Genomic DNA, 144,179 nt, shown 5'->3' on the forward strand with positions numbered 1-144,179 from the left:
CAGCAGCCTGCACTACTTAAAACAAAATGAAAATTGATTTGGCGGTATGACGCAGTGAACAACCCTGAGCTGGAGACAACCAGGCTATGGCTGCTCACAGACTACAGGGCGAGCTGCAGTCACACGGAGACCGTGCAGACAGCCGTAAACGGCGCTGCAAGGCCCAAAAACCCTCCTCTACGTTATCCTATGTAGTGTTTTTCCACAAATTAGCTGGAGACGGGTGGAAAGACACTAATAGGATTTTTTTGAATAAATTAGCAGCAGACTACACTACTTGAAAAAAAAAAAAAAAGAACAGTATGAGGCAATGAACCACCCTCCCTGAACTGAATACAACCAGCTATGGATGGCCTATGTGGCTGCACTCAGACTAGAGAGTGGGCTGCACTCACACACACACACACAGACCTTGTAGATCGCTGTGAAAACAGCGCTACAAGGCAAAAGCAAGGTGAATAGTAGGTGAACACAGCGGTTGCTAAATTAGCCTTTGGAAAGCACAAAGAAGCAAATCGCTATCTCTAAACTGTCCCTCAGTCAGCAAACAGCGTCCTGTCACTAACTGAATTCACAGCAGAGTGATCGCAAAATGGCGCCAGCGACTTTTAAACTGCATCATGACATCATTTCAGCAGCCAATCACAGCCATGCCAGTAGTTTCATGCCCTCCATGCTGAACAGGATGTGCCCACACTTGGAATCATTCTCATTGGCTGAATTTGTGCATTTTGAATCTTGGAACTTCCGATTCCGGTATCCGATACGCGGCAAGTATCGGAATCCCGGTATCGGAATTCCGATACCGCAAGTATCGGCCGATACCCGATACTTGCGGTATCGGAATGCTCAACACTATATACAGCACCTCCTTTTTACAAGCATAGTTCTGTGCACTGAATACCACTTGGTACATTTCTCTGAGCTATATGGCATTAATGACACATAAGATCTGCATTGCAATATTTTCTTAGCTCACTGTATTGTTTCTGGTACTGTGCTCAACAAGTAGCACAATAAAAACATCCAAGGCATGTGAGGCATGCTCATGCCATGCCTACAGTTTGGAAGACCAAAATGTGAAAGGGTCCAAACCCTCCCTGATAGTATTGATATTTAGTTCTATATACTCGTGCAATTCGTTCACCATGTATAAGACTTGGACTCTGTTGTGCTGGTGCACAAATTGGTCTAAAAAAGTGTCAAAGGACTCATGGAAATTGCTTCTACCACTTCCAACACTGCTGCTAATGTTTTTGTGTTGAAGAATTGACAGGCCGGAGGTTGGAAGTCTACAGCTGCGATGCGAACTGTGTGCTTCACTGCGGTCTTGGGGAAAATTTCTCTTAAGGTTGTATAAAAGCGTGTTTCGATACTACAGCATTCGTGGCTCCCTTTCTAGGGCGAGAATCATCTGGCAAAATTTGGATTTATAACGTGGATCTTATAAAATGACAACCCAATAGTCCGCATTATTCCTAATCATTACTATACGGGGATCATGTTGCAGATAGTGCAGCAAGAAGGCACTCATATGTCGGACTTTACCATGAGGTCCGAGCCCATGCTGTGTTGGTCGCTGGGTAACAATGAGGTTCGTTTCCTCCGTCCCCTCCCGCCAACCGTGAACAACAGAGAGGGGAGGATTATCCTGTTCATCTGACAGTTAATTGCCCATCACCTCTTCCTCCTCCATTTGTTTCTTGGATCTTGCACGTTCAATAACAGATAGATGTGAATATAACCAACTATTACTGAATACTCAAAATGAATGAATATCCGTGACATAAGTTGCCGACAGAAAGACGGAAGTACCCCTTAGACAATTATATATATATAGATATACCCCCCTTCTTTATATATGCACTTTTGTTTTTTTATGAATTTTTTATGGATAATATTGCACTTTGAGTATTCAGTAGGGTTGAGCGACTTTCATTTTTTTAAGATCGAGTCGGGTTTTGCGAAACCCGACTTTGTCCAAAGTCGAGTCGAGTGCAGTCGGCCGATTATCGCGAAAAGTCGGGGATCGACCGAAACCCGAAACCCAGTGCAAGTCAATGGGGAAGCATAGTCGGCAGTGAGTGGAGGCCAGGAAAACACCTACAGTGCCCATTTTAATGCCAAAAACATCCATTCTTGTTTCTGAAGCTTGTCAATCTTAATTAACTTTATAATAATAGTTGGGCATTGGAAATTGGGGGTCATTTGGCACAAGTTGTGGGGGGTAGGGCTGGTTCAAGGTTTTAGTGGGCCCAGGAAACGTGGACTACGTCACAGCGGTGGAGCAGTGAGAGGTAAGTATGTCAAGTTTGCAAGTGCTGTGATCCTAAGCAAGCAGGGGGGGCCCACTCGTTGGCATTGGCACTGGCACAAGGCCCCTCAAAGTACAGCAGTGTGTTTGCACGGCGGGGGCGCCTCCCACCAGCAGCGACACTTTTGCATACTCTGAGGGGCCCTGTGCCAGTGACGTCGCCAACGAGTATGCCCCCCCACCTGATGAAGGAACCTGCACTTTCATCTGCACCTTCCTCTTTGTCCCTGTGTAAGGTGGTATAACATGCGGGAAGAGGAACCTTACTTTCAGCAGGGTCAGATTCTGGCTGTGTAGAGTGCAAGGGGAATGTAGTGGTCTAGGTCAATGTACCAGCAGACTCATCTAGCAGTGGCTGGGCAATGGGCAGGATGAGGAGGAAACACAGATATAGGGCCAAAGAATAAAGTAGGCTAAATGCAGTTCAAAATTGGTAACAGGACTAAACAGGCGGCATTGCTTTGTTCAGTGGAGTAGCAAACCCAGGAGCAGCAGACACTGTTTTAAGGGCCCAACCACACTAGTAGGCCAAATGCAGTTTAATATCTGCTACTATAGGCCAAAAGCCTAAAGACTGAAGCTCAGCTTTATACAGTGGAGGACAACACCATGGAGCGGCAGACACCGTTAGTAGGCCGTAACCACCAATTTTTTGTTAAAAAAGCACTTAATGAGAGCGAGAATGTTGAAGCTCAGACAAGGCAACCTGGAGGAGAACACCAAGGAGGAGGAGAACACTCAGGAGGAGGACAACACCAGGGAGCGGCAGACACCGTTAGTAGGCCGTAACCACCAATTTTTTAAAAAACAGCACTTAATGAGAGCCAGAAGGTTGAAGCTCAGATTTAGACAGTGGAGGACAACACCAGGGAGCGGCAGACACCGTTAGTAGGCCGTAACCACCAATTTTTTAAAAAACAGCACTTAATGAGAGCCAGAAGGTTGAAGCTCAGATTTAGACAGTGGAGGACAACACCAGGGAGCGGCAGACACCGTTAGTGGGCCCTTACCACCAATTTTTTGTTAAAAGGCAGTTAATGAGAGCCAGAAGGTTGAAGCTCAGATTTAGACAGTGGAGGATAACACCAGGGAGCGGCAGACACCGTTAGTAGGCCCTAAACACCAATTTTTTTAAAAAAAGCACTTAATGAGAGCCAGAAGGTTGAAGCTCAGATTTAGACAGTGGAGGACAACACCAGGGAGCGGCAGACACCGTTAGTAGACTGTAACCACCAATTTTTTAAAAAACAGCACTTAATGAGAGCCAGAAGGTTGAAGCTCAGATTTAGACAGTGGAGGACAACACCAGGGAGCGGCAGACACTGTTAGTAGGCCCTAACCACCAATTTTTTGTTAAAAAAGCACTTACTGAGAGCCAGAATGTTGAAGCTCAGACAAGGCAACCTGGAGGAGAACACCAAGGAGGAGGAGAACACTCAGGAGGAGGACAACACCAGGGAGCAGCAGACACCGTTAGTAGGCCGTAACCACCCATTTTTTAAAAAACAGCACTTAATGAGAGCCAGAAGGTTGAAGCTCAGATTTAGACAGTGGAGGACAACACCAGAGAGCGGCAGACACCGTTAGTAGGCCCTAACCACCAATTTTTTAAAAAACAGCACTTAATGAGAGCCAGAAGGTTGAAGCTCAGATTTAGACAGTGGAGGACAATACCAGGGAGCGGCAGACACCGTTAGTAGGCTGTAACCACCAATTGTTTAAAAAACAGCACTTAATGAGAGCCAGAAGGTTGAAGCTCAGATTTAGACAGTGGAGGACAACACCAGGGAGCGGCAGACACTGTTAGTAGGCCCTAACCACCAATTTTTTGTTAAAAAAGCACTTACTGAGAGCCAGAATGTTGAAGCTCAGACAAGGCAACCTGGAGGAGAACACCAAGGAGGAGGAGAACACTCAGGAGGAGGACAACACCAGGGAGCAGCAGACACCGTTAGTAGGCCGTAACCACCCATTTTTTAAAAAACAGCACTTAATGAGAGCCAGAAGGTTGAAGCTCAGATTTAGACAGTGGAGGACAACACCAGAGAGCGGCAGACACCGTTAGTAGGCCCTAACCACCAATTTTTTAAAAAACAGCACTTAATGAGAGCCAGAAGGTTGAAGCTCAGATTTAGACAGTGGAGGACAATACCAGGGAGCGGCAGACACCGTTAGTAGGCTGTAACCACCAATTGTTTAAAAAACAGCACTTAATGAGAGCCAGAAGGTTGAAGCTCAGATTTAGACAGTGGAGGACAACTGTTATGACCCCAATGGCAGAGAGTCTCAGGAATAAAAACCAAGTCTGCAAACACAAAAAACCAGCTCATAGGGCAGTGGTAACTGGGCTGACCATATATCTAATCCTAGCACCACAAATAGAAGTAGCCGGGGAACGTGCCTACGTTGGTTCTAGACGTCTCGCGCCAGCCGGAGAACTAACTAACCCTAGAAGGGAAAAGAAAGACCTTTCTTGCCTCCAGAGAAAAGACCCCAAAAGTTGGATACAAGCCCCCAACAAATAATAACGGTGAGGTAAGAGGAAAAGACAAACATAAGAATGAGCTAGGTATTTAGCAAAGAGAGGCCCACTAGCTAATAGCAGAAAATAGTAAGATGACTTATATGGTCAGCAAAAACCCTATTAAAATATCCACGCTGGATATTCAAGAACCCCCGAACCGACTAACGGCCGGGGGGAGAACACCAGCCCCCTAGAGCTTCCAGCAAGGTCAGAAATCACATTTAGTACAAGCTGGACAAAAATAGGAGCAAAGCAAATAACTCAAAAAACAAAGAAGCAGGACTTAGCTTAATTTTGCAAGAGCCAGGACCAGTAGACAGGAGCAACAGAAGGATCTGAATACAATGATGCCAGGCACTGGACTAAGGATCCAGGAAGTTTATATAGCGACACCCCTGGACTAATGGCCCAGGTGAGTGCCAAACTGAAGAAAGAAAATCCCAGAGTCATATCACTAGTGACCACAAGAGGGAGCCAAAAAAGTCTAATTCACAACAGTACTCCCCCCTTAAGGAGGGGTCACCGAACCCTCACCAAGACCACCAGGGCGATCAGGATGAGCAGCGTGAAAGGCACGAACTAAATCGGCCGCATGCACATCAGAGGCAACCACCCAGGAATTATCCTCCTGACCATAGCCCTTCCACTTGACCAGATACTGAAGCCTCCGCCTGGAGAGACGAGAATCCAAGATCTTCTCCACCACGTACTCCAACTCGCCCTCAACCAACACCGGAGCAGGAGGCTCAACAGAAGGAACCACAGGTACAACGTACCGCCGCAACAAAGACCTATGGAACACGTTGTGAATGGCAAACGACACCGGAAGATCCAAGCGAAAGGACACAGGATTAAGGATTTCCAATATCCTGTAAGGACCAATGAAGCGAGGCTTAAATTTAGGAGAGGAGACCTTCATAGGAACAAATCGAGAAGACAGCCACACCAAATCCCCAACACGAAGTCGGGGACCCACACCGCGGCGGCGGTTGGCAAAACGCTGAGCCTTCTCCTGTGACAACTTTAAGTTGTCCACCACATTATTCCAGATCTGCCGCAACCTATCCACCACAGAATCTACCCCAGGACAGTCAGAAGGCTCCACATGTCCCGAGGAAAAACGAGGATGGAAACCAGAGTTGCAGAAAAATGGCGAAACCAATGTAGCGGAACTAGCCCGATTATTAAGGGCAAATTCAGCCAACGGCAAGAAGGTCACCCAATCATCCTGATCCACAGAAACAAAACAGCTCAAATAAGCCTCCAGTGTCCGATTAGTTCGCTCCGTTTGTCCATTAGTCTGAGGATGAAAGGCAGACGAAAACGACAGATCAATGCCCATCCTAGCACAAAAAGATCGCCAGAACCTGGAAACAAACTGGGATCCTCTGTCAGACACAATATTCTCAGGAATGCCGTGTAAACGAACCACATTCTGAAAGAACACAGGAACCAGATCGGAAGAGGAAGGCAGCTTAGGCAAGGGCACCAAATGGACCATCGTAGAAAAGCGATCACATACCACCCAGATGACAGACATGCCCTGAGACACCGGGAGATCTGAGATGAAATCCATGGAAATGTGCGTCCAAGGCCTCTTCGGGACAGGCAAGGGCAAGAGCAACCCGCTGGCACGAGAACAGCAAGGCTTAGCTCGAGCACAAGTCCCACAGGACTGCACAAACGAACGCACATCCCGTGACAAGGAAGGCCACCAAAAGGACCTAGCCACCAGATCTCTGGTGCCAAAAATTCCCGGATGCCCTGCCAACACCGAGGAATGAACCTCGGAAATGACTCTGCTGGTCCACTTATCAGGAACAAACAGTCTGTCAGGTGGACAAGAGTCAGGTCTACCAGCCTGAAATCTCTGCAATACACGTCACAAATCCGGAGAAATGGCTGACAAGATAACTCCCTCTTTAAGAATACCAACTGGTTCTGCGACTCCCGGAGAGTCAGGCACAAAGCTCCTTGAAAGAGCATCAGCCTTCACATTCTTTGAACTTGGTAAATACAAGACCACAAAGTCAAAACGGGAGAAAAATAATGACCAGCGGGCCTGTCTAGGATTCAGGCATTTAGCAGACTCGAGATACATCAGATTCTTGTGATCAGTCAAGACCACCACACGATGCTTAGCACCCTCGAGCCAATGACGCCACTCCTCAAATGCCCACTTCATGGCTAGCAACTCCCGATTGCCAACATCATAATTCCGCTCAGCAGGCGAAAACTTCCTAGAGAAAAAGGCACAAGGTCTCATCACAGAGCAACCAGGGCCTCTCTGCGACAAAACGGCCCCTGCCCCAATCTCAGAAGCATCCACTTCAACCTGAAAGGGAAGTGAGACATCAGGCTGGCACAAAACAGGTGCCAAAGTAAACCGGCGCTTCAACTCCTGGAAAGCCTCCACGGCTGCAGGAGCCCAGTTAGCAACATCAGAACCTTTCTTGGTCATATCCGTCAAAGGTTTAACAATGCTAGAAAAATTAGCAATAAAACGACGGTAGAAGTTAGCAAAACCCAAGAACTTCTGAAGACTCTTAACTGACGTGGGTTGAGTCCAATCATGAATAGCTCGGACCTTGACTGGGTCCATCTCCACCGCAGAAGGGGAAAAAATAAACCCCAAAAAGGGAACCTTCTGTACTCCAAAGAGACACTTTGAGCCCTTAACAAACAAAGCGTTCTCACGCAAAACCTGAAACACCATCCTGACCTGCTCTACATGCGAGTCCCAGTCATCAGAAAAAAACAGAATATCATCCAGATAAACGATCATAAATTTATCCAGATACTTCCGGAAAATATCATGCATAAAGGACTGAAACACTGAAGGAGCATTAGAGAGCCCAAAAGGCATCACCAAATACTCAAAATGACCTCCGGGCGTATTAAACGCGGTTTTCCATTCATCTCCTCGCTTAATGCGCACAAGGTTGTACGCACCACGAAGATCTATCTTGGTGAACCACTTGGCACCTTTAATTCGGGCAAACAAGTCTGACAACAGAGGCAAAGGATACTGAAATTTAACAGTGATTTTATTCAAAAGCCGATAGTCAATACAAGGTCTCAAAGATCCGTCCTTCTTGGCCACAAAAAAGAATCCCGCACCAAGAGGGGAAGAGGATGGACGAATATGCCCCTTCTCCAGAGATTCCTTGATATACGAATGCATTGCGGTATGCTCAGGTACAGACAGATTAAATAGTTTTCCCTTAGGAAATTTGCTACCTGGAATCAAATCTATGGCACAGTCACAGTCCCTATGAGGAGGAAGAGCACTGGACCTGGACTCGCTGAACACGTCCAGATAATCAGACAAATACTCCGGAACTTCCGAAGGAGTAGAGGAAGCAATAGACACCGGTGAGGAGTCACCATGAATACCCTGACAGCCCCAACTTGACACAGACATTGCCTTCCAATCCAAGACTGGATTATGAGTCTGTAACCATGGCAAACCCAAAACGACCAAATCATGCATTTTATGCAGAACAAGAAAACGAATCACCTCCCGATGTTCAGGAGTCATGCACATGGTTACCTGTGTCCAAAACTGCGGTTTATTTTCCGCCAATGGCGTAGCATCAATACCCCTCAGAGGGATAGGATTTACCAACGGCTCAAGAACAAAACCACAGCGCTTGGCAAATGACAGATCCATAAGACTCAGGGCAGCACCTGAATCCACAAACGCCATAACAGGGTAAGAGGACAATGAGCAAATTAAAGTCACAGACAAAATAAATTTAGATTGCAAATTACCAATGGCGACAGGACTAACAACCCTTGTTAGGCGTTTAGAGCATGCTGATATAACATGTGTAGAATCACCACAGTAAAAACACAACCCATTCTGACGTCTATGATTTTTCCGCTCATTTCTGGTCTGAATTCTATCACATTGCATCAAATCAGGTGCTTGTTTAGACAACACCACCAGAGGATTAGCGGTTTTGCGCTCCCGCAAACGCCGGTCAATTTGAATAGCCAGCACCATGGAATCATTCAGACTTGTAGGAATGGAGAAACCCACCATCACATTCTTAATGGCTTCAGAAAGGCCATTTCTGAAATTTGCGGCCAGAGCACACTCATTCCACTGAGTCAGCACGGACCATTTCCAAAATTTTTGGCAATACACTTCAGCTTCATCCTGGCCCTGAGAAATAGCCAGCAAGGCTTTTTCTGCCTGAACCTCAAGATTGGGTTCCTCGTAAAGCAATCCGAGCGCCAGAAAAAACGCATCAATATTTGCCAATGCCGGATCTCCTGGCGCTAGCGAGAAGGCCCAATCCTGAGGGTCGTCCCGTAAAAAAGAGATAACAATTTTAACTTGCTGAGCTGAGTCTCCAGATGAACGGGGTCTCAGAGATAGAAACAATTTACAATTATTCCTGAAATTTCTAAACTTAAATCGATCTCCAGAAAACAGTTCAGGAATAAGTATTTTAGGTTCAGACATAGGACTACTGGTAACAAAATTTTGTATGCCTTGCACACGAGCAGCAAGCTGGTCCACACTTGTAATCAAGGTCTGGACATCCATGTCTGCAGCAAGCTCAAGCCACTCAGAGGTAAAGGGAAGGAAGAGAGGAAAAAAAAAACAAAAACAGAGTTTCCTTTCTTATAATCCCACTTCTGCAATGCATTAAACATTCAATGTAGGCCTGGCATACTGTTATGACCCCAATGGCAGAGGGTCTCAGGAATAAAAACCAAGTCTGCAAACACAAAAAACCAGCTCATAGGGCAGTGGTAACTGGGCTGACCATACATCTAATCCTAGCACCACAAATAGAAGTAGCCGGGGAACGTGCCTACGTTGGTTCTAGACGTCTCGCGCCAGCCGGAGAACTAACTAACCCTAGAAGGGAAAAGAAAGACCTTTCTTGCCTCCAGAGAAAAGACCCCAAAAGTTGGATACAAGCCCCCAACAAATAATAACGGTGAGGTAAGAGGAAAAGACAAACATAAGAATGAGCTAGGTATTTAGCAAAGAGAGGCCCACTAGCTAATAGCAGAAAATAGTAAGATGACTTATATGGTCAGCAAAAACCCTATTAAAATATCCACGCTGGATATTCAAGAACCCCCGAACCGACTAACGGCCGGGGGGAGAACACCAGCCCCCTAGAGCTTCCAGCAAGGTCAGAAATCACATTTAGTACAAGCTGGACAAAAATAGGAGCAAAGCAAATAACTCAAAAAACAAAGAAGCAGGACTTAGCTTAATTTTGCAAGAGCCAGGACCAGTAGACAGGAGCAACAGAAGGACCTGAATACAACGATGCCAGGCACTGGACTAAGGATCCAGGAAGTTTATATAGCGACACCCCTGGACTAATGGCCCAGGTGAGTGCCAAACTGAAGAAAGAAAGTCCCAGAGTCATATCACTAGTGACCACAAGAGGGAGCCAAAAAAGTCTAATTCACAACAGACAACACCAGGGAGTGGCAGACACCGTTAGTAGGCCGTAACCACCAATTTTTTGTTAAAAAAGCACTTAATGAGAGCCAGAAGGTTGAAGCTCAGACAAGGCAACCTGGAGGAGAACACCAAGGAGGAGGAGAACACTCAGGAGGAGGACAACACCAGGGAGCAGCAGACACCGTTAGTAGGCCGTAACCACCCATTTTTTAAAAAACAGCACTTAATGAGAGCCAGAAGGTTGAAGCTCAGATTTAGACAGTGGAGGACAACACCAGGGAGCGGCAGACACCGTTAGTAGGCCGTAACCACCAATTTTTTAAAAAACAGCACTTAATGAGAGCCAGAAGGTTGAAGCTCAGATTTAGACAGTGGAGGACAACACCAGGGAGCGGCAGACACTGTTAGTAGGCCCTAACCACCAATTTTTTAAAAAACAGCACTTAATGAGAGCCAGAAGGTTGAAGCTCAGATTTAGACAGTGGAGGACAACACCAGGGAGCGGCAGACACCGTTAGTAGGCCGTAACCACCAATTTTTTAAAAAACAGCACTTAATGAGAGCCAGAAGGTTGAAGCTCAGATTTAGACAGTGGAGGACAACACCAGGGAGCGGCAGACACGGTTAGTAGGCCCTAACCACCAATTTTTTAAAAAACAGCACTTAATGAGAGCCAGAAGGTTGAAGCTCAGATTTAGACAGTGGAGGACAACACCAGGGAGCGGCAGACACCGTCAGTAGGCCCTAACCACCAATTTTTTGTTAAAAAGCACTTAATGAGAGCCAGAAGGTTGAAGCTCAGACAAGGCAACCTGGAGGAGAACATCAAGGAGGAGGAGAACTCTCAGGAGGAGACAACACCAGGGAGCGGCAGACACCGTTAGTAGGCCGTAACCACCCATTTTTTAAAAAACAGCACTTAATGAGAGCCAGAAGGTTGAAGCTCAGATTTAGACAGTGGAGGACAACACCAGGGAGCGGCAGACACCGTTAGTAGGCCCTAACCACCAATTTTTTGTTAAAAAGCACTTAATGAGAGCCAGAAGGTTGAAGCTCAGATTTATACAGTGGAGGACAACACCAGGGAGCGGCAGACACCGATTGTAGGCCGTAACCACCAATTTTTTAAAAAACAGCACTTAATGAGAGCCAGAAGGTTGAAGCTCAGGTTTAGACAGTGGAGGACAACACCAGGGAGCGGCAGACACCGTTAGTAGGCCGTAACCACCAATTTTTTGTTAAAAATGCACTTAATGAGAGCCAGAAGGTTGAAGCTCAGATTTAGACAGTGGAGGACAACACCAGGGAGCGGCAGACACCGTTAGTAGGCTGTAACCACCAATTTTTTTAAAAACAGCACTTAATGAGAGCCAGAAGTTTGAAGCTCAGATTTAGACAGTGGAGGACTACACTAGGGAGCGGCAGACACCGTTAGTAGGCCGTAACCACCAATTTTTTGCTAAAAAGCACTTAATGAGAGCCAGAAGGTTGAAGCTCAGATTTAGACAGTGGAGGACAACACCAGGGAGCGGCAGACACCGTTATTAGGCCGTAACCACCAATTTTTTGCTAAAAAGCACTTAATGAGAGCCAGAAGGTTGAAGCTCAGATTTATACAGTGGAGGACAATTTGAATAAGGGACTGCAGACAGACTTAGTAGGCTGTACCCTGTGGACCATGCATCCACCACATTAACCCATTGCGCCGTAATGGACACGTAACCTTCCGTGGCCATGCCTACAGGTCTATGCGTCTGTTGTCAGGTGCACCTTTGTACTCACAGATTGCCAGAGTGCATGGACAATGCGGTCTTTTACATGCTGGTGGAGGGTTTGGATGGCTTTTCTCGCAAAAGAAGTGTTGACTGGTTAGCTTGTAGCGTGGTACAGCGTAGTCCATCATGGCTTTATTAATAATAAATAAAATATATAAATAGGCTCTATGAACTTTTAAATAGGTTCCAGGGGTACACGGGCAGCATTGGTGTGGTCAGCGGAGGAGGATTGCAAGGAGGGACCGCAGACAGGCTTACTAGGCCTAAAATAACTAAAAATAGGCTCAAGACAGTTTTAAATCGGTTACATGGATACACAGGCAGCATTGTGGTCAGCGGATGAGGATTGCAAGGAGGGACCGCAGACAGGCTTACTAGGCCTAAAATAACTAAAAATAGGCTCAAGGCAGTTTTAAATCGGTTACATGGATACACAGGCAGCATTGTGGTCAGTGGAGGAGGATTGCAAGGAGGGACCGCAGACAGGCTTACTAGGCCTAAAATAACTAAAAATAGGCTCAAGGCACTTAGAGTTATCTCGCAGGGGTACACAGGCAGCATTGTTGTGGTCAGCGGAGGACGATTGCAAGGAGTGTCTGACACAGTTAGTACTCACAAAAAATAAATAGATGTTAATGTCTCGCAAAACAAAAAAAAAAAGTGTGGCATACTTAGGTACAGGGGTGGGCTCATCTGCTGAGTTTCTGACATAGTAATTTGGCAGTAATATTAGTAGTATTTACTGGTGCCAATATAGGACACTGACCCAGACTACTTTAACTAGCATCATAGATGTCAACAAATTGGTATTGTCAGTGCCAGGCATTGAATGATGTCAGCGCATAGACTAAACATTGGTGGACCTGTGAGAGATAATTTTGCACGTGGTAGAGCACAGTTTGAGCTGGGGGGGGGTGAACTGTCTTGTGGCCGGCGGTACCGTCCCAGGGCCCCTCATGTTACAACGGTGTGTCTGACGTTGGGTGCGCGCCACCACCGCCAGAGACACTTTATTGTACTATGAGGGACCCAGTGGCAGTGCCGTCGACCAAAAGCGGGCACACCCACCTCTTCAGACAAACGGCACTCTAACGGGTGCTTGCGCCAAGTGGCGAGCCCACGGCCCCGTGGGGGGATTTTTCCCATTGAGGGAGGTGTAAACATGTCGTATGCTGGACAAACAGCTGCTGCAAATTAAGAGATTGGAACACTCAGTAAGACCAGTCCACAAGCAAGACCTTTTTATAGGAAAGCTAGGTGTCAGCCGGGAAAGGTGGGGCAAAATAATTTGAAATCCACGAGTGGCTCATTTTAATGAAGGTTAGATCATCCACATTTTGGGTAGCCAGACGAGTCCTTTTTTCGGTTAATATTGAACCAGCAGCACTGAATACTCTTTCTGATAGCACACTAGCTGCTGGGCAAGCAAGCTCCTGCAATGCATATTCTGCCAATTCAGGCCAGGTGTCTAATTTGGATGCCCAGTAATCAAATGGGAATGACGGTTGAGGGAGAACATCGATAAGGGATGAAAAATAGTTAGTAACCATACTGGACAAATGTTGTCTCCTGTCACTTTGAATAGATGCTGCAGTACCTGTCCTGTCTGCGGTCATTGCGAATTCACTCCACAACCTGGTCAGAAAACCCCTCTGTCCAACGCCACTTCTGATTTGTGCACCTCTAACACCTCTGCCCTGTAGCCCCCTGCAGCTTGTGTGAGAACCATCACCGGCGCTGTGTGCTGGGAATGCCTGAATCAAACGGTCTACAAGAGTAGCTTGTTTGGTTGCTAATATTTGTTCGAGGTTCTCATGTGGCATAATATTTTGCAATTTGCCTTTATAGCGAGGGTCAAGGATGCAGGCCAACCAGTAATCGTCATCGCTCATCATTTTAATAATGCGTGGGTCCCTTTTGAGGATACGTAAGGCATAATCCGCCATGTGGGCCAAAGTTCCAGTTGTCAAATCTGCGGTTGTGCTGGTTTGAGGGGCAGTTACAGGCAAATCTACGTCACTTGTCTCCCTTAAAAAAACAGAACCCGGCCTTGCAACGCCACTAATTTCTGTTGGCCCAGGAGAAGCTTCCTCATTAAAAAGTACTCATCCCCATCATCCTCCTCATCCTCCTCCTCCTCTTCGCCCGCTACCGCGTCCTCTACACGGCCCTGACCAGACAATGGCTGACTGTCATCAAGGCTTTCCTCTTCCTCGGCTGCAGACGCCTGCTCCTTTATGTGCGTCACACTTTGCATCAGCAGACGCATTAGGGGGATGCTCATGCTTATTATGGCGTTGTCTGCACTAACCAGCCGTGTGCATTCCTCAAAACACTGAAGGACTTGACACAGGTCTTGTAGCTTCGACCACTGCACACCTGACAACTCCATGTCTGCCATCCAACTGCCTGCCCATGTATGTGTATCCTCCCACAAAAACATAACAGCACGCCTCTGTTCGCACAGTCTCTGAAGCATGTGCAGTGTGGAGTTCCACCTTGTTGCAACGTCGATGATTAGGCGATGCTGGGGAAGGTTCAAAGACCGCTGATAGTTCTGCATACGGCTGGAGTGTACGGGCGAACGGCGGATATGCGAGCAAAGTCTGCGCACTTTGAGGAGCAGGTCGGGTAACCCCGGATAACTTTTCAGGAAGCACTGCACCACCAGGTTTAAGGTGTGAGCCAGGCAAGGAATGTGTTTCAGTTGGGAAAGGGCTATGGCAGCCATGAAATTCCTTCCGTTATCACTCACTACCTTGCCTGCCTCAAGATGTACAGTGCTCAGCCATGACTGAGTTTCTTTCTGCAAGAACTCGGACAGAACTTCCGCGGTGTGTCTGTTGTCGCCCAAACACTTCATTGCCAATACAGCCTGCTGACGCTTGCCACTAGCTGTCCCATAATGGCACACCTGGTGTGCAACAGTGGCAGCTGCGGATGGAGTGGATGTGCGACTGCAGTCTGTGGACGAGCTCTCGCTTCTGCAGGAGGACGAGGAAGAGGAGGAGGGGAGGCGAACGCCTACAGCCAACTCTTTCCTTGACCGTGGGCTAGGCAGAACTGTCCCAATATTGTTGTCCCCTGTGGACCCTGCATCCACCACATTCACCCAGTGTGCCGTGATGGACATGTAACGTCCCTGGCCATGCCTACTGGTCCATGCATCTGTTGTCAGGTGCACCTTTGTAGTCACAGACTGCCTGAGTGCATGGACGATGCAGTCTTTAACATGCTGTTGGAGGGCTGGGAAGAAGTGTCGACTGGGTAGCTCGTAGCGTGGTACAGCGTAGTCCATCAGCGCTTTGAAAGCTTCGCTTTCAACTAACCGGTAGGGCATCATCTCTAATGAGATAAGTCTAGCAATGTGGGCGTTCAAACCCTGTGTACGCGGATGCGAGGATGAGTACTTCCTTTTCCTAACAAGAGTCTCATGTAGGGTGACCTGGACTGGAGAGCTGGAGATCGTGGAACTAGCGGTGGTGCCGGTGGACATGGGTGACTGAGAGAGGGTTGGAGATGGTATTCTTGCCAGTGCCCTACATGCAGTGTTTCCTACTACGAACCTGGTGATTCCCTGACTGCTTTGGCCTGGAGACAAAAGCTGCACAGATACTGCAGGTGTTGCGGGAAATGGTGGGGTTACAGTGAGGGAAGGGATGTAGCGTTGCTGACTAGCTTCATTGGCCGAGGGTGCTGCAACCTTTAGGCACATTTGGTAGTTAGTCCAGGCTTGCAAATGCATGGTGGAAAAATGTCTATGCATGCAACTTGTATTTAGACTTTTAAGATTCTGACCTCTACTTAAGGTAGTTGAACATTTTTGACAGATGACTTTGCGCTGATCATTTGGATGTTGTTTAAAAAAATGCCAGACTGCACTCTTTCTACTATCGGATACCTTTTCAGGCATTGCAGACTGAGCTTCTTTAACCGGATGGCCACGCTGTCCTCCAACTGGTTTTGGTTTTGCCAAGCGTTTTTGGCCAGATACGGGCCCGGCAGATGGAACCTGTTGTGATGTTGATGCCTGCTGTGGCTCCTCCTCCTCCGCTTCAGAACTACTGCCGCCTGCACCCTGTGCCCCCAATGGCTGCCAATCGGGGTCAACAACTGGGTCATCTATGACCTCCTCTTCTATGTCGTGTGCAACTTCGTCTGTGTCACCGTGTAAGCCGGTGGTATAGCGTTCGTGACGGGGCACCATAGTCTCCGCTGGGTTTGATTCTGGCTCAGTACACTGCGAGGGCAATGTTCTGGTCTGAGTCAAAGGAACAGCATAGTAATCTGGCTGTGGCTGTGCATCTGTGCACTCCATGTCCGATTCAACTTCTAATGGGCATGGCCTGTTAACTGTTTCACTGTCTAACCCAGGAACGGTATGTGTAAAGAGCTCCATGGAGTAAGCCGTTGTGTCGCCTGACGCATCCTTCTCTCTTATTCTGGGTGAAGAAGACAAGGAAGCGACTTGTCCCTGACCGTGAACATCCACTAACGACGCGCTGCTTTTTACATTTAGTACTTTCAGAAGAGGAGGCAAAAGAGCTAGAGGCTGAGTCAGCAAGGAAAGCCAAAACTTGTTCTTGCTGCTCCGGCTTTAAAAGCGGTTTTCCTACTCCCAGAAAAGGGAGTGTTCGAGGCCTTGTGTAGCCAGACGACGAACCTGGCTCAACAACTCGAGACTTAGGTGCTGTACTGCTTTTACCACGACCACCTGATGCTCCACCACCACTACCATCATTACCAGCTGACAATGACCACCCACAGCCACGACCTCTTCCACTAGACTTTCTCATTGTTTGCAAAATGTAACCAAAGTAACGGTATTTGTTACTGTAAAACAACTTATAAGGTGAACTCAAACTTCTGTAGGATTTATATATACCTTTATAGGTGCCTGACACTGAAAGGAAAATCAGGCCCAATGTTACACAATAGGTTTTCTGTGCCCCAATAATTTGAGACAGATGGCACACACAGGACCGACACTCAAGCAGAAATGCCAATCTTAATCTCCCACTATTTTTTTTTTTCAGGGAGAATTAAAAAAAAAAAAATGGCCCAGTATTACACACTGGTTTTCTGTGGCACACAATGAGAGACAGATGCAACACACAGCAATGGCACAGAGGCAGACATGCCAATCTTTATCTCCCACTATTTATTTTTTTTTTTACAGGGAGAATTTACCCCCCCAAAAAAATGGCCCAGTATTACACACTGGTTTTCGGTGGCACACAATGAGAGACAGATGCCACACACAGCACTGGCACAGAGGCAGACTTGCCAATCTTTATCTCCCACTATTTACTTTTTTTTTTTACAAGGAGAATTTACCAAAAAAAAAAAATGGCATAGTATTACACACTGGTTTTTGGTGGCACACAATGAGAGACAGATGCCACACACAGCACTGGCACAGAGGCAGACTTGCCAATCTTTATCTCCCACTATTTATTTATTTTTTTACAGGGAGAATTTACCCCCCCCCAAAAAAAATGGCCCAGTATTACACACTGGTTTTCGGTGGCACACAATGAGAGACAGATGCCACACACAGCACTGGCACAGAGGCAGACTTGCCAATCTTTATCTCCCACTGTTTATTTTTTTTTTTACAGGGAGAATTTACCCCCCAAAAAAATGGCACAGTATTACACACTGGTTTTCTGTGGCACACAATGAGAGACAGATGCCACACACAGCACTGGCACAGAGGCAGACTTGCCAATCTTCATCTCCCACTATTTATTTATTTTTTTACAGGGAGAATTTGCAAAAAAAAAAAAAAAAGGCCCAGTATTACACACTGGTTTTCTGTGGCACACAATGAGAGACAGATGCCACACACAGCACTGGCACAGAGGCAGACTTGCCAATCTTTATCTCCCACTATTTATTTATTTTTTTACAGGGAGAATTTACCCCCCCCAAAAAATGGCCCAGTATTACACACTGGTTTTCTGTGGCACACAATGAGAGACAGATGCCACACACAGCACTGGCACAGAGGCAGACTTGCCAATCTTTATCTCCCACTATTTATTTATTTTTTTACAGGGAGAATTTACCCCCCCCAAAAAATGGCCCAGTATTACACACTGGTTTTCTGTGGCACACAATGAGAGACAGATGCCACACACAGAAATGGCACAGAGGCAGACTTGCCAATCTTTATCTCCCACTATTTATTTTTTTTTTTACAGTGAGAATTTACCAAAAAAAAAAAATGTCACAGTATTACACACTGGTTTTCTGTGGCACACAATGAGAGACAGATGCCACACACAGCACTGGCACAGAGGCAGACTTGCCAATCTTTATCTCCCACTATTTATTTATTTTTTTTACAGGGAGAATTTGCAAAAAAAAAAAAATGGCCCAGTATTACACACTGGTTTTCTGTGGCACACAATGAGAGACAGATGCCACACACAGCACTGGCACAGAGGCAGACTTGCCAATCTTTATCTTCCACTATTTATTTTTTTTTTTACAGGGAGAATTTACCCCCCCAAAAAAATGGCCCAGTATTACACACTGGTTTTCTGTGGCACACAATGAGAGACAGATGCCACACACAGCACTGGCACAGAGGCAGACTTGCCAATCTTTATCTCCCACTATTTATTTATTTTTTTACAGGGAGAATTTACCAAAAAAAAAATTGCCCTGTATTACACACTGGTTTTCTGTGGCACACAATGAGAGACAGATGCCACACACAGCAATGGCACAGAGGCAGACTTGCCAATCTTTATCTCCCACTATTTATTTATTTTTTTTACAGGGAGAATTTACCAAAAAAAAAAAACGGCCCAGTATTACACACTGGTTTTCTGTGGCACACAATGAGAGACAGATGCAACACACAGCAATGGCACAGAGGCAGAATTGCCAATCTTTATCTCCCACTATTTATTTATTTTTTTTACAGGGAGAATTTACAAAAAAAAAAAAATGGCCCAGTATTACACACTGGTTTTCTGTGGCACACAATGAGAGACAGATGCCACACACAGCACTGGCACAGAGGCAGACTTGCCAATCTTTATCTCCCACTAGTTTTTTTTTTTTTTACAGGGAGAATTTACCCCCCCCCAAAAAAAATGGCCCAGTATTACACACTGGTTTTCTGTGGCACACAATGAGAGACAGATGCCACACACAGCAATGGCACAGAGGCAGACTTGCCAATCTTTATCTCCCACTATTTATTTATTTTTTTACAGGGAGAATTTACCCCCCCAAAAAAATGGCCCAGTATTACACACTGGTTTTCTGTGGCACACAATGAGAGACAGATGCCACACACAGCACTGGCACAGAGGCAGACTTGCCAATCTTTATCTCCCACTATTTATTTATTTTTTTACAGGGAGAATTTACCCCCCCCAAAAAAATGGCCCAGTATTACACACTGGTTTTCGCTGGCACACAATGAGAGACAGATGCCACACACAGCACTGGCACAGAGGCAGACTTGCCAATCTTTATCTCCCACTATTTTTTTTTTTTTTTTACAGGGAGAATTTACCCCCCCCCCAAAAAAAAATGGCCCAGTATTACACACTGGTTTTCTGTGGCACACAATGAGAGACAGATGCCACACACAGCAATGGCACAGAGGCAGACTTGCCAATCTTTATCTCCCACTATTTATTTATTTTTTTACAGGGAGAATTTACCCCCCCCAAAAAATGGCCCAGTATTACACACTGGTTTTCTGTGGCACACAATGAGAGACAGATGCCACACACAGCACTGGCACAGAGGCAGACTTGCCAATCTTTATCTCCCACTATTTATTTATTTTTTTACAGGGAGAATTTACCCCCCCAAAAAAATGGCCCAGTATTACACACTGGTTTTCGGTGGCACACAATGAGAGACAGATGCCACACACAGCACTGGCACAGAGGCAGACTTGCCAATCTTTATCTCCCACTATTTATTTTTTTTACAGGGAGAATTTACCAAAAAAAAAAATGTCACAGTATTACACACTGGTTTTCTGTGGCACACAATGAGAGACAGATGCCACACACAGCACTGGCACAGAGGCAGACTTGCCAATCTTTATCTCCCACTATTTATTTATTTTTTTACAGGGAGAATTTACCAAAAAAAAAAATGGCCCAGTATTACACACTGGTTTTCGGTGGCACACAATGAGAGACAGATGCCACACACAGCACTGGCACAGAGGCAGACTTGCCAATCTTTATCTCCCACTATTTATTTATTTTTTTTACAGGGAGAATTTGCAAAAAAAAAAAAATGGCCCAGTATTACACACTGGTTTTCTGTGGCACACAATGAGAGACAGATGCCACACACAGCACTGGCACAGAGGCAGACTTGCCAATCTTTATCTCCCACTATTTATTTATTTTTTTACAGGGAGAATTTACCCCCCCAAAAAAATGGCCCAGTATTACACACTGGTTTTCTGTGGCACACAATGAGAGACAGATGCCACACACAACACTGGCACAGAGGCAGACTTGCCAATCTTTATCTCCCACTATTTATTTATTTTTTTACAGGGAGAATTTACCAAAAAAAAAAAATGGCCCAGTATTACACACTGGTTTTCTGTGGCACACAATGAGAGACAGAAGCCGCACACAGCAATGGCACAGAGGCAGACTTGCAAATCTTTATCTCCCACTATTTATTTTTATTTTTTTCAGGGAGAATTAAAAAAAAAAAAGGCCCAGTATTACACACTAGGTTTTCGGTGGCACACAATGAGAGACAGATGCCACACACAGCACTGGCACAGAGGCAGACTTGCCAATCTTTATCTCCCACTATTTATTTTTTTTTTACAGGGAGAATTTACCCAAAAAAAAAACGGCCCAGTATTACACACTGGTTTCTGTGGCACACAATGAGAGACAGATGCCACACACAGCAATGGCACAGACGCAGACTTGCCAATCTTTATCTCCCACTATTTATTTATTTTTTTTACAGGGAGAATTTACAAAAAAAAAAAAAATGGCCCAGTATTACACACTGGTTTTCTGTGGCACACAATGAGAGACAGATGCCACACACAGCACTGGCACAGAGGCAGACTTGCCAATCTTTATCTCCCACTATTTTTTTTTTTTTTTTACAGGGAGAATTTACCCCCCCCAAAAAAAAATGGCCCAGTATTACACACTGGTTTTCTGTGGCACACAATGAGAGACAGATGCCACACACAGCAATGGCACAGAGGCAGACTTGCCAATCTTTATCTCCCACTATTTATTTATTTTTTTACAGGGAGAATTTACCCCCCCCAAAAAAAATGGCCCAGTATTACACACTGGTTTTCTGTGGCACACAATGAGAGACAGATGCCACACACAGCACTGGCACAGAGGCAGACTTGCCAATCTTTATCTCCCACTATTTATTTTTTTTTTTACAGGGAGAATTTACCACAAAAAAAAATGGCCCAGTATTACACACTGGTTTTCTGTGGCACACAATGAGAGACAGATGCCACACACAGCAATGGCACAGAGGCAGACTTGCAAATCTTTATCTCCCACTATTTATTTTTATTTTTTTCAGGGAGAATTAAAAAAAAAAAAAAAGGCCCAGTATTACACACTAGGTTTTCGGTGGCACACAATGAGAGACAGATGCCACACACAGCACTGGCACAGAGGCAGACTTGCCAATCTTTATCTCCCACTATTTTTTTTTTTTTTTACAGGGAGAATTTACCAAAAAAAAAATGGCCCAGTATTACACACTGGTTTTCTGTGGCACACAATGAGAGACAGATGCCACACACAGCAATGGCACAGAGGCAGACTTGCCAATCTTTATCTCCCTTCAGTAATCTCAGAAAAGTATGGCAGGCAGCTATAAAAAGGACTGCTGCACACAAAAGTGTGGACAAACAAACAAGATAGCTGTGCAGAAAGGAAGGAACAACAGGATTTGTGCTTTGAAAAAAGCAGTTGGTTTGCACAGCGGCGTACACACACAGCAACGCAGCTATCAGGGAGCCTTCTAGGGCAGCCCAATGAGCTACAGCGCTGAGGAAAAAAAAATGTAGCTTCCACTGTCCCTGCAAACAAAAGGTGGTGTTGGACAGTGGAAATCGCTACAGCACAAGCGGTTTGGGGGTGAATGTACCCTGCAAAACACTATCCCTGCTTCTGACGAAGCGGCACCTCTCCCTACGCTCAGATCAGCAGCAGTAAGATGGCGGTCGGCGGGAACGCCCCTTTATAGCCCCTGTGACGCCGCAGAAAGCAAGCCAATCACTGCAATGCCCTTCTCTAAGATGGTGGGGACTGAGATCTATGTCATCACGCTGCCCACACTCTGCGTCCACCTTCATTGGCTGAGAAATGGCGCTTTTAGCGTCATTGAAACGCGACTTTCGCTCGAAAGTCGCGTACCACATGGCCAACCCCACACAGGGATCAGGTCGGGTTTCATGAGACGCCGACTTTGCCAAAAGTCGTCGACTTATGAAAATGAACGATCCGTTTCGCTCAACCCTAGTATTCAGTAATAGTTGGTTATATTCACATCCATCTATTTAACATTGTTTTAATACCAGTCACTATTCAAAATAAGTAAGAGATCTTCCAATATTTAACATTTAACATATATCTTTTCCTATATTCTCTCTCTATATATATTTTATTTTTATCAATTGGAGTGACATACCCTTCCCCCCGCATACATGTTTATTTATATTTCTTTGTATTTTTGTTTTTTAATTATTTTAATAAAAATTTTTATTTTTATTATGTATTTTTTATTATGTATTGTTGTGACATTTTGCCTTATATGTTAATAAAATAATATCCATTTTTTATGTGTTTAATGAATATCTTTTGGGGTTTATATATACGACATGACATACTGCGTCAGGGCTCGTTGCTGTTGTCACAGTCGCTGCAACATGTGCAGAGTGGAATTCCACAGTGTCGACATACCGCATATCAACCTGTTAATTGGCATGGACAAAGTATCCATGCAAGTTGATGAGCAGAGGGGTGCGAACGGTGTAAATGAGCACGCAGCTTGTGTTCTTTCTGGAGCAGGTCACCCAGGACAGGATAGTGGCTGAAAAAATGCTGCACCACCTGGATGAGGACATGAGCTAGGCACATGTGTGAGCTTGCCTCGACGTAGGGCCGCCACCAGGTTCGCACCGTTATCAGACACAGCCTTCCCTGGATGCAGGCTCAGCGGAGACAGCCATTGATCAAAATTATCCTGGAGAGCTGTCCACAACTCCTCATCTGTATGACTGCGATCTCCAAAGCATATCAATTTTAAGACTGCCTGATTGCGGTGAGAACTGGCTGCGCAGTATGGAGGTGGTGGGGTTTCGCTATGCAATGTTGGAACACATGTCTCGGGAAGGCAGAGGTTGAGGGTGCAGGTGAAGGACCTAGAGGAGATAGAGGAGGCAGAAGCAGTGTTAAATGTAGAGGTTTGGCCTGCAAACCTTGGGGATTCCAAGACTTGTGGAGCAGCACCTGTCCCCACAGCCACCAGAGTCACCCAGTGCCCAGTCAGCGAGATGTAACGTCCTTGGCCATGCTTACTCGTCCAAGTGTCTTTGGTGAAATGCACCCTGGCAGACAGATATTTTGTTAAGGAATGGGTGATGTTGTCTGCAACATGCTGGTGTAGCGCAGGGGGACTGCAACGGCCATCAGCTTTCAGAAATCGTCTGTATCTACCTGATGGAAAGGCAGCATTTCCGTGGCCAACAAATTGGAGATGGTTGAGTTCAACCTCTTAGCTTTGTGATGCGTAGAAGGAAACAATCTTTTACGTGACCACAACTGTGGAACCGTAGGCTGGCTGCAGTGTTGTGAGAGGGCGGAGTATGGTGAACCGGACAAACTGCTGGACAATGAGAGAAGTGCTGGCGGAGATGTTACTGTGGATTGAGAAACTTGTTGTGTGATCGTTCTCTGAGATTGGTCAAAAACAGCAAGCATGTCCACTGATGTTACAGCTGAAGGCGGCCTCTCAGTCAGCGTGACTGGAGCAGGTAAAGAACCCGAGACTCTGTGGTCGAAGACCTGCATCTCACGGTAGCAGAGGAGGAAGAAGCAGCAGATGCGATTTATGGGGCAGCTGATGGTTGTTGAGGTCTGCTGGTTCGCATTTTTGCACAGTGGGATTCCCACAGTAAAGCATGTTGATTGCGCATGTGAAGGTTCATACATGTAGTAGTCAAATTACTGCACTTTTTACCTGGACTCAGTTTTTTTTTTGCAAAGTTGGCAGATTACATGAGTTAAATCAAATTGTCCCCAAAAGCAGATTCATTGATCAGAATAGTTACTACTCAACTTGCAACATAATCACATATAACCCTTTTCATAATAAAATACCAGAAAAAAAGGTCCAAGAGTATTTATATTAAAAAATCTAACAAAATTTATTTATTCAAAAATGATAACAATTAGAGTACATAAGTGACACCAATAGCAGGAATATAGGGGATAAATGCAAATTATATCTATATAACGATAATATTAGAATACTTATATTGCATAGCAGTGCACTAAAATTATGCTACATTTACATATAAATGGTCCCATCAGGGGTCCTAGCATGTAGAAAATTTGGCACAGCCACTAAGGCTAATTGCAGCAACAGCAACGTCTCCCATATAAATATATTTAACTGATCAGTCAAGTCTGAAGATTAGAAGGGTAGTGCTGCATGTTTTAAGCCAGGAGGCCTCCTGAAGAAGATCGGCAAAACGCGCGTTGAGGTGGCGGGTGGGGATCTACTACTTACCATCTACACTCTATGTAAGTTATACTATTTACAATATGCTAACTACTTTTGTACTTGAGCACTTATGATCTGCATAAATAGTACGCACTTTTGCACTTTAAATCTGGCTTAAAACATGCAGCACTACCCTTCTAATCTTCAGACTTGACTGATCAGTTAAATATATTTATATGGGAGACGTTGCTGTTGCTGCAATTAGCCTTAGTGGCTGTGCCAAATGTTCTACATGCTAGGACCCCTGATGGGACCATTTATATGTAAATGTAGCATAATTTTAGTGCACTGCTATGCAATATAAGTATTCTAATATTATTATCGTTATATAGAAATAATTTGCATTTATCCCCTATATTCCTGCTATTGGTGTCACTTATGTACTCTAATTGTTATCATTTTTGAATAAATAAATTTTGTTAGATTTTTAATATAAATACTCTTGGACCTTTTTCTGGTATTTTATTATGAAAAGGGTTATATGTGATTAGATTACATGAGTTGGCTAAGGCTACGTTCACAACGCACACAAAAACGCAGCAAAACGCACGCTAAAACGCTGCGTTTTGCGACGCATGCGTCCTTTTTGGCCGAAAGTTGGACGCAAAAAAAATGCAACTTGTTGCATTCTCTGCGCCCAACGCTTGTGGCCATGCGTCGCAAAACGCAGCACAACGCATGTCCATGCGCCCCCATGTTAAATATAGGGGCGCATGACGCATGCGGCGACGCTGCGGCGCCCGACGCTAATGTGAACGTAGACTTATCCCTTGCAGTGTCAAAAAAGGCCAAGGCTAGTCAACCCTTGGCACCCCTGCAAGCTGCAGACCCACGGATGCTGCTGGTCAGAGACACAGTTGTGTCTGCAATGTATTGCGCAACGTAACCTCCTCAGAGGATGTACTCATCTGTGTGCCTCTATGTTCATGCCAACTGGGATCTAACACCTCATCATCCTCTGTGTTATCACATTCCTCGCTTTCATCCTCTTGACTCTGCGAAGCTTTTGAGTACACTTCTGATGAACATGGCATAGAATGTGTGAACAGCTCTTCAGACTCACCCATCTATGGTTCTGTACAGTCAGTTGAACGGCTGGATATTTGGGAGGCAGAGGAAGCAAGGGGAATTTTGGTGCCACATCTGTGGACTGTACTGGGTGTGATGTTGAGGTGGAGGAAGAGGAGGAGAGGCCACTTGAAGCTGCACTTGCCATCCACTCGAGTACTTGCTCTTTCTGGGTATCATCGATAAAGCGTACCGCTTTGCGTCTGCCAAAGAAAGGTAGTGCTGTAGCCTGTCCAGTAACATAAGTTGTCAGTTGTCTTGCATAGGACATGACGGTGATTCACTAGTGCTTTCACAAACATTACCACCTACCCCACGTACACCTTGAACACCAAGCCTGATTCCCCTTCCACGACAGCCTCGCTTTTTCAAAGTCATGTTGCTTAGATAATGTGGTAGGAGCACAGTATTAGCAACAAAAAAATAGATTTTAAACTCTGCACCACCTCTGCAAACAGCTGAATTTCAGCGACAGTAAATTCAAAATTGAAATATGACAACTGTTTGAGTGTGGATGAGGCCTGTATGACAAAGGAGTTATGCTACAAACAATTTTAAAATCAGGTCCCTTACTGTATGACGCTAATAACACAAGGCTTTTTTGTGGCCTATGGATCAGGCCTCTATAACACACTAGATGCTGCAAACTATTTTAAAGGTAGGTCCCCTATTGTACAACACTATTTTAAAGTCAGGTCCCTTACTGTATGACGTTAATAACAGAAGAATTTTTTTATGGCCTCTGGATCAGGCCTCTACAGCTTAATTTCAACCCAATCAAATGACAAAGTGTGATACGGTGGGTTGTCTAACTTTTTGCAACTGAAAAATTATAATTTTTTTTTTAAGTGCCTTAGGTCTGCAGACAGTTTTATGTCACCACAGCACTAAATGAAAAGGTAGGATACAGCAGGCTGTTTAATATATTTTCACTAGCTACATGTGAATTAGAATGCTATACTTGTGCATGGATCACAATAGAAGCAGTGCACAAAACCCTTGTAGGACAGGTGCCCTGATGGCTTTCTTTGTGGAGGTCAGCAATATCCAAAAAAGAAAAAAAAATGCTGTTAGGTAAATTTAACAGCTACACTGGACAGTAGCTGGCTACACCATCTGACTGATATACAAGCACCTATCTAACTAGCTAAAACAATTGTAGGACATGTGCCCTGCTGGCTTTGTCTGTGGACCTCAGCAATGGGCCCCAAAAAAAAATTCTATAAGGTAAATTTTACAGCCACACTGGACACTATCTAGATACACTATCTGACTGATATACAACCGCATAACTAAGGCTACTTTCACACTAGCGTCAGGCTCGGCAGCATGGGCACAAAAATTGCGGAATGCGTTAAAATAATGAGATGCTTTATGTAAGCGTTTTTTAAGCATTGCCGCAGCGGAAAGCTGCCACAAAAACGCTTAAAAAAATGCTAAAAATCCCAATTGTGGGCACATAGCCTTACAGTGTCAAAATGGTACCAAAACAAGATGTCTGCTCTTAAATGGAGAGGGACGTGATTTCAGCATCCAATGATACAAGTCATTGTATCAGGACATTGTGGATGTTTCCTGCTCCCTGATTGGCTAGCTGCAATGTGCAAGTGTAAAGGTACCTTCACACGAAGCGACGCTGCAGCGATAGCGACAACGATGTCGATCGCTGCAGCGTCGCTGTTTGGTCGCTGGAGAGCTGTCACACAGACCGCTCTCCAGCGATCAACTATGCCGAGGTCCCCTGGTAACCAGGGTAAACATCGGGTAACTAAGCGCAGGGCCGCGCTTAGTAACCCGATGTTTACCCTGGTTACCAGCGTAAAATCTAAAAAAAACAAACAGCACATACTTACATTCACGTCCCCCTGCGTCCACTTCCTGACTGACTGAGCGCCGTACAGTGAGAGCAGAGCGGTGACGTCACCGCTGTGCTGCTTTCACTTTCACTTTGCGGCGCTGAGTCAGAGGAGGAAGCAGACTGCAGGGGACGCAATGTGAGTATGTGCTGTTTGTTTTTTTTACATTTTACGCTAGTAACCAGGGTAAACATCGGGTAACTAAGCGCGGCCCTGCGCTTGGTAACCCGATGTTTACCCTGGTTACCAGTGTAAAATATCGCTGGTATCGTTGCTTTTGCTTTCAAACACAACGATACACAGCGATCGGACGACCAAATAAAGTTCTGGACTTTATTCAGCGACCAGCGACATCACAGCAGGATCCTGATCGCTGCTGCGTGTCAAACGAAACGATATCGCTAGCGAGGACGCTGCAACGTCACGGATCGCTAGCGATATCGTTATAATGTCGTTTCGTGTGAAGGTACCTTAAGGGGTGTACCGGGACTGTGTGATGCTCCACTCCCTTTCTTCATGTTGGTATTGTATACGATTATATATATAATGTTTCTGGTGCTGCTAATGTGCATTTATTTATATACTGTGTAGATAGAGAAAGTACAGTACATCAAGATGGATACTAGATGGGGGTACAACAGTGTATATAGTTTACATAGGAGAGCCCACCGTGGATAAGATAGAGGGTTTTCCTGTTCCTAGTTAGTAGGGGCCATAGAGCACAGTTAGGGCAGTCAGCTCTGTAACGTTGCAAGCAAAGGGCCCAGCTATCCAGAGTCAGTGGGCCAGAAGTGCAGCAGGTCACTTCAAGATGTGGCAGCTTTCTACATGGGCAGATGCCCTCATGTCTGGTGCAAAACTGACAAGGGAATACCTGAACGTTGTGAAACTGAAGAGCTGAAGAGGGAGGACACTGCGGTACTGGTCGAGATGGGACGAACCGGACACAGCCTGTGTTGATGCTGTAACTGCTGTGGACGTGCTGCGATTGAAAATGAGTAAAGTTCTACGTTTAAAGTTGGAATTGGACTCTGTCTCTTTATGTGCCAGATCAAAGGAAGGAGTGCCTCTGTGTCTAAAGGAGGACTCGGAAAACCAGGCAAGTGAGACAGTGGGACTGTACATATGTGATGCGGCTGGTCAGGGCGCACTAAAGCAGACACCTAGACAGGCCATGACTACGGCTCTGGCTGCCTCTCACACACACATAAAGTTAGGAATTAAAAAATGACTGTTTACAAGAATGCCGCGCCTCTGAGCTCTGCAAACCCCCTCCCCTCATCAAACCCCTGCCAAACACTCATGATACACCACCATTATCGTTGCTAAAGTGCTGAATATTTTTGTGGCAGCGCAAATATTTTCCTGCACTTTTACCGAATGTTACAGATTTTTACCGATTTTATAAAATTTTGCTTGGGTTTCCGATTACCAAATGTTACCGATTTTTTATGATTTTATAAAATTTTGCTCAGGTTTCCGATTACCAAAATGTTACCGATTATTACCGATTTTATAAAATAAAATTTTCCTCGGGTTTCCGATCATGAATCCGAATTTATGTTTGGTGATCGTTTTCCAAACAAATTCACTCATCACTAGTTCTTACCTCAAAGTGAAACATGAGTGAGAAATGAAAAAATTGGCCTGTCAGGAAGGTGAAAACAGGCTTCGGGGTGACTGGGTTAATGTTTTAACTTTTTTCAAGAATATTTAGCATTTTCTAAATAGTATAAAATATGGGAAAGTTTTAGAAAGTTTACATAAAAAATTCTGATATTTTCAACTTTTGAACACTATAAAGAGTAACTGGTGACTTATGTGACGAAAACCTAGTGTACGGGTAGGGGGTCCTGATTCTATCTTTCTTGCTGGCTCAAAACTTAAATGGTGCTCCTCCCCAAGTTGCAATATAAACATGCGGTGAAGAAATCCAATTCCTCCATTGTTTTTTACTTTTTTTTTTTTTTTGCATCATTCATTGTGTGTTTAGTATGCAAAACACTCAATGGTTCAATTGCTTCTCACAACTAATAAATAACCCAGGAATCTCTTATATATGCTAAATAGGAGTTTGAACAATAGGTCTCCACCTTACCAATAGACTGTGATAAAGGATGCCATAATATGCTAAGTCAGTCTGTAGGAAGGAAAGCTCAGTCTCCATTACAGAGGTGAAACTGGCTGTCTACAAGCAGGAGAGAATCATACAGCTGTAGCCAACTGAGGTCTAAACAAGTCCCCAGCACCGCTCAGGAGGCAACTTAATCAGAGGAAACTTACTTGAATGGACAATGTTTGGTAAGTATCATCATACAATTGACTACAGGTTTAAGAAATTGATATGTTATTATTGTGTGTAGCAGGGCATTGTCATTGATAATGCCTGTTTTTATGTTTATATCTCCATATAAGTCTCATGTTACACCTAAGGCATTATTCAGACAACTGTGTAGCATATGATGTTTTTCATTGACACAACACGTACCCATTATAGTCAATGGGGCTATTCACAGGTCGTTGTGAAAAAACAAACTGTTGAGTCCATGAAAAACTCGTGGAGATTTGTATGTTATATTTATTTTCCATTATCACGGAAAAAAAGTGCCGGTATAAGTGTGTGGATCCTTGTAAAATATTTACAGCACACAGATGGCATCAGTGTCCCAGTTCTGTGCTGCCTGTATATGACATTGCAGAGGATAGGAGAAGCTTTGTCACTTCTTTATCCATCCATGAAAAACATTAATAACACAATGACCAAATAATATACTTTTACTACACTCACTCTTTAATTTCCTTAGGCTACAGTCAAACGTTCAGTGTTTGGTAAGTATTTCACATCCATATTTGTAAGCTAGAACCAGGAGTGGGTGATTAAATACAGAAGTGGTGATGTGTTTCTATTATAATTTTTCTCTGATTCTTTTATTCCTGGTTTTGGCTTGTACATACTGAGGTAAAATACTGAAAGTGTGGAAGTGGCCTACAAAGGTGTAAAATTCTTGCAAAATAAGTGCAGCTGCTCCTCATCTGGGGGAGGGAATGGGTTAGTTGAGAATGACACTGGACTGCAAAAGTGACTTCCAAAGCAGAGCATGAAATGGTTGTCTCTATTCAGTGTCCTTCATTCAAATTAGATCAGGTATACTTACAATAAGGGTACCGTCACACCGTGCAATTTTCGTCGCTTCGACGGCACGATCCGTGACGTCGCAGCGTCGTATGAGTATCGCTCCAGCGTCGTAGACTGCGGTCACACTTTGCAATCACGGCGCTGGAGCGATGCCGAGGTTCGCTGGTAACCAGGGTAAACATCGGGTTACTAAGCGCAGGGCTGCGCTTAGTAACCCGATGTTTACCGTGGTTACCAGCGTAAAAGTAAAAAAAACAAACAGTACATACTGACCATCTGATGTCCGTCAGGTCCCTCGCCGTCTGCTTCCTACTCTGACTGAGTGCAGCCGTACAGTGAGAGCAGAGCGCAGCAGTGACGTCACCGCTGTGATCTGCTCTCACTTTCCGGCCGGCAGACAGACAGAGCGGGAAGCAGACGGCAAGGGACCTGACGGACATCAGATGGTCAGTATGTACTGTTTGTTTTTTTTTTACTTTTACGCTGGTAACCAGGGTAAACATCGGGTTACTAAGCGCGGCCCTGCGCTTAGTAACCCGATGTTTACCCTGGTTACCAGCGAACGCATCGCTGGATCGCTGTCACACACACACACACACACACACACACACACACACACACACACACACACACACACACACACACACACACACACACACACACACACAACGATCCAGCGATGACAGCGGGAGATCCAGCGACGAAAGAAAGTTTCAAACGATGTGCTACGACGTACGATTCTCAGCAGGGTGTCTGATCGCAGTAGCGTGTCAGACACTGCGAGATCGTAACGATATCGCTACAACGTCACGAATCGTGCCGTCGTAGCGATAAAAATGCCACTGTGTGACGGTACCCTTAGTAAAGATGTAAAGTATAGGAGACCTAGGACTAATAAGCTCAACAAACTTATCAAGAAGGCAAGCGCTGTTGTTGGCCTCCATCTGGACTCTTTTGAGGAGGTATTGGAGGATAGAATTCAGAAGTGTAGGGCTATAATCAATAATAATACACACCCACTATACAAGCTGTTCTTGAAGCAGAAGAGCACATTCAGCAGCCGTCTAATCCTACTATGGTGTAAGGCTATCTGCACACGTTGCGGATTTGGCTGTGGATCTCCAGCGGATTTGGCCCTGTTGATCCGCAGCAGTTTTTCATGTGTTGTGCAGTACCATGTAAGGCTACGTTCACATTTGCGTTGTGCGCCGCAGCGTCGTCGCCGCAACGCACAACGCAAACAAAAACGCAGTTGCGTTTTGAACAAAAAACGCAGCGTTTTGCGCCGCATGCGCCCCCCCCAAAGTCTATACAATGTTTTGCATTTTTTATTGGAAACGCATGCGTCGTACAACGCACCACGACGCAAGTACTTGCGTTGTCTGCGTTGTCAATACAAGTGAATAGGAAAAAAGGCGCATCGACGACGCAAACACGACGCATGCGTTTTTTAAAAAGTCAGCGCCGCAAAAAAAATGCAACATGTTGCGTTTGCCGCGCCCTGACAGGTGCGCCCTAACGCCGCATGCGGCGTACAACGCACCAAAACGCATGCACATGCGGCCCCAATGTTAAAGATAGGGCCGCACGACGCATGCGTTTTGTTGCGGCGACGACGCTGCGGCGCACAACGCAAATGTGAACGTAGCCTTAACCAGTGATTTTCAACCTTTTTTGAGCCGCGGCACACTTTTTATACTTAAAAAATCCCGGGGCACACCACCAACCAAAATGGCACAAAATGACACTAAAACAGTACATATTCTACATATAGTTAATAATATAGATTCTAAATGTATTTATACTCACTCAGTGTGAAACCTGGGCCTGTTTCGATAAACACAAAAGGGATATCCTGGCAGGAATGGTGGAAAGACACACACGAAGCTCTTCCTCAACAGTTCTCAGTCTCTCCCTGTTTTTAGTTTTTATCGCAGTCAAGCTTGAGAAGCCCAGTTCACATAGATATGTAGTCGAAAATGGGAGCAATGTCAAAATAGCTTTGTTGGCCAGAATGGGGAACTCCTTGGCAACAGATAACCAAAAACTGTCCAAAGGAAGATCAGCAAACTTTAGCTTTAAACCGCGATCTTGCTTCAGTTCAATGAGTTCCTCTTGCTCCTTTAAAGTCATGTCCTTTCCAGCAACGGATAATGAGCTGTATGGGTCCCTAACCCAGTCAAGGCATTCTGTGAAGGTTGAAGAGAAATAAAACGATAACTTCTCCTCAAGAGTTTTCAAATGTCTGCCAATCACCTCGCACATTGCAGCAGTGTTGTCATCATGCAGTTTCTCGGTGAGCGGGAACATCTGAAGGTTGCCACCCTGCACATGTTGCTGCCAGAGCTGCAACTTTAAACGGAATCCGTTCATTTTATCAGTGCTTGTAAGCAGGTTTTCATTTCGGCCTTGCATCCGTGTGTTTAGTTCATTCAGATATTGAAATATATCAGCCAGGTATGCCAGCTTTGCACACCACTCATCACTTGCAAGCAGCTTTGAATAATCGGACCTCTCGTTTGTCAGAAATATTTTAAGTTCCTCTCGCAACTCATACACACGGGCCAGCACTTTGCCGCGTAACAGCCACCTGACCTCCGTGTGGAGCAATAAGATTTTATGTTCCGCTCCCATTTCTGTACACAAAGACGCAAATAAGCGACATCTCAAAGGTCGCGTCTTCAAAAAGTTCACTATGCGCACAACATCATCCAACACGGGAGCTAGATCTGCTGGTAAGGTCTTTGCAACGAGGGCCTCACGGTGCAAGAAACAGTGGGTAACAAGAACATCTGGGTTTCTTTCTTTAACCCTACTTACAAAGCCTTTGATGCGCCCGACCATGGCTGCGGCTCCATCAGTGCAGACACCTGTGCAGTTTTCCCATGTAAGCCCACTTTTATCAAGATATTCCGATGTGACCTGGAATATTACCTCTCCTGTTGATTTTTCTGGCAGTGCCTTGCAAAATAGGAAGTTTTCTCTAATGGCTTCTCCATCCACAAAACGCACATTGGCCAACAGCTGACAATGTCCACTGATATCCGTCGACTCATCAAGTTGCAAGACAAATTTCTTACTGATCCGCACCTTTTCCAAAACAACTGTTTCAATGTCCGCAGACATGTCATCAATCCGTCTGGCAATTGTGTTATCAGAGAGAGGCACTTTAGCTATCTCTTTGGCTGCGTCAGGGCCAAGCATCTCATTTACAATAGCTTTACAAGCTGGCAGTATTAATGTTTCTGCCACAGTGTGTGACTTTTTTGATTTAGCTATGAGTTCAGCAACAATGTAGCTAGCTTTGAGGGCTCTCTCATTTACCTTTGTGCTTTTTCTCAAAAAAGTTGCCCCTTTCTCATTGTTTGTACGTAAGCGTACAAAATACTCCATCGGCTTGTTTTGAATGGAAGGGTGTTTCGTTTGGAGATGGCGTTTAAGCTTGCTTGGCACCATGGCGCTATTGGATAGCTTCTCACCACACCAAGCACAGTGGTGTTGGTGCTGTCGCATCCCCAGTGAAAGTAAATCCAAATGAAAGATAGCTTTCACTGTATTGCCTTGAGCTCACCGTCTTGTCTTTTTTCTTTTGTTGACCTCTCATACTAGGGCCTTCATCTGGGTTAGAATTGTGTCCAGGGTCCTGTTCGGCATTTGCCTTTTCCATTCTCAAATACTTCTCCATCACTGCTGAGATAGTGTGCGCAGCCACACACTAAAATAGAAGAGTATTACATTATCTGCCACACTTAAAGGACCTCTGCCAGGTACTAAAAGTACCAGCTCATATGCTGAGTATTCTGCCAACAGTTCATATACTCAGGCAAAAGCTCATATAGTCAGCAACAGCTGATTAACTGTTAATGAGCTGTTGCTGACTTAATGATTATACACAGCATTATTGGCGGGCATTACCTTGGCGGCGGCCAAATGCGAGAGTCTCTCCGCTCTCAGGATGACGCGCCGGCCTCGGTGACGTCATTAAGTCGCACGAGCGTTCAAAGCTCGCGCATGTGTTATTCCGTGACTGCACATCGCTGCGCATTGCCGGGGAACAAAACAAAGGGGGCACCATAGTTTGGGGAACTTTCCCCGCGGCACACCCGACCATGTGTCACGACACACTAGTGTGCCGCGGAACACTGGTTGAAAATCACTGATGTAAACCTATGGAAAACCAAATCCGCAGTGCACATGCTGCGTAAAATTCCACGCATAAACGCAGCGGTTTATTTTCCGCAGCATGTCAATTCTTTGTGCGGATTCCTCAGCATTTACACCTATTTCATTATTGGAATCTGCAGGCGAATTCCGCAGAAAACCCGCAGGTAAAACATAGGACGTTTTACTTGCGGATTCTGTAGAATCCGCGCGGAAAAATCAGCAATGGAATCCGCAACGTGTGCACATACCCTTAGAAGGAGAAATTCAGGAAATCGTTTGTACCTACTGCTATGGGGATGTCTAATAATTTCCTAAGGGTGGTAGACATTAATGACTGATTGCTGGTGTACTAATGTCAATTAACAGTGACTTGTATACCTGAACTACCCACATTTATTTATGTAATGTTGGTATAATTGTGCTCTAATATTTTATGTATTGCTGCTGTAATACCGTAATTTCCCACGGGATCAATAAAGTGTATTGTATTGCAATTGCTAATTTTCAGAACCTTAGAATCTTCGTTAAGATTTAGTTGTTAAAGTATACACAAAGGGGGGATGAGGATATTTTGGTCCTGCCAAAAAAGCCTATTTGAGTTTGAGACCATAGCTTGGGGGGTTGCAGCGGCTCCAGTGGTAGTAAGGTTATTGCAAGCTCTAGTTTTTCCTGAAGAGATGAGCTCCAAATGTGAGGGACAATTGGACATGTTGAGGCACTAAATGCCATTGGATATCCAATGTTCCACAAAATTCTTGGAAGTGATTTAGGAACATATGAGAGCAGTTTTGTGAGGATCAGAGATTGTGTGGGAAGATATTGGGAGATTAGTGTGAAGACGTATGAAGAAGACTGATCATTGACCGCCTTGTAAATCATTGTTGGTACGTAGTTTAAACTGGTGATTTGTGAGCTAGTGAAGGAATTGGGAATGGGTTAATCGGACAGTGGACTTAAAAGGATTGTGTTCCTTTGTGGACATTTTTTTTTTCTTAAAGGGAATCTGTCAGCAAGATTTTGCATAGCAACCTACACAGTGTCAGGTCGGCGCCCTTATACTGAATAATGATACCTGAGTGATGAAATCTGTCTTGTGGTTGTTCTCTAATCTTTATTTTCAGTTTTGTGTTAATGAGATTCTCATGCCCTAAGGTGAGGTTTATGTATGTGGTGCTCTTATTAGGTATTCATAATGTAGACTGCTGACAGATCACTGATCCTTCACTGACCTTCCTCCTAGTTTGCATAATGAATACCAGAACATACTGAAGAAAGAGAGAAGAAAACATGGCCATGGCACCTGCAGTGCAGCATAATCGCATGTTTACTGTGCACTCAATCCCTTTTGCTTAATTGAGCTTGGGGGGGGGGGGGGGAGTCAATTTGAAAATGGTGCCTGGGCAGTAGCAGCTATCCTGTAGAATGTAAGTCCGCAAGGACAGTGTCTTCTCCCCTCTGTACCGGTCTGTCATTGTAAATTTGTTTACTGTAACTGCAGTCCTGGTCGTTGCAGTAATGTCATTCTTCCACCAGGGGGAGTGATATTACGTCTGAAGGCAATAAGCCGGATTACTCACCGGTAATGCTCTTTTAATGAGTCCACGACAGCACCCCACATGAGAGAGAGGGATCCGCCCCATAGGAACAGGAAACCTACAGAATAAAAGGAGGCGGTCCCCTCTCCTCCTCAGTTTAGTTTACAGAGTACAAAAAGGGAACCGCAAAAAGCTTTAGTATTAATTCTTATTCAGCAAAATATCTTAAACTCTATACAACCATTATTTGTGAATTTAAAAGGAAGAGCTGTGCATAACTTAGGGAGGGTAGTAAATGGGTGCTGTCGTGGACTCATTAAAAGAGCATTACCGGTGAGTAATCCGGCTTTTTACCCTTCGCCACGACAGCACCCCACATGAGAGATTTTCAGAGATTCATTATTTGGGTGGGATTACTGTATTAAGAACAGCTCTCCCAAAGGTCAGATCAGAAGATGCAGATAGATCAAGTCTATAATGGTTGTAAAAGGTAGAAGGTGTAGACCAAGTTGCGGCCTTACATATTAAATGGATCGGTACATCCGCTTGTTCCGCCCAGGAGGAAGCCATGGCTCGTGTTGAATGCGCTTTAATACCCACTGGAGGAATCTCGCCTTTTGACGTATAGGCTAAGCAGATAGCATCTCTGATCCATCGAGATATGGTAGCTCTCGTGACCCCATGTCCTTTCTTGTGGCCCTGAAAGGAGATAAACAGAGCCCTACTCTCCCTCCATGTCTGACACCTTTCTATATAGGTCAGGATGGCTCTTCTGACATCTAAGGTGTGGAATTTATGCTGTTCTGGAGTTACAGGTGAATCAAAAAAGGAAGGGAGAAATATCTCTTGGGACCTGTGGTAGGTGGACGCTACCTTAGGGAGGTATGAGGGGTCTGGTTTTAGGACTATCCGATCATGGAATATCAGTAAGAAAGGTGGGTCTACTGATAGGGCCTGGATGTCGCTAACCCGTCTAGCTGAGGTTAGGGCTACCAAGAGGGCTACTTTATATGTCAGGACTTTTAAAGGTATTGAATCTAGTGGCTCAAATGGGGAGCTGGTTAAGGCTTCTAGCACTAGATTTAAATCCCACGGAGGTAGACGGGGAATATGGACCGGTTTACTACGTTCACAAGATTTTATGAATCTGGAGATCCACCTATTAGCTGCTATATTGCATCAATATAGGGCTCCCAATGCCGAGACCTGAACTCTTAAGGTATTTACAGATAACCCCAACTCTCGGCCTTTTTGCAAGAACTCTAGAATAGGTGTGACTGGAACTTGCTTAGTGAACGGTACCGTGTAAAAGTCTAAGAATTTATTCCATACCCTACTATATATCAGGGTGGTAGATCTTTTCCTGCTCAATAAGAGGGTGTTTACTAGTTCTGCTGAGAACCCTCTTGATCTTAGTAGTTGCCTCTCAAATTCCACGCCGTCAAGTGAAGACCTTTCACTTGCGGGTGGAAAAAGGGGCCTTGGGACAGCAGTTTCTTGTCTGATGGGAGAATCCATGGATCGCATAGGCACATGGTCTGGAGACAAGAGAACCATGGTCTTTTCGGCCAGAATGGTGCAATGAGGATCACTCTTGCTTGTTCCCTCCTGATTTTTCTGATCACTAGTGGAATCAGAGACATCGGAGGAAAGGCGTATGCCAGCTGGAACCTCCAAGGATGGTGGAGAGAGTCCAACATATCTGGGTGATCCATGGCGTTCAGGGAAGCGAACCTTCTTACTTGCCGGTTGTCTCTTGTGGCAAATAGGTCGATTTGTGGTATCCCCCATGATTCTGTTATCATACTGAATATGGATCTGTTTAAGGTCCATTCCCCTTGACGTAACTCGTTTCGGCTGAGGTAGTCTGCCCTGATGTTCTCTACACCTCTGATGTGCAGGGCTGTTAGGGATGTTAGATGAGTCTCTGCCAGCTGGAAGATGTCTGCAGCTATGGTCATTAGACTTCCTGACCTTGTACCACCTTGACGGTTCACATATGCCACTGTGGTGGAATTGTCCGAGTAAATTCTTACATTTGCTCCTTGAATCTGCGGAAGAAAGTGATTTAAGGCATATTCTACCGCTTTTAGCTCCTTCCAATTGGAGGAACATGACAATTCTGCCTGGTCCCAAGTATCTTGGGCCAGACTGTCTTTCATATGTGCTCCCCACCCAATAGGGCTGGCGTCGGTGGTAATTATTTTAGACGGGTCTATTATCCATGGCACACCCTCTGAGAGGTGGTCCATGTCTAGCCACCAGGATAGTGATTCTAAGACATCTTTGGAAAGAGATATTCTGCTTTCTAGATGTCCGTCTTTTCCCTGAGCCGACAATACCTCATACTGTAATTGACGAGTATGAAATTGTGCCCATGGTACAGCAGGGATACATGATGATAATGACCCCAGCAAAGACATGCCCTTCCTTAGTGTCATGTAGGGGTTGCGTATTGCGTCTGATACCCTTGATTGTATAGTCAGTTTCTTTGCCTGGGGGAGGAAGCATCTCTGACTTACGGAGTCTAGCTGGATTCCTAGAAATGTCTGGACGGTTTCTGGATCCAGCCGGGATTTCTCGAAGTTGACGATCCAACCTAACTCCTGTAGGGACGAGATCGTATTAGACGGGTTTTACACTGGAGCATAGAGTTTCCCACCACTAGAAAGTCATCTAGGTAGGGTATTATCAAGGTATCTCGTTGACGTAGATGAGCCATCACTTCTAATATCACCTTAGTGAAGACGCGGGGAGCCATAAAAAGCCCAAATGGCATTGCAACATACTGAAAGTGACGAACCTGTCCTTCCAGGATGATTGCTACCCTTAGATACTTTTGATGTTCGGCATGTATGGGAAGATGATAATAGGCATCCTTTAAGTCTATTCCGGCCATGACACACCTAGGAAACAAGAGTTTTATGGTTGAACTAATGGATTCCATTTTGAAGGTATGATTACGCAGGAAGGCGTTTAATCTCTTGAGGTTTATGATGGTTCTAAATGAACCATCAGGCTTATTGATCAAGAATAAAGGGGAATAGAACCCCTTCCCTTCTTGATCCTGGGGAACTTCTATCAGGACTTTTTTAGACAGAAGAGATAGGATCTCTGATTCCAGAGCCCTTTGTTGGTCTTGACCTTTTGGAGATGTTACTATAAAGGAATCCCAAGGGATTCGGTCAAAATCCAATTTTAGGCCGTATTGTACAATGTCCAGAATCCACTGGCTGGATGTTATTTGTTCCCATCTGGGGAGGAAGAATTTTAATCTGCCGCCTACCTCCTGGTTAGCGGTATTTACGTTTCGGGTTATGGGACCCGCTAAAAAAGGCACCTTTTTGCTTCGGGTCCTTCGACTCCCATCGCTCCCTTTGTTCGAACGGCTTGTTCCTGGTAAAGGGACGTCTTTTGAAGGCTCTCCTGTAGGATGGAAGATACTGGTTAGGGAAGCCTTTTTTCCTTTCTCCTGCTTTACTCAGGAGCTCATCCAGCGTTTTTCCGAAAAGAAACTCACCCTGGCAGGGGATCGCACAAAGTTTTGCTTTGGCCTGTGCGTCCCCTTTCCAGTTCTTTAGCCAGAGTGCTCGCCGGGCTGTGTTCACTAGGCCGGCTGACCTGGCTGCTAGGCGTAGCGAATCCACAGAGGCATCAGCCAGGAATGCTACTGCTTCCTTGATTAGAGGGAATTTCGGCAGGATTGACTCTCGAAGTTCTACCTCTAATCTGTTCCTCCAGTTGCTCCATCCACACTAGTAGTGACCTCGCAGTGCAGGTGCTAGATATGGCGGGCCTGAACGCCCCCGTGTTGGCTTCCCATGACCTTTTTAGTAAAGCTTCCGCTTTACGGTCCAGCGGGTCTGTCAGGACTCCTGAATCCTCCACCGGTAGGACCGACTGCTTGGTTGTGGAGGCTACAGCGGCATCCACTTTCGGCACCTTCGACCAGGTATTTAACTCCTCGTCGCTGAAGGGATAGCGTCTTTTAGAGGATGATGGTAGAAAACCTCTATTTTGCTTATCCCACTCTTTTTTTACTATTTCTTTAATAGCTTTTATGACGGGGAAGGACCTACGTTTCCTCTGTCCTAACCCCGCGAACATGATGTCCTGAGCCGATTTACTTTCTTTCTCATCTGAGCACCCCATCGTGCTTCTGACGGATTTTATTAAATTGTCCACACTGCTGTTGGGAAGACAAAGTCCCCCTTCAGTCTCGGATGAGCTCGGCTGGGATTCCGCTTCGCCTGAGGATATACATACGTCCTCTGACTGTGAACTGACCGGAGATTTGGACCTACTAAGCTGACGGGTACTGGTGGTACTAGTCTGCGCCAACCCCTGCATTTCTTCCCGGATTATAGCTCTGACATCTGATGGAGTCATTATGTTTTCCTGCCGTAAGGTTTGCATGATACACTCCGAACACAGTTTTTTAACATAATCATCCGGGAGGGGCTGTGTACATAAAGCACATTCCTTGTGCTTGGATTTGTGTGTCCTTTTCTTAGTCTAGGAAGATACAGGAGGAACATATATCAGCATATAGGTAGAGACTCTTTCAAAAACTCACCCAGTGAAGCTGACAGGTACCGGTTCTGGAGGCGGATTTCGTTTGGTGGTAGAACCCTTCTCTGGAGGTCGACCACAACTCTTTGTGCTGCTCCTAGCGCTTCTCTCCTTGCTGGGAGAACGCTGTTGCACTGCGGGCAAGTGCGCATCGTCGGCCGGTGAAGCCATCTTACACACACCGGCCCGACTCTAGCGCTGCCTTTTTAAATTTGCCGCCCATTCTCCTGCCTCCCCGGACCAACCCGGAAGTGCTCCAGCGACTTCCGGGTTAGACGCGCCGCTCTCACTCACCATGCGGCGGCTGGGGATATTAAGCCGGCCGCAGCAGCGCTCGCGTCCTCACGGTGCCGGGCGGACCCACGGTGACCGGACCCGGACCGTGGATGTTTGGCCAGACGAGGGGGGAGGCTGCAAGCAGGGGCTCCCCCGCCGCTGCTTCTGGAACCGCAGCCCCTGCCGTTCCCACAGAGACCGACGCAGGCGGGTGCATGGCCCAGGGATCCTCTTCATCTGTAGGTAAGCTGGGTCCCTGTAGGAACAGGAAACCTAAACTGAGGAGGAGAGGGGACCGCCTCCTTTTATTCTGTAGGTTTCCTGTTCCTATGGGGCGGATCCCTCTCTCTCATGTGGGGTGCTGTCGTGGCGAAGGGTAAAAAAGGAGATCTCTTTACCAGGTATCACAAACCACACAACACACTTCACACTCCAGGCCGCCAGGGGGAGCTATGCTCCTATCTATTAGGGCACTCCTCACAATTAGGTAAAACTGGTAGTCTGGACAGGAAGTGAGGCAGAAGCGAGCTGGGCTTCACCCAGTGAGCTGCTATCTGAGCTCCTCTCAGGTAGTGGGTCCCTGACAGGGGTGGGATCCTGTCAGAGGCCTAGACAGAAGGCCACGGAGCTGCACCTGCCCCACGTGCGGCAGCATCCTAAGGAAGAGACATTAGAAGGGAATTGTATTGTAGCGAGTGAGAAACGAAGTCATAGCAAAAGGAGAGGAAAACCAGAAGGAGTTCTGCCCTGCAAAAGGCTGCCTCCTTTCTGAGGCGCAGGAATCCGGTAGCCAGGACACCGAGGGAGTAATGATCTCTACGCTTTACTTCAGAGACTGGCAGGACAGTTAATTCCACGTCAGCTGCCCGACCTTATACCCAGGATGCACGGTGGCAACTTATGGGGGCTGGGGCGTGTTAGAGTCCCTGTAAAAAGCCTCAGGCCATCAGTCATACGGGTTTGTCCTATCCTATCCATCAGGGGGACAGAGAGAGAGAAAGACATAGCATCTAGAACATCTACAATAGTTGTGAGGACCTTACCGAGAAGCTCAGCAGGAAGGGACTACAACACACAGGCGATAGAGGAAGGCTATTGAATTCCACCTGGATAAGGGGACTCTGGATTTGCCTTCAGACCAGCCGGACTCTGCCTACCCTGTGGTCCGTTCCCTGGACTGTGGACACTGAAGCCTTCAGTAAAGGTAAAGAGACTGCAACCTTGTGTCCTCGTTCTTCACTGCGCCTCACACTATTCACCATCTTCACTCTGGAACGCCCTGGGGATACACTTCACCTGTGGGAAGGTATACCATCTAGCTGCCATTCCATCACCCCAGCGGACCCCTAAGCAGCGTCGGTCACCCTGACCGAATACCACAGGTGGCGTCATGAACATTATCCCTTTAAAGACCTTTCCCCCATTTATCAACGGACGCCCCTAGGGCCATGGAACGGGTCAGCCACCGTGACATCCCCGCCGAGAACTGAAGGACCCGGTTCCGAGTACCCCATTGCCCTACTGGGGGGTGCTCCATAAGCGATATCTATAACTCTGTAGGCAGACTCGGACTGGCCCACCGGAGAACCGGAGGATTCTCCAGTGGGCCCAGGCACTGACACCTGCTGTTAGATAATGTTAAAGCACCTTAGGACAAAAATACAAACTATAAAAAAAATATATATATATTGTATAAATTCATAATAGTAATTACCCTAGGTGTTAAAACGAAGTAAAGATGTGGAAACCACTCATGACCAGAAACAACCCAACCACCAGAGTTATGAATGCACCAGGAAGACCAGACTGGATCATGTAAAATAATATCTTTATTAACTAGTAGCAGCGATACAGAAAGATATAATAAATTATAAGTAAACAAACTGTGTGCGAATCAGGACAGTATATATTATGTATTTAAAAGGAGAATAAACCAAGAAGCACAATTTGTATAGAGGTCACTAATGAACCTGTGCGAGGTAATAAATCCCTAATAAAAAATTAAATTAAATAAAAAAAAATACGTGCCAAAGTGCAAAAATAAATACAATAATTATATAAAGAATGTATATTGCAACAAGTGAAGGTCACATGAAAACTGTGCAATATTGCAAAAAAATAAAGAAAAATAAAATGAATTCATTTCCGAAATGCGCGTCGGGTGTTTGCGCGTGTTCAGGACGGTGAGGCACCCTAAGGTAATACTTATTAGTATTTTTCCCTGAATCAACCATTGTGTGCACTTAGCACTTATTATCTTGCAGTACTGCTCAGCTTTCAAGGGAGTTTCCTATGTGTATGAGTGGATCCTTCCCTGAGTTCATTTTTCACACTTAAGCAGTTAATTTTTTTGCAATATTGCACAGTTTTCGTGTTACCTTCACTTGTTGCCATATACATTCTTTATATAATTATTGTATTTATTTTTGCACTTTGGCACGTATTTATTTTTTTATTCTTCACTTTGGGAATTATTTCAGGGAATTATTTACACCCCATTTTTGGGATTAATTACCTTACACAGGTTCATTAGTGACCTCTATACAAATTGTGCTTATGGGTTTATTCTCCTTTTAAATATATACTGTCCTGATTCGCACACAGTTTGTTTACTTATAATTTCTTATATTGTTATATCTTTCTGTATGGCTGCTACTAGTTAATAAAGATATTATTTTACATGATCCAGTCTGGTCTTCCTGGTGCATTTATAACTCTGGTGTTTGGGTTGTTACTGACACCTGCTAGCTTACTGGCCAGCAGCTGCCTATGGCCCCCACTTCAAGGGCCCCCAGCCAGTGGCTATGGGTCCCCTGAGTCAAGGGGGCCCACCCTGTGCCAGCCTAGCAGCAGCTGGCGACAGGATCCTGTCACCGCTGCTAAAGCAAAATGAATATTCACACTTCCCCACGCCCCTATGGGCATGGAGAGGCGTGAATACCATTTCTCTTTAATAGCAGGCAGCGTTAGCCGCAGGCTGCAGCTAACACTGCCCGCATGTAAAGCCCCCACCACTGCACCACACACGCGCACACACAAAGCACCGCAGACTGCACCACATGCACACAGACACACAGCGCAGCACATCCAGGCATCCTGCTTCCTGTCTGAGACAGCCCAGCTGGATGACTTCATCATCCAGCGCGCTCTCTCAGACAGAAAGCTGCCACTGTGTGTTTGTGTGTGTGTGTGGGGTGGTGGGGGAGACAATGATGGAGGTGATGGGCAACGATGGTGGGTGGAGGCAATGATGGAAGTGATGGGCATTGATGGTGAGGGGAGGCAATGATGCAGGTGATGGGCAATGATGGCAGTGGGGGGAGACAATGATGGAGGTGATGGGCAATGATGGTTGGGAGGCAATGATGGAAGTGATGGGCAATGATGGCGGGGGAGACAATGATGGAGGTGATGGGCAATGGTGGTGGGGGGTAGGCAATGATGGAGGTGATGGGCAATGATGGTGGCGGGGAGGCAGTGATGGAGGTGATGGGCAATGATGGCAGTGAAGGGCATTGATAGGGGGAAGGCAGTGATGGAGGTGATGAGCAATGGTGGTGGGGGAGGCAATGATGGAGGTGCTGAAATGGACAATGTTGGTGGGGAGGAGGCAATGATGGAGGTGGTGATGAGGACAATGATGGGGTGGAGAGGGGCTGCATTATACTTTGAGGAGGCTACATTATATTCTGTGGGGGGACTGCATTATTCTCAGGGAACTACATTATATTCTGGGGGCTATATATTACTATATGAGGGGGCTACAGTATACTCTATGAGGGTGTTACATTATATTCTATGGTGGTGACTGCGTTATATCTGAGGGGGTTGCATTATGTTTTGTGGGGTGCTGCATTATATTCTATGAGAGGGGGCTGCATTATATTCTACGAGGGGGGCTACCCCTCTATGATTCCACCCCAAACCCTTCTGCATAATTAAGACATGTACTACCTTATATTATACCCTGATATTAGCGTGTTTTACCACACAATTGGTGGTCTTGTATTTATTTCTATGTAGCTACATAGTGGGCCCCAAGAATGATTTTCTCTGGTGGGCCCAAGGTGCTCCAGTCCGACGCTGTCTGTAGGTATCCCCTTTCTCATGTTCAGCACCATGGAATTAATGATGCTATATAAATAAATAAATAAATAATAATAATGTGATAACTGCTTTTGCGCTGGCTGCGCCATCTTGCTGGAGAAGAAAAAAAAAATCCTTCTCCAGATGATGCTGTCTGCGCAATAGCAGCTATCGGCGATCTCCAAGAACTGCTACTACGCAGGCGGCGCCATCTTGGAGGAGGACTTTTTTTTTTTTTATTCTTATTTTTTATTTATTTTAATTCAGTAGGCGCCGGTATTCAGTAGGAAAACTAGGGGGCAGGTCACTGAGTGATCAGTGACCTGTCGGCATTATGAATATGTAAGGAGAAGACCCGGATCAGGCGTGCCTACTCTGTGACGGATCCGGGACTGTCGGGGCTGTCACCCAGGTTGCATAAGAACCCAGACCGATCATTACACTCAGGGGCAGGGGGCGCGGCTAAGATAAAAGAGCTGCAGCATGCTGGAAATCAATCAGCCTTGGCGGGTACGAGCAGCACGCAGGAGGGCTATGTCAGGGCTCCTACTGCAGAGCAGGCCCAAGCCAGAAGGGTCTGAGAACCGTGACCAGAGACTGCCAACAAAGACTCATTTGGTTCCAGCTGACCGTGAGTGACAAACCCCACAGACAGGACACAGGCAAGTGCACTCATCTGCAGGGAAGCCGGGTCACCCACCGTGAGTGGTCTCCCGTGTTATCTTCTGACAACCGTTTATTGTCTCTGCACTCTGGCAAGGTACAAGACTGTCTGCTCTTTACTGTTCGTCATTTCTCAACTCGCCAATCGTCGACTGGACCTTGAAGAATCACCGCCACCACCAGGATCCAGAACGCCATATTCTCCAGGACTACACCGGACCCCTTACGCGCCACGGCCTTGGCGCCAAAGCTCACATCCCGAAAGCCGCATCCTGACGTCGTCGGACTGATAAGTTTGCTATTCCTGAACTTTCTACCTTATCCCCTGCACCTATTGTCCCTGAGTTCCAAGCCCCTTGTTCAATTGTTCTGTTTTACTCATTTTCTCCCTGCCAGGAGTATACTTGTTAAAGTAAACCCCACGTTAACCCTTGCTCTGCCTCCGACCTGTTACTGCATCTTGCAACCTGCTCACAAATACCTAATCAGAGCACCACATGCAGACCCGCCTTAGGGCACGAGCATATAATTAACACAAAACGGAAAATAAGGATTAAACAACCACAAGACGGATTTCATCAACCATGGTATTGTTTTATTTAGTGTAACGGCGCCGACCTGACACTGTGTGTAGGTTACTGTGCACAATCCTGCTGACAGGTTCCCTTTAAATGCATGCAATTTGGGCTAAAAAAAATCTTTTTTTTCTTTTTCAATTGGGTTTCATTCAAAATTTTGCACAGTTTGCCTTCGATAGTCACTCTATCACACTTATTAGTGTCTGCAGAATGAGTTATCGGTTTGACCAAATTATCTTTAACCTGTGTTGGGGACATGATTTTGTGGCACTTACTATTATTTATTTTTTTTTTTTAGGTATGTCAGTAACTTTTGTTAGTGCAGCTTTTATCAGACTGCGCAGCTCTCCTGTCAATACAATGGCTGTTGGTAGAGGAGCATGTGACCAGGTCTGTCCATCAGTCTCCTTTAATAGAGAAGCAGTTTTCTCGTGACAGGTTTTCAATTGGACAGGTCTGATCATATAATCCTCCGCCAGCAGCCATTTTATGGACTGTAGAGCTGTTAAGTCCGTGAGGAAAACTCTATTAAGAGCAGGCGGATCCTGTCATATAATAGTAAGTGCCACTTAATCATGCCTCCATCAAATCCACTTAAGTTAGAAAAAAATTGGACAACCCCCTTGACGACGGACTGGAAAGGTGCAAGAGTGTTCAATTGGAAGCCACAGAGGAGGATATTACAGCAGTTGATGTGAGATGATGGCAAATTTGAGGTTGAAGAAAGAAAGATGCGGATGCTGCTGCCACTTTATAGAACACCGCAATAGCTGTAGCTTTTGAATCGGTCACCCTTCTCACACATACCCAAGCTTGCAAAATAAACAGGCAACCCTGGCACACCAGCTTGACCAAAGAACTGAAGCAGGCTTCCAGGGTTGCTGAGCGGAGATGGAAAAGATCCCACTCCAATGAACACTTCATTGCATTCTACTTTCAAGGCCACACTTGCTGCAGCAAAACAAACCTACTTGTCATCTCTCATATCCTGTCTCACAATCCTTAACAGCTATTCAACACTTTCAATTCACTCCTCTGTCATCCAGCACCTCATCCTTCTCCACTCATCTCAGCTGAAGACTTTGCCTCATTCTTAAAGCAGAAGATTGATAACATCAGAGAAAGCTTTGGCCTAAAACCCCAACAGCCCCTCCCCCTAACTACTCTACCCTCCTCCTCCAAAACCAATTTGTCCACATTACAGAAGATCAACTTTATGGTCTATTCTCAAGATCACATCTCCCCACCTGTGCACTTGACCCGACCCCATCCCAACGCTCACCACAGTCTTCATCCCAACTTTAACCCATCTCTTCAACCTACCACTAACAGCTGGCATTTTCCCCTAATGCTTCAAACATGCCTCAATCACATCCATTCTCAAAAAGTCCTTTCTTAACCCATCCTCTGTACCTAGCTTTTGCTCCATATCACTTCTCCCCTATGCCTCAAAACTACTTGAACAACATGTCCATTGTTAACTGTCCTCCACCTATCCTCCTGATCCCTCTTCAACCGCTTGCAATCTGGCTTCCGACCACATCACTCGACTGAAACTGCCGTGGCTAAAGTCACTAATGACATACTAACCGCCAAAGTCAAGCGACACTACTCTGTCCTCCTCCTGGACTTGTCCTCTGCCTTTGGCACAGTGGATCATTACTAAAGACCCTCTCATCTCTTGACATCACAGACATGGCTCTTTCTTGGATCTCGTTATATTGAACAGATCGGACATTCAGGGTCTCTCACTCACACACCACCTACTCACCTAGCCCCCTATCTGCTGGTGTCCCGCAAGGTTCAGTCTTGCTCTTTTCCATTTACACCTTTGGCCTGCTCATAGAATCTCATGGCTTGCAGTATCACCTCTATGCTGATGACACACAGACCTACCTCTCTGGACGTGATGTCACCTCACTACTAACCAGAATCCCACAATGTATGTCCACTATTTCATCCTTCTTCTCTGCTAGACTTCTAAAACTTAATATGGACCAAACAGAATTTATCATCTCTCCCCCATCTCACTCGACCCAACCCCCTTCCCCCACCCAAAGGACCTATCCATTAAAGTTAATGGCCACTCACTCCCCAGTCCCACAAGCTCACTGCCTTGGGGTAATCCTTGACTCGCTCCTTTAAACCACATATTCAAACTAGGGTTGAGCGAAACGGATCGTTCATTTTCATAAGTCGCCGACTTTTGGCAAAGTCGGCGTCTCATGAAACCGTCCCGATCCCTGTGTGGGGTCGGCCATGCGGTACGCGACTTTCGCGCCAAAGTCGCGTTTCAATGACGCTAAAAGCGCCATTTCTCAGCCAATGAAGGTGGACGCAGAGTGTGGGCAGCGTGATGACATAGATCTCAGTCCCCACCATCTTAGAGAAGGGCATTGGAGTGATTGGCATGCTCCCTGCGGCGTCACAGGGGCGTTCCCGCTGACCGCCATCTTACTGCTGCTGATCTGAGCGTAGGGAGAGGTTGCTGCCGCTTCGTCAGAAGCAGGGATAGTGTTAGGCTGGGTACATAAAGCCCCAAACCGCTTGTGCTGTAGCGATTTCCACTGTCCAACACCACCTTTTGTTTGCAGGGACAGTGGAAGCTACATTTTTTTTTTTTTTTTCCCTCAGCGCTGTAGCTCATTGGGCTGCACTAGAAGGCTCCCTGATAGCTGCGTTGCAGTGTGTGTACGCCGCTGTGCAAACCAACTGCTTTTTCAAAGCACAAATCCTGTTGTTCCTTCCTTTCTGCACAGCTATCTTGTTTGTTTGTCCACACTTTTGTGTGCAGCAGTCCTTTTTATAGCTGCCTGCCATACTTTTCTGAGATTACTGCAGGGAGATAAAGATTGGCAAGTCTGCCTCTGTGCCAGTGCTGTGTGTGGCATCTGTCTCTCCTTGTGTGCCACTGAAAACCAGTGTGTAATATTGGGCCATTTTTTTGGGGGTAAATTCTCCCTGAAAAAAAAAAATAGTGGGAGCTTAAGATTGGCATTTCTGCTTGAGTGCTGGTCCTGTGTGTGCCATCTGTCTAAAATTATTGGGGCACAGAAAACCTAGTGTGTAACATTGGGCCTGATTTTCCTTTCAGTGTCAGGCACCTATAAAGGTGTATATATAAATCCTACAGAAGTTTGAGTTCACCTTATAAGTTGTTTTACAGTAACAAATACCGTTACTTTGGTTACGTTTTGCAAACAATGAGGAAGTCTAGTGGAAGAGGTCGTGGCCGTGGGCGGTCATTGTCAGCTGGTAATGATGGTAGTGGTGGTGGAGCATCAGGTGGTCTTGGTAAAAGCAGTACAGCACCTAAGTCTCGAGTTGTTTAGCCAGGTTCGTTGTCTGGCTACACAAGGCCTCGAACGCTCTCTTTTCTGGGAGTAGGAAAACCACTTTTGAAGCCGGAGCAGGAGGAACAAGTATTGGCTTTCATTGCTGACTCTGCCTCTAGCTCTTTCGCCTCCTCCTTGGAAAGTGCCAAATGTCAGAGCAGTGCATCGTCAGTGGATGCTCCCGGTCAGGAACAAGTCGCTTCCTTGTGTCCTTCACCCAGAACAACAGTGAAGGATGCGTCAGTCGACACAACAGGTTACTCCATGGAGCTCTTTACACATACCGTTCCTGGGTTAGACAGTGAAACAGTTAACAGGCCATGCCCATTAGAAGTTGAATCGGACATGGAGTGCACAGATCCACAGCCAGATTACTATGCTGTTCCTTTGACTCAGACCAGAACATTGCCCTCGCAGTGTAGTGAGGCACAATCAAACCCAGCGGAGACTATGGTGCCCCGTCACGAACGCTATACCACCGGCTTACAAGGTGACACAGATGAAGTTGTACATGACATAGAAGAGGAGGTCATAGATGACCCAGTTGTTGACCCCGATTGGCAACCATTGGGGGAACAGGGTGCAGGCGGCAGTAGTTCTGAAGTGGAGGAGGAGGAGCCACAGCAGGCATCAACATCACAACAGGTTCCGTCTGCCGGGCCCGTATCTGGCCAAAAATGATTGGCAAAACCAAAACCAGTTGGAGGACAGCGTGGCCATCTGGTTAAAGAAGCTCAGTCTGCAATGCCTGAAAAGGTATCCGATAGTAGAAAGAGTGCAGTCTGGCATTTTTTTAAACAACATCCAAATGATCAGCGCAAAGTCATCTGTCAAAAATGTTCAACTACCTTAAGCAGAGGTCAGAATCTTAAAAGTCTAAATACAAGTTGCATGCATAGACATTTATCCACCATGCATTTGCAAGCCTGGACTAACTACCAAACGTCCCTAAAGGTTGCAGCACCCTCGGCCAATGAAGCTAGTCAGCAACTCTACATCCCTTCCCTCACTGTAAACCCACCATTTCCCGCACCACCTGCAGTATCTGTGCAGCTTTCGTCGCCAGGCCAAAGCAGTCAGGGAATCACCAGGTTCGCAGTAGGAAACACTGCATGTAGGGCACCGGCAAGAATACCATCTCCAACCCTCTCTGTCACCCATGTCCACCGGCACCACCGCTAGTTCCACGATCTCCAGCTCTCCAGTCCAGCTCACCCTACATGAGACTCTTGTTAGGAAAAGGAAGTACTCATCCTCGCATCCGCGTACACAGGGTTTGAACGCCCACATTGCTAGACTAATCTCATTAGAGATGATGCCCTACCGGTTACTTGAAAGCGAGGCTTTCAAAGCGCTGATGGACTACGCTGTACCACGCTACGAGCTACCCAGTCGACACTTCTTTTCTAGAAAAGCCATCCCAGCCCTCCAACAGCATGTTAAAGACCGCATTGTCCATGCACTCAGGCAGTCTGTGACTACAAAGGTGCACCTGACAACAGATGCATGGCCAGGGACGTTACGTGTCCATCACGGCACACTGGGTGAATGTGGTGGATGCAGGGTCCACAGGGGACAGCAATATTGGGACAGTTCTGCCTAGCCCACGGTCAAGGAAAGAGTTGGCTGTAGGCGTTCGCCCCCCCTCCTCCTCTTCCTCCTCCTCCTGCAGAAGCAAGAGCTCGTCCACAGACTGCAGTCGCACATCCACTCCATCCGCAGCTGCCAATGTTGCACACCAGGTGTGCCATTATGGGACAGCTAGTGGCAAGCGTCAGCAGGCTGTATTGGTAATGAAGTGTTTGGGCGACAACAGACACACCGCGGAAGTTCTGTCCGAGTTCTTGCAGAAAGAAACTCAGTCATGGCTGGGCACTGTACATCTTGAGGCAGGCAAGTGTTACGATCCTTAGTGGCTGAGGATCACAGAACTGACTAGCTAAGTTACTGAACAGAGAACGAGCTCTAGGGAGGTGGTAACTGGACTGACCGCAATCCTGATCCTAACCGAACACACTAAAGGTAGCTGGTGAACGTGCCTGAATTCCTAGACGTCTCGACGCAGCCTGAGAAACTTGCTACCCCTATAGAGAAAGTAAGACCTCACTTGCCTCAGAGAAATGACCCCAAAGATTTAGGAAGCCCCCAACAAATAATAACGGTGAGGTAAGGGGAAAATACAAACGTAGAAATGAAAACAGATTCAGCAAATGAGGCCCACTAATACTAGATAGCAGAAGACAGACAGGGAACTGTGCGGTCAGTAAAAAACCCTATACAAAATATCCACGCTGAGAGTTCAAGAACCCCCACACCAACTAACGGTGTGAGGGGAGAAACTCAGCCCCCTAGAGCTACCAGCAAGCAAGGAAATCACATATTAGCAAGCTGGACAAGGACAAATAAATAACCAAGAAACATATTGAACACTGATGAGCAAAAAATAACCAAACAGAAACTTAGCTTCTCTTGGCGAGACTGATAACGAAGGAATTCAGGAGAGATCAAAATAGCACTGAATACATCGACAGCAGGCAACAACTGATAGTCCAGGTGAGCTAAATAGGAAACCAGCTAACAGATAACGAGACAGCTGATCCAGCCTCAGACCTGCAGAATGACACAAAGAGCCACCAGAGGGAGCCCAAAGACAGCACTCACACAGTACCACTTGTGACCACAAGAGGGAGCCCAAAAACAGAGTTCACAACAGGCAAGGTAGTGAGTGATAACGGAAGGAATTTCATGGCTGCCATAGCCCTTTCCCAACTGAAACACATTCCTTGCCTGGCTCACACCTTAAACCTGGTGGTGCAGTGCTTCCTGAAAAGTTATCCGGGGTTACCCGACCTGCTCCTCAAAGTGCGCAGACTTTGCTCGCATATCCGCCGTTCGCCCGTACACTCCAGCCGTATGCAGAACTATCAGCGTTCTTTGAACCTTCCTCAGCATCCCCTAATCATCGACGTTGCAACAAGGTGGAACTCCACACTGCACATGCTTCAGAGACTGTGCGAACAGAGGCGTGCTGTTATGTATTTGTGGGAGGATACACGGGCAGGCTGTTGGATGGCAGACATGGAGTTGTCAGGTGTGCAGTGGTCGAAGCTACAAGACCTGTGTCAAGTCCTTCAGTGTTTTGAGGAATGCACACGGCTGGTTAGTGCAGACAACGCCATAATAAGCATGAGCATCCCCCTAATGCGTCTGCTGATGCAAAGTTTGACGCACATAAAGGAGCAGGCGTCTGCAGCCGAGGAAGAGGAAAGCCTTGATGACAGTCAGCCATTGTCTGGTCAGGGCCGTGTAGAGGACGCGGTAGCGGGCGACGAGGAGGATGATGGGGATGAGTACTTTTTTAATGAGGAAGCTTCTCCTGAGCCAACAGAAATTAGTGGCGTTGCAAGGCCGGGTTCTGTTTTTTTAAGGGAGACAAGTGACATAGATTTGCCTGTAACTGCCCCTCAAACCAGCACAACCGCAGATTTGACAACTGGAACTTTGGCCCACATGGCGGATTATGCCTTACGTATCCTCAAAAGGGACCCACGCATTATTAAAATGATGAGCGATGACGATTACTGGTTGGCCTGCATCCTTGACCCTCGCTATAAAGGCAAATTGCAAAATATTATGCCACATGAGAACCTCGAACAAATATTAGCAACCAAACAAGCTACTCTTGTAGACCGTTTGATTCAGGCATTCCCAGCACACAGCGCCGGTGATGGTTCTCACACAAGCTGCAGGGGGCTACAGGGCAGAGGTGTTAGAGGTGCACAAATCAGAAGTGGCGTTGGACAGAGGGGTTTTCTGACCAGGTTGTGGAGTGATTTCGCAATGACCGCAGACAGGACAGGTACTGCAGCATCTATTCAAAGTGACAGGAGACAACATTTGTCCAGTATGGTTACTAACTATTTTTCATCCCTTATCGATGTTCTCCCTCAACCGTCATTCCCATTTGATTACTGGGCATCCAAATTAGACACCTGGCCTGAATTGGCAGAATATGCATTGCAGGAGCTTGCTTGCCCAGCAGCTAGTGTGCTATCAGAAAGAGTATTCAGTGCTGCTGGTTCAATATTAACCGAAAAAAGGACTCGTCTGGCTACCCAAAATGTGGATGATCTAACCTTCATTAAAATGAACCACTCCTGGATTTCAAATTATTTTGCCCCACCTTTCCCGGCTGACACCTAGCTTTCCTATAAAAAGGTCTTGCTTGTGGACTGGTCTTACTGAGTGTTCCAATCTCTTAATTTGCAGCAGCTGTTTGTCCAGCATACGACATGTTTACACCTCCCTCAATGGGAAAACTCCCCCCACGGGGCCGTGGTCTCGCCACTTGGCGCAAGCACCCGTTAGAGTGCCGTTTGTCTGAAGAGGTGGGTGTGCCCGCTTTTGGTCGACGGCACTGCCACTGGATCCCTCATAGTACAATAAAGTGTCTCTGGCGGTGGTGGCGCGCACCCAACGTCAGACACACCGTTGTAACATGAGGGGCCCTGGGACGGTCCCGCCGGCCACAAGAGAGTTCCCCCCCCCCAGCTCAAACTGTGCTCTACCACGTGCAAAATTATCTTGCACAACTACACCAATGTTTAGTCTATGCGCTGACATCATTCAATGCCTGGCACTGACAATACCAATTTGTTGACATCTATGATGCTAGTTAAAGTAGTCTGGGTCAGTGTCTTATATTGACACCAGTAAATACTTACTGCCAAATTACTTTGTCAGAAACTCAGCAGATAAGCCCACCCCTGTACCTAAGTATGCCACACTTTTTTTGTTGTTGTTTTGCGAGACATTAACATCTATTTATTTATTTGTGAGTACTAACTGTGTCAGACACTCCTTGCAATCCTCCTCCTCCGCTGACCACAATGCTGCCTGTGTATCCATGTAACCGATTTAAAACTGCCTTGAGCCTATTTTTTTGTTATTTTAGGCCTTCGTTAGCCTGTCTGCAGTCCCTCCTTGCAATCCTCCTCCACTGACCACAATGCTGCCTGTGTATCCATGTAACCTATTTAAAACTGCATTGAGCCTATTTATATATTTTATTTAATATTAATAAAGCCATGATGGACTACGCTGTACCACGCTACAAGCTAACCAGTCGACACTTCTTTTGCGAGAAAAGCCATCCCAACCCTCCACCAGCATGTAAAAGACCGCATTGTCCATGCACTCTGGCAATCTGTGAGTACAAAGGTGCACCTGACAAGACGCATGGACCTGTAGGCATGGCCACGGAAGGTTATGTGTCCATTACGACGCAATGGGTTAATGTGGTGGATGCATGGTCCACAGGGGACAGCCTACTAAGTCTGTCTGCAGTCCCTAATTCAAATTGTCCTCCACTGTCTAAATCTGAGCTTCATCCTTCTGGCTCTCATTAAGTGCTTTTTTAAAAAAAATTGGTGGTTGGGGCCTAATAACTCTGTTTGCCGCTCCCTGGTGTTGTCCTCAACTGTATAAAGCTGAGCTTCAGTCTTTAGGCTTTCGGCCTAAAGTATCAGATATTAAACTGCATTTGGCCTTCAACTTTGGTTACGGCCTACTAACGGTGTCTGCCGCTCCCTGGTGTTGTCTTCAACTGAATAAATCTGAGCTTCAACCTTCTGGCTGTCATTATTAAGTGCTTTTTTAACAAAAAATTGGTGGTTACGGCCTACTAACGGTGTCTGCCGCTCCCTGGTGTTGTCCTCCTCCTGAGTGTTCTCCTCCTCCTTGGTGTTCTCCTCCAGGTTGCCTTGTCTGAACTTCAACCTTCTGGCTCTCATTAAGTGCTTTTTTAACAAAAAATTGGTGGTTACGGCCTACTAATGGTGTCTGCCGCTCCCTGGTGTTGTCCTCCACTGTATAAAGCTGAGCTTCAGTCTTTAGGCTTTTGGCCTATAGTAGCAGATATTAAACTGCATTTGGCCTACTAGTGTGGTTGGGCCCTTAAAACAGTGTCTGCTGCTCCTGGGTTTGCTACTCCACTGAACAAAGCAATGCCGCCTGTTTAGTCCTGTTACCAATTTTGAACTGCATTTAGCCTACTTTATTCTTTGGCCCTATATCTGTGTTTCCTCCTCATCCTGCCCATTGCCCAGCCACTGCTAGATGAGTCTGCTGGTACATTGACCTAGACCACTACATTCCCCTTGCACTCTACACAGCCAGAATCTGACCCTGCTGAAAGTAAGGTTCCCCTTCCCGCATGTTATACCACCTTACACAGGGACAAAGAGGAAGGTGCAGATGAAAGTGCAGGTTTCTTCATCAGGTGGGGGGGCATACTCGTTGGCGACGTCACTGGCACAGGGCCCCTCAGAGTATGCAAAAGTGTCGCTGCTGGTGGGAGGCGCCCCCGCCGTGCAAACACACCACTGTATTTTGAGGGGCCCTGTGCCAGTGCCAATGCCAACGAGTGGGCCCCCCCTGCTTGCTTAGGATCACAGCACTTGCAAACTTGACATACTTACCTCTCACTGCTCCACCGCCGTGACGTAGTCCACGTTTCCTGGGCCCACTAAAACCTTGAACCAGCCCTACCCCCCACAACTTTTTCCAAATGACCCCCAATTTCCAATGCCCAACTATTATTATAAAGTTAATTAAGATTGACAAGCTTCAGAAACAAGAATGGATGTTTTTGGCATTAAAATGAGCACTGTAGGTGTTTTCCTGGCCTCCACTCACTGCCGACTATGCTTCCCCATTGACTTGCATTGGGTTTCGTGTTTCGGTCGATCCCCGACTTTTAGCGATAATCGGCCGACTGCACTCGACTCGACTCTGGACAAAGTCGGGTTTCGCAAAACCCGACTCGATCTTAAAAAAATGAAAGTTGCTCAACCCTAATTCAAACCCTTTCCACTTCCTGCTGACTCCAACTCAAAAATATTTCCTGGATCCATACATTCGTCAACCAAGAATCTGCTAAAACCCTAGTCCATGCATTCATCATCTCCTGCCTTGACTACTGCAACCTCCTGTTTTGTGGCCTCCCTTCTAACACTCACACCCCTCCAATCTATTCTAAACTCTGCTGCCCAACTAATCCACATATTCCCTCCCCTGCTATTCCTCTCCTAAATCCCTTCACTTGCTCCCCATTACCCAGTTACTCCAGTTAAAAACCCTAACCATGGCTTACAAAACCATCCACACAACCTGTCTCCTTCATACATCTGTGACCTAATCTCCTGGTACTTACCTGCACACAACCTCCAATCCTCACAAGATCTCCTTCTCTACTCCCCTCTTATCTCCTCCTCTACATACAAGCTTTCTCCTGCGCATCCCCCCTACTCTGCAACTCTCTACCCCAATATAACATACACTTGCCTACCATAGAAATCTGAAGACTACCTCTTCTGACAAGCCTATAACCTGCAGTAACCACCGATCCACCAAACCGCTGCACCCTCACCTATTGTATCCTCACCCATCCCTTATAGATTGTGAGCTCTCTTGGTCAGGGTCCTCTCTCCTCCTATACCAGTCATGACTTTTGTTTAAGATTGTGGCTGCTGCACCTGCAATCACAGCAGCCTCTAGATTCTTAGCTGGAGCCTGGAGTGTTCCCACTAATTCAGTGGCCGGATCCCCTACTGCGGCCTGGTCAGCCTGGAAACGGGTTCCACGGGTGGCCTCTGCACCTCCCGTGTCCCTGGAACCCCTTCTTTCTGGGAGCTTCTCCTCCCTTTCAATTCTCTTGCTCTTTCTTTGTCAAGAGCTGCAGACCTGCACATCTGTCCAGCTCCACTTCCTTTTCTCCCACTCAGACTCCCTTCTCCTTTGGTCTCTCAGGACCAACTGCTCTTCACACTCCTTCCCACCTTATTAGCTCCTCCCCATTTTTCCTACCTGCTCCACCTACTCCCCAACACCCTTTCCTTTCTAGACTGGAATGAGGCCATCCTCCTCAAGGGTTCACCCAGATGCCTCGTCTAAACTGGTGTCTGTTGGGTGCAAGTGTCAGAGTTCTGTACAAAGTTACCTTCTTACCAGAGAGTTGGGATACTACACCTCTGGCTGAGATGCAGTACCTCTGTGGCGTCTGGACCTTCAAGGGGCGCCACACTCACAATCTGAATTCCCTTTGAGTAAGTCTTTGAAGTGTGGGCGAAAGCCCACAGAAGAATGGGGAGAACAAATATAGTATAGGTATATACTCACCCTCGGACGCGCCCTGCTTCTTTCCGGCAGCCTTCCTTCCTAAGAATGAGCGCGTGAAGGGCCTTAGATGACGTTGCGGCTTGTGATTGGTCGTGTGACCGCCCATGTGACCGCTCACGCGACCAATAACAAGCCGCGACGTCACCGCAGGCCCTTCACGCGCTCATTCTTAGGAAGGAAGGCTGCCGGTTAGTACCAGGGCGCGTCTGAGGGTGAGTATATCAATATTTTTTATTTTGATTCTTTATTTTACACTTAAATATGGATTCCGACACCGATTCCCGATATCGCAAACATATCGGAACTCTGTATCGGAATTCCGATACCAGATTCAGAAGATCGCCGACCTCATGGCCGACCCCACACAGGGGTCGGGTCGGGTTTCATGAAACCCGACTTTGCCAAAAGTCGGCGACTTCTGAAAATGGCCGACCCGTTTCGCTCAACCCTACTCCTCATCAATGCCGTCATTAACTGACCTACCCCGCGGATACGACAAATGGTGGATCAATCGAAACTTGTTAGGCTCCCTCTTAGGCACCACCCCCAATGGCGAAACAATCATGCCTTCGATTGGCAAATAACTAAATGGCCCAGCCATCCTACCCAGGTCCACCTCCTTTGCCAACTTGCTGCTGACCACCGCCCCATGCAAGTCCGCTGACCTCAAGTTCTTGGTAGTAAAAGGAACCACATGATTAGGAGCCGGAATCCAAAAACCATCAGAAAACCCGCGTAAAAGAATTCTCGCCTTTTCCTGATCCGGGTATCTATTTAGATAAGGGGCCATCTTTTGAAGCCTCACTGGAGTCTCCCCCTTGACTGCCACCCACTCCTGGTTTACCCCTTGCCTTCTTGAAACACTTTGACGCTTCGTGAGAGCCTCCGTTGCAATGGGAACAAACATGTTTAAATTTGCAGGAGTTCCCATACTTACATTGGCCGTCGTTAAACTGCTAACATGTTCCTGACTTTTCTTTCCCACCCTGGGCCCCCTGACCTCCGCTGCCATGTCCGGCCTGTTGGTTGCCGGCACCTCCGCTCCCATGAAAGGACTGACCGTACCTCACGGGGGCAATAACTTTCAACCAGAGCCCAATATCCTTTTGGTCCCATTTGATTTCTGGCCTAACTGCCTTCCTCTGACGAAACTGTTCATCATAACGCAGCCAAGCCTGACCCCCCATAGGTATGGTGTGCCTCCCCAATCGAGTTGAAATAACAAAAAAGCCCCGAACAGTTGTCCGGAAATTTCTCGCCTATTACACTGGCCAGTATCGCAAAAGCCTGCTGCCAGTTAACGAAAGTTTGTGGAATCAACCGCCACCTTCTTTTTTCCTCCTCCTCCTTCTTGCTATCCTCCTTCTTACCCTTGTCCAAATTAAACTTTTCTAGAGGAAGGAGGGAGAAAATTTCCACATACTCATCCTTCCAAATTTTCTCCTTCACCTCCTTCTTTAAATGCGCCCCGAGCGGACCCTCAAAGCACACATACACCTCCCCTTTCGCCATATCGTCCAACTTTACTGTATCCCCTTTATCCTTCTCTGTCTGCACTGACACTGACACCCCGGCGGCTGACACCTGTGCCGAGCCCCCCCCCCCAGGCCTTGCTGTGTCGCTCGTCGCCCGCTATCCGATACCCAAACCGTGTAACCAGGCTCCCAGAGGTGACCCCCCCAGCACCTTCCGCAACACCCCCTTCCAGACTTTTCAAAAAATGCGACACCCCTGCCAGAATATCACTAATCCCCGACACCCCAGAGCCCCCTACTCCCGCTAGCACGCTAATGTCAGCTGCCGCACTCCGACTTCCCCCAACCTCGCCTAACCGACCCCCCCCACTGGTGACAAATGAGACATGGACATATACTCACGAGGCTGCGCGGGTGCTGTGTCCCCACCAGCCGGACCTCCGGACTCCTGCTGCTCTCCGTTCAGCGGCTGCTCGCTCCCCGACTCGCTCGCGTAGCCATCTCCTTGCTGCTCCAGGCCCGCGACCCTGGCCTCCACATCACTGGGGGGACTGAAGCAGAGGATACTCGCCGCTCCCTTGACCGTCTGCTGGACCTGGATCTGCAGTCGGCAGCAGCCTCCCGCGGTCTGCCGCCCGTTGGTGCGCTGCTGTCATCTCTGGATCTGGAGCCCGGCAGAGCATCTGGAGGCTGCCTTCCCCGCAACCTGCTCTGCCTGCCATTCCCCTGTTCTGGTGCCCTTCCTCCTGTCACTCCTGGGGCACCTGCGGGTGCCGACTCCGCTGGATATCTTCTTGCAGCTGCCTGCCTCCCTCTCACCGCCGCTGGCCAAGCCACGCTCACCGGCATTTCGCCACCGCTGCTGGGCCCTCTCCTGGCCTGCGCCAACCCCTAGCATGCAGGCGCAAGCCGAACTTCCGGTGCAGCCTGCATTTCTGGCGAAGCCGGGCTGGCCGCCGCACTCCTCGTCGCGATGGTGCTCCGCCAACCCATGCCGGCAGAGCAGGTGCATGGATTCCTGCCTGAGGTGGCACCGGTCGGGTCTGCCGCACCGCTGTACCTAGTCTCCGCAGGGTCCCGGGAGGGGCTCCGCGGCCTCCGCCTGCCACGCGCCGGAATCTCGGGTGATAGCCGCTCCGGGGGCCTGGTCCTCCATGCCCTGCTGCCCCGCTGCCCCGCTGATCCGCGTCGCCCAGCAGAGAGGCCAGCTGCTCCTGCAACCAGCCGTCCCTCCGTGACCGAGCCATGTCCCGCAGTCTGTCCACAAGGTCCTCAACTGACTCTATGGTAAGTGGGGGAAGATGGATTCGCTCTGGGCTTCTGTTCCTCGCTGGGTTCTCGTGTGAATGACTTTCCCGCACTTTTCCACCTCTTTTGTCACCCGTCCCCAAGTTCCCAAACTCCTCCCCCCTCCCCTTTCCAGCCAATCGGATCCACAGCCTTCCAAAAATAATATAGGAAAAACCCTCCCATGGCAACGCAATCATGGGGGGCCTCCATCCAGCTGCGACCCTTCCAGCCCCCATCTGGAGACTTGCTGCTGTTCCATGAATCACTAATTGTATTTGGACCATATTTGATAGATGTTTGAATGAGGCATAAGGGGGATTAACACTACTCGTTGTTTTATTTATAGAATCAAGCTTATTTTAATAATTATGCTCAGAATCAGATATATTGGGTCTTATGTGTTGATCATGAACTTCCATTAGCGACCTATGAAGGATTTTGAATTTAAAGCTGGTTTCCACCAGCACAACTAAAGGCCCCAGGGTAAATTTTTATCTGAGCCACCACCAGCATGTTGCTCATATGTATGGGTCCCAGTGGCATTGCCAGAGCCTAAAAAGACACATGACAAAGCCATAAAAAATAAGAATTTTCTAATACTTCTAAATCTACTATATAATTGTCTAAGGGTCACTTCCGTCTTTCTGTCCTTCTGTCAGTCTGTAACGGAAATCCCAAGTCGCTGATTGGTCGCGGCAAAACAGCCACGACCAATCAGCGACAGGCACAGTCCCGTGGCAAAATGGCAGCTCCTTCCTCCCCGCAGTCAGTGCCCACTCCATACTCCCCGCAGTCAGTGCTCACACAGGGTTAATGGCAGCGTTAGCAGACCGCGTTATAACGCACTTCGTTAACGCTGCTATTAACCCTGTGTGACCAACTTTTTACTATTGATGCTGCCTATGCAGCATCAATAGTAAAAAGATCTAATGTTAAAAAAAAATAAAAAATAATTATATACTCACCGTCCGTCGGCCCCCTGATCAGGGAAAGGCCTTTCCCGCTCTTCGCGACGCTCCGGTGACTGCTCCATGCATTGCGGTCTCGCCAGATGTTGACGTAGCGGTCTCGCGAGACCGCTACATCATCATCTCGCAAGACTGCAATGCACTCTTGGGACCGGAGCACGCGAGGAGCATCGGTAAACGCTTCGCCTGCATCCGGGGGCCAACGGAAGGTGAGTATATAACTATTTTTTATTTTAATTCTTTTTTTAACAGGGATATGATGCCCACATTGCTATGTACTACGTGGGCTGTGCTATGTACTACGTGGGCTGTGCAATGTACTACGTGGGCTGTGCAATGTACTACGTGGGCTGTGCAATGTACTACGTGGGCTGTGCAATGTACTACGTGGGCTGTGCAATGTACTACGTGGGCTGTGCAATGTACTATGTGGGCTGTGCAATGTACTATGTGGGCTGTGCAATGTACTATGTGGGCTGTTATATATGCTACGTGAGCTGTTAAACTAAGTGGCTGTGTTATATGCTATGTGGGCTGTTATACACTCCGTGGGCTGTGCTATATACTACGTGGCTGTGCAATATACTATGTGGCTGTGCTATTTACTACGTGGGCTGTTATATACTAAGTGGCCGGCCGCGAACAATCAGCGACAGCCGCAGTCCGGCTGTGTATGAATTGCATTATTCTAAAATCTTCATAAATAAACTACATACAGTACATATTATAGAATACCCAATGCGTTAGAATCGGGCTACCATCTAGTAAGTTATAATTACCAAATTATAAATACAGGGTGAATCACTTGCTACTTTATCTGGGAAAAATTGCTGTAACTTCTAAAAGAGACTTTTCTATCGCTGAAATTTGGACGCTACATAATGTGGTTCATGAGAAATTGATGTTTTTAAGCATGTGTTGAAATGTATTCCACTGGACATCTGGAGTCATAGCCTTAATTCTAGCTGTATGTTCTATCGGAATGCCTGTAATGTTCGTGGCTTGTTACTGTACATCTGATCTTTTCAAATGGCCCCAAAGAAACCCTGTGTCCTGGGAAACCCTGTGCAAAGATTTATGTGGGGATGCCAGAAATCTGTTTCACGTCTTAAAAAAAATTTGTTCAGACTAGTGATGAGCGATCATGCTCCCACACTACTTAGTACTCGCCCGAGTATCACTGTGCTTGGTGTACTCGGCGAGCACCGAGCATTTCCGGGATTATTCAGTGGGAGCTCGGGTCTCCTCCTTTGAATTCTGGCACTTTTTAGAGCGCCAATCAGCATGCAGGGATTGTCTGCCATGCACTGTAATACCGCAGCCATCTTTGTTGTGGTATTACAGTGATTGACTGGCCACACAGCATGATCAGGTCTATAAGAGACCTGGCGCCGCCCTGCTCACCGCATTCTTATCCGCACTCAGCTAGTTTAGGGAGAGCTGCTGTTGAGATAGGGTCAGATTTGTTCTTTTATTAGTTAGTGTGGGTCTACTTGTTTAATCCACAAATCCTGATAAACCAACAGTCCTTTTTAGGGCTAATTCAAGGGGTACATAGATTGCAGTGCTAGGTAGGCAGGGGAGTCTATGTGCACATATCCACATCAGTGCAAGGCGTGCAGGCACTGTGTGTGAGTATATAGATATCACTGCATACATCAAAAGGCCCCATTAGTCTGCTGCTGCGTATTTTATATATACATAGCTGCAGGTATATATTTGCACCTTATACCTGCTAATTTTATTACAAAGCAATCCATAGCCCCCTTTTTTCTACACTTATTTGCTCAGTCACACTGCAGACTACAGACAGGTCATTGCAATACAAGAGCGTGAAAATCTAACAATTTAAAACCTTTTTTTTTTTTTTGTCCCAGGCATCAGATGTGAGGGCGCAGAAAATTCTGGCTTTTTTGGGGTACTATAGTATTTTTTTGGAGTGTCTTTCAACATTTTTGGACACCATTGTGCTGACCAAAAAATCTTTAGCTGGCCCTAAAATCTTTAGCTCTTATATTTATCGCTGTGACTTGTACGCCACACCCATCGCATATAATTGCACTAAATATTTTACAATTTTAGTACTCCTTTTAGTGTCATAGCCTACTTATTGACACAATTTTGGTGGTCCCAAAAAAATTTAAGGCCACATTTTGATCAGTCTGTTATCTCCGTCAGATGCCTGGTCTACCTGTGGTGTCCAAATACTTGCTTTTCAGGCATACATTCCAGGTTTTTGTCTGTCTGCTACCCTTGTTCTATACAGTAATTTGTGGTTTAAAACATTTAAAAAAAAATCCAGGCCACACATTGAATATTGTGGTTTCTCTGTCAGATGCCTCCTCTCTGTGGTTAAAAAAAATTGTTGCATTTGAGTGCTCCTTTGAACTTGTTTTGGTGTGTCTTACCCCATTTATTAATAAATTTGTTAAAAGCAAAATAAAAAAAATTAACAACATTCCATTGAATTAAAAGTGTGTTTTTTCGGCACACTGATCACATAAGTTTAAACAAAATGAATCCATTTGTATTGAACTTTTAAAATATTTTAGTAGTTCATTTAAAATGGGCAAGAGACGGGGAAGTGGATGTGATGTTGATGGTGCATGCAGAGGACGAGGTTGTGGCCAAGCTGAAAGTAGGCAACAACAAAGACCCACATCTTCTCGGTCGAGCTTCCTGTCCTAGTTTCTAGAGCTGTTCACTTTTCCCTTAAAGATTCCGGACTCTTGGCCGGTCAACTTGAAGTGGGGCAAGATGAGGTCACATGTAGCAGTCAGTCACATGAAGGCTATAGTGGGAAAGTGCCTCAAGAGGTGGACGATGATGAGACACAATTGACAAAGTCAGGAGAAGGAGCAGGGTGCGGATGTGGAAGATGAGGTGGTGGATGACATAGTAACTGACCCAACCTGGCAGGAGGACATGCAGAGCGAGGACAGCAGCACACAAGGGGAAGAAGGCATATCCCCCCTACAGGCAGGAAGAAGCAGTGTGGTGGCCGCAGACATAAGGCGTGCATCCGTTCCCCGTAATGCCAACATGACTGAAATTGCCATTCCAACTGTTAGATCTTCCCGAGTCTGGCTATTTTTTAAAGACTCTGCCGATAACCCCCAAACAGGCCATTTGCAGCACCTGCCATGTCCGCATCAGCAGGGGTATCAATACTACCAGCCTGACCATCACCAGCATGATCAGACACATTGCAGCAAAGCACCCGACTTTGGGGGCCGAACCCCAGGCTTCAGGAACACTGTCTGCAGGTGACACTACTGCTTCTTCCACTGTTTTACATACAAGCCAATCCCCAGTCCACGGTGCATGCAAAGATGCCTCTTGCCCTGCACGTGTTGTTGCTCACAGTCAACTAGCACCATCATTTAGCCCATCCATGTCCTTGTCCCAGCGCAGCCTTCAGTTGTCTATACCCCAGTCATTGGAACGCAAGCAGAAATACGCAGCCAACGGCCCACAGGCCACAGTACTAAATTCTCACGTTTCTCGTCTGCTTGCACTCAAAATGTTGCCTTTTAGGCTTGTTGAGATGGAATCTTTCCACAACCTGATGGTGGCGGCCGTCACAAAGTACTCAGTCCCCAGTCGCCACTATTTCTCCTGGTGTGCCATACCGGCATTACACCAGCAAGTTTCCGATAACATTACCCATGCCCTCAACAATGCTGTTACTGGGAAAGTCCACCTAACCATACACGTGGACAAGTGCTTGTGGGCAGGGATGGTACATCTCAATGATGGCACTCTGGGTTAACATAGTGGAAGCCAGAACCCAGTCGGACCTTGGGATGGAACACATCCTCCCCACGCCGAGGATTGCAGGCCCCCACAGTCTACAGCTTCTGCACCTCCTCCTCCTCCTCAGCCTCCATCCCTGAAATGAGCACATCAGACAGAAGCTGGAAGCACTGCCTCAGCCAAGCGGCAACAGGCTGTGCAGAAGCTAATCTGCATAGGTGACAAACTGCACAATGCAAAGTGTTGTGGACAGCGCTGAAAGAGCAGTCAGATATTTGGATGACACCACTGAACCTATAGCCAGGCATGGTCATGTGTGACAATAGCCAGAACCTGGTGGCAGCTCTGAGGCAAGGTGAACTCACACACGTACGTTGCCTGGCCCATGTGCTTAACGTTGTCGTTAAACATTTTCTGAAAAGCTACCAGGAGCTGCCGGATCTGCTAGTGAAAGTACGCCGTCTGTTTGCTCATTTTAGAAAGTCAGCTACAGCCGCTCTTGCCGTGCTTCAGGAGCGTTTGCAGCTTCTGGCTCACTGACTGGTGTGTGTGATGTCCCAACGCGTTGGGTGCGTGCAAATTTGGGTCAAGGCAGCCCTTGCATTCAATACATAAGGAAACAGGACCAACTGAAGAATGTGAAGTGGGTTTTCCTGCGGCCATCCAGTACCTGGGTTCAAAGGCTTATTGGGGTGCATATGACTTGATAGCAGGGCAGGCCTTTCATTCAATGCAACTTTTTTGTCAGGAAGCGCTCCTGTACCTCTCGTGAAAGGGGTATTGTGGTGCGTCGTAATTTTTAGCAACCCATCCACTCTCTGCATAGGCAATAACAGCATAGGAGACCCACTGTTTAATAATGGCCCTTTAAGAATATTAATGGCGCCTGATGCCCCTCTAAAAATAGGCTTTGTGACTTTGAGTCCCTCCTTCAGAAATGAAACAAGATTAGAACACAGTAATACCACAAATACAGAGAATATACCTCATATATTATTCCCAATACAAAAAATAATAACCAATTCTCGGTATACTGTGTATATTGGTGACCACCGCCACCTAGTGGAAGAAAAGACCCAAACACCCTTATATGGATTACCAGAGGTTATTAAGACAGAGAACTTTATTTAAATTGTATTTCATTCAACATACACAGAAATAGCAACGTATAATAGTATAAAATACATCAATAAAATTACATCATATTAAAACCAAACACAGGACAGAAGATAATTGCATAAAATATGCCGGCCAAGGTATAGAGAATATATTATATGTAGTCCCTTATCTTCACTGCTCAAATATATGATAAATTAGTGCAAACAGAGATTTTTATAAAGTGCAATACGAGTGCTATAATTCATGTCACCGTGCAACACAATAAGACCACAAGACCCCAAGTGCGCCAACACAGGACTCAGGCCATTAATAGGTAATCTAATGGTAAAATCATTGATAGTCTCCCCCTGCTCCTTGCATATGAATGGCATTTAGCATTGAATGAGTTAAGCTGAGAGCTGTGACACTTTGCACTTTCTCCTTCGGTTCTTTGCACATGAATGGGATTTAGTACCGAATTTGTTGAGCTGAGAGCTGTGGCACATTGCACTTTTTTTATGCTGTCTCCTGGCACTGTGAGATATATATATATCCCTTTGAGCACTATTGCACTTTTCAGTATTTTGTATGTGGTCTTATTGCGTTGCACGGTGACATGAATTATAGCACTCGTATTGCACTTTATAAAAATCTCTGTTTGCACTAATTTATCATATATTTGAGCAGTGAAGATAAGGGACTACATATAATATATTCTCTATCCCTTGGCCGGCATATTTTATGCAATTATCTTCTGTCCTGTGTTTGGTTTTAATATGATGTAATTTTATTGATGTATTTTATACTATTATACGTTGCTATTTCTGTGTATGTTGAATGAAATACAATTTAAATAAAGTTCTCTGTCTTAATAACCTCTGGTAATCCATATAAGAAATGAAACAAGATGTCTCCTTATGTGTCACACACCACATGGTCAGCTAGGGTTGTTAAATGTTACAATGACACTTCCCAGTGAATGCATGACATTGGTATGGTCAATTCACGTAGGGTGCCTAACCTTTTTCAGCCCCCCAAACCCGAAGATTCCTCCCCCCTCCCCCTTTAAACCCATAGACTACACCAAAGCCATTGTTGGATAAATTTGGCCACAGCAGCCTTTATTAAACAAACAAAATTAACATTACATAAATAACCATGAATAAATAAATCGGGGTGTGGGTCCTTGAAGCTTGAAATCTGGCGATTAAAGAAACCGTAACAAACAGTGGACGAACCAACCGTAACTTACTCTCAGCTGTTACCCCCTGGCTCGGGAGCACCAAATCACCCCGAAGGGTGCCATCGTCCACTGAACCCCTGAGGATCAAGCCACCGCTGGGCCAAATCCCCCCCCAAAATCACCAGACCAAATAACCACCACCTAAGACCAACTGAGGAATCCATATACCCACGGACCCCCAGCGCAATTTAGCACCAACTTCAAGGACCCCTCCCAACCGCTAGCCACTATGACCCGAAATGTACTAAAACCCCTAGAGAAAATAACAAAACAGGGTAGGCGGGCGGGACTACTCGCTGCGCTTCAGAGCGGGAAAGTGCCCCGCTCCACACCCATCAGCCCTAATAACCCCCTTCCCATTACCATAAACTCACCTCCCTAAAGATGACTCATTCCCACCCCCCTTTTTCCCCAACCCCTGTCATGTCGGCCTCCACTTAGCGCCGCATGGGGGATGGGCGCCTGCTCCAGCCTGTACTTTTGTATTGGTTGAAAGAAATGTGAAAGCTGAAAAACGCATCAAAAACATAGCTCAAGTGGTGGATGAACATTTTGGTCTGGGGTTAATTATTTTGCCTTTATATACAAGTCATTACCCTCGAAAGGATGTACCTTAACATATTTCCCAGCAAAATCCATTTTGCTTTCATCTTTGTATGTTTTTTTTGGTGCACCTGTAAAAATTGCGTGAAACTCTGACAACATTGCTTACAGCTGTGACCTTGGAGTCAGAATTTTTTCCAGGGGCGATCCCCGTGATGTTCCCATGTAATTTAAGTAGTGTTTCCATCATTTTCAGACCTTTAAAGGACCCCCGGGGGATCGCAGTAAAAATGCTCGGATTTCCCATAGACTTGCAATGTGCTCGGGTCGGGTACCCGAGTATTCCAATTTGCTCGACCTGAGCATTTAATGCTCGCGCATCACTAATTCAGACACTTTCAGACATCCTCTATCATGCGTAACCTCACCAATGGCAGAATGCATGGTTTTGATGGTGGATTTCAACGTCCAAGCTTTTAGAAACTCCCTTTTTGGAACCTCTTTAAGACCTCCATTTTCCAATTAAGTTTTCTCAATGAAAATACACTTCTTCAAACTTCTGTCCTCTATTTATGTGTGACAGGGTCACTGGCGCCTTATGTGAGGGGAGATATATTTTGCAAAGGTTATTGTCCCACGCCATGTGAAACCCATGAGTTTCCCTCTGGCATGATGTGTGCTGACATTAAATCAGTAATTCCCATGGTTTGGCTTACAAGCTGAGCAGTTAAGAGATGGACGGGACACCTACTTACCATATCTCCACCTCAAGGGTGTGGTTGGAGGGAGTTGAATGTCCAGCCAGTGCGCTTTTTTTTTTTTTTTTCCTCTGTCTGTGTTTTGGAGGAAGAAAGCCTCCAAGCTGAAGCTCCAGTGAGAGCTGCCATGTGTGGTTGTCCCAGAATGCGAGAACACTTTTTGTAGCCAGCCAAGAGTCTTTCCATTCTTGTTTGAGTGATTTTCCTTCATATTCCATGGAAAATTCTTCCAATTCTGTGAGATTCCTGGGTCATCTTGCATGCACTCCTATTTCGAGGTCTAGTCACAGATTTTCAATGATGTACAGATCAGAGGACTGTGAGGGCCATTGTAAATCCTTCAGCTTGCGCCTTTTGAGGTAGTCTATTGTAAATTTTGATGTGTTTAGGCTTATTATCCATTTCTAGAAGCCACCTTTTCAACTTCAGCTTTTATACAGATGGTGTTCTGTTTGCATCAAGAATTTGTTAAAATTTCACTTAACCCATTTTTCCCTCTAGCTATGAAATATTCACATTGCCACTGGCTGCAACAACCCCCAAAGAATGACTGATTCGACCCCAATTCTTAATGGTTAGCGAGATGTTTTTTCCTGAAATTCTGTGCCTTTTTTTTCCACACAACTTTGATCAGTGTGGACAAAAAGTTCTATCTTAACCTAATAGGTCCACATGACTTGTTTCCAAAATGCATCAGACTTGTTTAGATGTTCTTTTGCATACTTCTACCACTGAATTTTATGGTGAGGATGCAGGAGAGTTTTTCTACTGATGACTTTTCTAAGAAGATCTTATTTGTGCAGGTTTATCTGAACAGTAGAACAGTGTTCCTCAACTCTACTGTCTGCTAAATCTTCCTGAAGGTCTTTTGCACTCAAGCAGGTGTTCTGATTTGTCTCTCTAGCACCTCAGTGGAGGTTAGGATAAGGTCTGGAAGACGAAGCAAAATTTCAGTGAGCTGCTCGTAGGGTTGCCAGAGATACAAATCAGAACCCCTATTTGAAGAAAATAAATCCCCCCCCCCCCCTTTCAAATGCAAAGGAAATGTGACATCTTTAACTTTAGCCCTTTAAGAGAGCATTTAATCTTCAACTTGCCCAATTGTTAAGAATAAGTAATTTTGACCAGGGGTGCGCAAACTTTTACATGCTAATAATAATAATAATAATAATATTTATATAGCACCATTGATTCCATGGTGCTGTACATGAGAAGAGGTTACATACAAATTACAGTTATCACAGTAAACAAACTAACAATGACAGACTGATAGAGGGGAGAGGACCCTGCCCTTGCGGGCTTACATTCTAAAGGATGCTACAGGATACTATAGTATATACAGTACATTTAATGGGAACCTGTCAGCAGGATTGTGCACAGCAACCTACAGACACTATCAGGTTGGCACCATTATACTGATTAAAATAATACCTTGGTTGATGAAATCCATATTGTGGTTGTTGTTTAATCTCTATTTTCAGATAATGATATGCTCATGCTTTGGGGTGGGCCTGCGGGGGGGTCTTCATGTGGTGAAGACTGCTGACAGGTCACTGATCCCTCAGTGACCTGCCCCCTAGTTTACATAATGAATATTATATATACATATTGGGGGGGGGAACCTCCTGCAGGCAGGCGCCAGCTGTGGCATCTGCGCTGCAGCATAATCGCATTTGAAAATGGCACTCGCCTCACTTGCCCAGTAGCAGATATCGGCAATCACCAATACCTGCTATTGCTAAGGCGCGAGTGGCACCATCTTGCTGAAGAAGAAAAAATAATTTCCTCCTCCAAAATCACGCCACCGAGCCTGCGCAGTAATAGCTACAGTATCTGTGATCTGATAGCCACTACTGCGCATGCGCCGATGGCGCCATCATGGAGGAGCATTTTTTTTTCTCCAGCAAGATGGCGCCGACGGCACATGCGCAGTAGCCGCTATCAGATCACAACAAACACAATATGGATTTCATCAACCAAGGTATCATTTTAATGAGTATAACAGGCACAGCACCGACCTGACAGTGTCTGTAGGCTAGTATGCACAATCCTGCTGACAGGTTCCCTTCCCTTTAAATCAAAGGACTCGGGGTATGTGCACACGTCAGGATTTCTTGCAGAAATTTCCTGAAGAAAACCGGAAATTTTCTGCAAGAAATCCGCATTTTTTTTTTTTATTGGCGTTTTTTTTCCCGTTTTTTTCGCTGTATTCTTTTTTTAGCATTTTGCAAGCGAAATTAGCTTGCAGAATGCTAAAGTTTTCCAAGCGATCTGTAGCATCGCTTGGAAAACTGACTGACAGGTTGGTCACACTTGTCAAACATAGTGTTTGACAAGTGTGACCAACTTTTTACTATAGATGCTGCCTATGCAGCATCAATAGTAAAAGATAGAATGTTTAAAAATAATAAAAAAAATGGTTATACTCACCTGCAGACAGCCAATCTCCTCAGCGGCGTCCGTTCCTATAGATGGTGTGTGTGTGCAGGACCTTCGATGACGTCGCGGTCACGTGAGCGGTCACATGAGCGGTCTCGCGACCAATCACAAGACCGCGACGTCATCGCAGGTCCTTCACACACACCATCTATAGGAACGGAAGCGGCAGCGTGCACCTGAGAGGCGGGAAGACTACGGGGGCCATCGAAGGTGAGTATATCACTATTTTTTATTTTAATTCTTTTTTTTTTTTTACCAATTATATGGTGCCCAGTCCGTGGAGGAGAGTCTCCTCTCCTCCACCCTGGGTACCAACCACACATGATCTGCTTACTTCCCGCATGGTGTGCACAGCCACATGCGGAAAGTAAGTAGATCAATGCATTCCTAGGTGTGCAGAATCCCCGCAATTCCGCAAATTTAATGAACATGTTGCTTTTTTTTCTCCGCGATGCGATTTTTTTCGCGGAAAAAAATGCAACATTTGCACAAGAAATGCGGAATACACTGTAAATAATAGGAGGCATATGTAAGCGTTTTTTTCGCGAAAAATACTGAACGTGTGCACATGGCCTCACAGTTATTCATTTATTTTCTTCTTTATCTGGCAAATATCGCTGACTTATTCCAGACATGACTCATCTCTGTAGAATGACACAGACATCTATATCTGATCAATCCTAGCGCATCCCCCGCCCTCATTCCATTCCCTTGATGAAGATGAAACATGCTATAGTGCTGCCCTGGTTTACTATATAAAAACAGTACCTTCCTTTTGTTAACCCTATAGTATCAATATCTCAAACATAAAATATATTCCAGTAGTGATATCTTTGTGGCTCATCTGTTCCTAAATATGTCTCTCTCTGTGATCCCTATATAGCACTAATGTGTAATTGTAAAATTTTCCTTTTTTGCCCACATGCAGAATGTCCAATGTAGTGTCCAAATACACAAGGCTGCCACCAAGAATTTTAGGGCCCCATACTGGCAAGTGGCAATATTTTTGGGTCCCCTTGAGACTCAGCCTAGGCTCCACACCTTGAATCTTCCACAGACCCACCGCCCACTCTAAAAACAATTTCACTTCTGCACCACGTCCTCACCAATCACACATTAACAGTTTCCATTGAACACCATATCACATACAGTACATAGCAGCTGTAGTTATGGCCGAAAGATTTATTTATTTATTTTTTTCTTTTTTCAAGGTAGTGTCACATACTTTTTTTTTTTTTTCTTTTTTAAATGACTAAATACCACATACAGGGACAATTACCACCACACCATGGCCAGTCCACATATTACCACTAGGGTTGAGCGACTTTCATTTTTTTAAGATCGAGTAGGGTTTTGGGAAACCCGATTTTGTCCAGAGTCGAGTCGAGTGCAGTCGGCCGATTATCGCTAAAAGTCGGGGATCGACCGAAACACGAAACCCAATGCAAGTCAATGGGGAAGCATAGTCGGCAGTGAGTGGAGGCCAGGAAAACACCTACAGTGCCCATTTTAATGCCAAAAACATCCATTCTTGTTTCTGAAGCTTGCCAATCTTAATTAACTGTATAATAATAGTTGGGCATAGGGAATTGGGGGAAAGTTGTGGGGGGAGTAGGGCTGGCTCAAGTTTTTCGTGGGCCCAGGAAATGCGGACTACGTCACGGCGGTGTTGCAGGGAAAGGTAAGTATTTAAAAGTTGCAAGTGCTGTGATCCTGAGCAAGCAGGGGGGGGCCCACTCGTTCGCATTGCCACTGGCACAGGGCCCCTCAAAGTACGGCGGTGTGTTTGCATGGCGGGGGTGCCTCCCACCAGCAGCGACACTTTTGCGTACTCTGAGGGGCCCTGTGCCAGTGACGTCGCCAACGAGTATGCCCCCCCACCTGATGAAGGAACCTGCACTTTCATCTGCACCTTCCTCTTTGTCCCTGTGTAAGGTGGTATAACATGCGGGAAGGGGAACCTTACTTTCAGCAGGGACAGATTCTGGCTGTGTAGAGTACAAGGGGAATGTAGTGGTCTAGGTCAATGTACCAGCAGACTCATTTAGCAGTGGCTGGGCAATGGGCAGGATGAGGAGGAAACAGATATAGGGCCAAAGAATAAAGTAGGCTACATGCAGTTCAAAATTGGTAACAGGACTAAACAGGCGGCATTGCTTTGTTCAGTGGAGTAGCAAACCCAAGAGCAGCAGACACTGTTTCAAGGGCCTAACCACACTAGTAGGCCAAATGCAGTTTAATATCTGATAGTATAGGGCGAAAGCCAGAATGTGGAAGCTCAGCTTTGTTCAGTTGAGGACAACACCAGGGAGGGGCAGACACCTTTAGTAGGCCGGAAAAGCCTATTGCATTTTTTAAAATGGTAATTTGGAGCAGAAGGTTGAAGCTCAGCTTTATTTAGTTGAGGGCAACACCAGGGAGGGGCAGAAGCCGTTAGTAGGCCCTAACCACCATTTTTTTTTTTAAAACCACTTAATGAGAGCCGGAAGGTTGAAGCTCAGCTTTATTTAGTTGAGGACAACACCAGGCAGGGGCACACAGACAGACACCTTTAGTAGGCCGGAAAAGCCTATTGCATTTTTCAAAATGGTAATTTGGAGCAGAAGGTTGAAGCTCAGCTTTATTTAGTTGAGGGCAACACCAGGCAGGGGCACACAGACAGACACCTTTAGTAGGCCGGAAAAGCCTATTGCATTTTTTAAAATGGTAATTTGGAGCAGAAGGTTGAAGCTCAGCTTTATTTAGTTGAGGACAACACCAGGCAGGGGCACACAGACAGACACCTTTAGTAGGCCGGAAAAGCCTATTGCATTTTTCAAAATGGTAATTTGGAGCAGAAGGTTGAAGCTCAGCTTTATTAAGTTGAGGGCAACACCAGGGAGGGGCAGAAGCCGTTAGTAGGCCCTAACCACCATTTTTTTTTTTTAAAACCACTTAATGAGAGCCGGAAGGTTGAAGCTCAGCTTTATTTAGTTGAGGACAACACCAGGGAGGGGCAGAAGCCGTTAGTAGGCCCTAACCACCATTTTTTTTTTTAAAACCACTTAATGAGAGCCGGAAGGTTGAAGCTCAGCTTTATTTAGTTGAGGACAACACCAGGGAGGGGCAGAAGCCGTTAGTAGGCCCTAACCACCATTTTTTTTTTAAAAACCACTTAATGAGAGCCGGAAGGTTGAAGCTCAGCTTTATTTAGTTGAGGACAACACCAGGCAGGGGCACACAGACAGACACCTTTAGTAGGCCGGAAAAGCCTATTGCATTTTTTAAAATGGTAATTTGGAGCAGAAGGTTGAAGCTCAGCTTTATTTAGTTGAGGACAACACCAGGGAGGGGCAGAAGCCGTTAGTAGGCCCTAACCACCATTTTTTTTTTTAAAACCACTTAATGAGAGCCGGAAGGTTGAAGCTCAGCTTTATTTAGTTGAGGACAACACCAGGGAGGGGCAGAAGCCGTTAGTAGGCCCTAACCACCATTTTTTTTTTTAAAACCACTTAATGAGAGCCGGAAGGTTGAAGCTCAGCTTTATTTAGTGGAGGACAACACCAGGGAGGGGCAGAAGCCGTTAGTAGGCCCTAACCACCATTTTTTTTTTTTAAAACCACTTAATGAGAGCCGGAAGGTTGAAGCTCAGCTTTATTTAGTTGACAACACCAGGGAGGGGCAGAAGCCGTTAGTAGGCCCTAACCACCATTTTTTTTTTTTAAAACCACTTAATGAGAGCCGGAAGGTTGAAGCTCAGCTTTATTTAGTTGAGGGCAACACCAGGCAGGGGCACACAGACAGACACCTTTAGTAGGCCGGAAAAGCCTATTGCATTTTTCAAAATGGTAATTTGGAGCAGAAGGTTGAAGCTCAGCTTTATTTAGTTGAGGGCAACACCAGGGAGGGGCAGAAGCCGTTAGTAGGCCCTAACCAAAGTTGAAGGCCAAATGCAGTTTAATTTCTGATACTATAGGCCGAAAGCCAGAAGGTGGAAGCTCCGATTTAGACAGTGGAGGACAATTTGAATTAGGGACTGCAGACAGACTTAGTAGGCTGTCCCCTGTGGACCATGCATCCACCACATTAACCCATTGCGCCGTAATGGACACGTAATCTTCCGTGGCCATGCCTACAGGTCCATGCGTCTGTTGTCAGGTGCACCTTTGTACTCACAGATTGCCAGAGTGCATGGACAATGCGGTCTTCTACATGCTGGTGGAGGGTTGGGATGGCTTTTCTCGCAAAAGAAGTGTCGACTGGTTAGCTTGTAGCGTGGTACAGCGTAGTCCATCATGGCCTTATTAATAGTAAATAAAATATATAACTAGGCTCTATGAACTTTTAAATAGGTTCCAGGGGTACACGGGCAGCATTGGTGTGGTCAGTGGAGGAGTATTGCAAGTAGGGGCTGCAGACAGGCTATCAAAGGCTTAAAATAACAAACAGTAGGCAGTCATGGCAGTTTTACATCGGTTACATGGATACACAGGCAGGCACTCCAGGCAGCATTGTGGTCAGTGGAGGAGTATTGCAAGTAGGGGCCGCAGACAGGCTATCAAAGGCCTAAAATAACAAACAATAGGCTCATTGCAGTTTTACAGCGGTTACATGGATAGACGGGCAGGCAGCTTGGTGGTGAGTGGAGGAGTATTTAAAGTAGGGACCGCAGACAGGCTTCAAAGGCCTAACATAAGAAAATGGGCTGGCTGTAGGCACTTTATAATTGGTTCCAGGGGTACACGGGCAGCAGTGGTCTGGTCAGTGGAGGAGTATTTAAAGTAGGGGCCGCAGACAGGCTATCAAAGGCCTAAAATAACAAACAATAGGCTCATTGCAGTTTTACAGCGGTTACATGGATAGACGGGCAGGCAGCTTGGTGGTGAGTGGAGGAGTATTTAAAGTAGGGACCGCAGACAGGCTTCAAAGGCCTAACATAAGAAAATGGGCTGGCTGTAGGCACTTTGTAATTGGTTCCAGGGGTACACGGGCAGCAGTGGTCTGGTCAGTGGAGGAGTATTTAAAGTAGGGGCCGCAGACAGGCTATCAAAGGCCTAAAATAACAAACAATAGGCTCATTGCAGTTTTACAGCGGTTACATGGATAGACGGGCAGGCAGCTTGGTGGTGAGTGGAGGAGTATTTAAAGTAGGGACCGCAGACAGGCTTCAAAGGCCTAACATAAGAAAATGGGCTGGCTGTAGGCACTTTATAATTGGTTCCAGGGGTACACGGGCAGCAGTGGTCTGGTCAGTGGAGGAGTATTTAAAGTAGGGACCGCAGACAGGCTATCAAAGGCCTAAAATAACAAACAATAGGCTCATGGCAGCTTTACAGCGGTTACATGGATACACGGGCAGGCAACTTGGTGGTGGTGAGTGGAGGAGTATTTAAAGTAGGGACCGCAGACAGGCTATCAAAGGCCTAACATAACAAACAATAGGCTCATGGCAGTTTCACAGCGGTTACATGGATACACGGGCAGGCAACTTGGTGGTGGTGAGTGGAGGAGTATTTAAAGTAGGGACCGCAGACAGGCTATCAAAGGCCTAAAATAACAAACAATAGGCTCATGGCAGTTTTACAGCGGTTACATGGATACACGGGCAGGCAGCTTGGTGGTCAGTGGAGGAGTATTTAAAGTAGGGACCGCAGACAGGCTATCAAAGGCCTAACATAACAAACAATAGGCTCATGGCAGTTTTACAGCGGTTACATGGATACACGGGCAGGCAGCTTGGTGGTCAGTGGAGGAGTATTTAAAGTAGGGACCGCAGACAGGCTTCAAAGGCCTAACATAAGAAAATGGGCTGGCTGTAGGCACTTTATAATTGGTTCCAGGGGTACACGGGCAGCAGTGGTCTGGTCAGTGGAGGAGTATTTAAAGTAGGGACCGCAGACAGGCTATCAAAGGCCTAAAATAACAAACAATAGGCTCATGGCAGCTTTACAGCGGTTACATGGATACACAGGCAGCTTGGTGGTGAGTGGAGGAGTATTTAAAGTAGGGACCGCAGACAGGCTATCAAAGGCCTAACATAACAAACAATAGGCTCATGGCAGTTTTACAGCGGTTACATGGATACACGGGCAGGCAACTTGGTGGTGGTGAGTGGAGGAGTATTTAAAGTAGGGACCGCAGACAGGCTATCAAAGGCCTAAAATAACAAACAATAGGCTCATGGCAGTTTTACAGCGGTTACATGGATACACGGGCAGGCAGCTTGGTGGTCAGTGGAGGAGTATTTAAAGTAGGGACCGCAGACAGGCTATCAAAGGCCTAACATAACAAACAATAGGCTCATGGCAGTTTTACAGCGGTTACATGGATACACGGGCAGGCAGCTTGGTGGTCAGTGGAGGAGTATTTAAAGTAGGGACCGCAGACAGGCTTCAAAGGCCTAACATAAGAAAATGGGCTGGCTGTAGGCACTTAATAATTGGTTCCAGGGGTACACGGGCAGCAGTGGTCTGGTCAGTGGAGGACTAGTGGAAGGAGGGACCGCAGACAGGCTTCAAAGGCCTAAAATAACAAACAATAGGCTCATGGCAGTTTTACAGCGGTTACATGGATACACGGGCAGGCAGCTTGGTGGTCAGTGGAGGAGTATTTAAAGTAGGGACCGCAGACAGGCTTCAAAGGCCTAACATAAGAAAATGGGCTGGCTGTAGGCACTTTATAATTGGTTCCAGGGGTACACGGGCAGCAGTGGTCTGGTCAGTGGAGGACTAGTGGAAGGAGGGACCGCAGACAGGCTATCAAAGGCCTAAAATAACAAACAATAGGCTCATTGCAGTTTTACAGCGGTTACATGGATAGACGGGCAGGCAGCTTGGTGGTGAGTGGAGGAGTATTTAAAGTAGGGACCGCAGACAGGCTTCAAAGGCCTAACATAAGAAAATGGGCTGGCTGTAGGCACTTTATAATTGGTTCCAGGGGTACACGGGCAGCAGTGGTCTGGTCAGTGGAGGAGTATTTAAAGTAGGGACCGCAGACAGGCTATCAAAGGCCTAAAATAACAAACAATAGGCTCATGGCAGCTTTACAGCGGTTACATGGATACACGGGCAGGCAACTTGGTGGTGGTGAGTGGAGGAGTATTTAAAGTAGGGACCGCAGACAGGCTATCAAAGGCCTAACATAACAAACAATAGGCTCATGGCAGTTTCACAGCGGTTACATGGATACACGGGCAGGCAACTTGGTGGTGGTGAGTGGAGGAGTATTTAAAGTAGGGACCGCAGACAGGCTATCAAAGGCCTAAAATAACAAACAATAGGCTCATTGCAGTTTTACAGCGGTTACATGGATAGACGGGCAGGCAGCTTGGTGGTGAGTGGAGGAGTATTTAAAGTAGGGACCGCAGACAGGCTTCAAAGGCCTAACATAAGAAAATGGGCTGGCTGTAGGCACTTTATAATTGGTTCCAGGGGTACACGGGCAGCAGTGGTCTGGTCAGTGGAGGAGTATTTAAAGTAGGGGCCGCAGACAGGCTATCAAAGGCCTAAAATAACAAACAATAGGCTCATTGCAGTTTTACAGCGGTTACATGGATAGACGGGCAGGCAGCTTGGTGGTGAGTGGAGGAGTATTTAAAGTAGGGACCGCAGACAGGCTTCAAAGGCCTAACATAAGAAAATGGGCTGGCTGTAGGCACTTTATAATTGGTTCCAGGGGTACACGGGCAGCAGTGGTCTGGTCAGTGGAGGAGTATTTAAAGTAGGGACCGCAGACAGGCTATCAAAGGCCTAAAATAACAAACAATAGGCTCATGGCAGCTTTACAGCGGTTACATGGATACACGGGCAGGCAACTTGGTGGTGGTGAGTGGAGGAGTATTTAAAGTAGGGACCGCAGACAGGCTATCAAAGGCCTAACATAACAAACAATAGGCTCATGGCAGTTTCACAGCGGTTACATGGATACACGGGCAGGCAACTTGGTGGTGGTGAGTGGAGGAGTATTTAAAGTAGGGACCGCAGACAGGCTATCAAAGGCCTAAAATAACAAACAATAGGCTCATGGCAGTTTTACAGCGGTTACATGGATACACGGGCAGGCAGCTTGGTGGTCAGTGGAGGAGTATTTAAAGTAGGGACCGCAGACAGGCTATCAAAGGCCTAACATAACAAACAATAGGCTCATGGCAGTTTTACAGCGGTTACATGGATACACGGGCAGGCAGCTTGGTGGTCAGTGGAGGAGTATTTAAAGTAGGGACCGCAGACAGGCTTCAAAGGCCTAACATAAGAAAATGGGCTGGCTGTAGGCACTTTATAATTGGTTCCAGGGGTACACGGGCAGCAGTGGTCTGGTCAGTGGAGGAGTATTTAAAGTAGGGACCGCAGACAGGCTATCAAAGGCCTAAAATAACAAACAATAGGCTCATGGCAGCTTTACAGCGGTTACATGGATACACAGGCAGCTTGGTGGTGAGTGGAGGAGTATTTAAAGTAGGGACCGCAGACAGGCTATCAAAGGCCTAACATAACAAACAATAGGCTCATGGCAGTTTTACAGCGGTTACATGGATACACGGGCAGGCAGCTTGGTGGTCAGTGGAGGAGTATTTAAAGTAGGGACCGCAGACAGGCTTCAAAGGCCTAACATAAGAAAATGGGCTGGCTGTAGGCACTTAATAATTGGTTCCAGGGGTACACGGGCAGCAGTGGTCTGGTCAGTGGAGGACTAGTGGAAGGAGGGACCGCAGACAGGCTTCAAAGGCCTAAAATAACAAACAATAGGCTCATGGCAGTTTTACAGCGGTTACATGGATACACGGGCAGGCAGCTTGGTGGTCAGTGGAGGAGTATTTAAAGTAGGGACCGCAGACAGGCTTCAAAGGCCTAACATAAGAAAATGGGCTGGCTGTAGGCACTTTATAATTGGTTCCAGGGGTACACGGGCAGCAGTGGTCTGGTCAGTGGAGGACTAGTGGAAGGAGGGACCGCAGACAGGCTATCAAAGGCCTAAAATAACAAACAATAGGCTCATTGCAGTTTTACAGCGGTTACATGGATAGACGGGCAGGCAGCTTGGTGGTGAGTGGAGGAGTATTTAAAGTAGGGACCGCAGACAGGCTTCAAAGGCCTAACATAAGAAAATGGGCTGGCTGTAGGCACTTTATAATTGGTTCCAGGGGTACACGGGCAGCAGTGGTCTGGTCAGTGGAGGAGTATTTAAAGTAGGGACCGCAGACAGGCTATCAAAGGCCTAAAATAACAAACAATAGGCTCATGGCAGCTTTACAGCGGTTACATGGATACACGGGCAGGCAACTTGGTGGTGGTGAGTGGAGGAGTATTTAAAGTAGGGACCGCAGACAGGCTATCAAAGGCCTAACATAACAAACAATAGGCTCATGGCAGTTTCACAGCGGTTACATGGATACACGGGCAGGCAACTTGGTGGTGGTGAGTGGAGGAGTATTTAAAGTAGGGACCGCAGACAGGCTATCAAAGGCCTAAAATAACAAACAATAGGCTCATTGCAGTTTTACAGCGGTTACATGGATAGACGGGCAGGCAGCTTGGTGGTGAGTGGAGGAGTATTTAAAGTAGGGACCGCAGACAGGCTTCAAAGGCCTAACATAAGAAAATGGGCTGGCTGTAGGCACTTTATAATTGGTTCCAGGGGTACACGGGCAGCAGTGGTCTGGTCAGTGGAGGAGTATTTAAAGTAGGGACCGCAGACAGGCTATCAAAGGCCTAAAATAACAAACAATAGGCTCATGGCAGCTTTACAGCGGTTACATGGATACACGGGCAGGCAACTTGGTGGTGGTGAGTGGAGGAGTATTTAAAGTAGGGACCGCAGACAGGCTATCAAAGGCCTAACATAACAAACAATAGGCTCATGGCAGTTTCACAGCGGTTACATGGATACACGGGCAGGCAACTTGGTGGTGGTGAGTGGAGGAGTATTTAAAGTAGGGACCGCAGACAGGCTATCAAAGGCCTAAAATAACAAACAATAGGCTCATGGCAGTTTTACAGCGGTTACATGGATACACGGGCAGGCAGCTTGGTGGTCAGTGGAGGAGTATTTAAAGTAGGGACCGCAGACAGGCTATCAAAGGCCTAACATAACAAACAATAGGCTCATGGCAGTTTTACAGCGGTTACATGGATACACGGGCAGGCAGCTTGGTGGTCAGTGGAGGAGTATTTAAAGTAGGGACCGCAGACAGGCTTCAAAGGCCTAACATAAGAAAATGGGCTGGCTGTAGGCACTTTATAATTGGTTCCAGGGGTACACGGGCAGCAGTGGTCTGGTCAGTGGAGGAGTATTTAAAGTAGGGACCGCAGACAGGCTATCAAAGGCCTAAAATAACAAACAATAGGCTCATGGCAGCTTTACAGCGGTTACATGGATACACAGGCAGCTTGGTGGTGAGTGGAGGAGTATTTAAAGTAGGGACCGCAGACAGGCTATCAAAGGCCTAACATAACAAACAATAGGCTCATGGCAGTTTTACAGCGGTTACATGGATACACGGGCAGGCAACTTGGTGGTGGTGAGTGGAGGAGTATTTAAAGTAGGGACCGCAGACAGGCTATCAAAGGCCTAAAATAACAAACAATAGGCTCATGGCAGTTTTACAGCGGTTACATGGATACACGGGCAGGCAGCTTGGTGGTCAGTGGAGGAGTATTTAAAGTAGGGACCGCAGACAGGCTATCAAAGGCCTAACATAACAAACAATAGGCTCATGGCAGTTTTACAGCGGTTACATGGATACACGGGCAGGCAGCTTGGTGGTCAGTGGAGGAGTATTTAAAGTAGGGACCGCAGACAGGCTTCAAAGGCCTAACATAAGAAAATGGGCTGGCTGTAGGCACTTAATAATTGGTTCCAGGGGTACACGGGCAGCAGTGGTCTGGTCAGTGGAGGACTAGTGGAAGGAGGGACCGCAGACAGGCTTCAAAGGCCTAAAATAACAAACAATAGGCTCATGGCAGTTTTACAGCGGTTACATGGATACACGGGCAGGCAGCTTGGTGGTCAGTGGAGGAGTATTTAAAGTAGGGACCGCAGACAGGCTTCAAAGGCCTAACATAAGAAAATGGGCTGGCTGTAGGCACTTTATAATTGGTTCCAGGGGTACACGGGCAGCAGTGGTCTGGTCAGTGGAGGACTAGTGGAAGGAGGGACCGCAGACAGGCTTCAAAGGCCTAAAATAACAAACAATAGGCTCATGGCAGCTTTACAGCGGTTACATGGATACACAGGCAGCTTGGTGGTGAGTGGAGGAGTAGTGCAAGGAGTGTCTGTCCCAGTACTCCCAAAATATAAATAGATGTTAATGTCTCGCAAAACAACCACAACAAAAAAAAAGGTGGCATACTTAGGTACAGGGGTGGGCTCATCTACTGAGTTTCTGACATAGTAATTTGGCAGTAACTATTTAATGGTGCCAATATAGGACACAGACACAGACTACTTTAAGTTGCATCATAGATGTCTACAAATTTGTATTGTCAGTGCCAGACATTGAATGATGTCAGCGAATAGACTAAAGATTGGTGGAGCTGTGCGACATAATTTTGGACGTGGTAGAGCACATTTTGAGCTGGGGTAGGGGGGAACTCTCTTGAGGCCGGCGGGACCGCCCCAGGGCCCCTCATGTTACAACGGTGTGTCTGACGTTGGGTGCGCACCACCACCGCCAGAGACACTACATTGTACTATGAGGGACCCAGTAGCAATGCCGTCAACCAAAAGCGAGCACACCCACCTCTTCAGACAAACAGCAGTCTCACGGGTGCTTGCGCCAAGTCGCGATACCACGGCCTCGTGTGGGGAGTTTTGCCATTTAGGGAGGTGTAAACATGTCGTATGCTGTACAATCAGCTGCAGCAAATTAGACATTAGAAAAGTAATTCACAGGCAAGAGCTTTTCATAGGAAAGCTAGGTGTCGGCCGGGCAAGGTGGGGCAAAAGATTTCGAAATCCAGTTGTGGTTCATTTTAATGAATGTTAGATCGTCAACATTTTGGGTAGCCAGACGAGTCCTTTTTTCGGTTAATATTGAACCTGCAGCACTGAATACTCTTTCTGATAGGACACTTGCTGCCGGGCAAGCAAGCTCCTGCAATGCATATTCTGCCAATTCTGGCCAGGTGTCTAATTTGGAGGCCCAGTAATCAAATGGGAATGACGGTTGAGGGAGAACATCGATAAGGGATGAAAAATAGTTAGTAACCATACTGGACAAATGTTGTCTCCTGTCACTTTCAATTGATGCAGCAGTACCTGTCCTGTCTGCGGTCATAGCAAAATCACTCCACAACCTGGTCAGAAAACCCCTCTGTCCAACGCCACTTCTGATGTGTGCACCCCTAACACTCCTAGTCTGCTGCCCCCTGGAGCTCGTGTGAGAACGATCACGTGCGCTGTGTGCTGGGAATGCCTGAAGCAAACGGTCAACAAGAGTTGATTGTTTGGTTGCTAATATTAGTTCCAAGTTCTCATGTGGCATAATATTTTGCAATTTGCCTTTATAGCGTGGATCAAGGAGGCAGGCCAACCAGTAATCGTCATCGTTCATCATTTTCGTAATGCGTGTGTCCCTTTTTAGGATACGTAAGGCATAATCCGCCATGTGGGCCAAAGTTCCAGTTGTCAAATCTCCGGTTGTGATTGGTTGAGGGGCAGTTGCAGGCAAATCTACGTCACTTGTGTCCCTCAAAAAACCAGAACCCGGCCGTGACACGCAACCAATTTCCTGTGCCCCCGGGAAAGGTTCGGCATTAAAAATATACTCATCCCCATCATCCTCCTTGTCCTCCACCTCCTCTTCGCCCGCTACCTCGTCCTGTACACTGCCCTGACCAGACAATGGCTGACTGTCATCAAGGCTTTCCTCTTCCTCTGGTGCAGACGCCTGCTCCTTTATGTGCGTCAAACTTTGCATCAGCAGACGCATTAGGGGGATGCTCATGCTTATTACGGCGTTGTCTGCACTAACCAGCCGTGTGCATTCCTCAAAACACTGAAGGACTTGACACGTCTTGTATCTTAGACCACTGCACACCTGACAACTCCATGTCTGCCATCCTACTGCCTGCCCGTGTATCCTCCCACAAATAAATAACAGCACGCCTCTGTTCGCACAGTCTCTGAAGCATGTGCAGTGTTGAGTTCCACCTTGTTGCAACGTCTATGATTAGGCGATGCTGGGGAAGGTTCAAAGACCGCTGATAGTTCTGCATACGGCTGGCGTGTACAGGCGAACGTCGGATATGTGAGCAAAGTGCACGCACTTTGAGGAGCAGGTCGGAGAACCCAGGATAAGTTTTCAATAAGCACTGCACCACCAGGTTTAAGGTGTGAGCCAGGCAAGGAATGTGTTTCAGTTGGGAAAGGGAGATGGCAGCCATGAAATTCCTTCCGTTATCACTCACTACCTTGCCTGCCTCAAGATCTACTGTGCCCAGCCACGACTGTGTTTCTTGTTGCAAGAACTCGGACAGAACTTCCGCGGTGTGTCTGTTGTCGCCCAAGCACTTCATAGCCAATACAGCCTGCTGACGCTTGGCAGTAGCTGGCCCATAATGGGACAACTGGTGTGCAACAGTGTCATCTGCCGATGGAGTGGTTGGCAGACTGCGTTCTGTGGAAGAGCTGTAGCTTCTGCAGGAGGACGAGGAGGAGGAGGAGGAGGGGGTGCGAACGCCTACAGCCAACTGTTTCCTAGACCGTGGGCTAGGCACAACTGTCCCTAAATTGATGTCGCCTGTGGACCCTGCATCCACCACATTCACCCAGTGTGCCGTGATGGACACATAACGTCCCTGGCCATGCCTACTGGTCCATGCATCTGTAGTCAGGTGCACCTTTGTACTCACAGATTGCCTGAGTGCATGGACGATGCGCTGTTTAACATGCTGGTGCAGGGCTGGGATGGCTTTTCTGGAAAAAAAGTGTCGACTGGGTAGCTCGTATCGTGGTTCAGCGTACTCCATCAGGGCTTTGAAAGCTTCGCTTTCAACTAACCGGTAGGGCATCATCTCTAACGAGATTAGTCTAGCTATGTGGGCGTTAAAACCCTGTGTACGCGGATGCGAGGATAAGTACTTCCTTTTTCTAACCAGAGTCTCATGTAGGGTGAGCTGGACTGGAGAGCTGGAGATCGTGGAACTTTCGGGTGTGCCGGTGTACATGGCAGACTGAGAGACGGTTGGAGACGGTATTGTTTCCGCCGGTGCCCTAGATGCAATATTTCCACCTACAAAACTGGTGATTCCCTGACCCTGACTGCTTTTGGCTGGCAAAGAAACCTGCACAGATACTGCCGGTGGTGCGGAAAATGGTGGCCTTACAGTGACGGAAGGGATGTTGCGTTGCTGACTAGCTTCATTGGCCGAGGGTGCTACAACCTTGAGGGACGTTTGGTAGTTAGTCCAGGCTTGAAAATGCATGGTGGTTAAGTGTCTATGCATGCAACTAGTATTTAGACTTTTCAGATTCTGACCTCTGCTTAAGCTAGTTGAACATTTTTGACAGATGACTTTGCGCTGATCAGTTGGATGTTGTTTAAAAAAATGCCAGACTGCACTCTTCCTAGACTCGGATCCCTTTTCAGGGATTGCAGACTGAGCTTTAACCGGATGGCAACGCTGTGCTCCAACAGGTTTTGGCTTTGACACGCGTTTTGGGCCAGATACGGGCCCGGCAGATGGAACCTGTTGCGATGTTGATGCCTGCTGCGGCCCCTCCTCCACCTCCGCTTCTGAACTACTGCCGCCTGCACCCTGTTCCCCCAATGGCTGCCAATCGGGGTCAATAACTGGGTCATCTATTACCTCCTCTTCGAGCTCGTGTGCAACTTCGTCTGTGTCACTGTGTCGGTCGGTGGTATAGCGTTCGTGGCGGGGCAACATAGTCTCATCAGGGTCTGATTGTGGATCTGTACCCTGAGAGGGCAATGTGGTGGTCTGAGTCAAAGGAGCAGCATAGTACTCTGGCTGTGGCTGTGCATCAGTGCACTCCATGTCAGAATATACTTGTAATGGGCATGGCCTGTTAAATGTTTCACTTTCTAAGCCAGGGACGGTATGTGTAAAGAGCTCCATGGAGTGACCCGTTGTGTCGCCTGCTGCATCCTTCTCTCTTGTTGTAGTTTTTGCTGAGGAGGACAAGGAAGCGACTTGTCCCTGACCGTGAACATCCACAAGCGACGCGCTGCTTTTACATTTACCAGTTTCGGAAGAGGAGGCAAAAGAGCTAGAGGCTGAGTCTGCAATGTAAGCCAAAACTTGCTGTTGCTGCTCCGCCTTTAAAAGCGGTTTTCCTACTCCCAGAAAAGAGAGCGTTCGAGGCCTTGTGTAGCCTGACGACGAAACTGGCTCCACAGCTCCAGACTTAGGTGGAATATTTTTATCCCCACGACCACCTGATGCTCCACTACCACTACCATCATTACCAGCTGACAATGAACGCCCACGACGACCTCTTGCACCAGACTTCCTCATTGTTTTAAAATCTTAACCAAAGTAACTTTATTTGTTGCTGTCAAACAACTTACACGGTGAGCTATAACTTCAGTATGATTTCAATATCCCTTAACAGGTTGGTGAGACCACAAGGAAAATCAGGCACAATGTTACACACTCTGTTTTCTGTGGCACAAAATCACAGAGATGACACACACGCAGGACTGTCACTCAAGCACTAATGTCAATATTAATCTCCCACCTAATTTTTTTTTTTTTTTTCCTCAGGGAGACTTTAGAAACCAAATAATATTAAAAAAAAAAAAAAAAAAAAAGGCTTTCTATGGCCCACAATTAGAGAGAGAGAGGTGTCACACCCAGGAGTCAAGACTGGCGCACAAGCTGAAAGGGCAATATTACTCTCCCACTGTTTTTTTAAGTTTTTTTTTTATTTCAGGGAGACTTTAGAAACCAAATAATATTAAAAAAAAAAAAAAAAAAAATAGGCTTTCTATAGCCCACTGAATGAGAGAGAGAGGTGGCACACCCAGGAGTCAAGACTGGCACACAAGCTGAAAGGGCAATATTACTCTCCCACTGTTTTTTTATGTTTTTTTTTTTTTTTTTCAGGGAGACTTTAGAAACCAAATAATATTAAAAAAACCAAAAAAAAAAATAGCCTTTCTATGGCCCACTAAAAGAGAGAGAGAGGTGGCACACCCAGGAGTCAAGACTGGCACACAAGCTGAAAGGGCAATATTACTCTCCCACTGTTTTTTTATGTATTTTTTGTTTTTTAAGGGAGACTTTAGAAACCCAATAATATTTAAAAAAAAAAATAAATAGGCTTTCTATGGCCCACTGAATGAGAGGGAGAGAGGTGGCACACCCAGGAGTCAAGACTGGCACACAAGCTGAAAGGGCAATATTACTCTCCCACTGTTTTTTTATGTTTTTTTTTTTTTTTTTCAGGGAGACTTTAGAAACCAAATAATAAGAAAAAAAATAAATAAATAAATAGGCTTTCTATAGCCCACTGAATGAGAGATAGCACACACAGCAGTGGCACACAAGCCCTGACTGAGGCCAATATTTTTCTCCCACTGATTGATGTAGTGTTTTTGTGTTGAGGTAGATTTTAGAACACAAATCACGGAAAAAATAAATAGGCTTTCTATGGCCCACTCAGTGAGAGATGGCACACACAGGGATGGCACTGTAGCAGAAATGCCAATCTTAATCTCCCACAAAAAAAAACAAAACAAAAAAAAAAAACTGTCCTACAATTACTATCTCCCTGCAGTAATGTAAGCCAGGTATGGCAGGCAGCAATAGGAGTGGACTGATGCACAAATTAAATAAAAAGTGTGGACAAACAAAAAAGATAGCTGTGCAGAAAGGAAGGAACAAGAGGATATGTGCTTTGAAAAAAGCAGTTGGTTTCCACAGTGGCGTACACACAGCAATACAGCTATCACGGAGCCTTCTAGGGCAGCCCAATGAGCTACAGCGCTGAGGGGAAAAAAAAAAAAAAAATAGCTTCCACAGTCCCTGCACACCGAAGGTGGTGTTGGACAGTGGAAATCGCTGCAGCACAAGCGGTTTGGTGGTTAGTGGACCCTGCCTAACGCTCTCCCTGCTTCTGACGAAGCGGCAGCAACCTGTCCCTAAAGGTACCGTCACACTAGGCGATATCGCCAGCAATCCGTGACGTTGCAGCGACCTGGATGGCGATATCGCTGTATTTGACACGCAGCAGCGATCTGGATCCCGCTGTGAAATTGCTGGTCGCTGCTAGAAGGTCTGCACATTATTTGGTCGCTAGGTCGCCGTGTATCGCCGTGTTTGACAGCAAAAGCGACGATACCAGCGATATTTTACACTGGTAACCAGGGTAAACATCGGGTTACTAAGCGCAGGGCCGCGCTTAGTAACCCGATGTTTACCCTGGTTACCAGCGTAAAAGTTAAAAAAACAAACAGTACATACTCACCTGCGCGTCCCCCAGCCTCTGCTTCCTGACACTAAAGCGCCGGCCCTAAACTGAAAGTGAAAGCAACAGCGGTGACGTCACCGCTCTGCTGTTAGGGCCGGAGCTCAGTCAGCGTCAGGATGCAGAGGCTGGGGGACGCGCAGGTGAGCATGTACTGTTTGTTTTTTTAACTTTTACGCTGGTAACCAGGGTAAACATCGGGTTACTAAGCGCGGCCCTGCGCTTAGCAACCCGATGTTTACCCTGGTTACCCGGGGACCTCGGCATCGCTGGTCGCTGGAGAGCGGTCTGTGTGACAGCTCTCCAGCGACCACACAGCGACGCTGCAGCGATCGGCATTGCTGTCGCTATCGCTGCAGCGTCGCTTAATGTGACGGTACCTTAAGCTCAGATCAGCAGCAGTAAGATGGCGGTCGGCGGGAACGCCCCTTTATAGCCCCTGTGACGCCGCAGACAGCAAGCCAATCACTGCAATGCCCTTCTCTAAGATGGTGGGGACCAGGATCTATGTCATCACGCTGCCCACACTCTGCGTTCACCTTCATTGGCTGAGAAATGGCGCTTTTCGCGTCATTGAAACGCGACTTTGGCGCGAAAGTCGCGTACCGCATGGCCGACAAGCACAGGGGTCGGATCGGGTTTCATGAGACGCCGACTTAGCCAAAAGTCGGCGACTTTTGAAAATGATCGACCCGTTTCGCTCAACCCTAATTACCACTAGCTATGTGTGAACCCCTGGATGTTTGGGTTCAGCCAAACAGTTAAAATAAGTTTGGTTTGGGTACTGGAACAGTACCCCCAACCAGGACCCCATTCACATGAATGGAGGGCTCGAACATCCAGTGTCTGCCAAGCTGTCATGTGCATGACAGAGCGGCAAAGGTCTAATATGGTCTCCCATTATAGCTCCTTAAACTAGTGATGTGGCTCCTATATATTAAATGGTCCCTCATTCTTGACTTCAGACACTTAAAATGCCCCATAATGGCCCGATTATTCTTCTGTCACTCATAATGGGCAATATACATGCATATTGTGCACCAATCCCCCTCATTCTGGCCTAATATACTTATAACTAGCTATTGAACCCTTTCTACGCTCGGGTGGCGAGCATTTATATTGTTATATGGTCTCCATCCTGGTCATGTGCTGCTTCCATCCTGCACCCTAACCTGGTCGTGTGCTGCTACCATCTTGCGCCTCCATCCTGTCATGTGCTTCTCCCATCCTGCTCCCCCATTCTGTCATGTGCTGCTTCCATCCTGCGCCCCCATTCTAGTATGTGCTGCTTCCATCCTGCGCCCCATTCTGTCATGTGCTGCTCTCATCCTGCGTCCCCATTCTGTCATGTGCAGAAAAAGTCACTGGATTGCTGCGTTGATGTATTTTCTATAAATATTCAGTAGAAAGTAGCTGGATTGCTCCGCTGACGAATTTTATATATAGATTCAGTATAAAATGGCACAAGAAACTGCGCAGGCGTCGATTCCGGTACCATAACCCTCCTGGGCCACAATCCTCATCCCCGGATGCGTAAGTTGGAAAATGGCGTCTGAAGTGCGCTATATGCATGCTCCATTTCCAACGGAGGAATCATGTCCCAGCCTCCGGCCCGAAGAGACCCCGCGGCAATACCAGATAGGTACCGTATATTCTCGAGTATAAGCCAACCTGAGTATAAGCTGAGACCCCTAATTTTGCCACAAAAAACTGGGAAAACTTATTGACTCGAGTATAAGACTAGGGTGGGGAATGCAGCTGCTACTGGTAAATTTCAGAAATAAAAATAGATACCAATAAAAGTAAAATTAATTGAGACATCAGTAGGTTAAGTGTTTTTGAATATCCTTATTGAATCAGGAGCCCCATATAATGCTCCATACAAAATACGCTCCATATAATGCTCCATAAAGTTCATGATGGGCCCATAAGATGCTCCATACAAAAATATGCCCCATATAATGCTGCACAAAGGTTAATGATGGCCCCATAAGATGCTCCATAGAATAATATGCCCCATATGCTGCTTCATAAAGGTTCATGGCTCCATAGAATAATATGCCCCGCATGCTGCTCCATAAAGGTTGATGGCCCCATAAAATGCTCCATAGCATAATATGCCCCGTATGCTGCTCCATAAAGGTTGATGGCCCCATAAAATGCTCTATAGCATAATATGCCCCGTATGCTGCTCCATAAAGGTTGATGGGCGCCATAAGATGCTTCATAGCATAATATGCCCCGTATGCTGCTCCATAAAGGTTGATGGGCCCCATAAAATTCTCCATAGCATAATATGCCAAGTATGAGTAGGAGAGGACACCGGCACGCTATGGTGGTCAGGTGCTGGTGTCGCCGCTGGCTCAGACCCCCCGACATTTGCGATATTCACCTGTCCCCATTCCACCACCGCTCTGTGTCTTCCGGGTCTCTGGCTGTGATTGTTCAGGCAGAGGGCACGCACTAATCTCGTCATTCCTCCCTCTGACCTGAACGTCACAGCTAGAGGGGACAGGTGAGTATAGCATGGCTCACCCTCCCCCATCATACCCACCCTCCTGGCACGTCCCTGCTTCTCCGTCGTTCCAGGCTGGCAGCTCCTTCCAGTGCTGAGTGGTCACATGGTATCGCTCATTAAAGTAATGAATATGCGAGCCATGCCTATGGGCGTGTCGTTGCGTCCATATTCATTACTTTAACGAGCGGTACCACGTGACTGCTCAGCACAGGAGAGGAGAGCTCCCGGCGCCGGGATGATGGAGATGGAGCGAAGGAGGGCGAGTATGATAGGAAGAGCTGCGGGCGTCGGAGAGATCGCGGTATGCATTCAGTGCTTACGCATACCGTGATCTCCTGGGCTGCGTCACTCTGTGGGGTCCAGACTGCGCAGGCGCGTCACACTTGCGCAGTCTATAAAGGCTTCAGACAGAGTGACGCTCCCAGCATTATATTATAGATGTTACCAATATTACTACTCATATGCTCAATACGCAATGTTTCCTATTGTGGCTTCCATACACATATAATGATCCTCATTCTATTCCATTTGTACTTATCATTGAAGTAAAGGTGTGGATGCTATTCTCTTTCAGACAGCAACATGACCAAATAAACAGTTTGGGAGGGTAGCTCATTCTGACAGATTCCTTTTAAAAGAGAACCTGTCAGCACAATACTGTAATAGAAAGTAAAGACATGGCTGTAATGGTGCTTTAATATTGATTTAATTTCAGAAATCTGCTTTAATGAATAGGAGATTTCAGACAGAGGAGGCCGGTCACTGAAACAGCAGTAATCTGTCATTCACAAACTGGAAGCAAGTGGAGGGGCCGGGGTATCAGACAGAAAGACGACCCAGTGTACAGTCCAGCCCCTGTGCACCGAAGTCTAGCAGAAAACTTCAAATGGAACTTAACAAAAACAGCACAGCGGATTTCATCACCAAAAGTATTAATGTACGGTAATCAGTATTACAGCAACATTACAGCCATGTCTTTACATTACAAAATTGTGCTGACAAGTTGTCCCTAAGCAATGTTGTGAACTTACAGATTATAATAGCTATATTGATGATTTTCTTTATCGCTACTCATTATTAATTTTATTCACTCTTGAGAATGTAAGAGTTAAAAGCTAACAATAACTTGCTTGGTTTCAGGACTTTTTTGATGTATTGACTGACAAATAAACAGCATGTCCAGCTGTTGAGAAGAGCTTGATTTAATGCCTCCCATCTTTCCTGAACCTGGCCTATGGACTTTTACTGTGGACCTTTTTACAATCTACAAATTACATACAATTTAAGAATTTACTTTGGGGAGATTGAAAACTCCACTAGCAAATAACTTTTCAAGATTGTCTTTCTACTAAAGCGAATATGACTTTGTGCATGTACGGTAAATTAATGGAGGCTGGTAGGAAAACGCAAAAATTTGAAGTTTTTCTGGAGCCTGGTGAGTATATCTAACACAAATTGTTCTTACATTTTGCTTGTACCATAATCAGTCCTTAAGCCAATATCCTTGAATTAGGCTTTTGGTTGATTCTTCTGGGTTGAAAAATTTGTTAAACATTCCACTATTCTTGGTCCAACTAAGGTTGGCTATATACATTCGTTCTGCATACAGCAGTTTCTCTCATCACTTGGCTCAGCTGAACATCCTGTATGTGGGAAGAGGAGAAAGCTCTGCCACTCTTCACCAATGGTAGCCCATCTCTTTGAAGACAGCCATTTGTCAGCATTAGTGGGTGGCTAGAACCCAACTTTTGTTTCCACTTTCAGTTCCAGTTAGGAACTTGCAGCTCTCAGGCGCCCCCTTTACCCTCGATTCAGTCAGTCAGGGAACGGCACCTAGGATAAGTGGTCGCCGGAAAAGCTGCCTTGTTGCGTACTGGCTATCAGGCACTCTGCAGCGATGGCGATATGTATATTACCAGTCCCAGGCCGGAAATACACACACACACACACACACACACACACACACACACACACACACACAAACCTCCATTCCGTCACTGTCAGGGTTCTCCAATACCACCAGGACACCATGCTGCCACCAGTTCCTTGTTTGATAATAAAGCCTATATTGGGTCAGGAACCAACCCACAGGGTAGCGTGATTTTGGCTCTGAATACATGTTGGTTCGATCATAGAACAAAAGAACTAAACTAGTCAATTTATATGATTACTCCAGAAAATACAGGCAGTGTTTACAAAAGTACAAAATATATTACAAAAGATGAAAAAATACAATATGTATAACCGTTGCAAACAAAAGGGATTAAAAGAAGAAACTTACTCTGTCTCCAATATGACAGGTTGATAAAGGGAAGGAGAACCTTCACAGGGAAAATGGTTCAGCAGCACAGCCTCTTGGCTGCTTCTCCTGGCATGTGACGCCTTCCTCATTGAGCGTCAGAGCTTTATGCTTTCCTGCTGCTGACCTCACTTGGTGGGCTGAGTTACAGAATGTACGTGCCTTTTTGAACAGTTATTAAAACTTCTGCTTGCCATAACTCTGGCTAGGAAGCTCCCAGAATGACGCCAGGGGTATTATATTTTCTATTACAAAATTATCTTTCGTTTGATACCAAATATTATATGTCTGAGGGCTACTGAGTGGCAGAAACTGTTTTCTGATAGCGCACAGGTTGTAAAAACATTGCTGGGTGTAGCCTAAATTATACTGATTCTGAAAATATAGGTTTCCTGTCTCTAGGATAAAGGTGTGTTATACAATTTGAGTTTGAACAGACAAAGGACCATGTGGCTGGAAAGAAAAACACATTTAACTGGTCAGAAGCCATAAAAGTGACCAACAGCTGAAAACGAGGGGGAGAGAGGGGGAAGGTGGATTGTATTTCACACAGACGGAGTGAGGGGCTGGAAGCTGCGAGGGAAATTGTTTGTGAAGGTTGTCATTCACAAACCAAGGAAATGCAACAGGCATCTCTGGATGGGTACTTCGGTTATTTAGGAATTACTCAGTTTCCTGATACCTCCCCTTTTGGACTGCATTACGGAGGCAGGACCTCTTGGTACTCCTCCTTGCGCACCTCTGCAGGCTCACCCTTCCGGGATAATCCGTCTGCATTACCATGCTCACTGCCTTTTTTGTGCATAACAGTAAAGTCATACTGCTGGAGGGCAAGACTCCAGCGTAGCAACCTTCCGTTGGTAACAGACACGGTATGCAGCCAACTCAGGAGGTTGTGGCTGGTCACCATGGTAAATGTGCACCCATATAGGTAGGGCTGCAAGCATTACAGGGCCCACACCATGGCCAGGCACTCCTTCTCTATGGTGGAATAGGCCACTTTCCTAGGCAGGAGCTTCCATGGGGTGCTCTTGGTTCCCCGAGACAACCTGGCTGAGCACAGCACCGAGGCCAAACTTGCTGGCGTCGGTCTGTACTAAGAATGGCCGACTGCTGTCTACTGCCCTTAGCACATGGGAGCTGCTCAGGGCTGCTTTTAATGTCCAAAAGGCCACCTCAGTCGTTTGCCCACTTGACTGTATGGGATAGGTTCCTTTTGGTGAGGTCCGTCAAGGGCTTTGCAAGGCTACTATAGTGCTGTATAAAGCACCTATAGTACCCTGCAGTGCCCAAAAAGGACATCACCTGCTTTTTGGTCCTGGGGATGGGCCAGGACATGGCATCTACTTTCCCAGGCTCTGGCCTCATAGAACCCTCACCTACCCAGTGCCCCAGGTAGTGGACCTTGCTCATGCTCACCTGGCACTTTCCCGGCTTGATGGTTAGGCCTGCTTTATGGATGCGCCTGAGCACCTGCTAAAGATGCTTGAGGTGCTCCTCCCAGGAGGAACTGAAGACAGCAATGTCATCCAGGTATGCCACCACTCACCTCTCCAGTCCCTGGAGCGGGTGGTTGACCATATGCTGGAATGTGGCAGGGTCATTCTTCATGCCAAAAGGCATGACCGTGGACTCATACAGTCTGAAGGGGGTGATAAAGGTGGACTTCTCCTGTGCCTTGGGGCTCAGGAATCTGCCAATATCCCCGACTCAGATCCATAATTGATAGATAGCGTACGCCAGCTAACCACTCAAGCAGCTTTTCGATGCGTGGCATTGGGTGGACATCAGAGGCTGTTATGGTGTTGAGCTCCTGGCGCATGACGTGCGATAGAATGTCCGCCGGATGGGGGAATGATTCCCGGTGTCCGCTTCATGAACCGCTAGCTCAGTCCTCAGTCTGTTGGTAAACATGGCCCTGAAGGATTGCAGCGTGGCTCACAGCTGCGACCGCTGGTGTGCAGTTAGCGAGGCGCTTAACTCCACATCCTCTCTGGACCTGCCGGCCTTAGCTTGTTCCAGCATGTCCAGAAGGGGGTCTTCCTCCCAATCCTCAGGCAGGTGGCAGACCGGTAGGACGCAGGCTCCAAGTTCTTGATGAGCTTTCATCATATTTTTCGTGGAAGGCCTTCCGCCTACACCGAGTGTGGTCAAGAGTGACCCCATAAGTGACTGGGTTGAGCTCTAGGTTCATTCTTGGGCATTTTGGTCGTACCAATGATTCTGGTCAGCCTGGGCCTGTGCCTTGTTGTCTTGCGCCAACCTCGTCAAGGTCTGCATCTTGCCATGGAAGCGCAAGACATACTCTATGATGGACACTTCTGAATGGCTCAGCTCTTCCAGTATTCCCTTACCAACCTAAGGGGTCCCCGCACTCGCCTGCCGTGCAGGATCTCAAAGGGGGAGAACCCCCATCAAGGCCTTCAGAACCTCTTGGTAAGCAAATAGCTGGTGTGGGAGGTACCGCTCCCAGTCGAGTCCCTGGGTATCAACCAGTATTTCTAACATCTGTTTGAGGGTACTGTGGAAGCGCTCACACAAACTATTGGTTTAGGGGTGATAAGTAGGGTTGAGCGAAACGGATCGGTCATTTTCAAAAGTCGCCGACTTTTGGCAAAGTCGGGTTTCGTGAAACCCGACCCGAACCCAGCGTGGGATCGGCCACATGGTCGGCGATCTTCCCGCCAAAGTCGCGTTTCGTATGACGCTTTCCCCGCCATTTTTTCAGCCAATGAAGGAGTGTGTGCAGCGTGATGACATCGGTTCCGGCTTGCTTTGTGTGGCGTCACATGGGGTAAAACCGCCATCTTAACGTTTGGGATATAGCGATTTCCACAGTGAAACACAAACTTTGCAGGGACGGAGGAGAGAGAGAGAGAGAGAGAGAGAGAGAGAGAGAGAGAGAGACTGAGACCTGGCATTGGGTTTCGTGTTTCGGTCGGCCCCCCGACTTTTCACAATAATCGGCTGATTTCACACAATCCGACTTTTGAGGAGGTCGGGTTTCACGAAACCCGACTCGATCCTAAAAAAATAAGTCGCTCAACCCTAGTGATAAGCACTCGATACCAGGCGCTTCACTTGCATTTTCTTATTTTCTTACAGAGAGTTTCCATTAGGCGAGACATGAATTGAGCCTCCTGGTTGGTAAGCATCTCCCTGGGAAATCCTACTTCGAAAATGTGGCCAACAAGGCATCTGCCACCTTATCCGCCCTAGTTGAGGACAGAGCCACTGCCTCTGGATACCAGGTAGCTTAGTCTACTACAGTAAGGATGTAATGCTTTCTAGAGCTGCTGGGTATGGCCAGTGGTCCCACAATGTCCACAGCCATCCTCTTGAAAGGCTCCTCTATCACTGTCAAAGAGATCAGGGGAGCCTTGGGGGCAGGCCCCGACTTCCCCACTCTGACATGTGATAGAGGAGCTGCAGTAGTTGGTTACATCTGTCCCCATCTTGGGGGAAGTCTTGAGACAGCCGGGCCTTAGTCTTGCTGATCCCCAAGTGTCCTGCGGGTGGAATCTCATGGGCAATCCATAACAACTCACCCCTAAATTGGTAGGGTACAATCAGCTGTCTTTTCCTCAACCACTCCTGTTGGGCTTTGCCAAGAACCGTCTCCTGGTACAACCTCCCTTGTTCCCAGAATACCCTCTCCTTATCCGTCTCAGAGGTGGGCTTCTCGGCTAGGTTTCTCAGGGCCTCCAGGCTAGCATCGGAATGCAGGGTAGCCTGAAACTCCTGGCTGGAGGCAGCCAGAAGTGACGTTAAGGTCCCTTCCTCACGGGGACCCTCTGGGACCTGCTCTGGGTCCGTCTTTGGTTCAGTCATCCCTCTGACTGAGGAAGGTCAGAAAGCAGATCATTACCTGCATTCTGGGCACTCTGATTGCGGGTGAGAGTGGCTATAAAGGCTGTCTCCACCAGGATTACCTTAGTCCCATCAGCCTGCTCATCTATGGGTACTTTCCCAAGAAGTGATCCTGAAAGCTGGAAAATTGCACATGTCTGAGGCTTTTCTAAGGCGCTTGGAGGGTATAACCTAATTTAAAGAGGACCTGTCATTTGGTATAAAAATGTACTCCGGAAGCACTGGAGGAGCAGGACACAGTAAGAGGAGCTCCTGAACAAACTTGAATTTATACCTTATAATGAGAAGATTGGAGGACATATCTCGGAAATCTACAGATATGACAGAATACTAAACACATCGGACAAAGATTTTAAGGATTTTAAGCTATGACAAGAAAAATTCACATGAAAAACAAGAAGCAAAAACAGGTCAAAATTACCAAGTGAAAACTCAGCAAAAAGGCAACATCAAACCCTAACAGAACCCAACGCATACCCAAGGTAAGGGCTAAATGCCAATACATTGCTAAGATAACAATAGACTGTACATTATGCAATAGAAAATATAAAAGAAAAAACCTTTAAAATGAAACAACATGGGGATTGCACTGTAAGCAATTAGGGTGACCTGGAGACAGCAGGGAGCCTGGCACATTTAGCAATAACCTTCCCTGTGAATGCCAGATCTATGAAAGAGAGAAAAGTAAAAAAAAAAAAAAAAAAGACCAAGATAAAGAAATACCCAGAGACCCTATTGGTAGACTTCAACAAACAAGGGGAAAAACAAATGTGTTATTCTACTCAGGGCACCACCAAGCTTGGGACCAGACTCTCTGAAAATATTACAAGACCGTCAAAATGCAGGGCATTAAGAATGGCACACAAATTAGAGTACAGGATGAGGAGGACCCTGAGACTTTCAATCTTTCCATAAACATGTATAAAAATATAACTATCATGGTACAAGGAACAAGGAATTAGGAACAAAGTTAAGGCCCCGTCTCACATAGCGAGATCGCTAGCGAGATCGCTGCTGAGTCACAAGTTTTGTGACGCAACAGCGACCTCCATAGCGATCTCGCTATGTGTGACACGTACCAGCGATCAGGCCCCTGCTGCGAGATCGCTGGTCGTGTCGGAATGGCCTGGACCTTTTTTTGGTCGTTGAGGCCCCGCTGACATCGCTGAATCGGTGTGTGTGACACCGATCCAGCGATGTCTTCACTGGTAACCAGGGTAAACATCGGGTTACTAAGCGCAGGGCCGCGCTTAGTAACCCGATGTTTACCCTGGTTACCAAAAAAAACAAACACTACATACTCGCCTTTCGGTGTCCAGGTCCCTTGCCGTCCGCTTCCTGCTCTGACTGAGATCCGGCCGTACAGTGAGAGCGCAGCACAGCAGTGACGTCACCGCTGCGCTCTGCTCTCAGTGTACGGCGGCTCAGTCAGAGCAGGAAGCAGACGGCAAGGGACCTGGACACCGAAAGGCGAGTATGTAGTGTTTGTTTTTTTTGGTAACCAGGGTAAACATCGGGTTACTAAGCGCGGCCCTGCGCTTAGTAACCCGATGTTTACCCTGGTTACCGGGTGCTGCAGGAGGACTTCGGCATCGTTGATGACAGTTTCAACGATGCCGAAGTCGTTCCCCTGATCGTTGGTCGCTGGAGAGAGCTGTCTGTGTGACAGCTCCCCAGCGACCACACAGCGACAAAACAGCGACGCTGCAGCGATCAGCATCGTTGTCTGTATCGCTGCAGCGTCGCTGTGTGAGACGGGGCCTTTTAAAATGCAAACCCTGAGGCAGGGTGGAAGCATTACCACTCCTGATCAGATCACAGCAGACATCACATCACAACCCCCCATGGATAATATACTCAGACTGCCTGTCCCAACCAGAAAGTGAGTTTATTCAATTCAAAGAAGCCAAGGTGAGAAAATGCAAATTACCAACTGAAGAAGGCATTATCAAGGCTGAAAAGAGACCAGTTTGAAATGCAAAAGATCATTTCAAAGACTGCAGGAAGAAAATGCATACCTCAAAGAAGAAATAACACAGCTAAAGTCATTAAACCTGCAACAAAAGCCAGAGAGCGCACCTCAAAAGTTCCCCAAAACCAAGGCCTGCACCAAGCATCTCGATGCCTGACACATCACACACCAGCAACAGCCCCTGCCAGAAGGACACTACACACAACCCCAGCAATAAAAGTACAGCCCCATCTACACAGCAAATCAGGGCAACCAACCAACACCCCCGAACCCAACACTGCAAAGGAAAATCCTACCCTCAATCCCAGCAACGAATATATAGCCTCATCGTCACAGCAACCCAGAGCAGCCAGTAGCTATGGACCTAAAAAACAAACAGCCCAAATAAAACACTGGGCCCTGACATCGTCCTAATAGACTCAAACGGGAAATACCTGGACACTAAGACTGTTCCCAGGGGCACGGGTCACAAAAATCCATTGTTCAACAATCCCACAAGCAGGGAAGGTGATCAATAACCGATACTTCACCGAGCCCACACATCTCATATTACACATCAGCCCAAAGATATTCACCAAGAAATAGTCACCCAAGGCCTATCAAAACTCACAATATCTGCCCAGCAAAAATTTCCCAGATCCAAAATAATCCTGTCTGCCCTGCTTCCAAGGAAATAAAGACCAACAGGTAATCAACTCAGAGCTGGCCACCAGTATCGTCTTAAACACCAAACATACAACTGGCAAGACACCCCGAAATAACGCTACATCACCTATACGACGACAAGCGCCTCAATAAACAAGGGGTCGGCCATCTAGCCAGAGAGCTAAAGGACATCATTCTAAACAGACCTTTGAGACCACAAGCAAGACGCCCATCAAACAGATGGCAACCCACAGTGATCTGCAGTGAGAGTCTACAGAGAGGGCAGAAGTACTGGGGACCACAAGCCCCACAATGGCAACACAAAATAAGAGGGCAGCGATATGACAGAAATAAGGACTTTGCTCAACACATTGCGCAGCAAACTCTTGGGCAAATGTGCCCGCAGGATGCGTTTTTTTCCCATAGACTTGAATTGCTGTCGGATCGCGACGTATGGCCATACGTCGCGTCCATCGTGCACTGAATGTGTCTTGTTTTGGCGGACCGTTGTCACGAAAAAACGTTCAAGGATCCGCCATTTGCTACCGCTCATGCATGGCCAGAACTCCGCCCCCCCTCCCCGGACTTTAGAATGGGCAGCGGATGCGTTGAAAAACTGCATATGCTGCCCACGTTGTGCCGAATTTTAACATTGTCCGTCGGTACATCGCGCCGACGCTTAGCGACGGCTGCGTACTGACGCAAGTGTGAAAGAAGCCTTAGGCACTGAATACATCAAAATGAGCAACAGAATCGAGATTCAAGAGCTACTTGTACATTTTAACACAAGTAGCTACTCATCAAACCAGCAAGAGGCAAGCCTGGCAGTGAATGATTTTAACAAGATCCTTTTTTCCATGGCAGAACTAGCAGGCCTCAGAAAGACCAACCCCAAAAGACCTACTAATATACAATGCCAAAAATGGTTTGGCAAAGAATGAAAAGCACTTCGCAACTCCCTAAGGATGGCCTCAAACCAAAAACGCAGACACCCCAACAACAGGAAACTAAGAGCGGCCTGTGACACCCTACAAAGTCAATACAAGTGCATCCTCAAGGAGAAAAAAACAGAGGCACATCTCCCAGAAACTATGGCAGCTGGAAGACTCCTTTCCAGGACAACTCATTCTGGGAGACCTGGAGTCATATCGGCACAAAGCCCAAGCAGAACACCCTCCACATCCAGAATGGCAACATCTGGCACAACTACTTAGAAAGCCTCTACAGGAACATACCAGAAGAAGAGCTAACTCCAGAACAACAACATCTAACCAATAAACTGAGGGACATGGAGGAAACAATCAAGGACTTCCAAAACCCTATGGACACACCAATCAGTGTGCTGAAAATAAAGGATAGAATCAGACTGCTGAAATGCAAGAAGGCCAGGATGAAATTCATAAAAATCTCAAGCCCATTGTGCTTTTTCCCTCAGTATAAACTGACCAGAGGAGCATATTTCAAATCTGCAACATGACCATTTCTTACGAGTACTCAAAATTTTATGTGCAGATTTTTCCAATAGACTTGCATTAGATGCAGAAAATCTGCAAGTAAAAAAAAAAAACCTCATGCGGTTTTACTGCGTTTCTGTGTGTAAACGCATAAAAAATGAAAATCTGCACATGCCTATATGCCAAGTGTTACCAAAACCAAGTACCACAAAATGTCAAAAACAGACCCCTTTTGTTTAAAATGTGACATACAAAAAAGACAAAGCATCAAAATGCGATAAAAATGCATATAAAAACACACTTGAATGAAATTCACACCCCAGTATTATTTTTATCAGTACTTCATCAGTATTCAGTATTTCTATGCTAAAATCCGGAGTGTCTCTAAAACACAGAGCAGATGTCAATCTTTCAATTTTAAATTTTTCTCTGCAAGTTCCACTCCTGGTATTGTCATACAGTCACTGATGCAAAATACTGACTTGTGAATGAAATCTAATAAACGGCTGCTGATCAGTAACGTAGGTCCGTCTGTGTTAGGCCTCTTTCACATTTCCGTCGGTATGGGGCCGTCGCAAAGCGTTGACCCGACGTACCGATGGACGTTGTGCAAGTTTGCCACAACGTGGGCAGCGGATGCAGTTTTTCAATGCATCCGCTGCCCATTCTAAAGTCCGGGGAGGAGGGGGTGGAGTTCCGGCCGCGCATGCGTGGTTGGAAATGGCGGATCCGACATACGAAAAAATGTTCCCTTGAACGTTTTTTTCGTGACGACGGACCGCCAAAACACGACGGATCCAGTGCACGACGGTCGCGACGTATGTCCATACGTCGCGATCCGTCGCTAATACAAGTCTATGGGGAAAAAACGCATCCTGAGGGCACATTTGCAGGATGCGTTTTTTTCCCAAAACGACGGATTACGACGGATTAAAAAAAAAAAAAAAACTAGTGTGAAAGTAGCCTTAATGAACCCTTAAATGGGCAAAGTGCGTTGATTTTATCTCATGTGAGTGGGGCCTTTACAAAACAGAAAGTTTAACATATTCTATACATACAGTAGATAGAAGGAACCACCCCCAGGCCTGGATTGTCCTCGGGCCCTTTAAAACTTATGAAGAAGCCCATTTGCGCATGCCGTCTCACGTGGAAAGCATGCACGGTGGCCGTGGCTGCCCTTACCATCACACATGAAAGCGTGCACAGCAGCTGTGGCGGCCCTTATGATGACGCGCTTACTGTAGCTGTGGGGGCTCTTGTTACACGTGCACGGCGGCCGTGACGGCCCTTACCATCACACATGAAAGCGTGCACAGCAGCTGTGGCGGCCTTTGTGATGACGCGCGCACTGTAGCTGCCCTTATGATGACGCGCGTACTGTAGCTGTGGGGGCTCTTGTGACACGTGCACGGCGGCCGTGACGGCACAGCACTCAGCGGGGACAAGCAAGATAGCACGCGCACACAAGGACTTTATTCAAAAGATTTTTTCCTGCTCACCATCACCTGCAAAATTTGGGATCTGCTCCTCTCCTCTCCTCTGCATGTCCAACGTTGCACATGCTGCAGCTCCTTATCACTTTCCCCCTCAAGCTCAAGGATCTGGGTAAGTCCCAAGATCAATGTGTTCATGTGTATACAACTAGCTGTTTCCAGGCAGCTAACGCTCGGCACGTTCATTGCTATCTAACGCTGCTGGTGATTAAACTAAGGTAAATAATGACAACATTCAATAGCGCTTATGCAGGTGGTAAATTAGCTTAAAATGATCTTAATGACAATAATAATCATAAAAAATCTGAATAATACTAATAATACATTTTAGAATGCAGATGCAATTAAATGTACGTTTACCTTGGCTGAAGTGGTTGAATTACATAGAAAGGAAGTGCTGCATGTGGTAATGTGGGGGGGATGAGCCTCGTGTCTTAATGTGGGGGAACGGAGTCTCGTGTCTTAATGTGTGGGGACAAAGCCTCGAGTGGTAATGTGTGAGGATGGAGCCTCATGTGGTAATGTGTGGGGACAAAGCCTTGTGTGGTAATGTGTGAGGATGGAGCCTCATGTGGTAATGTGTGGGGACAGAGCCTCATGTGGTAATGTGGAGGGACGGAGCCTCGTGTGGTAATGTGTGAGGATGGAGCCTCGTGTGATAATGTGTGGGGATGGAGCCTCGTGTGGTAATGTGTGGGGACGGAGCCTCGTGTGATAATGTGGAGGGACGGAGCCTCGTGTGGTAATGTGTGGGGACGGAGCCTCGTGTGGTAATGTGGTGGGGGGCGGGATTATCTGTGGTAATGTGGTGGGGCAGGATTATGCGTAGTGATGTGTTGGGGGCGGGATTGTGTGGTGATGCAGTGGGAGGGCGGGATTATGTGTGGTAATGTGGTGGGGGCAGGATTATGTGTGGTAATGTGGTGGGGGGCGGGATTATGTGTGGTGATGTGGTGGGGGGCAGGATTATGTGTGGTGGGGGGGCGGGAATGTGTGGTAATGTGGTGGGGGCGGGATTATGTGTGGTGATGTGGTGAAGGGGGCGGGATTATGTTTAAGGGGGTGGGGGGCAGGATCATGTATGGTGATGTGGTAGGGGCGGAGCTACTGTGTAGGTGGCGGGATTAGCGAGTAATCACGATGCTATAGATATATAGATATATAGATATACAATATACTGTATATAGTCCCCTCTATAATGTAAAGTGCTGCGGAATATGTTGGCGCTATATAAATAAAATTATTATTATTATTATTATTATTATTGGTGCTATATAAATAAAAAATATTATTTATTAACTTTTCACTATATTTACCGTCAGAATATTGATGATAATATTTACCATATATACTCGTGTATAAGCCGAGTTTTTTCAGCACATTTTTTTTGTGCTTATAGACTAGTCAATTGTCACAAAAGCCGGCGGGGGAGGAGGCGGAGGAGCAGCGGGTCACAGAGGCAGGAGTCGGCGGCTATGGCTAAAGCCTGTACCGCTGCTGTAATAGCACACAGTGCCAGCTGCAGCTGCCATCTTCCAGCACATATCCAACTCCCCTACCGGCGCGCCCTCGCTGGCACTGCATCTCCTTCGTTCCAGCACCAGCATCTCTTGCTGTGCCGAGCGATCACGTGGCCCCACTCATTAAGGTAATGCATATGCACGTCTCTCCACTTCCATAGGCATGCAGTGCATATTCATTACCTTAATGAGCGGGGCCACATAATTGCTCGGCCAGAAGACAGAGCTGCTGGAACGAACGAGATGCAGTGCCACCGAGGAATCATGCATACAAGGATAGGGGATAAATAGCCATGCATACAATGACAGGGATGGGGGAGCCATGCATACGATGATAGGGACGGGGGAGCCATGCATACCAGGATGGGGATGAGGGGACAATGCATACCCAGCTTATACTCGAGTCAATAATCTTACCCAGTATTTCGTTGCAAAATTAGGTGCCTCGGCTTATACTCATGTCGGCTTATACTCGAGTATATATGTAACACTCCAGGGGTCAGGTTGTTACAGTGATGTTGCCTTCCTTTCGGGGAGGGCGATATCATGCTTTGAGGCAATGGAGTTCTCTTTACCAGGTAAGTATACACATGCACCACATTCTGAATCCAGGCCAGAAGGGGGAGCTCTGAACCCGGATTCAGGGGAGCGTCCCCAACTTTGTGCTCTGGCCTGGAGGAGGAGATAGAGAGTTGGTCCAGAGAGACCAAGGAGAGCAGACGTCTAGGAGAGATGTAGAGCAGACAGCGGAGCCGTGCAGCCAGAGTAGTGCTGCAGCTCCAGGAAAGACACGGAGAACCTGAAGGGTGTAGTGCAGTGGAGCACAGAGGAAAGGAGCACAGGAGTGGAACCGGTGTAACAGGCCAGATTATACCCCCAGGCCAGACTATACCCGGGGTTAAAGTGGCCTAGGCTAGATTATACCCCGGGTATACTTTGGCCTAGGCCAAACTATACCCCGGGGTATAAAATAGCCTAGGCCAAAGTATACCCCTCCAGGCCAGATTATACCCCCCAGGGTAAGCTGAGGGAAAGCTGCTCATTCTTCTAGGTCACAGCTCCCCCTCCCATCGGGCACTGCTCCTTTTCAAGCTCCTCCACCTCTGGTGACGCCAGGGATCTCCCTTTCTAAGCCCCACCCCCTCCCTATAGTCACATGTGACATGAAATCTTCAGCCCTGCTCGTGCCAGCTCGTTGTCTTGGCGCCTTGGATATGCTTGGAAAAGGGCTTTGTATACCTAGGGGGCACTGACGAGCACTGAGGGGTGGGTGGGGAACCCCTTTACTGGTTGCTATGGGATATAGCATGATCACTCTATCCTAGCAACACCTTGGATACGCTTGGAAAAGGGGTTTATCTATCTTGGGGGCACCATTGCAGCACTGCGGGTGGGTGGGGAAACCTTTTACTGGTTGCTATGGGATTTTACATGATCACTCTATCCTAGCAACGCCTTGAATACGCTTGAAAAAGGGGTTTATCTACCTTGGGGGCACTCTCGCAGCACTTAAGGATAGGTGGTTAACCCCTTAGGTGGTTGCTATGGGATTTTACATGACCACTTTATCCTAGCAACGGCTTGTATACGCTTGGAAAAGGGGTTTATCTACCTTGGGGGCACCCTTGCAGCACTGTGGGGAAGCCGGGGAACCCTTTTACTGGTTGCTATGGGATTTTACATGACCAATTTATCCTAGCAACGCCTTGTATACGCTTGGAAAAGGGGTTAATCTACCTTGGGGGCACCCTCACAGCACTGCGGGGTGGGTGGGGAACCCTTTTACTGGTTGCTATGGGATTTTACATGGCCATTCTATCCTAGCAACGCCTTGGATACGCTTAAAAAATGGGTTTATCTACCATGGGGGCACCCTCGCAGCACTGCGGGGAAGCCGGGGAACCCTTTTACTGAGGAAGGAAACAGCACAAAAATTCAAAAGCTGACTTAGGCCATAGTATACCCCCGGGGGATAAACTTTATACCAGGGGGTATAAAATAGTTTTTATAGTATTTCTCTAGGCCATAATGTTATCACTTCACTGTTTTTCTCACCCTATTGCTTATTTGTTGAAAAGTGTGCAGATCTGAACTGACAGTAGATGGCGCTGTCCTGTCAGTGCATAGTTAATGATAACTTGTTTTGTATGTTCTCTATGACACCTCTCTGCTCTCTATGACACCAAATCTTTTCCAATTTTGACAACCATGGAAGATCAATTGTATGACCAGCTTTTGAGATTCTACACTGCAACAGAACAAAGGTACCCTCAGTATACCTACGATCTACCTCCTGAGAAACGTGCAAATGCCAAGTCCCAGTTTAGACAAACAGCAAAGCCATATCGAGCCCAAGGAGGAATTGTTTATCATAGGGAAAAGGAGGTTCTTACTAAAAGTCGACTGCCAAATATCCTGAAGGCCTGTCATGACAACCCAATATCTGGGGGCCATTTTGGCAGAGATAAAACTTTAGCCAAAATCTCTGACCGGTTTTACTGGAAGGGAATGAAAAATGACGTTCACCAGTATGTGAAAGCCTGTCAAAAATGTTTTGTTATAAATCCCAAAATCACAAAGGAAGCTCCACCACTCAACAGTATATCAGTGCCTGGAAAAGTATGGAGCTTAGTTGGGATTGATATGATTGGCCCTCTTCAGGAAACATCAAATGGCAACAAATATATAGTTGCTGCCACTGATCATTTCTCCAAATGGACTGAAGCAACAGCTGTCCCAGATAAGAGTGCCAAGTCAGTGGCAAATTTTTTGTACTCCGTTATCTGTCGCCTTGGCTGTATGGAGACTCTGATTAGCGACCAGGGACGAGAGTTTGTAAACTCGATCATTGACAACCTGATGGAACATTTTCAAACAGATCACCGTATTTCATCTGCATACCACCCACAAACAAATGGCCAGCGGGAACGTGATAATCGGACACTTAAAGAAGCTCTTAGTAAGCTTGTCAATGACCAAGGAAACAACTGGGATCAATTCATCCCTGGTGTTCTGTTTGCCTATCACACATCTGTGCATGCTTCAACCAAGGTTACTCCATTTGAGGTCATGTATGGACGGAAGGCCAAGCTTCCCATGGACCTTAATCCCTCAAAAGATGATACGGTGGATCCCATGCCCATTTCAGATCATGCCACCCCTGATGTGCTAAATACACTGTCAAGCATTCTTAAAAAGCTGCACTCAGACGTCAGTACCAACATCCACTCTGCTCAAGAACACCAGAAGTGTGCCTTTGATCGCCAACACAAAAGCAACAAAGAAATCACTGCTGGTACCATAGTTTATATCAAGAATCAGCGCCGTATTCAACGCATAGGTTCAAAGATGGAACCACGCTGGATTGGACCTTATTTAGTTGTGGAATCCTTGACCAAGGGACGAGTAAAACTTAAGAACAACAAAACTGGCAAGATATTAAGCAACACATACCACACCAGCAACCTAAAGATTTACCAGGATAAAGAGGCTTCTCCACCATCCGATGATGATTATTCCAGTGACTCTGCCACACAGAAAAATAAGCAAACTAAGGCTTTCAACCTACTACCAAGTTCAAGAAGGAAGTATCTTAGCACCACTCTTGGCCTTACGTTTAGTAAGGTTGTATACTGTGGATGCAGACGAGACCTTGAACAACCACGGCGTACATATAAAACCAAAGGTGATGGAAACTGCTTCTTCCGGGCCATCAGCTACATCTTGACAGGAACAGAGGACAACCATTCCCTTCTCAGAGATAAAGTCATCCACCATATGAAAACTGACTTGACAAAAAAACTACAGGACTACTTGAACCAAAATGTGAATGAATATGTGAACATCTCTGGAATCTCTCGTGATGGAGTCTGGGCAACTGATGCAGAGATCATGACCACGGCGAATCTGTTGAGTTGCGACATAATAATCTACACAAACGTCGGTGACTCCATGGATTGGTTGACATATCCTGCAAGCTTCAATCTGCAGTCAACAACTGAACATGCACTGTATCTTGAAAATAAGCACGATCATTTCAATGTTGTTATCAGTGTTTAGCTTTAAACGTTAATTTGGTAGCAAGGACATGCTAGACTAAATGTCATAATACACAGAATGACTGTTGGGCGATTTGTTGCCCCAGATAATTGCATTGCATGATAAGTGACTTATAGCTAATGAGAAATTATTGCCCCCCCTCCCACCGCTAGGTGGTGCTGGCTCTGCTTCTACAAGCTCCAACGGCACTAGCCAGGTGCCGCTCTCCTCTATGGCGCCTGGCTGTGACGTCGGCGCATGGAGAGGCAGCGCCACCTAGCGGCAGGAGGGGGACCCCGTCTACCAGGAGACGGGCAGCGGCGGTTAGCGAGGGGGGGTAATCGGGCAGCCCCCCTAAGGTAACTATAAAATGGGGGGGTATTTGTAATGCATATGCATTACAAATACCCCCCTTTACAACTACTTTTGCCATGGGCAAAAGTTTTGTATAGTGGGAGGTACTCTTTAAGAATTGTCAGTTTGGTTTCTCAATAAAATGTTGAAGCATTAAGTAATTCTTGTGTATATCACTCAATGCAAATGATTTCATTGGGGTATAATATGAGCTGAGAGGTATAAATTGGGCTAGGCAACTTTAACCCCAGATTAGTTACATAATCTGGCCTGGAGGGGTATAGTTTGGCCTAGGCTATTTTACACCCCGGGGTATAGTTTGGCCTAGGCCAGTTTATGCCCGGGTATACTCTGGCATAGACCAAATTATACCCGGGGTTAATCTGGGACAGGGTTACTTTGGCCTGTTACACCGAGGAACCCTTTTACTGGTTGCTATGGGATTTTACATGACCACTTTATCCTAGCAATGCCTTGTATATGCTTGGAAAAGGGGTTTATCTACCTTGGGGGCACCCTGCTTGCTATAGGGTTTTACATGGTGTAAGTACCTTAGATTGATCATTTGAAATCGCTTAGCAACCAGGAAAAGAGTTCCCCAGCCTCCATGCAATGCTGCGACAGTGCCCCCAAGGTAGATAAACCCCTTTTCCAAGCGTATCCAAGGCGTTGCTAGGATAAAGTGGCCATGTAAAATCCCATAGCAACCAGTAAAAGGGTTCCCCGGCTTCCCCGCAGTGCTGTGAGGGTGCCCCCAAGGTAGATAAACCCCTTTTCCAACCGTATCCAGGGCGTTGCTAGGATAAAGTGGCCATGTAAAATCCCATAGCAACCAGTAAAAGGGATCCCCACCCACCCCGCAGTGCTGTGAGGGTGTCCTCCAAGGTAGATTAACCCCTTTTCCAAGCGTATACAAGGCGTTGCTAGGATAAATTGGTCATGTAAAATCCCATAGCAACCAGTAAAAGGGTTCCCCGGCTTCCCCGCAGTGCTGTGAGGGTGCCCCCAAGGTAGATAAACCCCTTTTCCAACCGTATCCAGGGCGTTGCTAGGATAAAGTGGCCATGTAAAATCCCATAGCAACCAGTAAAAGGGATCCCCACCCACCCCGCAGTGCTGTGAGGGTGTCCTCCAAGGTAGATTAACCCCTTTTCCAAGCGTATACAAGGCGTTGCTAGGATAAATTGGTCATGTAAAATCCCATAGCAACCAGTAAAAGGGTTCCCCGGCTTCCCCGCAGTGCTGTGAGGGTGCCCCCAAGGTAGATAAACCCCTTTTCCAACCGTATCCAGGGCGTTGCTAGGATAAAGTGGCCATGTAAAATCCCATAGCAACCAGTAAAAGGGATCCCCACCCACCCCGCAGTGCTGTGAGGGTGTCCTCCAAGGTAGATTAACCCCTTTTCCAAGCGTATACAAGGCGTTGCTAGGATAAATTGGTCATGTAAAATCCCATAGCAACCAGTAAAAGGGTTCCCCGGCTTCCCCGCAGTGCTGTGAGGGTGCCCCCAAGGTAGATAAACCCCTTTTCCAACCGTATCCAGGGCGTTGCTAGGATAAAGTGGCCATGTAAAATCCCATAGCAACCAGTAAAAGGGATCCCCACCCACCCCGCAGTGCTGTGAGGGTGCCCCCAAGGTAGATTAACCCCTTTTCCAAGCGTATACAAGGCGTTGCTAGGATAAATTGGTCATGTAAAATCCCATAGCAACCAGTAAAAGGGTTCCCCGGCTTCCCCGCAGTGCTGTGAGGGTGCCCCCAAGGTAGATAAACCCCTTTTCCAACCGTATCCAGGGCGTTGCTAGGATAAAGTGGCCATGTAAAATCCCATAGCAACCAGTAAAAGGGATCCCCACCCACCCCGCAGTGCTGTGAGGGTGCCCCCAAGGTAGATTAACCCCTTTTCCAAGCGTATACAAGGCGTTGCTAGGATAAATTGGTCATGTAAAATCCCATAGCAACCAGTAAAAGGGTTCCCCGGCTTCCCCGCAGTGCTGTGAGGGTGCCCCCCAAGGTAGATAAACCCCTTTTCCAACCGTATCCAGGGCGTTGCTAGGATAAAGTGGCCATGTAAAATCCCATAGCAACCAGTAAAAGGCTATAGTCTGGCCTGAGGGTATAGTGTGGCCTGTTATAGTTTGGCCTAGGCTGTTTTACATCCTTAGGTATAGTTTGGCCTAGGCCAAAATATACCCAGGGTTAAATGTAGCCTAGGCCACTTTAACCCTGGGGGGTATAATGTGGCCTGGAGGGGTATAGTTTGGCCTAGGCTATTTTACACCCCGGGGTATAGTTTGGCCTAGGCCATTTTATGCCTGGGTATAGTTTGGCCTAGGCCAGTTTATACCCCGGGGTATACTCTGGCCTAGGCCAAATTATACCCGGGGTTAATCTGGGACGGGGTTACTTTGGCCTGTTACACCGGGCTCAGCAGGGGAACAGTGGCAGGGGAACAGTGGCAGGACAGCCTCAGAGCCAGATCGCAGCAGCCGGGTACCGGCAGCCCGAGGCCTTAGTGGAACTGTAGGACACTTGGCAGAACCGGAGGACTAAGAACTTTATGTGATTGGCCCACACCACACCTGAGACGCAGCAGCACCTGAAGAGCCTGGGGTATGATAGTCCCTTTAAAACTGCTCAAGCTGCCCATCATGCAGGTATCTGTCTCGGGACGGGGAAAAGAGGACTTTGCTTTAAAGCTTCAAGCAGCAGGGACCTTATAGGACAGCGCTAGTTGGAAAGGCTCACGGACCTCACCGGGGAGAGAGATTCCCTATTGCCTCCAAGCCGGCCAGACCCTAACTACATCTGTACCTGGTACCCTGGACTGAGGCCTATTACTACCATCATCATCAGTAAACCAGGTAAAGACTTACCACCTGTGTCCTCTACTTATTTGTTGACATACACCATCTTGCCACACACTTTGGGAACCCTGGGGACCCCGCTTCACCTGTGGGAAGCGTCACCTGTGGGAAGCGTCACCATCCAGCCACCATACCATCACCCCAGAGGACCCCTTTAATCGGCGTCGGTCCCTATTGACCGAACACCACAGGTGGTGTCACGACAGACTTATTCACAATACCCCTTAAAAGAATTTCCCCCTTTAATTGAGCGCCCAGGGCACAGGCCAGTTCGCAACCACCGTGACATCCCCTTTAAGACCGGACCCAGTACCGAGTACCCCAGGCTCTGGTAGGGCGTCTCATATACAGTAATCTATTTCCAGACATTTGAATGTTTTTGCTAAGCTAGAAAAAAATGTACTTTGTATTTAACCAAAATCTGGAGAAAAAGTATGGTATTTTATATCAAACTGATATTTATAAGGGTGGTGCAAGTGTCAAAATGGTCCCATAGTCAATATCAAAATGGGCTCCCTATTATGGTTCTTGCAACTCAATAGACAATGGGAATGGACCCACCATCCTAGGTCATTGGTCTTCGAGTAACACATTCACTGTCTGCCTCTATGGTATGTGGTCAGTAGCAACATTGAAGAATATCTTTATGCCAATTTGTTTGTTTGAGAGCAGATTATTTGAAACATGAAATTCTGCAAAACTGTCTGACTCCAAATAAGATTTTTTTATATTTTGTCAGTGCAATCACATAATGTTTTGTACTAAGTTATGTTTTATAATTCAATTCTTTTTTCTTTTTTTTTTTTTACAGTCGGTATTCGTGATGAAAAGATGTCCTGCTCATTAAAACAGAAGTTCATTGCATGCAATTTATTGGTGCTCTTTTTCATCTTGCTCTTTTATCTGCTACAACCCCAGGATGCTAAAATAAGCTACATTTCCAACATTGCCATCGGGCCCTTAATACCATTAGAGGATAACAAGACCCTCATCATTGCTCCGTATTATGATCCCAGAGAATCCAGTTTAATAAGAATACTTGCTATAGTCCATCACACAGTAAACAACTTTTTCTGTCTGTACTACTGTAAGCAGTTTGGTTATGTGCATGTTACGGCAGAAATTGATATTGTTCGGGACGGCTTTGGATTCCCTTATGAGACCGCAAATCTCCTATGTAAAATTCCACCTGATTGTGATTTTAACTACATATCTGTTTACACAAACCACACAAAAGACCTTAGCAAAATTCCAGTGTTTGAGATCTCAAAAGATCCAATAGGGCCATTTTCTGCCAATTTTACGGTTTGTATCTCTGCGATGTTTGGGAAGTATGATAACGCTTTGCAAATGATTCAGGCTATTGAAATGTATAAATTACTTGGAGCTTCTAGAATCACCATCTATAACACGAGCTGTGGTGACAATGTGGACAAGGTTTTGAGATATTACATTCAAGAAGGTGTCTTAGCGGTAATACCCTGGCCAATAGACAAATATCTGAAAACCTCCACAAAATGGAAATATGTTAAAGGACTCGACAGTGAAATTGGCTACTATGGACAAGTTGCATCTTTAAATGACTGCATGTACAGAAATATGTTTAAAAGTGAATATGTTCTCCTAAACGACATTGATGAGATTATCATTCCATTAAAATATTGGGACTGGCCAACTTTAATGAGCAATCTCCAAAAACGTTATCCATATGTAAATGCCTTTCGCTTTGAAAACCAAATTTTTCTATCATCAGAGCAATCATCTGGATTAAATTTATGGAATCATATCCCCGGAGATGATATTCTTCAACATTTGTATAGAGAACCCATTAATATAACCATAACCCCACCAAAACTAATTATAAATCCACGAGAAGTCATTCACACTTCAATCCACTCTGTTATCAAGGCTAAAGGATATGGAGTAAGTTATACAAGACAAGATGCTATTGTATTCCACTGTAAAAATACCAGAGACAAGAACATTCTAGAGAGAGACTGGATCAAAGATGACTTAATTTTGAGATACAATAGGTCCTTGGTGCCTAAAGTTAATGATGTTGTTCAAAAACTTTTCCCAAAGGACTAGCTCGGATACAAGAAAATGTGTGTGAAAGAAAAAGGTTGTGCCATTGTTTTTGGGTTTTGAAGTTGCTTATTGCTTTATGAAAAATAGTTTGTATTCAGAGTTTTAATATCCCTTCAATAATAAAAAAAAAATTGTTATGATTACCTTTCCCAGAATAGTTTTCAAAAGTTTATGATCTGCATAGCATCTGTTGTTGGTGATTTGCATCAATGGGTATGTGTATATGGTGTCTCATTCAAGTGGATTCCACCTGAAAATGTGCTAAAAAAGGATTAAAAAAATTAACATAGGCACCGCAGTATACTACCTAGAATAAAATATGTAGATACACTGCAGCAAGTAAATAAATAGTAACACGTGAAAAACATAGGGTATTTTTGTGGTTTTTTTTGTTTTTGATTTTTTTTTTTAAATAAAAAAAAAAGCATAAAAGCCATCCCACCTCAACAAGGTGTACTGATCAGGATGGTCCCTATCTCTATGTGCCATACAGACCTCAAAATAGATGAGGGCAGTGCAGGAGCTGACTTTCAATTAAGTACCCTGTGATTTTTCTTTTTTACATGTGTTACTACTTATTTACTTTGAGGTAATATTTGTCTGTTAAAGGCCCCAGGGTGCACCTACACATTACTTATACTAGCAGGTGTGCTGGCCCTTGTGTTTTGGTTTTATATGCACTGCAATGATCAAAATGACTTCCACTGCACAGGTTCAGTCTTTTGTAACTTCTTTCAATCATTTCAGAGTTCAAAAGTCATGAAGTGGCCAAAAGAAGCAGGTGGCTTTTCCATGGAAGTGGCCACTATTTTATATGTAGAATTTAAAAAAGCAAGACGACCGCAGCAAAGATGCGGTAAAAATCTATAAGATGCCAAATGCTTACACATTATGAACAAAGCAGTTGAATTTACATTAATTAAATTCAGTGTTTACATATAGTTAATTCAATGTTTAACCTCTTAAGAACCTCTGATACGCATTTTTACTGGTTGCCGTAAAGGGGCTTTATTCCTCAGTGCCACTTTTTAACGGCACTAAGGAATAAGTGTATAGCTCCTTCCAGCCAACGTAATACCCGCAGATGTCAACTGTGCTACTGTCCATTCTACCTCCCAAAAATCTGAATAAGGCTCAGCTTACATCGTGTTACAAAGTCGGGGACCCACACCGCGGCGGCGGTTGGCAAAACGCTGAGCCTTCTCCTGTGACAACTTCAAGTTGTCCACCACATGATTCCAGATCCGCTGCAACCTATCCACCACAGAATCCACCCCAGGACAGTCAGAAGGCTCCACATGTCCCGAGGAAAAACGAGGGTGGAAACCAGAGTTGCAGAAAAATGGCGAAACCAAGGTGGCAGAACTAGCCCGATTATTAAGGGCAAATTCAGCCAACGGCAAGAAGGTCACCCAATCATCCTGATCAGAAGAGACAAAACACCTCAAATACGCCTCCAGAGTCTGATTAGTTCGTTCCGTTTGTCCGTTAGTCTGTGGATGAAAAGCGGACGAAAACGACAAATCTATGCCCATCCTACCACAAAAGGATCGCCAGAACCTGGAAACAAACTGGGATCCTCTGTCCGACACAATATTCTCAGGAATGCCGTGCAAACGAACACGTTCTGGAAGAACACAGGAACCAGATCAGAAGAGGAAGGCAGTTTGGGCAAAGGAACCAGATGGACCATCTTGGAGAAACGATCACATATCACCCAGATGACAGACATGCCCTGAGACACCGGAAGATCCGAAATGAAATCCATAGAGATGTGTGTCCAAGGTCTCTTCGGGACAGGCAAGGGCAAGAGCAACCCGCTGGCACGAGAACAGCAAGGCTTAGCTCGAGCACAAGTACCACAGGACTGCACAAATGACCGCACATCTCTTGACAAGGAAGGCCACCAAAAGGACCTGGCCACCAGATCTCTGGTGCCAAAAATTCCCGGGTGCCCTGCCAACACTGAGGAATGAACCTCGGAAATGACTCTGCTGGTCCATTTAGCAGGCACAAACAATCTGTCAGGTGGACAAGAGTCAGGCCTACCAGCCTGAAATCTCTGCAACACACGTCGCAGATCTGGAGAAATAGCTGACAGGATAACTCCTTCCTTAAGAATACCCACAGGTTCAGCGACTCCAGGAGCATCAGGCACAAAGCTCCTAGACAGAGCATCGGCCTTCACATTCTTAGAACCTGGTAAATACGAAACCACAAAGTCAAAACGGGAGAAAAACAATGACCAGCGGGCCTGTCTAGGATTCAGGCGTTTAGCAGACTCGAGGTACATCAGATTTTTGTGATCAGTCAAGACCACCACACGATGCTTAGCACCCTCGAGCCAATGACGCCACTCCTCAAATGCCCACTTCATGGCCAACAACTCCCGATTGCCCACATCATAATTTCGCTCTGCCGGCGAAAACTTCCTAGAGAAAAAGGCACAAGGTCTCATAGTAGAGCAACCAGGGCCTCTCTGCGACAAAACGGCCCCTGCCCCAATCTCCGAAGCATCCACTTCAACCTGAAAGGGAAGTGAGACATCAGGCTGGCACAAAACAGGCGCTGAAGTAAACTGGCGCTTCAACTCCTGGAAAGCCTCCACGGCAGCAGGAGCCCAGTTAGCCACATCAGAGCCTTTCTTGGTCATATCCGTCAACGGTTTAACAACGCTAGAAAAATTAGCGATAAAACGACGGTAGAAGTTAGCAAAACCCAAGAACTTCTGAAGACTCTTAACTGACGAGGGTTGAGTCCAATCATGAATAGCTCGAACCTTGACTGGGTCCATCTCCACAGCAGAAGGGGAAAAAATGAACCCTAAAAAGGGAACCTTCTGTACACCAAAGAGACACTTTGAGCCTTTAACAAACAAAGAATTTTCACGCAAAATCTTGAAAACCATCCTGACCTGTTCCACATGCGAGTCCCAATCATCAGAAAAAACCAGAATATCATCCAGATAAACGATCAAAAATTTATCCAGATACTTCCGGAAAATGTCATGCATAAAGGACTGAAAAACTGAAGGTGCATTAGAGAGCCCAAATGGCATCACCAAGTACTCAAAATGACCTTCGGGCGTATTGAATGCGGTTTTCCATTCATCTCCTTGCTTAATGCGCACAAGGTTGTACGCACCGCGAAGGTCTATCTTGGTGAACCACTTGGCACCTTTAATCCGGGCAAACAAGTCTGACAACAACGGCAAAGGATACTGAAATTTGACAGTGATCTTATTCAAAAGCCGATAGTCAATACAAGGCCTCAAAGATCCGTCCTTTTTAGCCACAAAAAAGAATCCCGCACCAAGAGGGGAAGAAGGACGGATATGCCCCTTCTCCAGAGACTCCTTGATATATGAACGCATCGCGGTATGTTCAGGTACCGACAGATTAAACAGTCTTCCCTTAGGAAACTTACTGCCTGGAATCAAATCTATTGCACAGTCACATTCCCTATGAGGAGGCAATGCACTTGACCTAGACTCGCTGAAGACATCCTGATAATCAGACAAATACGCCGGAACTTCCGAAGGCGTAGAAGTAGCAATAGACACGGGCAGGGAATCTCCATGAATTCCATGACAGCCCCAACTTGACACTGACATTGCCTTCCAGTCCAAGACTGGATTATGGGTCTGTAACCATGGCAACCCCAAAACAACCAAATCATGCATCTTATGCAGAACAAGAAAACGTATCACCTCCCGATGTTCAGGAGTCATGCACATGGTAACCTGTGTCCAAAACTGCGGCTTATTTTCTGCCAATGGCGTAGCGTCAATACCCCTAAGAGGGATAGGATTTTCTAATGGCTCAAGAACAAAACCGCAACGCTTGGCAAATGACAGATCCATAAGACTCAGGGCAGCACCTGAATCTACAAACGCCACGACAGGATACGATGACAGTGAGCAAATCAAAGTTACAGATAGAATGAACTTAGGTTGCAAATTACCAATGGCGACAGGACTAACCACCTTAGTAAGACGCTTAGAGCATGCTGAGATAACATGTGCAGAATCACCACAGTAGTAACACAAGCCATTCTGGCGTCTATGAATTTTCCGCTCATTTCTAGTCAGGATTCTATCACATTGCATTAAATCAGGTGCCTGTTCAGATAACACCATGATGGAATTTGCGGTTTTGCGCTCCCGCAACCGCCGGTCAATTTGAATCGCCAGGGCCATGGAATCATTCAGACCTGTGGGAATGGGAAAACCCACCATCACATTCTTAATGGCTTCAGAAAGGCCATTTCTAAAATTTGCAGCCAATGCACACTCGTTCCACTGGGTCAGCACGGACCATTTCCGAAATTTTTGGCAATACACCTCAGCCTCGTCCTGGCCCTGAGACATAGCCAGCAAGGCTTTTTCTGCCTGAATCTCAAGATTGGGTTCCTCATAAAGCAAACCGAGCGCCAGAAAAAACGCATCAATATCAGCCAATGCCGGATCTCCTGGCGCCAGCGAGAAAGCCCAATCCTGAGGGTCGCCCCGTAAAAAAGAAATAACAATTTTCACTTGCTGAGCGGAGTCTCCAGAGGAACAGGGTCTCAGGGACAAAAACAATTTACAATTATTCCTGAAATTTCTAAACTTAAATCGGTCTCCGGAAAACAGTTCAGGAATCGGTATCTTAGGTTCTGACATAGGATTTCTGGTAACATAATCTTGTATGCCCTGCACACGAGCAGCAAGCTGGTCCACACTTGTAATCAAGGTCTGGACATTCATGTCTGCAGCAATCACAAGCCACTCAAAGGTAAAGGGGAAAAGAAAAAAAAAAAAATGAGAGAGAGAAAAAAAACTCAGAACTTTCTTTCTTATAATCCCACTTCTGCAATGCATTTAACATTTAGTACTGGCCTGGCAAACTGTTATGACCCCAATGGCGAGGGTCTCAGAGATATCAGCAAGTCTGCAAAGTACAAAAATCCAGCTCATAGGGCAGTGGTAACTGGGTTGACCATATATCTACTCCTAACGCCAACCCTAGAAGTAGCCGGGGAACATGCCTACGTTGGTCGCTAGATGTCTCGCGCCAGCCGGAGAGCTAACTACCCCTAGAAGAGGAAAACAAAGACCTCTCTTGCCTCCAGAGAAAGGACCCCAAAAGTAGGATACGAGCCCCCCACAAATAATAACGGTGAGGTAAGAGGAAATGACAAACACAGAGATGAACTAGGTTTAGCACAGAGAGGCCCACTTACTAATAGCAGAATATAGTAAGATAACTTATATGGTCAACAAAAACCCTATCAAAAATCCACGCTGGAGATTCAAGAACCCCCGAACCGTCTAACGGCCCGGGGGGAGAACACCAGCCGCCCTAGAGCTTCCAGCAAGGTCAGGATACAGATAATATACAAGCTGGACAAAAAATGCAAACAAAAACGAATTGCAAAAAGCAAAAAAGCAGACTTAGCTTAATCAAGCAGGAACCAGGATCAGTAGACAAGAGCACTACAGATTAGCTCTGATATCAACGTTGCCAGGCATTGAACTGAAGGTCCAGGGAGCTTATATAGCAACACCCCTGACCTAACGACCCAGGTGAGCATAAAAGGAATGACTGACAACCCCAGAGTCAAATCACTAGTAGCCACTAGAGGGAGCCAAAAAGTAAATTCACAACAGTTGGTAGTCAACAAATGCCCTCTTCTGCTCACAAATCCTTTCCAACATATGCAATGTAGAGTTCCAACGCGTGGAGTCATCACACACCAGTCAGTGAGCCAGAAGCTGCAAACACTGTTGAAGCATGGCAAGGGCAGCTGAAGCTGTAGCTGACTTTCTAAAATGGGCACGCAGGTGGTATACTTTCACAAGCAGATCCAGAAGCTCTGGGTAGCTTTTGAGAAACCATTGAACAATGAGAGTGCAGCGCCCCAGAGTCCTGGTCATTGCAGTACTGATGCTCCGCCGCTAAGGGGGCTATGGTGTTATGACCCCAATGGCAGAGGGTCTCAGGAATAATGCTAAGTCAGTAAATACAGAAAACCAGCTCATAGGGCAGTGGTAAGAGGAAAAGACAAACATAAGAATGAGCTAGGAATTTAGCAAAGAGAGGCCCACTAGCTAATAGCAGAATATAGAAAGATAACTTATATGGTCAGCAAAAAATCCTATCAAAAATATCCACACTGGAAATTCAAGAACCCCCGAACCGTCTAACGGCCCGGGGGGAGAACACCAGCCCCCTAGAGCTTCCAGCAAGGTCAGGAATCACATTTAGTACAAGCTGGACAAAAATGATAGCAAACAAATAACCCAAAAAACAAAGAAGCAAGACTTAGCTTAATTTAGCACGAACCAGGACCAGCAAACAGGAGCAAACAGAATGTGTCTGATAACACCGATGCCAGGCACTGGACTAAGGTTCCAGGAGGTTTATATAGCAACACCCCTGAAGTAACGACCCAGCTGGGTGCAGACAGAGGGAAGGAAATCCCAGAGTCATATCACTAGTAACCACTAGAGGGAGCCAAAAAAGTCTAATTCACAACAGTACCCCCCCTTAAGGAGGGGTCACCGAACCCTCACCAAGACCACCAGGGCGATCAGGATGAGCAGCGTGAAAGGCACGAACCAAATCGGCCGCATGCACATCAGAGGCAACCACCCAGGAATTATCCTCCTGACCATAACCCTTCCACTTGACCAAGTACTGAAGCCTCCGCCTGGAGAGACGAGAATCCAAGATCTTCTCCACCACGTACTCCAACTTGCCCTCAACCAACACCGGAGCAGGAGGCTCAGCAGAAGGAACCACAGGCACAACGTAGCGTCGTAACAAAGACCTATGGAACATGTTGTGAATGGCAAACGAAACCGGAAGATCCAAGCGAAAGGACACAGGATTAAGGATTTCCAATATCTTGTAAGGGCCGATGAAGCGAGGCTTAAATTTAGGAGAGGAGACCTTCATAGGAACAAATCGAGAAGACAGCCACACCAAATCCCCAACACGAAGTCGGGGACCCACACCGCGGCGGCGGTTGGCAAAACGCTGAGCCTTCTCCTGTGACAACTTCAAGTTGTCCACCACATGATTCCAGATCTGCTGCAACCTATCCACCACAGAATCTACTCCAGGACAGTCAGAAGGCTCCACATGTCCCGAGGAAAAACGAGGATGGAAACCAGAGTTGCAGAAAAATGGCGAAACCAAAGTAGCGGAACTAGCCCGATTATTTAGGGCAAACTCAGCCAACGGCAAGAAGGTCACCCAATCATCCTGATCTGCCGAAACAAAACACCTCAAGTAAGCTTCCAGAGTCTGATTAGTTCGCTCAGTTTGTCCATTAGTCTGAGGATGAAAGGCAGACGAGAACGATAAATCAATGCCCATCCTAGCACAAAAGGATCGCCAGAACCTGGAAACAAACTGGGATCCTCTGTCAGACACAATATTCTCAGGAATGCCGTGTAAACGAACCACATTCTGAAGGAACACAGGAACCAGATCGGAAGAGGAAGGCAGCTTAGGCAAAGGCACCAAATGGACCATTTTTGAAAAGCGATCACATACCACCCAGATGACAGACATACCCCGAGACACCGGGAGATCAGAAATGAAATCCATGGAAATATGTGTCCAAGGCCTCTTCGGGACAGGCAAGGGCAAGAGCAACCCGCTGGCACGGGAACAGCAAGGCTTAGCTCGAGCACAAGTCCCACAGGACTGCACAAATGACCGTACATCCTGTGACAAGGAAGGCCACCAAAATGACCTAGCCACCAGATCTCTGGTGCCAAAAATTCCCGGATGACCTGCCAACACCGAGGAATGAACCTCGGAAATGACTCTGCTGGTCCACTTGTCAGGAACAAACAGTCTGTCAGGTGGACAAGAGTCAGGTCTACCAGCTTGAAATCTCTGCAACACACGTCGCAAATCAGGAGAAATGGCTGACAAAATAACTCCTTCTTTAAGAATACCAACAGGTTCTGTGACTCCAGGAGAGTCAGGCACAAAGCTTCTTGAAAGAGCATCAGCTTTCACATTCTTTGAACCTGGTAAATACGAGACCACAAAGTCAAAACGGGAGAAAAACAATGACCAGCGGGCCTGTCTAGGATTCAAGCGTTTAGCAGACTCGAGATACATCAAATTTTTGTGATCAGTCAAGACCACCACACGATGCTTAGCACCCTCGAGCCAATGTCGCCACTCCTCAAATGCCCACTTCATGGCCAGTAATTCCCGATTGCCCACATCATAATTCCGCTCAGCAGGCGAAAACTTCCTAGAGAAGAAAGCACATGGTCTCATTACCGAGCAACCAGGGCCTCTCTGTGACAAAACGGCCCCTGCCCCAATCTCAGAAGCACCCACCTCGACCTGAAAGGGAAGTGAGACATCAGGCTGGCACAAAACAGGCACCGAAGTAAACCGGCGCTTCAACTCCTGGAACGCCTCCACGGCTGCAGGAGCCCAGTTAGCAACATCAGAACCTTTCTTGGTCATATCCGTCAAAGGTTTAACAACGCTAGAAAAATTAGCGATAAAACGACAGTAGAAGTTAGCAAAACCCAAGAACTTCTGAAGACTCTTAACTGACGTGGGTTGAGTCCACTCATGAATAGCTCGGACCTTGACTGGGTCCATCTCCACAGCAGAAGGGGAAAAAATAAACCCCAAAAAGGGAACTTTCTGTACTCCAAAGAGACACTTTGAGCCTTTAACAAACAAGTCATTCTCACGCAAAACCTGAAACACCATCCTGACCTGCTCCACATGTGAGTCCCAATCTTCAGAGAAAACCAGAATATCATCCAGATAAACAATCATAAATTTATCCAGATACTTCCGGAAAATATCATGCATAAAGGACTGAAATACTGAGGGAGCATTAGAAAGCCCAAAAGGCATCACCAAGTACTCAAAATGACCTTCGGGCGTATTAAATGCAGTCTTCCATTCATCACCTTGCTTAATGCGCACAAGGTTGTATGCACCACGAAGATCTATCTTGGTGAACCACTTGGCACCCTTAATCCAATCCTGCGATGATGTCGAGGCTTGTGATTGGTCGCATGAGTGGTCACATGAGCGGTCACGCGACCAATCACAAGCCGTGACGTCAGCCGCGACGTCATCTAAGGTCCTAAACTCCTCATTCTTAGGAACGGAGGCTGCCGGTTAACAGCGGTAAGGTCCAGGGGCCGCCGGACGGGTGAGTATATCCATATTTTTTATTTTAATTCTTTATTTTTTACATGAATATGGATCCCAGGGCCTGAAGGAGAGTTTCCTCTCCTTCAGACCCTGGGAACCATCCAGGATACCTTCCGATACTTGAGTCCCATTGACTTGTATTGGTATCGGGTATCGGTATCGGCGATATCCGATATTTTTCGGGTATCGGCCGATACTATCTGATACCGATACTTTCAAGTATCGGAAGGTATCGCTCAACACTAATTGTCAGTGAGTTGGCTGGTGTGCTCACTGACAGCATCAGCCATTCCATCAGCACAGCAGCCGGCTGACTGAGGATGCTGCTATATCCTTACTCTGACTCCTGTGTATGTGTCAGCTATAAATTCTGATAAGAGTAGAGCTGGGTGTGTATCGGCGACCCCTCCCACCTCACCTCCTCCAGAGAGCGATAAGGCTGCTGAGCCCAATCTGTCCCCAGGCAGGACACAGCAGCCCCACTGTCAAGTTTCCCTTAGGTGTCATTTACACTTCCAAACTGCTCTGATAAACTTCAGTCTTCAGAATTGAGCTGTTGTGTCCTGTGTGGGGGCAAATGGGGCAGAGCAGCTTTGTGTCTCTGCAGTGTGGGAGGATGTAACCAGGACACTGAGGTCATCGGGACTTATATCTGAGGAATAGATTCACCATCTAAAGATGTCATGTAGACACATATATATATATATATATACACACACACACAGTATATTAGACACACACACACAAATTGTGCAAGTTCTCCCACCTAAAAAGATGAGAGAGGCGTGTAATTAACATCATGGGTAGACCAAAACTATGAAAGTCAAAATGAGAAAGCAGATCCAGAAAATCACCTTGTCTGATTTGGCAAGATTTATTTTCCGACACGATACGATACACTTTATTGATCCTGGGGGAAATTCCGGTATTACAGCAGCAATACAAACAGCAGTACATAAAATATCAGGACACAGATCTTGCAGAGGTATATCAACATTACATAACAAATAAATGTGGGTAGTTCAGGTATATAAGTCACTGTTAATTGACATTAGTACACTGCAATCAGTCATTGTTGCCTACCACCTTTAGGAAATTATTATACATCCCCATAGCAATAGGTGCAAACAATTTCCTGAATATCTCCTTCTTACACCTTAGTAGGATTAGGTGGCTGCTGAATGTGCTCTTCTCCTCAAGAGTCCAGATGGAGGCCAACAACCGCGCTTGCCTTCTTGGTAAGTTTGTTGAGCTTATTAGCGTCAGATACTCGCACACTACTGCCCCAGCATATGATGTAAAAACACAGAAATACCACAAGTATAAGAGATTATTGATTAACCTATATATACCCCTGTGCAAATCGCAATTAAGGACATATACCAATTCAAGAACTCTGTGTAACTTGGTGACTACCACCACCACGTGAGAAAAACGCCCACACACTCTATGTATGGACAACCAGGAAGTACCCAGACTAGGATTCAATTCCAATATGTCTTTATTACAATATATTTTTAGTGACAATACATAATAAAATTTATATAATTAAAAATACATATAAAATCAATGAATGTACGTACCACAGGATATCTACAATTAGTAGAATATTGGTAAACCCATTATTGCACAATATGTCCCAACCAGAGAAAAAAGTGTATAAAAACCTTTATCAGTGTGCAAATAACAACTCACATTAAACCAATTACTGCAAAATATATAATTAGAGAGAACTACCAACGTGAAAAAATAAAGTGCTTAGTGCTAGGAGATCCAAATCACCTCCACTGGGTGTAAATGTGCAAACACCACTCAAATACTGAGTATAACATGTGCTATGAGGAACATGTGCAGATGACTAGAAGGGACAAATGAAAGTTTTTATATAAGGTATATACCTTTGGGTTAGCCGAGTCCTGTAGTAACGCACCCCGACGCGCGTTTCGGACAATTTCCTTCGTCAGGGGGTATTTCATGTGAGTCCGAAATGAAGTTTTATAGTATCCGTCCTCCTATCCCTGTCGCCCCGAGTGTATGTCCGGCGCATGCGCAATCAGGAGGACCCGGAAGCCTGAGATCCCGCCCCACGTGACCGGACGTACAGGGCAGAGTACCTGACGTTGCCAAGGACACTGGGATGCCGATACAAAGACCTTGGATCACAGACCACGCATGCGCTCCACCCGGAGCGCAGCATAGGAGGAATCATCAAAACCATAATCTTTATAATTGTAGGTACCTGAATACCATACTAAATGCCAATTATAATTTCTATTACCAGAAATCCATATGGCTAAACATACGGAACTAAGTATCCGATGCTGCCATAGATACTAGAATACGGCATACATAAATATTAGAGCACAAACCACGCATGCGCTCAACACTGGGCGCAGCACAGAAAGAATCAGCGGTAACTATTACAAAAATATTAATAATAAGCTACAACAATAATATATAACTTTGTAGGTGCCTGAATCGCATGTAAATGCCCATCACGGTCTGTACTTCTGGAGATCTCATCACATGGTTTCTCAACTTCACATCATATTCCTATACCAAAGTGTACATAGATCAATATGTCCTTGAACTACATATTACATTTATCCAAAATATTTTATGCATATGTTTAAATAAGCATTAACTATTATGTGAAGAGAAGAAATATTTAAAATACAAATTATATACACAACACTTATATATAAACACATGCAGTATATGGGAACACTAAATAACTCTATATATAGGATCTTCATGGGGACTGACGACCTTCAACCAGACTGGCGCCACACCAGGAGATCCATCCAGACGATGACATCATCCACTACACCAAACTACCCACCGAAGTCATGAATATCAGGTAAGTACAATCTAAAAACATATAAAATAAAATAATATAAAAATCAGACCACAAACACTATATACACTAAAAATAAATATTTATTAAAATATAAAATATTAAAATATATAGATGGTTTACTTAAGAACCCAGAATTATGACCCAAAATAAAAAATATATATTTTACCATCATAAAAAGGGGGCAAAGCTCAAATTTTCATTTAAACCCATTGGTGACACTGTATTTAGGACCCATATCCACCTCGTTTCCATTTTCGCCAGAGGTATAGTGATTGGTCCACCACGCTCACTCTTTACAATGGTATCAATACCAATAACTCTAAATCCAGAGGAATCACAATTGTGGTGGAGCCTAAAGTGCTTGGGAATAGTCTTGAGAACCGACATATCCTTCTCTTTACTTGCAGCTTCTATCCCAAGCACATGTTCACGGACACGTATTTTGAGCTGCCTCGTGGTCATGCCCACATATATTAAGGAACATGGGCATGTGGCATAGTAAATAACTGCCTTCGATGTACATGTTATACTATGCCTAATTTGATAAGTGCTTGTGCCCTCTGAATTGCAAAATGTTTGTTCCCTTCCTACATTCGGACAGGCCACACACTTCCCGCACGGTCTACAGCCCAAAGTCCGCTTGGCCTTATCTAAAAATGAGGGATGAGCCACATTATGTATATAATGGCTTTTAACCAAGCAATCCCTAAGGTTTCTTGACCTCCTGTATGTAATGCTTGGTTTCTCACCTACATATTGTGCCAAAACCGGATCTGCTTTTAAAATTTCCCATGATTTGCTCAGTTGGGATCTTACCTTTTCACTTTGCCCATGATATTGCGTTATATTCCTAACAACCTGGTTTGTTTTATTTGGTTTCGCACCATAAAGTGCTTGATGCCGAGAATTATTCTTAGCCCGATTATAGCCTCTCTTAACTGATCGTCGGCTATATCCCCATTCAAGAAATCTGTCCTTAAGTTCAGTGGCCTGTCTCTCAAATTCGCTGTCTTCTGAGCAAATCCTACGCAAACGCAGGAACTGCCCGATAGGAATAGAATTAATCATTATAGGTGGATGAGAAGATGTTGCGTGCAAAAGGGAATTTACAGCTGTTTCCTTACGAAAGATCTTGGTATGTAAACAGTTCTCACTGTCCCTATGTACACTCACATCCAAAAACTCCATTGCATTTGCATCATATTTATATGTCAACCGTAAATTACGGGAATTCTGATTTAATTCAGACATAAAAACCTGGAGGGACTCAACTGTACCTTGCGAAATAAAGAATATGTCGTCAATGAATCGCACCCACATCGGGATGCGATCCATTGGCGACTCAAGCCCTGACATAAAGAGGTCCCTCTCCCACAGCCCCAAGAATAAATTTGCATACGTAGGCGCGAAAGCCGCGCCCATTGCTGTGCCTTGGAGCTGCAGGTAGAGGGACCCCTTAAATAAGAAAAAACTCTTTGTCAATGAGAACTCAAGTAACTGTACTGTAAACCGTCTCATTGATTCGGGCAAGAATGATGATTCCAAAAAATATTTAACAGCCTGAACCCCATCATTGTGTCTAATATTTGTATACAGGCTTTCAACATCACAAGACACTAACAAGGTATCGGTACCAATGTATAAACCATCCACCTTTTTTAAGAACTCATTAGTATCTTTGATAAACGAAGGTAGCTCTTCAACTAATGGTTTTAATTTAGCGTCCACAAATTTATTAATTTTTTCCAAATAACTCCCACACCCAGAAATTATAGGCCTCCCGGGTGGGTTAGTTTGGTCTTTGTGGACCTTTGGTAACAAATACAGAGTTGGTATTGTAGGTTCCATTACTTGAAGAGCCAAATATAACTCTTTAGAAATCACCTTTTCCTCATGGGCCTCACGAAGTATACATGAAAGTTCTCCCTGAAATTTTACCAATGGATTAAACGTCATTTTCTTATAACACATCTTATCTCTTAGTTGGCGAAGAGCCTCACCTTCATATAAACATTTCGGCCACACTACCACATTCCCACCCTTGTCAGCCGGCTTGAATATCACATCTGTTAAATTTTGTAAATTATGCAAGGCAGTTTTTTTCTTTTACACTCATATTATAACTTTGTGGAAACTCAGGAATTTTATCAAATGCCTTACTTACGGTTTTCACAAATATATCAATTGTAGAACATGCTGACAAAGGTGGGAATTTATGGGATTTCGGACGAATTGATGGCGGAATCTTACCTCCCATTGCTTCATTATGCTCCTGAGCCAACTCCTCCAGGGTAGCTAGTGCCTCCTGTTCCGCCTCTGTAGGGAACAATCGCAGTGTATCCTCATTATGAAAATGTTTTTTAAAAATGAGTTTCCTTGCAAATAAATGCAAGTCCTTCACAGCCTCAAACTTATTAAACTTAGCTGTTGGACAAAACATTAAACCCCTCTGTAGAACATCAATCTCATTTATAGATAACACATGCGTACTTAAATTAATCACCTTGAGATTACCACCAAAATTCTCCAGTGATTGTCCAAAGTTTCGTTTTGCTGGTGCATAGCGTGGCTCACGCTTACGCTTTGGGGTTGACGCTGTTGTTGTAAGTCCAGAGGCGGAAGAGGAGGCACCCGATACATCACCCATGGCCATATTAGAAGAGGCGGAGAAATTCCGATTACGACCATCATCATTCGCGTTGCTCTTACGCCACCTATAGATTCTTCCATCGGAGAAGTCTTTCTGATCCCTTAGTAATTTTTTCGTCTGATTTACTCGTATCTCCTTTATCCATTGGTCCATCAACTTTTCAAGTTGACTATCCATAGATGAAAACTGATCACTAGGTAAGCAGGATTTAGCCTTAATAAACATTTCATCCAATAATTTATCAACCTCCAATAGGTTCTTGGAATGATTTTTAACCAACAATTCCATAAGTTGTTTGGATGCTACATTGCATACTTCTTCCCAACTCGTAATAAATTCCTCATCATTCACTGGGAATGCCGGGGTAACATGTATCCGAAGCCCCCTCGGGATCAAGTGATGTTGGATATAGTTCTCTAAAAAAGCTCTGTTCCACCAGGAACGGGTTCTCTTATATGCTAGATTTTTTATATTTTTAAATATCTCATCAAATTGTAAACCACCTGTTAATGTAGTTGCCACATCATTATTTGAGAAAACCTCATTAATTTGACCCTGCCAAGATAACTCCCTGGTTTTAAAGTCCATATTCAAGGTGAGAAGGAAAAGGACCTGTGCAAAACACAGTAATTAATATAATGTAAAAACACAGAAATACCACAAGTATAAGAGATTATTGATTAACCTATATATACCCCTGTGCAACTCGCAATTAAGGACATATACCAATTCAAGTACTCTGTGTAACTTGGTGACTACCACCACCACGTGAGAAAAACGCCCACACACTCTATGTATGGACAACCAGGAAGTACCCAGACTAGGATTGTATTCCAATATGTCTTTATTACAATATATTTTAGTGACAATACATAATAAAATTTATATAATTAAAAATACATATAAAATCAATGAATGTACGTACCACAGGATATCTACAATTAGTAGAATATCGGTAAACCCATTATTGCACAATATGTCCCAGCCAGAGAAAAAAGTGTATAAAAACCTTTATCAGTGTGCAAATAACAACTCACATTAAACCAATTACTGCAAAATATATAATTAGAGAGAACTACCAACGTGAAAAAATAAAGTGCTTAGTGCTAGGAGATCCAAATCACCTCCACTGGGTGTAAATGTGCAAACACCACTCAAATACTGAGTATAACATGTGCTATGAGGAACATGTGCAGATGACTAGAAGGGACAAATGAAAGTTTTTATATAAGGTATATACCTTTGGGTTAGCCGAGTCCTGTAGTAACGCACCCCGACGCGCGTTTTGGACAATTTCCTTCATCAGGGGGTATTTCATGTGAGTCCGAAATGAAGTTTTATAGTATCCGTCCTCCTATCCCTGTCGCCCCGAGTGTATGTCCGGCGCATGCGCAATCAGGAGACTGGGACGCCGATACAAAGACCTCGGATCACAGACCACGCATGCGCTCCACCCGGAGCACAGCATAGGAGGAATCATCAAAACCATAATCTTTATAATTGTAGGTACCTGAATACCATACTAAATGCCCATTATAATTTCTATTACCAGAAATCCATATGGCTAAACATACGGAACTAAGTATCCGATGCTGCCATAGATACTAGAATACGGCATACATAAATATTAGAGCACAAACCACGCATGCGCTCAACACTGGGCGCAGCACAGAAAGAATCAGCGGTAACTATTACAAAAATATTAATAATAAGCTACAACAATAATTTATAACTTTGTAGGTGCCTGAATCGCATATGAATGCCCATCACGGTCTGTACTTCTGGAGATCTCATCACATGGTTCCTCACCTTCACATTATATTCCTATACCAAAGTGTACATAGATCAATATGTCCTTGAACTACAGTGCCTACAAGTAGTGTTCAACCCCCTGCAGATTTAGCAGGTTTACACATTTCGAATTAACTTGGCATTGTGACATTTGGACTGTAGATCAGCCTGGAAGTGTGAAATGCACTGCAGCAAAAAAGAATGTTATTTCTTTGTTTATTTTTTTTAAAAATTGTGAAAAGTGTTTTCAGAGGGTCATTTATTATTCAACCCCTCAACCCACCAGAATTCTGTTTGGTTCCCCTAAAGTATTAAGAAGTAGTTCAGGCACAAAGAACAATGAGCTTCACATGTTTGGATTAATTATCTCTTTTTCCAGCCTTTTCTGACTATTTAAGACCCTCCCCAAACTTGTGAACAGCACTCATACATGGTCAACATGGGAAAGTCAAAGGAGCATTCCAAGGCCATCAGGGACATGATCGTGGAGGGTCACAAGGCTGGCAAGGGGTACAAAACCCTTTCCAAGGAGTTGGGCCTACCTGTCTCCACTGTTGGGAGCATCATCCGGAAGTGGAAGGCTTATGGAACTACTGTTAGCCTTCCACGGCCTGGACAGCCTTTGAAAGTTTCCTCCCGTGCCGAGGCCAGGCTTGTCCGAAGAGTCAAGGCTAACCCAAGGACAACAAGGAAGGAGCTCCGGGAAGATCTCATGGCAGTGGGGACATTGGTTTCAGTCAATACCATAAGTAACGTACTCCACCGCAATGGTCTCCGTTCCACACGAGCCCGTAAGGTACCTTTACTTTCAAAGCGTCATGTCAAGGCTCGTCTACAGTTTGCTCATGATCACTTGGAGGACTCTGAGACTGACTGGTTCAAGGTTCTCTGGTCTGATGAGACCAAGATCGAGATCTTTGGTGCCAACCACACACGTGACGTTTGGAGACTGGATGGCACTGCATACGACCCCAAGAATACCATCCCTACAGTCAAGCATGGTGGTGGCAGCATCATGCTGTGGGGCTGTTTCTCAGCCAAGGGGCCTGGCCATCTGGTTCGCATCTATGGGAAGATGGATAGCACGGCCTACCTGGAGATTTTGGCCAAGAACCTCTGCTCCTCCATCAAGGATCTTAAGATGGGTCATCATTTCATCTTCCAACAAGACAATGACCCAAAGCACACAGCCAAGAAAACCAAGGCCTGGTTCAAGAGGCAAAAAATCAAGGTGTTGCAGTGGCCTAGTCAGTCTCCTGACCTTAACCCAATTGAAAACTTGTGGAAGGAGCTCAAGATTAAAGTCCACATGAGACACCCAAAGAACCTAGATAACTTGGAGAAGATCTGCATGGAGGAGTGGGCCAAGATAACTCCAGAGACCTGTGCCGGCCTGATCAGGTCTTATAAAAGACGATTATTAGCTGTAATTGCAAACAAAGGTTATTCCACAAAATATTAAACCTAGGGGTTGAATAATAAAAGACCCACAATTTTATGTTTAAAATTTATAAAAATTTAACTGAGCAACAAAACTTTTTGGTTTGTAAGATTTATGCATCTGTTAATAAATCCTGCTCTTGTTTGAAGTTTGAAGGCTCTAACTTATTTGCATCTTAGTAAACCTGCTAAATCTGCAGGGGGTTGAATACTACTTTTAGGCACTGTATATATTACATTTATCCAAAGGTGAGGCTCTTCGCCAACTAAGAGATAAGATGTGTTATAAGAAAATGACGTTTAATCCATTGGTAAAATTTCAGGGAGAACTTTCATGTATACTTCGTGAGGCCCATGAGGAAAAGGTGATTTCTAAAGAGTTATATTTGGCTCTTCAAGTAATGGAACCTACAATACCAACTCTGTATTTGTTACCAAAGGTCCACAAAGACCAAACTAACCCACCCGGGAGGCCTATAATTTCTGGGTGTGGGAGTTATTTGGAAAAAATTAATAAATTTGTGGACGCTAAATTAAAACCATTAGTTGAAGAGCTACCTTCGTTTATCAAAGATACTAATGAGTTCTTAAAAAAGGTGGATGGTTTATACATTGGTACCGATACCTTGTTAGTGTCCTGTGATGTTGAAAGCCTGACAAATATTAATAATACAATATACAATATACAATAATATTAATAATACAAATATTAGACACAATGATGGGGTTCAGGCTGTTAAATATTTTTTGGAATCATCATTCTTGCCCGAATCAATGAGACGGTTTACAGTACAGTTACTTGAGTTCTCATTGACAAAGAGTTTTTTCTTATTTAAGGGGTTCCTCTACCTGCAGCTCCAAGGCACAGCAATGGGCATGGCTTTCATGCCTACGTATGCAAATTTATTCTTGGGGCTGTGGGAGAGGGACCTCTTTATGTCAGGGCTTGAGTCGCCAATAGATCGCATCCCGATGTGGGTGCGATTCATTGACGACATATTCTTTATTTCGCAAGGTACAGTTGAGTCCCTCCAGGTTTTTATGTCTGAATTAAATCAGAATTCCCGTAATTTACGGTTGACATATAAATATGATGTAAATGCAATGGAGTTTTTGGATGTGAGTGTACATAGGGACAGTGAGAACTGTTTACATACCAAGATCTTTCGTAAGGAAACAGCTGTAAATTCCCTTTTGCACACAACATCTTCTCATCCGCCTATAATGATTAATTCTATTCCTATCGGGCAGTTCCTGCGTTTGCGTAGGATTTGCTCAGAAGACAGCGAATTTGAGAGACAGGCCACTGAACTTAAGGACAGATTTCTTGAACGGGGATATAGCCGACGATCAGTTAAGAGAGGCTATAATCGGGCTGATGCCTATTTCTGCATTGAGGACCTGAAATTACGTCACGGCTTGCTGTGATTGGTCGCGTCGCGGTCACATGGGCGGCACGCAACCAATTACAAGCCGTGACGTCATTTTAAAAATGCGCGCGTCTCCTGCCTCCCGTGACGTCACGGCTTATGATTGGTCGCGTCGCCCATGTGACCGCGACGCGACCAATCACAAGCCGGAACGTAATTTTAAATTCCTGAATGCCTAGAATTAGGCATTGAGGACCTGAAAATTACGTCACGGCTTGCTGTGATTGGTCGCGTCGCGGCCACATGGGCGGCACGCGACCAATCACAAGCCGTGACGTCACGGAAGGAAGTAAAAGCGCGCATTTTAAGCAAAGAACGCTGCTGGTTCCCTCGGTGAGGTCCAGGCTGCGTCGGAGAGGTGAGTATAGCAATATTTTTTATTTTAATTCTTAATTTTACACATTAATGTTGTTTCGATACCGATACCCGATACCACAAAAGTATCGGATCTCGGTATCGGAATTCCGATACCCGCAAGTATCGGCCGATACCCGGTACTTGCGGTATCGGAATGCTCAACACTAGTGAAGACCAAAGAGCTGTCGGACACCAGAAACAAAATTGTAGCCCTGCACCAGGCTGGGAAGACTGAATCTGCAATAGGCAAGCACCTTGGTGTGATGAAATTAACTGTGGGAGCAATAATAAGAAAATGGAAGACATACAGGACCACTGCTAATCTCCCTTGATCTGGGGCTCCACGCAAGATCTCACCCCGTGGGGTGAAAATGATCACAAGAGAAAAGCAAAAATCCCAGAATCACACGGGGGAACCTAGTGAATGACCTCCATAGAGCTGGGACCACCGTAAAATGGCTACCATCAGTAACACACTACAAAGCCAGAGACTCATCCTGCAGTGCCAAACGTGTCCCCCTGCTTAAGCCAGTACATGTCCGGGCCCATCTGAAGTTTGCTAGTTGCTAGAGAGCATTTGGATTATCCAGAAGAGTATTGGGAGAATATCATATGTTCTGATGAAGCCAAAGTAGAACTGTTTGTAAGAAACAAAACTCGTTGTGTTTGGAGGAGACAGAATGCTGAGTTGTATCCAGAGAACACCATATCTGCTGTGAAGCATGGGGGAGGCAACATCATGCTTTGGGGCTGTTTCTCTGCAAAGGAACCAGGATGACTGATCCGTGTACATGAAAGAATGAATGGGGCCATGTATAGTGAGATTTTGAGTGCAAACCTCCTTCCATCAACAAGTGCATTGAAGAGGAAGCATGGATGGGTCTTTCAGCATGGTGATGAACACAAGCACACCACCAGGGCAATGAAGGAGTTGCTTAGTAAGAAGCATATGAAGTTCTTGGAGTGGCCTAGCCAGTCTCCAGATCTCAACCTCATATAAAACCTTTGGAGGGAGTTAAAAGTCTGTGTTTCCCAGTGACAGGCCCAAAACATCACTGCTCTAGAGGAGATTTGCATGGAGGAATTGGCCAACTGTTGTGGATTCTGTTTGTGGGCTCCCTCTGGTGGTTACTGCTGGTACTGGGTGACTTTGGTGGGTTGCGGCCTTTGGTTTCCACCTGTCCATCAGAGGCTGGGTGTTTCCTATTTTACCTGGCCTTTCTGTCATTTCCTTGCCGGCTATCAATGTATTCAGATGTGCTCTGTTTTGTTCCTGCCTACCTGCTCCCAGATCTTTCAGGATAAGCTAAGTGCTGATTTTCAGTTGTTTGGTTTTTTGTCCAGCTTGCTTATTATGTCTCTATGCTAGCTGGAAGCTCTAGTGGACTGAGGTTCTCCCCATGTGCCATGAGTTGGCACATGGGTTCTTGTAATCTCAGGATGGTTTTTTGATTAGGGTTTTTTGCTGACCGCTCAGACCCCTTTTGTATCGTTCTGCTTTCTAGTTTACAGCGGGCCTCTATTTGCTAAACCTATATATATCATCTCTTTGTGTGTGCCTTCCTCTCATTTCACCGTCAATACATGTGGGGGGCAACTATACCTTTTGGGGTTCGTTCCTCTGGAGGCAAGTGAGGTCTTTATTTTCTCTGCAGTACTAGTTAGCTCTTAGGCTGGTGCGTGGCGTCTAGAACCAACGTAGGCACGCTCCCTGGCTATCTCTAGTTGCGTTTGTCAGGCGTAGGGCAGCGGTCAGCCCAGGTTCCATCACCCTAGAGCTCGTCCGTTATATATTTGTACCTTGCTTGTCCTGTGCTATCCCTAGCCATTGGGATTCATGACAGTATAGCCGGCCCACAAAGTGTTAATTGTTTGGGCTGAAGCAGGAGAATAAGAAGTGTTTAAGGGAAATTTTTATTTTTTTTTTCCCTTCAGAGTTTTGCTGCCTAGCCCTTAATTGCTGTCTAGCTGCTTCTTACCTCCTCTTAACCCTTGAATGGCTCTGATCTTAGCTGTTTAACATGGATGTCCAGAGTTTGGCTTCCAGCCTGAGTAATCTCGCGGCAAAAGTTCAAAACATACAGGATTTTGTTGTTCACACTCCCATGTCTGAACCTAGAATTCCTATTCCAGAGTTCTTCTCTGGAGATAGATCTACCTTCCTGAATTTCAGGAACAATTGTAAATTGTTTCTTTCTTTAAAATCTCGCTCCTCTGGAGACCCTGCTCAACAGGTCAGGATTGTAATATCTTTCCTGCGGGGCGACCCTCAGAATTGGGCATTTGCATTGGCACCAGGGGATCCTGCATTGCTCAGTGTGGATGCGTTTTTTCTGGCATTGGGATTGCTCTATGAGGAACCCAACCTGGAGATTCAGGCTGAAAAGGCTTTGTTAGCCCTCTCTCAGGGGCATGATGAAGCGGAAATATATTGTCAAAAATTTCGGAAATGGTCGGTGCTTACTCAGTGGAATGAGTGCGCCCTGGCTGCAAACTTCAGAAATGGTCTTTCTGAGGCCATTAAGGATATTATGGTGGGGTTCCCTACGCCTACAGGTCTGAATGAGTCTATGGCTATGGCCATACAGACTGATCGGCGTTTGCGGGAGCGCAAACCCGTGCACCAGTTGGCGGTGTCTTCTGAACAGGCACCTGAGACTATGCAATGTGATAGAATTCAGTCCAGAAGTGAACGGCAAAGTTATAGGCGGAAAAATGGATTGTGTTTTTATTGTGGTGATTCAGCTCATGTTATATCAGCATGCTCTAAACGCACAAAAAAGCTTGATAAATCTTTTGCCATTGGTACTCTGCAGCCTAAGTTCATTTTGTCTGTGACTCTGATTTTTTCACTGTCTTCCATTTCCGTTGATGCCTATGTGGATTCGGGCGCTGCCCTGAGTCTTATGGATTGGTCATTTGCTAAACGCTGCGGTTTTAGTCTGGAGCCTCTGGAAGTTCCTATTCCTCTGAAGGGAATTGACTCTACACCATTGGCTATGAATAAACCGCAGTATTGGACACAAGTGACCATGCGCATGACTCCCGTTCATCAGGAGGTGATTCGCTTCCTTGTACTGTATAATTTACATGATGTACTAGTGCTGGGGCTGCCATGGTTACAAACTCATAATCCTGTCCTGGACTGGAAAACAATGTCTGTGTTAAGCTGGGGATGTCAGGGGGTTCATGATCATGCACCTCCGATTACAATCGCTTCATCTACTCCTTCTGAGATCCCTGAGTTTTTGTCTGACTATAGGGATGTTTTTGAGGAGCCTAAGCTCAATTCGCTCCCTCCTCATAGAGATTGTGACTGTGCTATAGAATTGATTCCTGGCAGTAAGTTCCCTAAGGGTCGTTTATTTAATCTGTCACTGCCAGAGCATACTGCTATGCGGAATTATATTAAGGAGTCCTTGGAAAAGGGACATATTCGTCCATCTTCGTCCCCTCTGGGAGCAGGTTTTTTTTTCGTGGCAAAAAAAGATGGTTCCCTGAGGCCTTGTATAGATTATCGCCTTCTGAATAAGATTACAGTCAAATATCAGTATCCATTGCCATTATTGACTGACTTGTTTGCTCGCATTAAGGGGGCTAGGTGGTTCACTAAGATAGATCTTCGCGGTGCGTATAATCTGGTGCGGATAAAACAAGGTGATGAGTGGAAAACCGCATTTAATACGCCTGAGGGCCATTTTGAGTATTTGGTAATGCCTTTTGGACTCTCCAATGCTCCGTCAGTCTTTCAGTCCTTTATGCACAATATTTTCCGTGAATATCTGGATAAGTTTATGATTGTGTATTTGGATGATATTTTGGTGTTTTCTGATGACTGGGAGTCTCATGTTCTACAGGTCAGGAAGGTGTTTCAGGTTCTGCGGGCCAATTCTCTGTTTGTGAAGGGCTCAAAGTGTCTCTTCGGAGTCCAGAAGATTTCTTTTTTGGGGTACATTTTTTCTCCTTCTACTATTGAGATGGATCCCGTCAAGGTTCAGGCAATTTGTGACTGGACACAACCTACATCTGTTAAGAGCCTACAGAAGTTCTTGGGGTTTGCTAATTTTTATCGTCGGTTCATTGCAAATTTTTCCAGTATTGTTAAACCTTTGACTGATTTGACTAAAGAGGGTGCTGATGTTGCTGATTGGTCTCCTGCGGCTGTGGGGGCCTTTCAGGAACTTAAGCGCCGGTTTTCTTCTGCTCCTGTGTTGTGTCAACCAGATGTTTCACTTCCTTTTCAGGTTGAGGTTGATGCTTCCGAGATTGGAGCGGGGGCGGTTTTGTCACAGAGAAGTTCTGATGGCTCGGTGATGAAGCCATGTGCATTCTTCTCTAGAAAATTCTCGCCCGCCGAGCGCAATTATGATGTGGGTAATCGGGAGCTTTTGGCCATGAAGTGGGCATTTGAGGAGTGGCGTCATTGGCTTGAGGGTGCTAAACATCGTGTGGTGGTCTTGACTGATCACAAGAATCTCATTTACCTTGAGTCTGCCAGGCGTTTGAATCCTAGACAGGCTCGTTGGTCGTTGTTTTTTTCTCGTTTCAATTTCGTGGTTTCATACCTGCCAGGTTCAAAGAATGTGAAAGCAGATGCTCTTTCCAGGAGTTTGTGCCTGACTCTCCTGGAGATTCTGGGCCTACTGGTATCCTTAGGGATGGGGTAATATTGTCCGCCGTATCCCCAGACTTGCGACGTGCATTGCAGGAGTTTCAGGTGGATAAACCGGATCGTTGTCCACCAGAAAGACTGTTTGTTCCGGATGATTGGACCAGTAGAGTCATCTCCGAGGTCCATTCTTCTGTGTTGGCTGGTCATCCTGGAATATTTGGTACTAGAGACTTGGTGGCCAGGTCTTTTTGGTGGCCTTCCTTGTCTAGGGATGTGCGTACCTTTGTGCAGTCTTGTGAAGTGTGTGCTCGAGCTAAGCCTTGCTGTTCTTGGGCCAGTGGGTTGTTGTTATCCTTGCCCATCCCGAAGAGGCCTTGGACGCAAATTTCCATGGATTTTATTTCTGATCTCCCGGTTTCACAGAAAATGTCCGTTATCTGGGTTGTGTGTGACCGCTTTTCTAAGATGGTTCATTTGGTGCCCTTGCCTAAGTTGCCTTCCTCCTCTGAGTTGGTCCCTTTATTTTTTCAGAATGTGGTTCGTTTGCATGGGATTCCGGAGAATATCGTTTCTGACAGGGGATCCCAGTTTGTGTCTAGATTTTGGCGGACATTTTGTGCCAAGATGGGCATTGATTTGTCTTTCTCGTCTGCATTCCATCCTCAGACGAATGGCCAGACGGAGCGAACTAATCAGACCTTGGAAACTTATTTGAGGTGTTTTGTTTCTGCTGACCAAGATGACTGGGTTGCTTTTTTGCCACTGGCCGAATTTGCTCTTAATAATCGGGCTAGTTCTGCCACGTTGGTCTCTCCTTTTTTTTGTAATTCGGGGTTTCATCCTCGTTTTTCCTCTGGTCAGGTGGAGTCTTCGGATTGTCCTGGAGTGGACGTGGTGGTGGACAGGCTACATCAAATTTGGAATCAGGTGGTGGACAATTTGAAGTTATCTCAGGAGAAGACTCAGCAGTTTGCTAATCACCGTCGCTGCGTGGGTCCCCGACTTCTTGTTGGGGATTTGGTGTGGTTGTCTTCTCATTTTGTCCCTATGAAGGTCTTTTCTCCTAAGTTCAAGCCTCGGTTCATCGGTCCTTATAGGATCTCGGAGATTCTTAACCCTGTATCTTTTCGTTTGGATCTCCCAGCATCGTTTGCTATTCATAATGTGTTCCATCGGTCGTTGTTGCGGAGGTATGAGGTGCCCGTTGTTCCTTCGGTTGAGCCTCCTGCTCCGGTGCTGGTGGAGGGAGAATTGGAGTATGTTGTTGAGAAGATCTTGGATTCTCGTGTTTCCAGACGCAAACTCCAGTATTTGGTTAAGTGGAAGGGTTATGGTCAGGAGGATAATTCCTGGGTGGTCGCCTCCGATGTTCATGCGACTGATTTGGTCCGCGCCTTCCATAGAGCTCACCCTGATCGCCCTGGGGGTTCTCGTGAGGGTTCGGTGACCCCTCCTCAAGGGGGGGGTACTGTTGTGGATTCTGTTTGTGGGCTCCCTCTGGTGGTTACTGCTGGTACTGGGTGACTTTGGTGGGTTGCGGCCTTTGGTTTCCACCTGTCCATCAGAGGCTGGGTGTTTCCTATTTTACCTGGCCTTTCTGTCATTTCCTTGCCGGCTATCAATGTATTCAGATGTGCTCTGTTTTGTTCCTGCCTACCTGCTCCCAGATCTTTCAGGATAAGCTAAGTGCTGATTTTCAGTTGTTTGGTTTTTTGTCCAGCTTGCTTATTATGTCTCTATGCTAGCTGGAAGCTCTAGTGGACTGAGGTTCTCCCCATGTGCCATGAGTTGGCACATGGGTTCTTGTAATCTCAGGATGGTTTTTTGATTAGGGTTTTTTGCTGACCGCTCAGACCCCTTTTGTATCGTTCTGCTTTCTAGTTTACAGCGGGCCTCTATTTGCTAAACCTATATATATCATCTCTATGTGTGTGCCTTCCTCTCATTTCACCGTCAATACATGTGGGGGGCAACTATACCTTTTGGGGTTCGTTCCTCTGGAGGCAAGTGAGGTCTTTATTTTTCTCTGCAGTACTAGTTAGCTCTTAGGCTGGTGCGTGGCGTCTAGAACCAACGTAGGCACGCTCCCTGGCTATCTCTAGTTGCGTTTGTAAGGCGTAGGGCAGCGGTCAGCCCAGGTTCCATCACCCTAGAGCTCGTCCGTTATATATTTGTACCTTGCTTGTCCTGTGCTATCCCTAGCCATTGGGATTCATGACAGCCAACATACCACCAACAGTGTGAGCCAACCTTATGAAGACTTTCAGAAAACTTTTGACTTCTGTCATTGCCAACAAATGATATATAACAAAATGTTGCGATGAACTTTTGTTAATAACCAAACATTTATTTTCCACAATAATTTGCAAAATAAATCTTGCCAAATCAGACAAGGTGATTTTCTGGATTTGTTTTCTCATTTTGACTGTCATAGTTGTGGTCTACCTATGATGTCAGTTACAGGCCTCACTTCTTTTTTTTTTGAAGTGGGAGAACTTGCACAATTGGTGGCCGACTAAATATTTTTTCCCCACTGTATGTATGTATGTATGTATATATGTATATATACAGTATACACAGTACAGAGCAAAAGTTTGGACACACCTCAATTAAAGATTTTTCTGTATTTTCATGATTATGAAAATTGTACATTCACACTGAAGGCATCACAACTATGAATTAACACATGTGGAATTATATACTTAACAAAAAAGTGTGAAACAGCTGAAAATGTCTTATATTCTAGGTTCTTCAAAGTAGCCACCTTTTCCTTTGATGACTGCTTTGCACACTCTTGGCATTCTCTTGATGAGCTTCAAGAGGTAGTCACCGGAAATGGTCTTCCAACAATCTTGAAGGAGTTCCCAGAGATGCTTAGCACTTGTTGGCACTTTTGCCTTCACTCTGCGGTCCAGCTCAACCCAAACCCTCTCGATTGGGTTCAGGTCTGGTGACTGGAGGCCAGGTCATCTGGAATAGCACCCCATCACTCTCCTTCTTGGTCAAATAGCCCTTACACAGCCTGGGGGTGTGTTTGGGGTCATTGTCCTGTTGAAAAAAAATGATGGTCCAACTAAATGCAAACCGGATGGAATAGCATGCTGCTGCAAGATGCTGTGGTAGCCATGCTGGTTCAGTATGCCTTCAATTTTTAATAAATCCCCAACAGTGTCACCAGCAAAGCACCCCCACACCATCACACCACCTCCTCCATGCTTCAGGGTGGGAACCAGGCATGTAGAGTCCATCCGTTCACCTTTTCTGCATCGCACAAAGACATGGTGGTTGGAACCAAAGATCTCAAGTTTGGACTCATCAGACCAAAGCACAGATTTCCACTGGACTAATGTCCATTCCTTGTGTTCTTTAGCCCAAACAAGTCTCTTCTGCTTGTTGCCTGTCCTTAGCAGTGGTTTCCTAGCAGGTATTTTACCATGAAGACCTGCTGCACAAAGTCTCCTCTTAACAGTTGTTGTAGAGATTTGTCTGCTGCTAGAACTCTGTGTGGCCTTGACCTGGTCTCTAATCTGAGCTGCTATTAACCTGCGATTTCTGAGGCTGGTGACTTGGATAGACTTATCCTCAGAAGCAGAGGTGACTCTTGGTCTTCCTTTCCTGGGGCGGTCCTCATGTGAGCCAGTTTCTTTGTAGCGCTTGATGGTTTTTGCCACTGCACTTGGGGACACTTTCAAAGTTTTCCCAATTTTTCGGACTGACTGACCTTAATTTTTTAAAGTAATGATGTCCACTCGTTCTTCTTTACTTAGCTGCATTTTTCTTGCCATAATACCAATTCTAACAGTCAATTCAGTAGGACTATCAGCTGTGTATCCACCAGACTTCTGTTCAACACAACTGATGGTCCCAACCCCATTTATAAGGTAAGAAATCCCACTTATTAAACCTGACAGGGCACACCTGTGAAGAGAAAACCATTTCTGGTGAAGCTCATCAAGAGAATGCCAAGAGTGTGCAAAGCAGTCATCAAAGCAAAAGGTGGCTACTTTGAAGAACCTGGAATATAAGACATATTTTCAGTTGTTTCACACTTTTTTGTTAAGTATATAATTCCACATGTGTTAATTCATAGTTTTGATGCCTTCAGTGTGAATTTACAATTTTCATAGTCATGAAAATACAGAAAAATCTTTAAATGAGAAGGTGTGTCCAAACTTTTGGTCTGCACTGTATATATTAATATATATATATATATATATATATATATATATATATATATATATATATATATATATACTAGATGGTAGCCCGATTCTAGCGCATCGGGTATTCTAGAATATGTATGTAGTTTATTTATGAAGATTTTAGAATAATACATTGAAAACACAGGATTCGGCCGGTGATAGGCGCAGTCCAGCCACGAATTGGCGCGGGATTTGAACCACGCTTCGCTAATTGCTCGCGGCCGGACTGCGCCTGTCGCTGATTGTTCACGGCCGGCCATGTAGTATATAACAGCCCACGTAGTAAATAGCACAGCCACGTAGTATATTACACAGCCACGTAGTATATTGCACAGCCACATAGTATATAGCACAGCCCACGGAGTATATAGCACAGCCCACAAAGTATATAGCACAGCCACGTAGTGTATAGCACAGCCCACGGAGTGTATAAAAGCCCACGTAGCATATAACACAGCTCACATCGTATATATCAGTCCACGCACGCAGTATATAACACAGGCCACGTAGTGTATAACACAGGCCACATAGTGTATAACACAGGCCACGTAGTGTATAACACAGCCCACATAGTGTATAACACAAGCCATGTAGTGTATAACACAGGCCATGTAGTGTATAACACAGGCCATGTAGTGTATAACACAGCCCATGTAGTGTATAACACAGGTCACATAGTGTATAACACAGGCCACGTAGTGTATAACACAGCCCACATAGTATATTGCACAGCCCACGTAGCATATAGCACAGCCCATGCAGTATATAGCACAGCCCACGTAGTATCTTGCACAGCCCACGTAGTACATTGCACAGCTCACGTAGTACATTGCACAGCCCACGTAGTATATTGCACAGCCCACGTAGTATATAGCACAGCCCACGTAGTATATAGCACAGCCCACGTAGTATCTTGCACAGCCCACATAGTATCTTGCACAGCCCACGTAGTATATTGCACAGCCCACGTAGTATATTGCACAGCCCACGTAGTATATTCCTCAGCCCACGTAGTACATTGCACAGCCCACGTAGTATATTGTGCAGCCCACGTATTATATTGCACAGCCCACAAATTATATTGCACAGCCCACGTAGTATATTGCACAGCCCCAGCATTTTTTTGCAATGTGGGCATCATATCCCTGTTTAAAAAAAGAATTAAAATAAAAAATAGTTATATACTCACCTTCCGTTGGCCCCGGATCCAGGTGAAGCGGTTACCGACGCTCCTCGCGCGCTCCGATCCCAGGAGTGCATT

The 144,179-nt window shown here is 46.0% G+C and overlaps 1 protein-coding gene across 3 annotated transcripts; it reads left to right on the plus strand.

Annotated features, from left to right (window-relative positions):
• Positions 1-30,563: 30,563 nt before the first annotated feature.
• LOC143764048 (uncharacterized) lies at positions 30,564-114,600 on the plus strand. 3 transcript variants are annotated; one of them, XM_077249328.1, is made up of 3 exons: positions 30,564-30,592; positions 92,924-93,218; positions 113,106-114,595. In XM_077249328.1, exons 2-3 carry the CDS (start codon positions 93,143-93,145, stop codon positions 114,380-114,382), a joined length of 1,353 nt encoding a protein of 450 aa, XP_077105443.1. In that variant the 5' UTR covers positions 30,564-30,592; positions 92,924-93,142; the 3' UTR covers positions 114,383-114,595. The 3 variants fall into 3 exon arrangements, with proteins under 3 accessions (XP_077105443.1, XP_077105442.1, XP_077105444.1); XM_077249327.1 differs by lacking the exon at positions 30,564-30,592 and adding an exon at positions 92,497-92,720; XM_077249329.1 differs by lacking the exons at positions 30,564-30,592; positions 92,924-93,218 and adding an exon at positions 112,169-112,291 and having other exon boundaries at positions 113,106-114,600.
• Positions 114,601-144,179: the final 29,579 nt, after the last annotated feature.

This window comes from Ranitomeya variabilis, chromosome 1, assembly GCF_051348905.1.
Source record: "Ranitomeya variabilis isolate aRanVar5 chromosome 1, aRanVar5.hap1, whole genome shotgun sequence".
NCBI lineage: Eukaryota > Metazoa > Chordata > Amphibia > Anura > Dendrobatidae > Ranitomeya > Ranitomeya variabilis.

Bases quoted from the DNA above. Each gene is read 5' to 3' on its own strand.
- LOC143764048 (XM_077249328.1), top strand. From the start codon at position 93,143: ATGACTTTGTGCATGTACGGTAAATTAATGGAGGCTGGTAGGAAAACG. The intron at 93,219-113,105 runs GTGAGTATATCT...TTTTTTTTACAG, and splicing joins TGAAGTTTTTCTGGAGCCTG to TCGGTATTCGTGATGAAAAG.